Below are 144,179 nucleotides of genomic sequence, written 5' to 3' on the forward strand. Positions count from 1 at the left end.
ATAAATCCCACTTGGTCCTGGTGAATAATCCTTTTAATGTGCTGTTGGATCCTATTAACTGGCATCTTGTTGAGAATGTTTACATCTATGTTCATCAGGGATATTGGTCTGTCATTCTCCTTTTTAGTGAGGTCTTTGTCTCATTTGGGGATCAAGGTAATGGTGGACTGATAGAATGAGTTTGGAAGTTTTCATTCCATTTCTATTTCTTGGAAGAGTTTCAAAAGAATACATATTAATTCTTCTTTAAATGTTTGGTGGAATTCCCTGGGAAGCCATCTTGCCCTGGACTCTTGTTGGTTGGGAGATTTTTTGATTAGTGATTCAATTTCTTTGCTGATTATGGGTCTGTTCAGGTTTTCTATTACTTCTTGTTTCAGTTTTGCTAGTTTAAATGTTTCTAGGAATGCATACATTTCTTCTAGATTGCCTACTTTGTTGGCATATAATTGCTCATAATATTCTCTTATAATTGTTTATATTTCTTCAGTGTTAGTTGTGATCTCTCCTCTTTCATTCATGATTTAATTTAATTAATTTATTTATTTGGATCGTTTCTCTTTTCTTTTTGAAAAGTCTGGCTAGGAGTTGTTAATTCTTTCAAAGAACTAGCTCCTAGTTTCGTTGATCTGTTCTACTGGATTTTTGTTTGTTTGTTTCTAATTTCTCTATCATTGATTTCTGCTCTCATCTTGACTATTTCTCTTCTCCTGCTGGATTTTGCCTTTTTTTCCAGCTCCTTTAGGTGTAAGGTTAGGTTGTATATTTGAGACTTTTCCTGCTTCTTGAGAAAGGCCTGAATTGCTATATACTTCCCTCTTAGAATTGCCTTTGCTGTATCCCAAAGGTTTTGAACTGTTGTGTTTTCATTTTCATTTGCCGCCATGTACTTTTTTTTTTTTTAATTCTTCTTTAATTTCCTGGCTGACCCATTCGTTCTTTAGTAGGATGTTTTTTAACCTCCATGTATTTGTGGTCCTTGCAAATTTTTTCTTGTGGTTGACTTCAAGTTTCATAGCATGGTGGTCTGAATACCTGCATGGTACGATCTCAGTCTTTTTGTATCAGTTGAATGCTGTTTTGTGATCCAGTATGTGATCTCTTCTGGAGAATGTCCCATGTGCACTTGAAAAGAATGTGGATTCATATCTTTCAATAATTACTCTGAATGTGAGTGAACTGAATGCTCCAATCAAAAGACATAGGGTATCAGAATGGATCAAAAACAAGACCCATTGACATGCTGCTTACAAAAGACTCATTTTAGATCCAAAGACACCTCCAGATTGAAAGTGACGGCGTACAGTCCCTTTAAATTTACTCTGAGAGCTTAAGATGTCCCTGCTCCCTGAATGACAAATAAGGCAAGTCCAAACAGCTTATCTGGTTAATGTTAAGTAGTAAAAACTATTCTCCAATGTCTTTGATTCAGATAGCATAGTTTCAACTTATTAACATATTGTTTAGGTCTGAATAATAGTTATTGCTTCAATCTTGCTCTCAAGTTAAAATTTCTTTCCCAACTTGCTTATTATAAGTGAGAAAATGGAGAAAGGAGTATGTGGTTCCTTTCGTATCTCTACCAAATACCTCTATTACGTTTTCTCTGTCTTGTTAATTACAGTGTTGGGCCCCCTTTATGATTAGAGCAGTGGAAGGGAAAAGAAGAAATGGTAGCAAAAAGTTTCTAATGATTGGTGTCATTGTGGAGATCTACCACTCTGAACTTGGCAGAAGTTTAAGCTGACTCTAGAAAACTTCCCATCACCTTGACCACTCAACTGAGGTTCCATAAGTAGTGGTGAAGTTATCTCTATTCTAACTTTTCCCTTGTGATTTCTTTCACATATCCTTGGCATCTGTCATCATGCTCAACTTCTTTTTGCTGAAAATTTGGATATGTTCAAAAATACCCAGTGCTAGCTGTATGTGCTCTCTTTCCTTTCTCTCTCTGTTCCTCTCTCTGTCTCTCTCTCCATGCATATATACTTTTACTACCATGAAACCCTTAAAAAATTTATGAATTCAGGCCAGTTCTTATACAATAACAACTGTTCCTTTTCTCTACCATCAAAGCAACTGGTTAATCACACAATATACCTTTAGATTTCTTTGTTGTATGTGAAACACCAGTTCATGCTGTCCCACAAATTAGAATGGAACCATATAGGATGCTCTATGAGTTCCCAGTTAAAGCCCATTTCTTATGCTTGAAGTGAGGGACAGGTCCTCCTCCAGCCCTTTTCTATACATGTTGTGATAAGCATCATGCCAATATCTTTCTGTCAAAATATCAGCATCTCTAACCACCTCTAACCATCTCAGCCACCACCTTTCATCTCCTTAATGGGAACAAAATGTTTAAAAGTCATAACTGGTTGATAGACACTTCTGGAGTTATGTCCTTGCACCTCTTTTTGGAATGTGGTATCTACTGTCATGGTACTTCAACTACAGCTTCCCTTTTACATTGTGTTATGTTAATACTGATGTTATAATTGTTCAAATAAAGATACTAGTTGGACACAACTAATTTCATTTAAGATTATTATGGAATAAACAGATTAATCTCAGTTTTGGCTAGACATTCAAAGAACAAAAATATGTAAGGTAGTATGGTATTTTTATTACCCCCCTTAGTTTTAGCAGTGATCTGAAAAATAAAGAATTACCCTTTGGCATTTTACTAAAATCTGTAATTGCAGAACTTTTTGCTAGCATTTTTTTTAGTTAGTCCATATTTCATTGCTATTTATAGACTGAGTGAGTAGTTAGGCTAAGTAAGGCACTTGTCTTGAAGAAATAAAAAGTCCTGGGGAAGTTGGATGCACTAAATCCTCCAGGACACTTCTTGCCTCTAAACAATTGCCCCCATTGTATCTCCACAATAATTTTGTCACGGTTTTCAGATTATGCATGCATAGACTAGTAGGACCAAATTCAACATGAGTTTTTATAGTGATAATGATTAGTACATAATATTAGTCCTTTTGCCAAGGATACTTTTGCTCTTTAGATGACAGGAGCCACAACATATCACACTCTAATTGAGTCCCTGAGTAACACTGTGTTCAGAAATTCCTTACAAATCCATTAATGTATTTTCCAGAAAGGTTTGGTATAAAGGTGTCCAGGTCATTCTTCTAGTTACAAGAGAAACTAGTAAAGAAAACTGCTGACAGTAAAGACTGCAGGGCTAAATCCAAGAAACCTGGATTTTCCACTTCATGGAAGTGGCATCTCACACAAGACATTTAATTTCCTTGGACTTCATTTTTCTTGTTTTCCAAAATGTTTAATAATCCTACACAGCCTGCTTCAAGATGACAAAATAAGTACCATGTATAAAAGTGCTTTGAAATTTTAATTAAAAATTATATCACTTTATTCAGTTAATATCACCATCATTGCTGTCACTGGTCTTCGGGATTTATTTAAATCTCAGTATGGTATATTTCATCTGAAGTTTCAGAAAGAATCTAAATGTCTTGAAATTGGTAACTGATGACCAGTTGTGACTCTGTGACAAGTGAGTTTTCCAATAAAAAAAGTCCTCCAAGAGGACTTAGACAAATGGGGGGGCAGGGAGATGAGAGATCAGAACTTGATAGTTTGATAATATATACCTTGTAGATTTCACCATCATTAGCATTTTTGAAAGATCTACTAAAATTTGTCATTGTTTCTTTCATGGTTGTCATGACCAAAGTTACTCATCTGTGGCTGAAGATTCAAATGGATTCAAATGGATTTTTGCATGAGTAAAGGGACATGCACAGGGAACTTATATCTATTTTGACAGGAAACTCAGTGTATCGAAAGAATGATTTTGGATTAATCTAGAACAGGTCACCTAAAGCAAGTGCTAGAAAAGTAAAAAATCAACAACACTCAGTCAAGCAGTAAAGTTAGTACATTTCCTCTAGTTTTTAGTGTCTTTATTGAAAACAGCTGTAAAATTAGAAAAGGATCCAACCCCAAATGTGCGAGCCATGCCAAAACCTCAAAACCACCAAAGGTATAAAACCACGTCCTATTTAATTGAGGCTGGATGAAGAATGATAGTAAAATATCGCTTGAGGTTTTAACATGGAGCTTTGCTCAAGCCAGGAGAAAAAACAACCCCAGATGTTCAGATGGCGCACACATTTCCTTTTCTAATGTTCTCATGTGGCCTTCTAGTTAATTGTTTATAGCAGCTCTAACTACAAAAAGAATAACATTTTATTTTGGAGACTGTTCCCAAAGATGGATGTTTGGATGTATAAATCATACTTTTCTCACTTAAACTTTGAATCTCTTAGGAGTAAAGTGATGTAGCTTCCTGGAACCACAAAGTGAAACTAATTCTTAAATCATAGCAACTTGCTGTCTGGCTAAGGAAATACCACTTGAATAGTTGTTTATCACAACCTTCAGTTAAGGGGTGGTCTAATTAAGACCTGGCTGAGACTCTAATTTATTTCATTACAGACATTCAAATCAAGTGACCTAGTCTCATACACATCTCCTGCTTATAATGAATATGCAACCAGATTCCACTTTATGGAAGTTTTATATTGTCCTTTATTTCCAAATGATCTGAGTTGGAGAGGAGCCAGGTTTGAAAGTACGGCTGATTTAAGTTAGCAAGTGTAGTAAACTATTTTTTAAAGAAATATTCTGACTGCTATTGTTGTGTGTAGTCAACTTACTATTTTCATTTTTTATTTATGGGCATGGCATCATAAAAGCACAGACAATATCAAAATTCTAAGATAAATTAACATCATGTATTATCTTTATGAAACTACTTTTTTTTTCTAAGATTTTCTCTTTATGGGATGTAGGTTAACAGTAAGGAACAAAGTTAAAGAAGCATGAATTATTTGCTGATTTCAGGCTCAGAAGGAATTATTGTCTAAAATATTCCATGAGCATCATGACCTATTTAGAATTGTGTGTGTGAGTGTGTGTGTGTGTGTGTGTGTGTGTGTCTGGTTGTTCTTTGTTAAAGAATATTATTTTCTCAGAAGCATATTCATTCAAACTTGATTTTAGTTCTTTGAAAAACCTAATATTTAAAATAGTTCTTTTTTATTTTGTTTGTTTTATTTTAGGGGTTGCACTCTCAAGGGACCATCATTATTCCCTGGAGAAAATTCAACTACCAATAATTTCTGTTTATTTATTTACCCAGAAAGGAGTTACTACGGGAAAACTTTAAATAGTAGTTTAAAATAAATAATTGTATATAATAATTGCATTACTATTTCTGTCATAAAAAATCACTACAAACTTAGTGATATAAACAGTACAGCTATATTCTATTACAGTTCTGGAGATCAGAAGTCCAAAATAGGTCTTAATGGGCTAAAATCAGGTGTGTACAAAGTTGTGTTCTTCTCTATAGGCTCTAGGGAAGAGTGTTTCCTGCCTTTTCCATATTGTAGAGGTGCGTGCATTCCTTGCCTCATAGCCCCTTCCTCCATCTTCAAAGCCAGCATCTTATAATATCTCTGAGTTTGACACTCACTTTTTTCCCTCCCTCTTTCAGTTACAAGGACCCTTGTGATTAGAGTGGATCTGCCCAAATAACTCAGTATAATCGCCCCATGTCAAAGTCATCTGATTAGCAACCTTAATTCCATCTATAAACATAATTCCCCCTTGACATGTGATAGGACATATTCAGAAGTTCCAGGGATTAGGACATGGACATTTTGGGAGGTAGGGGAACCATTATTCTGCTAACTACAATAGTCAATCAAGGAAACATTCTTAATATGGTTACTTCTGGAGACAAACCTCATACTTGAAATGTCTCTAATGCTCACATACTTTGACTTCATTTGGGAATTTGAGATTAGATGTTCTGTTTCAGATGGGATTCCCTGTTTAGGGCTACAGTTCTTTGGTACCATAATGTATTGCTTATTATTATTTCTTAATTTTTGGAATAATCAATAAGAATTAAATCAACAGAATAAGTGGGTCACATCCTAGTCTCTTTAATATTGTTGTTGTAATTTGAATATCTGTTTGGCAAGTTCACGATTCTGTGTGCCAGAGGAACTGTTCTATGGCAAACTGCCTTCATTTTATGGAACTTCTGAGGTGATGTGGCACATAAAACATAACTATTGTAAAAAACAGTTAGTTCATTTGAAATGCGTTTCTGCGCCACCTTTATGTTGGTGGGAATAAGCATGTCTTGAGTGTCCACTGTGTGCTTAGTGAGCAACTTTTCCTTTATCTCTTTAAATCACCTTTCATAGATGGTGTAACTGAGGCTTGGAGCTATTAGGAAACTTGGACAAGATCACACAGACAATATGTGGTGGAGCTGAGATTTGAATCTGATTCCATTATAGATAATTAACCAATAATACACCCTAGCAAATGCTAAGAAAAGCTTGTTTTTGTTTTTGTTCGTTTTTTTAAATGTAGTTCTGGAGGGGAGTAAAAAAAGGAAATAGCAATGTCTTGTTAATAGGGGCAATGCAAGTTTCGAAGATTGGGTGTTCAATATCACGTTTATGAAAGAGACTAGGAAAAACTTGGGATTACAAGAAAGCCGCTGAATTAGCCTTACTAACATGCACAAGAGGAATATTGGCATGATGATGGTTCAGATGGCAAACTCCAGGGAGTTCAAGAACTCTTTGATAGGAAATGTAGAGATAAAAAATTCAATGTCAAAATGAAAGCACTGAAGGAAAGGGAAGGGAATGGACAGCAAATAGAAGATTGGAAGAGAAGCGTCTGTTGATGCAATACAGAGGAATGGGAATGGAGTTAAACAGGTTTGAGACTGAACCTCGATTCTGTGATTTGGTAGAAGTAACTTTGACCATTCAATTAACCTGTTTGGACTGCAGTTTCCCATCTGAAAAACAGGCACAATAATAGCTGATTAATGTTGTTACAAGAATAAGTACCTAACTCTTAGATATCATTAGCTCTGGAGGATTTAAATAGTGAAAGACGATGGTCTTGTTTAAAGGTAAGGAACAGACCACAGAGAGACAGAGAAATAATAGAGATATTAGTTTTGAAGCAGTTGAGGAGGAATGGAATCTAGGTAATAGATGGAAGGATTAACATTCTAGCCAAACCTCTAGATTGTGTGTTACCTTAAGCAAACTCATAAAGGCATTCTGTGATGGTGAGACTGTGATACTATGAAAGGATTTCAAGGTCGGGGGGGGAGTTCGTTCTGGACGGTCTTCTTTAAGTTCCTCAGAGTCTCATTGACTTCACCTTTGCTATTGCTCTGTCTCTCTCTAGTCATGTCTGAAAGCCCTGCCAAGAAAGAATACAGGACCATAGAAACGCTTCCCAAATAGACAGCATTATTAGATTTCTGCGACTTGACTCGCTTCCTAGGTTTTCTATATTTATAGGTGGTCCTGTGTGCACTTGTGGAAAAGTAACAACTGGCATTGGTGTTTTCCCTGTGGCAATGACAAACTATCAGGAGAGTCATGGTCAGTTGGGCCAAAGCTGGGCTCCCTTTGAGGGAAAAAGCTATTGCAGCTATTGTAGCTTATTCCAGAAGGAAGGTGATTTAGTCTAGTCAATATTTGGACTGTGGTCAGGGTAAGCTATACAATTCTTTCTTCTCTTTTATTTCACGAGAAATTACTACAACACAGAAGCAGCATGACTGCTCATCATATTCTCATATTTGGTCTCATGTAAGATGCCATGTGACTTTCTATTAGAAATTAGCACTAGGAAAACTCTACTATGCCTATTGAGATCGTAGATTTCGCTTATCAGACAAGGACTAAAATAGAGAATTCCAGCTTGTTCTTTAGGTTTTTGTTTTGTTTTTCTCTTCTAGAAAACTCATAACTAAACAAAACACTCAAGTGCAGAAACTGTTATTTTGGGTTGGTTGTAGGACTTTGTTTTTAAAATTCATATGGCAACATTAAGTGAAAAAAATAATATGCAATTATATGTACAACATAATTATAACTAAAAAAGATACTTAGAAAAGAACTATAAGGAATCAGCAAAATATTAACAGGGGTTATATTTGGGGTATGTCATGGGGTAAAGGGTATGGGTTTTTTAATACTTATTCAATAATTTGAGTATTTTACTTTTAATATAAAATAAAATAAAAAGGATTAATTCTATATGACTTCAGATTTCTCTTATTTATTTTATTTTACTTATTTTTGTTTGTGTTTGAATCGCCCTCTCAAATTACTGTTCGCTGGAATCTAGCAGGGAGTAAATCATATTTATAAAACTAAATGATTTATTATGTAAGTATTTTCATATAAATCAGACATATATCATTTAATTTGATGTTAATATTTTTTCTAGGTTGGCTCTGATTTTAAAGGATCTGTCACATTACGTTTGAGAGTATTGAGTAGGAAAATAAGAAAAGGCAAATGGACAGAAGTCAATTCAAAGAAAACATAAAAGTCTAGTTGGAGAACTTTTTAGTACTAGGTAACCCAGCCTCTAGTATTTGTTCTAGTAACAAATGTTACTTTAAAAAGCAAAAATGTGACTGCAGGGAAGCCTCATGGGAAATCAGAGTATTCCCATCTAAGTGTGATGATTTTAGGGAAGGAAGAGTCCCTTCCTGTCCTAAATCAGTTAACTTCTCTTCTGGCCTGCTCTAATTGACTGTGTGTGTGTGTGTGTGTGTGTGTGTGTGTGTGTGTGTGCGCGCGCGTGTAGAAGAGAAAAAGAAGAGAAGAGAGGAGATAGTCTAACACTGAGTGGAAAGATGAAGAGTCATATGATCATTTGAAGGATAAAATGTAGAGGGTGTTAATCTGAACTGAAGGAGAAAAGGGTTGTAAAAAAATAACTTTCTTTGGCATCTTCCTTCTATGGCTTTTTTTTTTTTTTTAATAATTTGTTGGTGTTCTAGGAATGGATTATAGAGGCAATAGAATACATGCAACTTAAATAGTTGAGTTGTTGTGTGAGAAGCATTCTTAAAAAAAAGAGCCAAATCATTGGATTTGCATATGAGTATGAAAGTCTAGGCATTGAACAGGGTACTGATTTTGTCTTCTGATGTGTTACATATTATTTCTCACTTAATGTTACTGGTATATTTAAAGAGCATTCTATTGATGTCCTATTCAAGTTTATAAAAATATTGACTATGGAAGAGTTTTTACATTTCCACATGGGAATTTCACTTAGTTTTGCATTTCAGTATGCCATCAGTTGGTCTTTTGGTTAATCAACTGCTAATATTTCTAACTATACGATCATTCATGCCATGAGTATTTTGTAGGTGTTATAGTGTTACTGAGTTCCTGCTGTGTTTATGACATTTTATTAGAAAAATATATATGTATGGCTTAAATAGTATGTTTTAAAGATTATATGACAGGAACAAGCTTAAAGGTATTGAAGACCAGAATAGGAAAAAATATCTTTTATCTTAGTTGATCCTGGGAAGGAGAGATTTGGATTGAGTCTTGAAGACCAGGTGGCTTTAAGAGTAGAAATAAAGGAGGGCATTTCAGAAAGAGGAATGTACCAGCAAAAGATTGAGATAGTAGAAGAGAAGACATATTCAGGAAATTTCTGGTAAGACAAGGAAAATGAATTAAATAGTTTTCACAAGATCAGTTAGCAAATAAATAGCCAGTTTGGGGAATTTTTACCTTAAGCATAAACCCGTATACTCTCCCTTTCCTTTGCTGTCTCTCCTCTATTGACTCTTTAGAAGGAAAAGAATGCTCAACCCATGTGGCATTTATGGACATTACTCTAGGTGTGACATACAGAATAGAGAAAAGTAAGAGAAAGTCCTTAAGGAGCTCTGGCAATGGTTCACACATGAAGGAGCAGTTTTTGGCCGTTTGTTTGAACACTACCTGTCTTTTCTACCAAAATATTATTATTAAGATCCACAGGCTATCTCCTCATTTATCCATTTTTATTTAGCTGTTTAGACAAATGTAAATTTTTCTATATTTATATGATGTCTCTAGCAATGTAGACATTCTGTATTATTAAAAAGCCCTCTTAACACCTGTCAATTAAGGTGAAAAACAATCTAGTCTCTGGATAATGGAATCATCTCTGAACTGGGCTCACTTCGTCTGTGTTTTCTAACAATGAAGATTAAACTGCTGTCTTGAATATAGGCATCATTTTTTGGTCATTCACAGCCCTAGAGAGCATTTCTGTAATTCATTATCTGAGTGGAAAGTCTCATGAGGAAGCTTCATTAGCTTTTTTGCCCTAATTGTACGCCAGAATCTCTTGTTTAAAAAAGCAGTATTGGGAGTTTAAAGACCTCAAAAATAACTCTTGGTTACAAAAAGCACACGGAAAAACATAAGTATTGAGAGGAAGACAGGATATAACTAGTTGAGAAAAATCATTACATTTCATTCTAATTTTCTTCATTTAAATAGATATAACACCATTTCCGTGATCACATCAGAGATTTGTCCATGTGTCCTGAAATGTTTAAACTGCTCTGCAAATAGTGTTAAAGTTTTGACTAGAATAATAAGAAATGTTATTTTAAGAGTTAGAAACCCATAGAACACTCACCTAATTTTAGACATAGAGACCTTGTTCAGCCTCTTTTGGTCCCTCAAAAAAGACATTGCTCCTCCTAAAAGGTGCTGTCTTGAAGTACATTACCAATTAAGGGTAGCAGCATGCTCAGAAAAATTAGGTTGGTAAATGTTTGGAAATAGTTATATAAAAATTCTTTGAATCTGAATTTTAAAGCTTTGGAGTTTTCTACTTTAAAATGTCATCTTTACTACTGTTGGCTATACTGGCTCTTTTGTTCACAGCATTCAGAAAAGCTGTATAAGAGAAGGCATGTTCTAAAATTGTTGATACAATTTTCTGAAGGGAATAAAGAAATATGTATTATGTCTAGCATTAGAAAAGGTACAAAGGTTCTCTACTTTAAGAAATAAAGTAAATAAAATCTTCCTTACCTGTAAACGTTTTTTTTTTTTAATTAAAATGTTGCTTGTTAGAAAACAGTGCTGTAATTTAAAAATTTTACTTGAAAACTCAAATTCAAGATCATTTGAAACTAAAAGCAATGCTGCGTACTTTGGGTGTTTGATGAAATTCTGTATTGCTTGCGTGTCTGTTTTGCTCCTCAGTTGTTTACTAATACTGTGCTGTGGGTATGCCCACCTCACTTTTTTCCATTTCAGGATGAGAGCTTTTTTTAAATGAAGGAAGCTTAGACGATTTCGTTGTTGTTGTTGTTGTTGTTGTTGTTGTTAAAATAACCCATTTCTTTGCACATAGTGCTACTGTAAAGCAGTTGATTGCAGTGGTGGTGAAATCATGAACTTCTGTAGCAGAGATAGTTCTAGAATGTTCTAGGTGCATTCACAGTAGCCAGCCTTTAAAAATAAGCTCAATATAATCCTGTGATTAGTTTGAGGAAAGTAAAGTGTTTCAAACTTGTTTTTTGTTAAGTGGTCTAGGATTTATCACTTCCAACACCATGAATAATAAAAATGCATTTGATTTATGGGGCATAGATGTAAGTGATTACTATCAATAGAACAACTACTTTTTAAAAATCATCTGCTGTATAAGCAATTGAGCAAGGTTTAGACTATGTGTCTCTTCTAGTTTCTTTGGTTAAATAATAGGACTCATTTCCTCCATCATCACTGTGTGTGATTACATAGGTGCATCTTGTAGAATGCAAAATAAATTTACTGGGCCAGTCTCTAGTCAGTGGTTATAACTAGGAAAACTAAGAGAAGAATAGGGATTTATTAGCACATGACTCCATACAAAAGACTTCAAATAAAATGAAATGAGAATTAGTATATAAATGTAAAAAAAAACAAAACTAAACTAAAACTTTGGTCTGTGTTAACTCTATTGTCCTGTAGTATTTTTTATATATAATTTGTTACCCAGTATTGATTTTAAATTCATAAATGTGTGCAACCCACCTAGTACATCAAGGGGAAATGGTATTAAAGGCATGATTCAATAGCTTATTTATAGGTCGTTTAATTCAGTTCAAATTAGTGAACATCAGCAGGTCACAGGGCACTATATTCAATGCTAGGACTTATATGTGGTTTCACACAGTCTGCGAAAAAGCTTTCTCTAGTCCTTCTCAGCAACAGAAAGATGGCCACGAATTATCTTTAGGTGCTCTTGATTCTCATTCTTAGTCCCTAACTTAACAGAAACAAAAATCCACTTATCTGATCATTTTAATCTTGTCTATAACTCTAAAACTTGTGTTAAAGTTGAAATTATTTGTGTTATTTAAAATTATTTGAGAGATTAGAAAATTAAGTTGTAAGATTTTAGAGAGTAGGAAGTATCTAATATGGCATTAATATTATACACCATTGCACACATATTTTTGAATTGCATGGGGAAAACTGATGCATGTTTAAGACTGTATTTCCCATCATTTATATAAATTTATTAGTTTATAAAATTTCCTCAGATTGTTCTTATTTTCCTTTAATGGGAAAACATTTTTTTACAGTTCCCTAATTAATTTCCAGTTTCATTTTTAACAGAATCAGAACCTCAGAATCAAAGTAGTCCCTTTGGATGTTTATTACTTTATTAAATATTCCAAATCAGTAATCTTAGTTTCCATTTGTTTTTCCTTCAAATGTTAGTCTCCTGTTTCTAAAAACTGATATGCAAGTCACAGACAGTTTTTTTACTTTGTTGGTATGTTAAAGAAAACTCTGAATTGAGATATTAAAAAACTGCATAGTTCTAGTACTTTTATTAAGATTATTATAATTTTTGTTAATGTTCTGGTTACAAAATTCCATAGGTTTTGAGTAGTCTTCCTCAATCCTCCATAAACTCTTAATTTTTCTGAACTGAGGTTTTTCAGAAGTGCATATATAGTATGGGAGTAGAAATGCTCCATTTTCTGAGCCATGCATGCTTTTATTTAAATGGGGGAGAAGTCCTGAGGTTTGAGGGGATTGTTCACACTCCAAAGTGTAGGAGTAAATTTGAGTGGCACAATTTCATAATGTTCAGTTCTACTCAGTGAGATATTTACAGTGGCAACAAGACAGCCAAATATTTGTTCACATCAGTTCTTTTCAAATTCGAATACATGGCCTTATTACAAATAGGACTTCTTCGTTGTTACAATATCTTAATTGTTTCTGAGTACTAGGATGGGGAACTGGGCCTCACCAATTAAAAATTCCATATTTCCTTTTCTTCTAACTGTTGCCTACGTGTGAAATTTAAAAGAATTCAGTGTATAAAATCTGAGCATAAAATATGGCTGAGAAACAATACTGATTCCAGTAAAGCCAATCATGTTACTTCGTTTGAACACATTTTCTTAGGGAGTACCAACAAAAGAAGAGAATGAAGTTAGTAATTACTCCTTAAATTAGTTTCATGGTGACCTTGTGTAGATTCTCCTACAATTCTGAGTAAAAAGACATATTCCACAGCCCACAGTATACAGCAATAATTACAGAAGTAATTCTGGAAGAAAAAAAATAGCCACCAGTTCTTGACTCCAGCTGTTCTCCTAAAATGAATCAGAAATCGGCACTCCAGACCTCTTTTAACAATAGCTTCAAAGTTAAGTGCAGATTGATGATCAAGGATGCATGCGTGCAGAGGAGGCTTTCTGATCTAATATACCTGTCCAGCTCAAAAACACACATTTGAAGAAGAAAATTAATCTATTGTATTAATAATCATAACCATGCAATTTTTTCTTTTAATGTTTGATAATGATAGGTCTGCCTCATAAGGGGAGAATTCTTTTTTTCTTAAAAGTAAATTTTGGCAAATCTGGTGTCTTCTGTTATGTCAGCCAGTTGAGGCAACAATGATGGGATGATTCATGAGATTGTTATGTTGTGAAGTAGTGAACTTTCAGAAATCTGGACAAATTTAGAAGTAGTGGAGTGGAATGGTTTCATAGCAGTTCTCAAATTAGACAAAGTAAAGTTTGAATTCTGGCTGTGTTTTTTTAATTGTGTGACCTTGGACATGTGACCTCACTAAGCCTCAATCTCCTGAGTTATAACAAGTTACAAAACTCATGGTTGTATTTTAATATTAAATTTAATAATGCCTATAAAACCATTAGCGCTCAGTAAATTTTAGATCTGGTTAGAAATTGGGGTAGCCTGTTAAGTAGATATAGCTAGATGACCTGTTGATAAATGCATCTTGTTTTTTACCACCGTAGATGACCCCCATGCCCTCTGCCAAGGTCATAGGCACTCTCAGTCCCATCCCTAGGAAGTTAGACAGGTGTAATTCATAAGGAGTAAATTTGTCTTTCCTCAAGAGAATTAGTTGCCATTTTTATGTTTCTGGGTTACAAAGGAGCCACTGGCAGTCAGTGTTGGGGTTGATTTGAAGTCTTTAAACTTTTTGTTTCAGTGCTCCTGTAGCCACTGAGGCTGAATTGTCCAAAGGGAAAGGGGAGGGACGGATTCTTTTAGTTATGGAAGCTAAGAGCTGAACACCCAGAAGGAAGTAAAAACAAGGAGAAAGCAGTGGTGCCCTGGTACTAGGGGTTTATATTCCTCAGCCACATCCTGAGAGAGGTTCTACAGGGGTCCACTACCCAGACAGTGGGGGAATGGATGTATGGAAAGACTGCTAGATCCATGGAAATTTCCAAAGAATGGTGCTGGATTGGAGAAGCAATGTAAGCCCTTCTTCTGAGACAAAATGCCTTAGTGCGGTGTGAGAATTGCCTTTGTCTTCTATTATCCAGTCACAGTTGAGGGGACACAGGCTGGCCTGAGATCAGACTGTAAGTTGTCTGGTCAGTCTTCACGCAAACGGAAGAAATACCCTGTGTGTGTCTTCAGCGTTTGGGTGCCTCATGATTTGGCTACAGTGAGGATGTCTCCCTGAATCCCCCACCTTCGACTTAAGATCACTTTTGGAACCCTCTAGGAGGAGGAAGGGAATTTTTGCATTTCTGTCTGAGGCTAGTGTGAGGAGTACATTAGGTGATTCCCAGCTGGGAAGAGAAGAGAGTATACGTGACCATTATAATCACCTCAATATATTTTATAATTAATACTTCTGTTTTATCTTCTAAACACAGGTGAGGAAAGTTTGATTAAAAAGCTTTCACATTTGAACTCTCAGAAGGGGTTCAGCTCTACAGTTTTTGAGAATAGGAAGTGCTTTTTTACCCAAAGAAATTAAACAGTTGTCATCCTTCATGTAAGATTATTTGAGGTAACCATTGTTAATTTTTTGTACACTGGATTCTATCATGTAAGTGGTGGTGTCTTAAAAACCCACCAAGTATGGGGCACCTGGGTGGCTCAGTTGGTTAAGCATCTGCCTTCAGCTCAGGTCATGATTCCGGGGTCCTGGGATCGAACCCTGCTTCGTCGTCGGGCTCTCTGCTCAGCGGGAGTCTGCTTCTCCCTCTCCCTGCCCCTCCCCCTGCTTGTGCTCTCTCTCTGTCAAATAAATAAATAAAATCTTTAAAAAAAAAAAAAAAACAAGTAGGAAAGCTCTAACAAAAGAGGGAAAAGAAAAATATGTTCAAAATGAGAAGATGGGAATCAGCCCTATGAGGAAGTTAGGGGCAGGTCGCCAGTTTATAATGAATGTTTTCTTTCTATCTCTCTTTTCAGGTACATTGATTCTTTCCGTGGCATCTGATTCACTTTAAAAAGAGCTTTTGGAAATCACTGTTTTACAGGTATGGAGAGCACCTTGTAATTTAACTTGAATAGAAGACTGACAGAGCTGGGAGAATTTAAGTTACAATTGCTTTAGAAATGTTGAATGGCCAAAAACAATTCCCCTGCTAGAAATGAGAGATCTTATCCTGTTCAGTATTGTTAGGGAAATGCAGATTTGAAACAGAAACCTCCCAAGAAGTTGAGCTTATAAAGTTTCCAGAGACTTATGCCAATCCTTTACTATAGTCAGAGGTTTATATTCATTGTAAGAGTTATTATGTATCACTTTATCCTGAGAGGGAAATGTAAGTAATTATTTCCATTTCACAAATCAGTTACACTGTACCAAGAGCATACGGGTAAGCGATATATTACACATACAAGGCCATGTAATAATGTGTTATATAAGCAAAAAGGCATGCCATTCTTTTAGTTGTTTTCAAAATATTTCATCTTAAAGCAAAAATGATTGTTTTTCCCTGAAAGAGATTAAGTGTGAAACAGAAGTAGACTTATTAAATCTTAGCCAACAAATGCATTAGGAATTTCCATAATGATTTGCCTTTATACAGTTATTACTTCAGAACTAGTACCAGGGAAGTATGGAGCATATTTAACAAACATCTAGAATATTTTAAATAAGTCTATGGTACAAATAGGAGTCCAACACTGTATGTTCTATTCCATCACTAATATCCTACTCAGATTTGTTGGCTATCTGCCCACCATGTACTTTTATATACATTATCTCTTCGAATTTTCAGCGTGTCCATGGGTGGTTCATTTTATTAAAGATCAGAAGGGTAAAATGAATTGACAAAAGCTATTCAGCTGGGAAGTGCCCAAGCTAGAATTTGAAACAAGTCCTACTCCTTTTTTCAAATATCACAGTTTTTACATGTAGACAATTTTACTGCTCTATAGCTGATTTCTTTGTAAGGTGGTAATTACTTCTCTCTGTGAGTGGATAAGGGTATGTATCAAGGACCTTGCCTGATATGTACCACCCTGCCTATTCACTTCCTCTGGCTCAATATTTTTTAATCCCTAAAAGAAGGTCATAATAAGAATTTATAGGTAATTCAATGAAATAACACATACAATGCACTTATGTCATATGTCATATACTTCATGTTATACTTACTGTATTGTACTATAGATAGATAGCAGATGTAAAAAAATATACTTAAAAAGTATTAGTTATGTCATAAACTATGTATATACATAAAAATACATGCAGATATTTATGTGATCATATATATTTTTATATTTCATAAAATATATACATATATTGATTTTTAAAGCTTACACTGTAACTCACATGTGCAGAGAATATATAAATTTGAGGGGGAGAAATCTATAAATGATCTAATCTCAGTTCAATTATATTCTTTATTTGGTACCATTTTTCAGTGTCTCAGGGACCTTTCCCTTCCCTCTTCTTCTTTCCCTAAGATGGGGTCAGAGTCTGTAGGGAGAAGGGGTCAGGGTTTGGCTCATCTATCTGTAAGGCAGGGAACAGGGATTCAGGGGCTCATGCAGGGTGACCTCTGCTTCTTGGTCAGTGGGCACTGCCTCTTGTGTGGTTGTGTGGATTTTGTGATATGTATGGCTGGTGTATGGCATAGTCTGGTTATTTTTAACTTGGGTCAAGAGGGGGTGACCCAACCAACCTTAGTTTCAGCCTCTATTACAAACTCTCAAGTCTGTCTGGCAATTACTTATATTTGACGGTGACTTGGACGTCTTACTAGCAGCCCTTGCTGAAAAATGTCTTTATATATGCTGCTGGAAAACTCCACAAATGGACTCCTTAGCTATCTCTCTTTTCTTCTTTGTCCATTTGGGAACCAAAAAGAACTTGAAAGAGAGAGAGAGAAAGAAAGGGAGAGAAAGGAAGAAGGAGAGAAACCTTGACTGTGTGATGCTGCCTAGTTTACTTGTCTGTGTTTGTAACATATTTATTAGCCTGGTCAGGCTAATAAAACTAATTATATATCTATATACTAGAGGTAAAGAAATATGTATAAAACTCTGTATCTGTATATTAGAAGTAAATTATTGGAAATGAATATTTTAAATCTAAAGCCTAAAATGCCTAGATATAAAATATGAAATATATGCAAAATCTCTATAGTATAAATAGAAAATAGAAATAGAAAAAAATAGAAAAATGCTGAGATAAATTAAAATAGACCTAAAATATGACTTGTGGATTATACATGGATTATTATGACTCAGTGTTTAGAAATGTTAAGTGTAAATCTCAGTGTTAAGATTTCCATTATCCCCTAGTCAATGTATGGAACCAATACAATCTCAGTTGAAACCCCAGATGTTCTTTTAAAGATATTGGCAACTTTATTCTAAAATGTGTACTGAAATGCAAAACTTTAAAAAAACTAACACGTTATTTTTAAAACATGAGAAAATTTGGAGGGTTTACACTAACCGATTTTAATATCATATAAAGCTGCAGTTATCAAGGCAATATGGTGATTACGTAAGGACAGACAAATAGATCAGTGGAGTACAGAATCCAGGAGTAAACTCAAACATACATGGTTAAGTGATTTTTGGCCAAGGTTCCAAATCAGTTAAATGGGGAAATAAATAGTGCCTTAATATCTGGTTATCTGCATGGGAAGAAACTGAGCTTTTGCCTCTTACCCCATTCCAGGCACAACGATTAATGTGAGGGAGAGCATACTCCTAAATTTACAAAAAAAATTTAGCAGAATATTTTTGTTACCTTAGAATAGGCAAAGATTTCTCAGACAAGACATGACAAGCACTTAACCACAAATGAGAAGTGACAAATAAGACCTCATATAAATATAAATTTCTTGTTCATCAGAAGATACCCTTAAGAGAATGACAAAGTCATAAGCTGGCATAAAATACATATATCTTTAAAAAGACTTGTGTCTTGAGTACGGAAGGAATTCCTACAAATGAACAATAAAAGGATAGACAATGTAATTTCACAATTGACAAATGACTTCAATAGACAGTTCACAAAAGAACGTATATGGATGGTCAATAAACTCATGAAAAAGCAATCAACATTTTTGGTCATCAAGATAATGCAAATTAAAATCCACAATGAATGGTCGTTTCAATAAATTAGAGTGTGTAAAATAAAGGGAGTAACAATATCAAGAATGGCAAAGATGTGGAACAGCTGAAACTGTCATACAATACTGGTGTGAATTTAAAAGTATGTAATTGCTTTGGTGAATTATGGCAGTTTTTTTCCCTTTTTTTTTTTTTTTTTTGTAAAGATAAATGTACATCTAAACTAAGGGTTGGCAAACTTTTTCTGTAACTGGCCAGAAATAAATAGTTTGTTTTGCAGTTCATATGGTTTCTACTACAACTTCTCAATTTGGCCATTGCAGCTCAAAAGCAGCCACAGAGAGTATATAAACAAAGGAGCATGACTGGGTGTTAGTAACATTTTCTTTATGAAGGCAGGTAGTAGGCCAGATCTGGCCCACAGATAGTAGTTTGCTAATCCCTGATCTAAACTATTCATTGAAATCCAACTCTTACAGAGAAATGAAAATATTAGTCTATTAGAAAATGTGCATGCTAATGTCTATAACAGCTTTATCCACAACAGACAAAATCTGGAAACAACCCAGATGTCTATCAACAAGAGAAGTGGATAAACAAATTCAGTTATTTGTGTAATAAAATACCACTCAACAATTAAAAAGATGAAATACTAGTACATGCAACTGACATGGAAAAAATTAAAAATTAAAGAAAAACATTGACAATGCCAATTGAAGAAGAATGAACAGCCAGTGCAAGCACAGTTGGTTGGGATGTAGAGTGACTGGAATCATCATGCCTTGCTGGTAAGAGTATAAAATTTATACAAACATTTTAAGGAACAATTTGGAAATTTTTCCCAAGTCTAGCATATATGCAGTAGAGGTTAGATAAGCTAGATATATATTTACTTTTATAAAATACTGATAATTTTCCAATGTAGACATACCATTTTACACTCATACCAGCATCTATTCTATGATTCAGCTGTTCCCCTCCCAAAGAAATAATACCCTTGGTTAAACCCCACTCCTAAGAGAGGTCCCACTCTCAAGAGAAATGTTCACAAAAAGACTTGTTCGAGAATGTTTATAACAAAACTCATTTATATAGCCACAGGCTGGACAAAAGTGTCCTTCAACAGAAAAAATAAAGGAGGTATGTCAAACTTTTTGACATATTTGTGCAATGGAATACTACTCAGCGATATAAAGACCATACAAATAACTGACAGCCTCCAGCACAGGTGACTCTCCAACATTTTACTGAACAAAAGAGGCCAGAGACAAGAGTACTATAAAACCCAAAAGACAGGAAGAAAACAAATTTAGGTGATAGAAATTAGAAATGAGTGTCTCTGCTAACCCGGGTATTTTGACTATAGTACAGAAAGGAACATTCAGGAGTAATGGGAATGTTCTAACTCTTGTTTTGGGTGGTGGTACAGAGGTGTATACAGTTATCAAAACTCACAGAACTGAAACTAAAATTAATGATTGTATGCCATGTAAACTATATATTTCTTTTTTTAATAAACAAACAGAAAATAGCAACAAGGACACAATCATTAAATCGTCAAATGTTGATTTATCACAAACGTTTGACTTACTCAAGCAGTTACAGCCCTATATATGTTGCCGTGGCTGAAGGCCAGTCACTTGCTAAGTTTGACATCAGTCTATTTTATGTCCTTAAATGTCCTTACATGTCATCCACTTTTGTCTCAAACTTACATGATACCATTACTACGCTTTGTGGTTTGCAGAGCACCTACAGCTATTCCTCACTCAATCCTTAATAGCTCCAACAAGTGTCAACATGTTCATTTTGCTGTTAAATTAAAAGTGGAAAGAAGTTGAAGGATTTCTCCAAAACCCAGAAGTTAGTAACTAGCACAACTGAACTTGAATACTTCTCTTCTGGCTCTAAAGCTTTGCTAATATGGCTTGCACATTACCCACACTTTATGACTATGCCTGTCGCAGACCACATCCTGAATTTATTCAAATACTAAACTATATGTGACTGTTTCTGTAATAGAATCATCTCTAGTTTGTCTTGCTCATCTCCCAGTGATCCTTGTCAGCCTATTTCAAAGATAAACAAACTACTACGACTTTGGGAATGTTATGTTGTAAAAGAAAAATGAAACTACACAGTGGCTTGCACACAGTGGGGACGGTGAGCTCTGAGGTGTGTTGATATGTATAAAGAACTAAAACAGAAGACATTCCAAAGAGACGATGGTAAGAGACGATAGTGGCAGTCTATTTCATTTGAATTCTCAAGTCAGTGGTGTATAGTGAATGATCATTGAAAGAAGTTCTCATCCCAACATTAATCATCAGAGATTGAACTTCAATGTTTTATAGTATATTTAATATAAGAGCTAGAGATGATGATAGCAATATTTCTCTTCTAATAAAAAAAGTTCTAACTGCCCGTGAAGACAGGCCAGGCTCAGGTTGTAGCTTTCAGCTTCAGCCTAGGACAGGAGTGACGAATGGGTTCTGTTTGCATGCCAACTCCCAATTGCTGAGTGGTGGCTGCCGGGATTACAATGAGAAGGAGTCATAATCTGCGACTGGGCTTCTGAATAGCCTCAGATATGAGAGCGTGGCGAACTGCATACCACATTTCAGACATTCCTTAACTGTGGCCTTAGGAAATTTCCACTCTGTGAAAACAACTTTAGGAAAGCAGCCCTCCCTTTTTCTTTATCGTTTCTGGATTTTCTTCCAGCCACGTATCACCAAGAGCCAAATAATTGCAGATTAAGTGTTTCGATGTCTAAAAAAATTAGAGGATTTTGGGATAGACAATATACCTCCGTGTGCAGTGGCAGATACAAGGCAGTATCAAGATGCAGCAGCAAGCCAAGTCCAGTTTAGGCTAGATCTTTCTGGAATTCTCTTGTTATAGTAACTGCATCACACAGAAGTTTTAATCACAAGCAAATACCTTATTCATTTCGTTAGACCTCTCTGACTGCTCATCCAAGAAGCTTTCTTTAGTTCTATTTTAGCTCTACTTTCTTTGGAACAAAATAATAATAAAAACACTACCATGGATATATGTGGTATTTACAATTTATGAAACACTTAAATTCTTTTCTACTGTGATTCTTTAAATAGCTGAAGGAGGTAGATTAATGTGATTCCATTTCTTATATAAGATAAAAAAAAAAAAAGGCCAAAAATACAAGTTACTGAGGAGACTGCTTTCTTTTCTAAATTCAGAATGGCTCTAGATCTCAGCTACCTGACTTTCAATTCTTTAATACTTACTCCCAATTAATGAGCATGGGCAGAATAGAATATATAGGTACAGTAGTATGCAGATACAGAGTAACACAGATACCCAGTTTACGAACAAGCTGGAATATATGCTCGATATATTAGGGAAGTTTAACATAATGCCACTCTGTAAGCATTGTCTTGCTATTTTAGTAAGTCGAATAGTGGAATTTCTGACCCCAGTCATTTTAGGTCCATGAAAATGAAGCATGATCTTAGAATACTAACCACAGTTTCAAGGAATGGGAATGGTTCTTCTGAGAGTCCCTTATCATACGTCCTGCTCTTAGGGTGTAGGCAATCTAATGTCTGAACAACCATTTGAAGGGTAAAACTGCATTGAGCTTTAGAGAACCGATTTGAAAGATTTTTCTCCTCTTCGGATTAAACATTTGTGCTGGTGTGATTTGCACAGCCCCGTTGTAAGTACTGCGCATCCTATATTTAACTCTGGACTAAAGCATCTTTGTTCTGTTTAAATATACTCCCTGATCTCCACAAAGGCTTACTGCAATGCAGTGGTAATTTGAGGTAATTGTGTCAGTAGAAAACAGGAAAATCAGTTTTTTCCCCCCACTTATGGTAAACCATTTTTCAATCCTAATATTTTTCAGATGTATTTGTGAAGATAAAAATGTTGACATAGTTTGTTTCCAACCATCTTTCCTTTTTAAAGAATAGAAGATGAATAAAGCAAATATAGCTTTTTCAATTAAGTTTAAATCCTCTTTTTCATGTTCATTCCTTATGTAATTAGAATAAAAATATATAACACTCCAGGATTTTTCAGAGGATTAAATGATATGCCGAACAGGAAATTATGGTGTAAATTATAAGGAAAATGTTCTGAACCTGAGATCTAGGGTCACATTGTTACTGTCAAAGCTGTCAGGGTTTGTGCACAAATTTTAGGGAATCAAGAATGACCCAAATTATAAGAAAAATTTGTTTGTAGATGTGTATTCATAATAGCTCACGGTTGAGCACTCCTTTTTTATGTATCAGTGTTTCCCTTAGTAACAGAAATAGCATTCCTCCTTCTCATTTTATAGATGAAGAATCTAAATGAAGATGACAAATTACCTGGACAGGACTCTGGGACTCAGGACCCAGGTTTTTTTAATTCCAATTCTCTGCTCTTTCCACTACCCTGGACAAGTTCTCAAAACCACAGAACCAGAATTCTATTTGAATCCATGTTTCTTGTAATTTCAAAGGCAAAGAAAGCTTCAGTTAACTACAACATACTCATGTGTGGATTTTAATGTTTGTCATAATTTCCTTCCTGTCTCATGCGTCATTTGAAAAATGGACCAAGTAAGTAGAGCCAGCATTCAAACCCAAACAGCCTCATTTGGAAAGTTCTCATTTGGAAGTTTCTGGGTGAGAATCTGCCCTCTACTGGAATGCAGTCATATATGAAGATTGTTCCAAAAGGACACATTCAGCCGCTATTCCTTGAGCTCGCACCTTACACTTGGCATTGTAGTAGATATGGGGAGAAAGGGAGCTGGACTCTCACCCGTCTCACTTGAGAATGGTCTTGACCATGCAGGGATACTATCAAGTTTGTATTACGGAAAATGAACATGTCTGTATTTAGAGAACAGTCTGATGTGTGGTGTAAAGCTGGGTGGCCATTCAGGATAATATAATGATCCAGATGAAAGCAATGAGCATAATAGGGAGCGGTAGTGGCATACAGGGAGGGGGTGAATTTAGTAGATATTTAAATACTGAAATAAGAAGGCCTTAATGGCCATCAGATTGATTGATGAGAGGGAGGAATGAAGGAAAGAGGTGGGTGGAGGAGGGTGCCTAGATTTCTTACTCTAGCAACCAGGATGATATGATGACATCATAAGGAACTCAAGGGACAATGGGACTCTCTCTCTCTCTCTCTCTCTCTCTCTCTCTCTCTATATATATATATATATATATATATATGAAGATTATTAGTTCAAACTTGAAATGATGTATTTTCTTCAAAAGAGAATTTGTGGACATGGAAGTGGTTTTGTGGAAAGACAAGGGATGTGTTAGTTTGTTTCCTTTTTGGACTAGGGCACTGTGGTCAACACGGCTGTGATAAAGCATGGCAGAGAAATTTTCCCCGGTTGAGGTTAGATCTAACTGGTGTTTCAACTGGGTGAACTCTGTCCTGTCTCACCGATGGTGAAATTGCCATGCCTGTCAGATTGTGGCGTGTCATAGAGCCAGTCAACTGGCAATAGTTTGTTCTATTTACCAAGGGCATTTGTAGCTTGAAATTGATTTGTTAACTTAATTCAGTGACTGCTAAGCATGCTAGGAATAGGATGTGAAGGGGAGTGTGTGGGGATCTCAATATCCTGCGTGATGAGCTGGAAACTTGGAATTCTTCCTGGCTGAGCTCAGGGTGGCTTTCCACATGTTGCTGAGCAACCTCGGAGCATGTGCTAGTTTGACTTTCCCTACTGAGACACGAGGGCAGCTGCGGCAGCCGAGTGTTGTGCTGTGGGTTCCCATAAGGGTAGGATGCCAGGAGTGTGTAGGTATCTTAGCGTTATGGGCCTAGAAGACTCAAGTAAAAAACACTCCAATTACCCATATATTTCAGGCAAAAGTAACCCTTTGGCTTAAATTATGTTTTAAATAGGATTTAATGTCTGTTTTAAATATCTCTTTTATGGGAAAAAAAAAGAAAAAGAACCATGAGTAATACCTTTTACAGCAGCATCCATCTCTACTAGGACATTTATTTTTAATTCTCATTTCCACAGTAATACATAGGCAATAAGTATGAAATGCTCATTTTCAAAGATAAGAACATAAAAAATTGAGAGTTTCAATGACTTTCCCAGGGTGAACAGTATAGACCTGACCCAAATGAGAATCTGATCATTCAGGGCAAGAAATAGAACCAGGGTGCTCTTACCCCCGGGGGACATGTGGCACTGTTGGGAGTTTTTTTTGGGGGGGGTTGTTTTTTGTTGTTGTTTTGTTTTGTTTTGTTTTGTTTTGTTTTGTTAGAGAGAGTGCAAGCAGAGGAGGGGCAGGGGGGAGAGGGAGAGAAAGAATCTTAAGGAGGCTCCAGCTAAGCACAGAGCCCAACTTGGGGCTCCATCTCAGAACACTCAGATCAGGACCTGCGCCGAAATCAAGAGTCTGACGCTTAACCAACTGAGCCACCCAGGTGCCCTGGAGACATTTTTGATTGTCATAGATTCAGGGTATGGTGCTACTGGCACCATATTGGTGTCATTATCATATTGGTAACAGTCAGGGATGCAATGCAGAAAAAATGTCCCAAGACATGCACACATGCACACACACATGCACACACTAGAGGATTATTCAGCCCCAGTGTCAGAGTGCTGGGACTCTGGATTCAAGCAGGGTAGACTTAGATAAAATTTTGCAAGGGTCACCTGGGTGGCTCAGTCATCTCAGCGTCTGCCTTCCGCTCAGGTCATGATCTCAGGGTCCTGGGATCGAGCCCCACATCGGGCTCCATGCTCAGCGGGGAGTCTGCTTCTCCCTCTGCTCCTCCCCCTGCTCTTGCTCTTTCTCCCCTTCTCTCTCTTTTTCTCAAATAAATAAATAAAATCTTTAAAAAAAATTTGTAGGTAATTAGGGAGTTGATCTTAGGGAGTTTCCATCTGTCCCATATACTGTACCTTTTGTAATTCCAGGAAAAAAAAAATTCCTAGTAGATGTGGAACTGGACCACTTAGCTATTTGAGGAAGTAGTAGAAGATGTAAATAATTGTTTCCACATTCGAGAGAAGTGTTGGAAGAATATTCTACTATTTTACCATTATTACATAACTTCTCACCTATTCTTGTGAAGATAATGAAGTTTATTAGGGACTAAGAATGACCCAACAAAGTCTGTCAAAATTAGTTGACTCCAAGGAATACAAAAACATCGTATTTACATATATATTAAAATACAATACACACATACATATACATAAATGTGTATATATTCACATGTATAGACATATATAAGCACACATACACATACATATAAAAAATGTTTACTAACATATATTTGGATAATTTCCTTTTTTTGGATAATTTATTTTCTAAACACATGTACACGTAGTAGACTCAGCTCTTTTGCCAAAGGTTTATTTATTTGTCTGAAGCGATTGTAATGATTTTGAGAATTCTCCCTGTATGAAGCAATTACAAATTTGTAATATGATGTTTCAAGAGGTTCATGATCTCTGAAGCCACCAAGAAAAAAAAATCCACAATTTTAGATCTAGAAAATCAATTATAGATCATGTGAAAATCAATGTTTCATGGAAAACATCAGAGGCATCAAGGTTATTAATTCTCATAAATACTAAATGTAAAACATAAAGAGAGTTTAAAACTCCAAACATAGCTTCAAATTTGGAGCGTCTCCAAACAAAACTTGGGTATCACCTTGTTAACTGTTAGCTGCGAAACAGCCATTTTCTTAGAGGAGAGAACCTTACCCACTATAAATACAAGGTATTTTTTTAGTACTGGTATTCTCAGATTGAAGTAATTGATTTTATAACTTCGTAGGATTTCAGCAATTCAAAATATGTGCACCATTGGAATTCTAGTCAACATGTATGAAAGTAGCAGCAGCCTTGGAAAGAAATATAGAGAAGAAGAGTTAACAAAGGACAGTTTGCAGCCCACATAAATAATCAGGAGGGACTATCAAGTGTTTTGGAAAACGGAGGGCAGAGGGTGCGACCAGGAGGGACTGTGCAAGATAATTAATACTAGGTATCTGTGCTAAGACACCGTGGGTTACATAAACATATAAGACATAGTTCCAACTTCAGTGGAAGCCAATGCAAATAGAAACAAGAACTATTAAAAACCACAAGAAAATAATGAAGTTTAAAGGATGACAATTATTTTTACAGTTAAACTGGAAAATAGTTTCATAGATAAATTATTTGGCTCTTGAGTTAATCCTTAAAACTATAAATTTATATTGGAATAGATAGTGAAACAAAGAGGAGAGAATTATGTGTTTGTGGTCTGTGATAAGGTCCCAAATACTGTTTTTTTAAATCCACACACCACTTCCTGTTTTACCTTTCCACGGACTACCCTCCCATGTTACCTAGAGGTCTCTCCATAGCCCTGTACCCTCAGCGTACGTCTCATTTTCTCACCGCCTTCAAAATTTGAACTCCTTTAGGGAAACACAACTTTTTCACTTTTATATTCCCAGTTTCTTATAACTAGGATACAATGTAGGCAGTCTATAAATTTGGTTGCAATAATGAAAATGAAAGCCCAGCACAAGCTGAAGCCAAGGCTGATGACTCTCTTTACTTCCCACAGGGGAAATTGTATGCAGAAATCTTCTGAGATTGAGTGTAGAAACAGTCACATTGAAACAGTGAGTCACTTTCAGGAAAAATATTTCCGTCTTTTTAAGAGCATGTTAGGGGTTACATTTGAACACATCCTGCCCCTCTTACTCACTAAAACCACTGCAGATTCTGAGAGGAGATGTACATAAATTCAGACTGGGAAACATGAGTAATAATGCATCTATCTTTGGAAATATTCTCTTTAACAGTACCTTATTTACTGCTTGCTCAGAGCAAGTGTACCGATTTGAGAACTGTACAAATATACAAATATTCACTAAAGGATTTCCTCTTTATGTAGAATCACCCTATGACAGTACTTTCCCCTGCTTTTCCCCTGTGAAATACAACCTAAGCACTTGGTTTTGATAACTTTAGGGATAGAATCACCTGTCCTGTGTGAAACTTCATAGGTAATTAGGGAGCTGCACTTCAAGAGATGCCATCTGTCCCACATTCTGCTAGCTAGGGCTTGGGGGCGTTTCTCTGTCCTTGAGACACCCTTTAGAGCTATGCAATTCAGCATATGTTTAAACGGCATTACAATGAATCTTAAATGTCATACTTAGGACTTGAAGAGATCATCAGCAACCCCAGCTCTGGCAACTCATCATCAGCTAGTAGAGATGAAACAAAGCAATTAGAAGGGAAGTATGGTCTTTAAGAGCAATGGCAGTTAGAAACCACTGATGTCCCTAATCGCTTTCATATGGCTTCCATGTCTGTGAATCCAAACTAAATTCCCCTTCAAGTTAGACCTTGAAAGTCGTAATACAATCTCAATAATATAAAAGTAGGTAGAGCGAGCCAAGTGCACTGAGAAGATGAACAAAAAAGCACACCCTTATTTAGTATCAATGACAATATTTAAAAAGAAACTTGCACATGCTTACGCACAATATCTGACAGTCCGTAGGGGTTTATAACAGACAGTATTAGTTGCCTCCAAATATATATCCACTCATTCTTCCTCGTTAGTAGAATCTTCATTATATTCAGGGAAGCAGTGTTCCCGGATAAGCAGTCATTTTCCCAGTCTCCCTCGCTGCGGACTGGACATGAAACACAATCTGACCCATGAGACATGTATAAGTTTATAGCATTTTACTCCCAAAAGCTTTTGCTTTCTTGCAAAGGGGGACTTGCACAGCTGGTGTAGCTTTAAACACACCCCTCTGATCAACCCACTTTCTCTTCCAGATAATACACAATATGTCCAGTTTCCTTTCCAGAAAATCTTCTCAAATAATTAATTTTTATTTTCTTTTTCCGATTTCTCTACTCTTACTCTGTTTAACACATTCCAATTGGACTTTCTTCCCGCCCCTCCCCCCATCAGCAAAACCTTTCTTCTCATAGTCCCTAATGCCTTCCAATTGTCAATACAATGGTATTTGTTGGACCTCCTATTAGCTGATCCGACATCAGTGTTTCAAACTCTTGATCACCTCATCCTTCTTTAAACACTTCCTTAATTTTCTTCCCTTGGGACACCACTTTCTCTTCAGTTTTCTCCTGATTTTCCAGTTTCTTATTTTTGTTTTCTGCACTGGATCCTCTTCATCTTCCTGAACTCTATATGTTGGAGCTGCTCAGAGCTTGGGTCTTGGAACTCCTCTCCTTTCATACAGTCGTTTGGATCACCTCCAGTGTCAAGTCTTTAAAACACCATCGATTCACTGTGAACTCCCAAAGTTTTATCTTTGGCCCAGATCACTTCACTGAGATCCAAATTCTCAAATTCTTGACATTTCCATTTGAATCTCAGGCACTCATCTGAAATTTAACAAGTTCAAAACCAAAATGCTGATTTCCCTTAAACCTGCTCCTTCTTCATCTTGAGCAACTCCCTGGTTTGATTTGCTCAAGCCCAGATCTTCAACATCATGCTTTATAACTCTTTCATTTACACCTTACATAATCCAATCACCAAATCCTGTCCGGTCTACAAACAAATTATACACAGATTTTGGTTAGTTGTTCCTACCACTCCTGCACTGGTCAAAACATCACCATTTGTTACCCACATTACTGCGGTACTTCTCCAGATGTTCTCCTGTTTTCACTTTCGCCTTCCTATGATGGGCCCTCCACAGGGAAGCCAGGGTATCACCACACAGTGTAAGCATGGCTCAAAACAATCCAAATGACTATCCTTCACTAAGGATAAAAGCCAAAATCTTAACTGGCCTCTGTAGCCGTACATCACCTGTCACTCTTATTTCAGCTTCTGCTCATGCTCCCCATCGCCGTGCATACAGCAGGTGTGTAATCAGTATGTAATCATGACAGCTAAAGTTTCTTCCATGTAGAACTTACTTTCTACTACCACTGCGACTTGTTAGGCTCTATAGATTTGTAAAATATGAAATAATAATCATTTATTAAGCAAACTCCTCTCTGCCTGTACCTTAGTAAAATGTGTTTTTATCATTTATCTTTTCCTTTCTTTCTGTTTGTTGGGTATTGTAGTTAAATAACAAAAAGGGGTGCCCGAGTGGCTCAGTCAGTTAAGCGTCTGACTCTTTATTTTGGCTCAAGTCATGATCTCAGGGTTGTGAGATCGAGCCTGATGTCAGGCTCCACACTCAGCTGGGAATCTGCTTGAGATTCTCCCTCTCCCTCTGCCCCCCAACATGCACTCGTGTTCTCTCTCTCAAATAAATAAAAAAATCTTTTAAAAAAGAAAGGTAAGGAAATTCCATTTGATTAGAAACAATAGGAAATTCTTTCCGGAGACATGTTTTAGATGCCCAGTTGTGTGCATTTTATTGACCTTTGATTTCCCTTTGTATACATTGTGATAAACCATAGTCATTGCTGATATCTGTATCTTACAATCATTATCAATAAGTACTTAACAGCTCAGAGAATATTAAGACCATTAAATGTGTACAATGTACATTTTGGAGCACAAAAAAGTTGAATATTTTAATTCTTGCTATTATAGATACCAAATGTTTATAAGAGCAACTGATTCAGTTTAGGTGATTATAAAATGAAATAATATGAATTCATTAGGTTATCAGATTCCAAAGCCATTAAATATTTCATTATCTACTTAATTCTTCTTCCTCTCATTTCATGCTTACCAAGTATCATTCTGATTATAATTTGCTTTTTGATGTAATTTATCTGTAGAGTTATAAAAATGGATGTTGTTAAATTTCCTGTGAGGATAAACCTTAACAGTAATATTTCTTCATTAATATAATCGAATTGTTATGTTTTATATTTTTATGCAAAACCAATATTTGTAAATAAATATTTTCCTGAGATATTTCTTTGCTTGGTTACAGCTGTATCACTTCTGATATGAGGAGACATACTGGTGGCACTTTAGCAATTACACAAATAGTTAAATATTGATAAGCAACGTCATATTTCCTTAGACTGTCAGGATGCCTTTTCCAAAATAAGATTTCCATAAATATTGGCTTAATTGAACTAAGTTGAATAGCATAGTCTAGAGCATAACACTTGTATTTACGTAGGGATATGAAAAAAATTCTTGGAAAACATTGTAGTATTTCTTAATGATAGATACACTCCAAATATTCATTACCCATTTTCACCAACAATATATTGTATTTTTCTGGAGAGTAACATCTGACTTACATTTTTGGCCTAAGAAAAAGCAATATATATGCATGTTAAGTACTAACTGGCACATCACAGCAGCTTTCTTCATATTTCATGAGGAGGTTTTTAGCAGCTGTTTCTTCTAATACATGAACAAAGTTACAGTAACATACAATATTTAAAGTTTGATTACTGGTTTGAAAAAAGAAAAAGCAATCTTAGCATTCTACCTGCTAAAGATGGTATCAACTATGGGTAGGAAATATATCCTCCATAAAAGATTGCAGACCTACATTTGGGAATAAACTAATGTGTGATTTTTCAGACTAGAAATGCCTTATTTATGAGCAGACATTACATGTGATCATTTTAAATTTTTAATGAAGTTTTATTTCCAGAGGCATTTTATTCTGTGAAGGCTGAGTGATTTTTTTTTTAAGAGAGAGAGTGAGAGAAAGCACAAGTGGAGGGGGGGTAGGTGCGTCGGGAGGGGCAAAGGGAGAGGGAGAGAGAGAGAAAATCCCAAGCAGGCTCCACACCCAGAGTGGAGCCCAACACGGGCTCCATCTCATGACCCTGAGACCATGACCTGAGCCCAAGTCAAGAGTGGGAAGCTTGGGGCGCCTGGGTGGCACAGTCATTAAGCGTCTGCCTTCGGCTCAGGGCGTGATCCCGGCGTTCTGGGATCGAGCCCCACATCAGGCTCCTCCTCTGGGAGGCTGCTTCTTCCTCTCCCACTGCCTCTGCTTGTGTTCCCTCTCTAGCTGGCTGTCTCTCTGTCAAGTAAATGGATAAAATCTTAAAAAAAAAAAAAAAAAGAGTGGGAAGCTTAACTGACTGAGACACCCAGGTGCCCCTTTTAAATGTGTTTGTGTGTATATTTCCCACTCCCACAACTCCCTGTTCCTTGTAGTATTAAAATGAGTGAATTCTGGTCTAGTTTTATTTTGTCTGAAAAGTACAAATGGGTGTGCCTGGGTGGCTCAGGTCATGATCCCAGGGTCCTGGGATCGAATCCTGCATTGGGCTCTTTGCTCAGCGGGGAGCCTGCTTCTCCCTCTGCCTGCCGCTCCTCCTCCTTGTACGCACTCTCTCTCTCTCTCTGAAAAATAAATAAATAAAATCTTAAAAAAAAAAAGTACAAATGGGTGAGTTAAAATTGGTCTATATTCCTTACTGTACTCTACATTTCTCAGTACCTTTTCAGTAAGAGAATAAAAAGTTGACATAAAAATAAGATGAAAGATCATTCTATTGGAGGCAGAATGAAAGACTATTATTTCTAATTTATCTTCAGAAATTGGAGAAAAAACGACTAAGACCTTCAATCAGAAGACTAAAACTTATTATAATTGTCTCCTTTTACTTTTTTCCCTACTGTATTTCCTCTGATACTAATTATGAATTTCATGTTGTCAAGTAGTAGTATAAAGAACATAGGCTTTATAATCAGACAGGAGGATTTGAATTTTGTCTTTGTACTTAGTAACTCTCTACCCTCACACAAAGTATTGGACAGCACTTATCTTCATTCTCTTCATGTGTAAATATAAATCATAAGTTTTGCCTCATAATACTGCCAGGATTTAATGAAATAGAATATTTATAGTGCTGAATATATTGGGTTGTTCAGATTTCCTTAATGAACTTTTCAGATGGTTGAGGGTCACAGTCTAGAGTGGTGATTAAAAGTAATAATTTGTGTGATTTTCTAAAATTGAAAAATTTTTAAACTTAAGATGATAACTGCTATTAGCAGAAGGGCCTCCTATAGGTCAGGCTTAGCATTAGGAACCTTCTAAACATCACCTTTGATATTCTTAACGCTACGAGTTAGGAACTTAATAAAAGTAACTTAAAAATGAAACATTCGAAGATCATGAATTTTGAGTGACTAGCTTTCTACAGTAGAGTATATGGAATATATCTCAGCTATGCCTTGATTCTGTGTCTTTAATATGTATACAACCAATGTGATGCAGTGTATATAGGCCTTTACATTTACATTTAGTGTGTTATTGATATGGTTCAGTTTAGGTCTACCAACTCACTAATTGTTTTCTGTTTACTCATCTGTTCTTTGCCCCATGTTTCTTCTTTTTCTAATTTTTGAGGGAATAATTATTTTTTTTTTAGTTTTTTTCCTTTGTTGACATAGTTATAAAAATGAAAAATTCAAATAAAATCTGGAGATTAGTTAATAGCATGTACTAATTTTGAGTTGTTACTTTTGGTGAACATAGCTTGGTGTAATATAAGATAATAACATTATAGAAACTGAGTGAGGGTAGAAGGGTATATGGGAACTGTCTATATTATCTTTCAACCATTTTTTTATATCTAAAATTACTCCAAAATTATAAATTTATCTTTAAAAAGGAAAAAAAGACATTTCCAGCAAAAACAAAAGCTTAACAAATTCATTGCCAGCACACCTGCACTAATGAAAACACTAAAAAACGTTCTTTAGACTGTAGGGAGATAATCCCATGGAGAAGAATTGAAAGGTAGGAAGTACTAAAAAGCAATATAAGGGGTAAATATCTATGTAAATCTAACTAAATATTCACTTTATAAAACAATAATATCTATGGGGTAAAATAAATGTAGAATTAAAATGAATGGTAGCAATAGCAGAAAGAGGTAAAGGAGGAAAAGATTAAAGTGTTCTAAGGTTCTAACACTGGAAAGTGGTAAACATACCAATTTATATCAGACTCTAATAAGGCAAGGAGACATATTCTGGGGTAAATAGTATAATAAAAATATAAGGGTTTATATCTGATGAGCTAGAAGAGTAGCAAATGGAAAAAAATTAATGTATTATTTATTTCAAACAACATATAACTGAAACAAACTAGAAAGCTAATGAGACGGTGGAGAAAAACCAAACTGTATCAGTCAGTATATGTTAAAAAATAAAGCTTACATTAGGACTAAATAGCTAATTAGACAACAAAGTGTGTTCAACTAGATTAAAAAGTATATGCTACTTACAAAAGAAATGTAATCCAGAACAGCTAAAATGAAAAGGATTAGAAAAAATTATGAAAATACTAACCAAAATAAATACTATGTATCAAACAAAGTATCTTTAAAACATGAAGCACTATTAGATGTATTAAAGGACATTTTCAATGGGAAGATATTGCTATTTTAAATCTGTATGAATCCAATAATGTAGATTGAAAATATGCAAAGGAAAAAGTAAAGAACTGTAAGAAATTAACAGTTGTACAGCCATAGTAGAAAATATTAACAAACCTCTCTCAGTAACAGATAGAATAAGTAGCAAGAAAATAGGAGAGTTGAACAGAAGTAATAAACTTGATTTTCGATTGACATATGTAAAACACATGACTAGAGAAATTAATAAATAAGCATCATTTTAAGTGAAAAGTTAAAGCTAAAAATTAGAGGTGAACTTTCTAATTCAATTATTCATACCTAGAAATTCCTAGAGTAAACACTGTACTTAAGGGTGGCTTTCATTAGTCATTATTTCCAATGGAAATAAGGAAATATGCTCGCTGTCAACATTTTGATTCAACATTTATATGGAGGTCCTTCACAAGGGCAAAAAGAAAGCAAAACAACGACAAGAAAACCACAGAAGAAATAAAAAATAAGAAATAAAACTGTTGGGGGCGCCTGGGTGGCACAGCGGTTAAGCGCTTGCCTTCGGCTCAGGGCGTGATCCCGGCGTTATGGGATCGAGCCCCACATCAGGCTCCTCGGGTATGAGCCTGCTTCTTCCTCTCCCACTCCCCCTGCTTGTGTTCCCTCTCTCGCTGGCTGTCTCTATCTCTGTCAAATAAATAAATAAAATCTTAAAAAAAAAAAAAAGAAATAAAACTGTTGTCATAAATAACATGATTATATATATGTATATACACACACACCCAAAAATTCATGGATAAATGTTTACGATTAATGGGTAATTTGTAACATCAATCCTGATATGCAGATAGATACATACATACACATGAATATATATACAAAAATAGTTTTGATATTCCATAGAATGCCAATAATTCCATACAAGCCAACTGATAACAGAAAGTAAAATGTAAAGTGGTACTATTTATATGAGTATGTGAAATATTAAATGCCAAGGAATAAATTAAGTGTGAGATGTTCAGACACTTTAGATCTTCTTTGACTTCCAGTGGGGCTGTGTCCCAATAAACTTCTCTTAAGTTGAAAGCATCGTAAGTTGAAAATTCATTTAATACACCTAATCTAACGAACATCATATCTTAGACTAGCCTGCTTTAAACATGTTCAGAACACTTACATTAGCCTGCAGTTGGACAAAATCATCTAACACAAAGCTTATTTTATACTATTGAATATTTCATGTAATTTATTGAACACTGTATGGAAAGTGAAAAACAAAATGGTTGTATGGGTACAGAATGGTTGTAAGAGTATTGTTTGTCTGCCCATGTGATCATATGGCTGATTGGGAGCCTCTGCCCAACATGACAAGAAAGTATCATACCACATATCACTAGCCCAGGAAAATAACAAAATTCAGAATTTGAAGTACAGTTTCCACTGAATGCATATCACTTTCACACGTCATAGAGTCAAAAAATAATAGGTCAAACCATCATAAAGTCGCAGACCATTTGTACTTGGAAAGTACACAACGTTATTAAGATAAATTATAAAAGAGCTAAATAACTGAAAGATTATATTTTGTTAATGGATTGGAAAACTAAATATTATAAAGATTCAGTTTTACCCAAATTCTTCTCCAGTTTCAATTTAATTCAATCCTAGTAATAATTTTGTGGAATTGAACAAACTGATTCCAAAACATATATGAAAATATGAAAGTTCAGAACTGGCCGACATAAGGCTGAAGAATAAGAACAATTTGAAGGAGTTTTACTAAAATACATAAAGACATTGTAATACCACTGTAATTAATAACAGTGTGCTATTGGCACAGGAATAGCTAATAGGCCAAAGAAACTGGATAGGGGGTCCAGAAATACATGATCATCTGATTTATGACAACAATGCCACTGGAATGAAGTGGAGAAAGATTTCTTTCGGTATTTTTGTTTTTGTTTTTATAATGATGGTTCATTGGTGAAGCAAAAAATAAATATTTTTTTATTCCTTATCTCAATTCTACACACAAAAATCAATTCCAGATAGAATATAGACCTAAATGTAAAAAAGTAAAAGAGTGTTATCAACTAAAACCATTAAAACAATTCAAGGTAATCTAGATCATATTTGCAATACCTGATTCTAACAAAAAAATGAAATGAAAATATGAAAAACACTATAAAATTATTTCAAAAAAGCCAACCTAATTTAAACAATGGACAAAAGGTTTGAACAGGAATGTACCCCGTTCCTGAGACACAAAAACATACCAGAGTGTGGAAGAGCACAGCGGTTGTCTTACTAGCCTGCCTTCCTTGTCTTGGGTGCCCTTAATTCTATGTTGATTAACATAATGGAATAAAGACCAGAAAGACCTGAATTGTCCTAAAGTAAGTGAATAAGAAATAAAATTATGATTTAAGGCACTTTATATTCTTATTTGTTATTCCAAATACCTGATTAACCAGTATAGCTTCTACTCAATTATTCAGGAAAGTAGAAAATTTAATGAATTTGAATTGTTGAAATCCAAAACAACCTTGTTAGAGAAAAAACCATCCACAGGAATTTGGTTATTTTATTTTGTTACTGAAATAATCTTGTTGCAGAAAAATATCAGGACAACTAACTAAGAAACAAGTGAAATTGGAATACACAAAACAAAACGAGAACAACCTTAATTTAGGTAATAGGAGTTATTGGTGTCATAGAGAAGGCAAGAATTATTCTCCATAGAATGGTTAACTAAGGGTACAAAAATGTCAATATAGAGATGAAGAAACATAGTTTTGTGCCTGTTAAAGCTTTTAATCTTTGAGCTTGGTTTGCCTTTTTGGGAATTGGTTTGAGTACAGATATTAAAAGGACAGATAAGTGAGGGGAAATAACACTTCATAGCATTATGGAATAGAGAATTTTTAAATTTAACACTGACCTTGAATGTGCTTGAGTCAATATTGATTTGAAGGGGCACCTGGGTGGCTCAGTCGTTATGCGTCTGCCTTGGGCTCAGGGCGTGATCCTGGCGTTCTGGGATGGAGCCCCACATCAGGCTCCTCCACTGGAAGCCTGCTTCTTCCTCTCCCACTCCCCCTGCTTGTGTTCCCTCTCTCACTGGCTGTCTCTCTCTGTTAAATAAATAAATAAAATTAAAAAAAAATAATGATTTGAAAAAGTCAAGTATTGGGATATACGTTGATTATAAAAATCATGAGAGGACATGGTACTCTTGATATTTTATTTAAAGCAGCATGCCAAAGTGTAATTTTGCAAGTAATTTATACATTTTCTATTTCAATAATTCACTATTTTCTGGTAGCTAATTCGTAGTATAGTTCCTGACACAGTCTTCCTGAAAAAGGACCATCATTTCTGAAGCTTAGAAAAGATTCGAACTGACCGTATCTCACTAACCTTTCTATTTGAATTTAATATTCCCAAAAAACTAATTTATAAATCATTAATCCTTCCCCCACCTCAATGAAACATGTTTTTAAATTTCCCCCTATAGGCAAGTATTCTGCATTTACTATTTATAATTTCTTAATAAGATAACTTCTTTAAGTAATAAGATTTTCTGCCACAGACTAAGTCCTTACCAGAGAACAAGTTTGGCAGTGAGGAAGGAAGTCATAATTTGAGGACATTGGAGAGAGAGAAGATGTCAAGTACTTACAGCTAATACATTTTAACAAAGGCAAATCTATGTTTGAGCATCAGGTGTCTTACAGCTTCATCAAAATTCACCTGAGAATTTTTTATACTCTTTCAGGATTTACATTAACATCCTTATTTTATGACTATTTTATAAAAGAAAATTTTTGTAAAAAATTTTCGCAATTAGCTTTATCATAGGTAAAAATTTATTTGAAATAAATGACACACTTCATGATAATCAAACAGATAAAATTTTCCTTATAATTCATAAAGACCCTACTCCTCTCTTGAGCCAGAGTGTACATCATGCAAATGCTGGAACCTTGAACCAAATAAATGACAAGGAAGAAGGTCCTAGTAATAATTTCTTTTTGATTTGGAGAGCCATCCTTTTTTCCCTTACTTTAATATGAGGTAGCTTTCATTTACAGAGTATCTGTGCTCACCACACTCATTTCTTTAAGTGAACAAAAAAACCAGTTTTAATTGTTGACCATCACTCCCTCTTATTTGCAGAATTCCTGCCTTAAAATCCGTTTTTGAGTGAGTAAAGTGTTAGCTATTCTAGTCATAAGGCACTGTGTGGAGAACTCTAAGTCTGTTTTCATTTAAGTTGGTAGAGAGATAAATCTTTGGCAAAAGTTCTAGATATAATAGCAGAAGTCTTTTGGGTCCATAGTTTGTCTCTGCTAGTTTCTACTTGGAAAGTCTGGTTTCAAGGTCTTTGTCTCAGTGTTCTAGTAATTTGGGGTATAATATTACTACCTCATAAGATTAAGAGCATTAAATAAAGTTATGTATATGAAAGTAGTCAACACAGTGCCTGCAACTTTGAACTCTCCATAAATACTATCATTCTCCCTTCTAACAAAGATGAAAGCTATCTTGTTTATTGCTTTTTCATGAGCAAACAAAGGTGTAATTTGTACCATACATAGGCTACTTGCAACCCAATATGCAGGTCAATTTAATAACTTAGAATGGGATTATACATAAAGACTAATTTTATGTCAGATGTAATTTATGTTAGCATTCACACAGAAAACCTTCACTTTAAGTTTTTCACCCAAAGATTTTTATCAGTTTGTTTGGTGTCCTGTGTTTATTCTTTTAAAGAGGTTTAGAAACTGAAACAATATTTCTGCTTCTTTGAGATGACTTATAATAAGTCATAAATTCAAGTATATAATCCAAGGCTAAAACCTACTTAGATTTACATAAAATATTTCAGTAAATTGATGAAAGAGATGTGGCTTCTTAAGACAGTACAGTTAGTTCTTAACTGCAGATTTACTAGGGTGACTGAAGAGAACTTCAAGAAAATGTCATTTGTCATGGTTACACAGGTCTATACCTAGAAAATAGAATATTGCAAAGACTACAGTCTTTTTTGTTTTTAACTTTAGATTTTCACCAGAGTTTTATGACATAAAAAATGTCAAATGAAAAACAAATCCAGACTTAAAGGAGAAACGTTATTCAAAAAGATTACTGCGATAGTGAGGGGGACCACTGCAATATGGAGAGAGCTCTGGCTCTGGGAACTGTAAGCATCTCAAAGATAGGGTAGGAAAGGGTTTTTCTTCTATCAGAAGGAGTAAACGAGGCTACAAATGTTTCAGGCGTTGATCGGGAAATGTTTTTCTTTATGGTCAGTGATTTGGGGGAAGGCTGGTTAAGGATGGGCTGTTTCTCATTCTGATGCTGCCTAAAGCTGAGTCGAGCTCCAAGTTCAGGGTCCTGTGTGCAGGAAGAAAGCTTCACTGATGTTTGGTTAAGTTCACAACCGTTTTGTTCAGATGGATTAGTGGGGACAAATAGTTCAGTGAATCTTCTATAAAGCAAAAAAAGGAATTTGGAGGGTCTTTGTCTGGCCTTGTCATAGGTGAACAAGGGGGCATCCCAAGTCTTATATAAATCATGTGGGGAAAGGTGGTGGTTATTGGCAGTAAGCTCTTTTGTGGAACACAGAGGCGGGGGAGGGGGGTGTCTTTAACCATCTGTTTTTCAGGATCATATACATTATCAGAATGTAGCCAAATGTCTGGACTTCCAGTTTCTCAACATTTGGTAGGCAAATAACAGAGACAGCTATGGTTTTGTGATTCATATTTGTATCAGAATTCACCCCATTTCGGGTGGAAAACTAACATGCAGTATCCATGACTGTAGCCTTGCTTCCAGATTCAAACAATAAACTCTTCAATAAATAAGTAATGGTGGCCTCCTGCAGCTTCTGAAAGGGAATAACTTAGCCACTCCCTTAATTACAGTCGCCTTTAATTACAGAACATTGCCTGACACATGCAGGCATTGTATTATGTACTGAGTGAATTGCAATAACTCCTATTTACTTAATAATTAAGAAAGGAACATTATGCTTACTACCAAATTACTTGATTTTACTAATATGCTGATATATTGGAAATGTTGCCTACAATGTCCTCCTTAAATTTAAGAAAAGGCCTTAATGTTTAAAGAGAATACATTCTCATTCCAAGTAGGAACAGTATGAAGTGATGGAAGGAACAGGATTTTAAATCAAACAGACCCGAGTTCAAATTCTTATACCGCCAGAAACTAACCCTGTGACCACAAGCAAGTGACATACCTCATTTTGCCTCAGATTTATTTATTTATTTTTTTAAGATTTTATTTATTTATTTGACAGAGATAGAGACAGCCAGGGAGAGAGGGAACACAAGCAGGGGGAGTGGGAGAGGAAGAAGCAGGCTCATAGCAGAAGAGCCTGATGTGGGGCTCGATCCCATAACGCCAGGATCACGCCCTGAGCCGAAGGCAGACGCTCAACCGCTGTGCCACCCAGGCGCCCCTCAGATTTATTTTTTTTAGTGCAATACTACCTTGAAGAATTCTCCAGAGGATTAGGGAGAATGTATACAGTTGATCCTCACTACATGTACATTCTGTATTTGTAAATTTGCCTCCTCATTGAAATGTATCTGTAATCCCAAAGCCAGTACTCCTGGGCATCTTTATGGTCACGCCTGGACATGTGCAAGACAGCAAAATATTTTGAATCCTCTGACGTGCACCTGCCCATCTGAGTTAAAGCAAATCTATGTTTGCCTTCTTATTTCAGCTCCCATACTGTAAAAGGTATGGTCTATGTAGTCCCACATTTTTGCCATTTTTGTGCTTTTTGTTGGTGTTGCTCTTTAAAATGGCCCCTAAGTGGTGACGCAGTACTGTCTAATGTTCCTAAATGCAAGAAGACTGTGATGTGCCTTATGGAGAAAATGCATGTGTTAGATAAGCTTTGTTCAGGCATGAGTTGGCTGGAAGTTCAATGTTAATGGATCAACAGTATTTACTAAAATAAGGTGTCTTTAAGCAGAAAGACCATAAAACAAGGTTATGTAATGATTGGTTGACGGAAATGTGATTAGTGGCTCACAGGAACCTAACCCTCTATTTCCCCTAGGAGTGATACTTTGATGTATGTGTTCACTCAGTGTTCACAGTAACTATGTAAATATTCACGAATAATGAAAGTTGACATATACATACATATATATATATGAAAGAGCAGAGCAGCTTCTTACATCAAGGAGCTGGCCTGACACTCACAGTTAAGTATTGGTTATGCTGAGCATAACCAATTTCACAGAACATCTACATCAAGACAAGGTGACTCCATGACCGTGAGGAATCAGGACAAAACATGAACATTTCCGGGCCACAGAGAACCATACCAAATACTCCCTCTCTGAGTTAACATGAGTAACTGCAGCTTCTTTACCTGTTTGCCTCGTACCTTTCTCTAGTCTGCCCTCCTTACAGATAAGATTCATTGAGATGCCCAAGTACAGAATTGCCCTGTCAGAAAGCCTTCAATCCAGACCAAATTCCCATTGCTTTGGACTTTCTCCAGAATCACCCAGCTAACCCAAGTCCAAATCTTTTCTAATACCCTCTCACCAAGACACACCACAGTTCCCCATGATGCATTCTCTCTTACTGCCATGAGAAATTAGGCCATTTCATTTAACTACACAGGTGTTTCTGGTGGTCTTTGGCTGGAGGGCATTGACAATAGACATAGCTAACAGGTAGTAGTGGTTTTGTTAATTTTATAAATATGTATTATCAAGCTAACCCATGCTAACTATCGCAGATGAGCTAAAAAAAAAAACAACCTGCAGAGTGTAATTCTCTTACAGGCAGTTGATTTTGTTATTGCACCTGTATTTCAGTCTATTTATTGTTTTGCATTGTATTATAAGGAGTTGAAATGTAGAAACCTTAGTGTATTACCCATGGCTTTTATATTTGGATGTTGACCCTGGAGAGACTGCTTCTCCCAGCATTAGCTAATTCCTAGCAAACCACTCATCCACTCCTTTTTTGGGCAAACCAACCAATGCAGAGCCACATAGCCCTAACATCTCCTTTACACTCTTACATCCTGGGTCACTATTCCCCTGCTCTAATCACCCACCAGGCCAAGTACCAGACAACTGGAGATAGCCTCTGTGGCCCAGCACCCAGTGAAATTATTCAAACTAGCCAGTCCTAGGCTTATTTATGCTGGCTTGCCCATTCCTTCCCATGAAAACCAAAATAAATGCTCTTGCCCATATTTTCCTCTGCTCTCTCTGCCTCCTAACTGATCCTGGTTCTTCCTGTGTAGCATCCCATGCTGTGGTCTTCTCTTAGAATCTATGACTATAACAAACTACCTTATTAATGGCAATTGTCTCCTGATCTGTTGGCCTTGCTATACCTACATAATAATAAGACCTATATTTTAAAATACTTAACTTTTGTCCTAAAGGAATTTAGAGTGTAATATTGAAGACTGGATAACCCTCACAAGAGAACAAAAGGAAGCAATCAAACACAGTCTGCAAGTAGCCCAAGCGAATGCAATGCCAAGTACTAAGGCCTTGTCAGCAGCAGACCTGGAAAGGCTTTATGGGAAATAGGAGACAGTAGTACATGGAGGAAGGGGCTGTGCCTGTTGGATGAGGGAAGGTAGAGGGTTTTTGTGGAGAAGGTAGTGAATGAAACAGTGAATTTGAAAGTAGGTGATTCCCCAGCAAAGGACTTAACTGAGATGTAGCATTAAAATTTCCATGTTTTAAATTTATTTTTAAATGCATTTGATCAAGTAATGGATTGAAAATTGTATCTGAATGATGCTCACCCTCAAGAATAAGCATTTTTCTGATTTTTTTTTCCAAAGGCGAAGTGGAATCTAGGCTTTTGTTTTTATTTATAAAAAGAATGTCCTAAAGAGCATATGACGCTTTTGGACAGAAACTTCTGTATCCAGGCAACATCACTCTGAAGTAGGGGGCAGATCAGTGACATTTTATAGCTGGAGTTCCAAGAACACCTAAAGAAAAGCCTGTTGTGGAAGCAGAAATAGCCCAGAGGCCAGGGCTCCTAGAAAATTGGGATAATTACTGAAATCAATTCTGGCTTACAAAGAACACAAAAGCTGAACACACACTGTTAAATTGCATTCTGCTCACCTGTGGTTTACCATATTTTTTTTCTTTTATAATGCTCAGATTTTGTAAAGGCCAAGTAGAATTTCTAACAGATCATTAATGAGAAGAACTTGTGGCAGTAATGGGAACACCATCCTATCACAGCTCTTAAAAACCTACATATTATGTAACTTGGAAATTCATAAAATGGAATGAAAATGGCTAAATCGATTCCAGTAAAAGACATTTATAGATAACATGTATATGAAAGTACTTTTTAAAGCTTTTAACACTTACATGATTCAATTTATTTATGATGTGATTAATGCTACTTGGATTTGAAGAGTCATGTGTATATGAATAATCCGATGAATCTTTGGTAATTATTCATTTATTACTGCGCCCCACCTGATCTATACATAAATCATGAATCATGTAGTTGATTTTTCAGGATAAGAGGTAATTGTAGTCATAAGTTCTGTGGTGCCAGTGATTGTCTCAGCATGGAGAGGGAGTGATCCACAGTGTGCTGGCTTTATGCCCAATGAACAGGAGACCACATTCATATGATACTACTGGCTGGGAGAAGGAATGAATGCTTAAACCAAAGGAAGGTACTAATAAAGCTGCAAGTCTATTTTGACCATAGGAAATCCAGACAGACAAATTCAGCAGAATTCTGCTGAGGCCTCATAAATCTATTCCGTAGGGTGCTTTTTAAGCTCATTGCTAGAATGTATCAGAAGTGATAGTGAAATTTGTCTTTTGTTCCTCAATTAATGTAATTCATACCTACGCTGTTAGGGGAATGCCAGGTGGCATAAAAAAGTAAAGCTTTTTGAGACAGATAGACCTATTTTGATTCTTACTAGTATGACTTTCTAGAAGTATAACTGAACATAAGTTATTGAACCTTTTGGAACTTTCATTTTGCTCATTTGTATAGTTAGTATATCACCTATATCTTAAAGACTTATGAAAATTTGATCAAAACATAAAAGAACAAGGCTGGCACATAGCAAATACTCCAAATATGGATTGCTCTTCAAAAAACTAATTCCAGAACAAATTGGGATCTATAAAAGACATGGCTTGAAGTCACCCCTGATCTTACTCAAAACTGAGATGTGAAGGGTTTATCTTTGTCAGCATCCAATTCCTCTTTCTGAACCATTAATCTTTGTGTGGTAGCTTAGTGCTTGTCATCATCCCTGATCAATGCCTCTTGTAAAGAGAAAAATCTGTAATCCATTCACACTGAGCTCTGTTATTAATTGGATTACCTCTGCCAAGTTACAAGCTTTAAAAGACTAACTGTAGAATTGGAGACTTCAGTGAGTGGATGTGTGTTTTTGATCCAGTGTGTATGAGTGGGTGGGTAGGGATGGAGGGAAAAGGAGGGAGTTTGGAGGGGGTAGCTGGGATATAGATATGCTAAATTTACACATTATAGACTATAACCAGGAAAACAACTTTACTTCTGAAGGAAAGTTTTGTGTTCTCTCTTAAAGTGCAATATATGAGTAATTGTATTCAGACTATTTTCTAGGGACAGATTCCAATGCAAAATGTTTTTAAGTAGGTTTTTACTCTACAGAACTTTAAAATGGTCTTCTATCCAAAAGTGACTCAGACAAAAAAATTTAAAAAGGAGAAAGTGTTACGTTAAACTATAAAACCTATGGGTTTTTTTTTTTAAGACTTTAAGAAAAAAAATATTTTTTAAATTTTCCTTGGCATTTAGTTTATTCATTTGCTTTGGCCATTTCCAGGTGAAAGGGTTTGAAACAAGTCCCCTTAAAATGTGCCACTTCAGCATTCGGTCTATTTTAAGGGGAAGGCAATTAAGACCCTGTGGGCTCAAGAGAAACTTTTGCCCCCCCTTAACTACATAGAAGAATCTATATTGGGATCTTTCCCAGAGTAAGCATTATTGCCAGAGATAAATTTTATCTGAGTGACCCATCTGTATGGCAGGGTAAACATCTAATTACCAAACATCTGCTCCTTTTATTGCTCTATGATTTATATTCTTTCCCTTTGAAGTCCAGGGCACCCTACCCCCTTCTCCTTAGTTCAGACATATATATCCCATTTTGCCCATCTTTGAAATTTCATGTCTGTATGAATTCCTTGTCCATATAAAACTGAATTTGGTTTTCTCCTGTTAATCTTTTCCATGTCAATTTGCTTTTCACCCAGCTAGAGAGACCTTGAAGGGAGCGAGAAAGTCTTCCTCTCCACCAAAAAATATATGTGCCTCCTTGTTTTTTACTCAATACCTGTTGACAGTATGTGTTAGACAGAAAAACACAGTTGAAAATCTCAAGCCTTAGTGTTGAACGTCTGAATTTTTTTTTATAGAGGATTTTAAAAAATATTTTATCTGTTTGAGAGAGATTGAGCAGGAGCAAGGGAAAGTGGAGAGGGAGAAGCAGACTCCCAATGGGGGGGGAGCCCAGTGTGGGGTTCCCATCCTAGGACCCCCAGAGATCATGACCTGAGCCAAAGGCAGCCGTTTAACTGACTGAGACCAGGCTCCCTCAGAGTCTGAATTAATAATAATATGATATGGAAAAGTGAATTTTTTTCCCCTTAATCTCTTCAGGTTTAAAAAAGTTATTATCTGTATAACTAAAGCAGGTTTTTCTCCCCTCCACTTGGAACACTTGCATAAGCACAGCTACAGGTCTTCCTGTAACAAAAAGCAAACAGCAGGGGTTAAACAGTTGATTTGAGGTGAAAAGTAAAACTAACGATATTGGAAAGTAGCAGAATATGCCAACCCAAAATATGACTGTAGGAATTCAAGATGTGCCACCCCAAAATATGCCACTTTGGTATATTGATTATTTTGAGCTGGAAGCCCTTGAAAGATAGCAAATGCAGGGAGAATCTTTCTCTGAATTACTCCCCTATCTGCCTGAAGACATATCCTTCAAAAGTAATTCAACTGACCTAGACCTCCCTGGGATTTTTGTCAACCACGGAAGATTGACTCGTCACAGGAGGGGAGACTGGAAGTCAATATCACACCCAGACAAACTTTGTCACAAACCATTATTTCTCTCCTCTGTTCATGTAAGGGCCCATTCATCTTTCCTAACCATTGTTTGCCCTAGGCGTCCTATACCCTCTGCCCTTTTCCCTATCATGGTATTTAAACCTGAATTCCAAGCCACCTCAGGGACTGACTCCTTTTTCCCTGGGTATCTCCCATGTATACATGAGGTATACATGTTCATAAACTTCTGTTTGTTTTTCTCTTGTTAATGTCTTTTATTACAGGGGTCTCAGCTAAGAAGTCAGAAGGGTGAAGGGAAAATTACTTTTCCTCCTCTATAATACATTACTGAATGTAGCCCTTTTTATAGTCTGTGAAGTTTCCAGCATCCAGAAGAGTTTCATATGCTTATGTGATTAGAATGTGGTTTATACTTCATGCAGTCTGAGGATGTCCCCCCTAGAAAAAAGTCGTATACTATTGAATCAGAATAATTTCATGTGGAAAAAAGCTACATATGCAAGAATGTTAAATTAGGTACATGCACCTGGAGGCTTAAAAAGAAGCACGTTATAAAATTAAAAAAATAATTTTACTTGAAGCTGTAATGTGGGCAATATCTGCTGTTGATTATTTTATATAGTTATTGGTACTGTTCTGAAATGATTATTCTTCAGAGTCTTAATTCCTACCCTCCTCTGATGGCATGCTGGAACTGATTACACAAATATAAAATTTAATCTTTCTCCAAGTCATATGTTTTACAAGTGCAGCTTAACTTTGGGCAATTACATTTAAAATTAAAGGATTTCAACTGAAGAGAAATAGATTTAGAGGCAGTATGAATTCAAAGACCTTCCATTTCCCTAAGCAGCATCTAATCAAATGGATATGTAAAACCTAAATGCTCTGTTTTTCCCCAACATTCCTCTTCTCTCTCCCATTGAAAGGAGGCCCTTACATAATAATGATCTTTGGACTTGCTCCCCACAAGCTGTTTTAAACAATGCCTCCCAGTTCTTTTGTTGTTTTTACTTTTAAAACAGTTATTTTGAAATCAGTGCAGAACCTTAGGTGCAATTTTTCCTTAAGAAGAAAATTTTTATGAAAGAAAATATTTGCAACAAATACATGTGATAAAGGACTGTTATCTAAAATTCAGAAAGAATTCTTAAAATTAAACAGCAAGAATATAAACAGCTTGACTAAAAAATAGGCCAAAAACCTCAACAGATACCCCACCAGAAAGGATATACAGATGGCAAATACGCACATGAAAAGATGCTTCACATCTTAAGTCATCAAGGAAATGCAAACTAAACCAATGATGAGATACCACTATACACCAATTAGAATGAACAAAATCCAAAACACTGACAACACCGAATGCTGGCAAAGATGTGGAGCCACAGGAACTCTCATTCATTGCTGTTGGGAATGCAAAATAGTATAGCCACGTTGGAAGACAGTTTGGCAGTTTCTTACAAAACTAAACATACTCTTACCATATGATCCAGCAGTTGTACTCCTTGGTATTTACCCAAAGGAGCTGAAAACTTATGTCCACCCAAATGTTTGTAGCAGCTTTATTCATAATTGCCAAAACTTGGAAGCGACCAAGATATCCTTCAGTAGGTGAATGAATAAACTGTGGTATATCTGGACAAAGGAATATTATTCAGCACTAAAAAGAAATATGCTATCAAGCTATGTAAAGACATGGAGGAAACTTAAATGCTTATTACTAAGTGAAAGAAGTCAGTCCCAAAAGGCTACATACTGTTTGACTCAATTATATGACATCCTGGAAAGGGCAAAGCTGTGAAGAGAGTGAAAAGATCAATGTTTGTCAAAAGTTAGGGAAGGGGGGGTGCCTGGGTGGCACAGCGGTTAGGCGTCTGCCTTCGGCTCAGGGCGTGATCCCAGCGTTATGGGATCGAGCCCCACATCAGGCTCTTCTGCTATGAGCCTGCTGCTTCCTCTCCCACTCCCCCTGCTTGTGTTCCCTCTCTTGCTGGCTGTCTCTGTCTCTATCGAATAAATAAATAAATCTTTAAAAAAAAAAAAAAGGGAAGGGAAGAGATGAAGCACAGATAATTTCTTTGATAGTGAAACTGTTCTGTATGATACTGTAATGGTGGATACGTGTTATTGTACATTCGTGCACACCAATAAAATATACCAAGCCAAGAATGAACCCTAATTGTAAACTCTGGACTTCAGGTGATAATTATGTGTTAATATAGGTTTATCAATTGTAACAAATATACCATTCTGACGGAAGATGTTGATAATGAGTGAGGCAATGCATGTGTGGGGTCAGGGGGTATATGGGAGATCTCCATACTTGACTTCCAAAGTCCTCTACAAAGCAAAGTCTATTAAAAAAAATAATAATAAAGATATAGGGACACCTGGGTGGCTGTCAGTTAAGCATCTGCCTTCAGCTCAGGTCATGATCCCAGGATCCTGGGATCACATCCCGCATCGGGCTCCTTGCTCAACAGGGAGCCTCCTTCTCCCTCTCCCTTTGCCTGCTGCTATCCCTGCTTGTGCTCTTTCTCTCCTCTGACAAATAAATAAATAAAATCTTTAAAAAAATAAAGATATATATACACATATATGGAGGCAGTTAGTTAGGTTCTAACAGGATGCCTGGAAACCAGCAAAGAGGAAGTCATGGCCAGCTACGGGAAAAGTCAGAGGTCTGTCCTGCCAGCACTCTAAAACAAAGCCACAAGAAGCTGGATCAAACCAGATAGTCCCAAGATGGCTGACAAAGTTGGCTAGAAACCCCTGACCAAATAAGGAAGAAAAAGTGTGAAATCCTGCTTCCAAGAAATCCCCACCTTAAATATGAGTATTCTTCCCCCTTGTTTACAACTGTCCATAGAAACATGACCCCCTGGGACACAGCTCTATCTCCTTCTTGACCTTGCCTGCTCTCACATCTCATTGAGTGTCTTTTCGTTTTAATAAACTTTCCTGCTTGTGTTGCTCATCTGCTGTGTTGTGTCTATTCTTGAATTCTTTCTCATGAGGAGACCAAGAGCGTTTGGTGACATCTTTGGGACAGGACAGGTTGAGGCCTCAGGGCCCGGGGTCTCCGCAGTTCATCTGGCTATATGTATAAAATATATATAGACCTAAAGGACTTCTGTCTGTGATGTGCTGCTAAATGTTTAACAAGCAGGAAACAAAACAAAACAAGCTCTAATTTGTACCCTTGGCTGATTTCCATGGTTTTAATGGGCAAGATACAATTTCGAATTCTGAACTATTAATATGCTTTGAATAGCAATTGAAGTAGCTTCCTTTACCCTCGGTATGTTCATACATCACTTTAGCATTAATAGATTGGGAATGTTTTTGCCTGTATCCTGAAATGGCATGAATTCCGAGAAACCCAAATTTTAGAGTACAGTTTAACCATTTAATCCTATCAGAGAAGGAAGGGGGCACTGCTTCTAAAGTGCAGTATATCCACTCTGAAGCCTAACAGCCTACACTCACATCTTGGCCCTTTCCTTTATTTTTTTGCTTTAGGCAAATTATTTAAGCTCTCTCTATGTCTTTTTCTTTAACTGTAAAATGTGCAAAATAACAGTCTACTTCCCTGGGTTCTATGATATAACACATTAAACATGGATATATTAAGTTCTTAATAAAGTTTAGCAGTTATTCTCATTTGACTTTTGTGAAATTCTCCCCTTTTGGAAAATATACTTTTTTCTAAGCCTCCCCACATTCAGGTGTGTGGCAAGAAAAAGAATTCTGCCCCTACCCTTCTAAGTTCTTAGCTGAGACCTCCCCCACCCACAATAAAAGACAAATTAACAGGAGAGAATAAACGGAAATTTAATAAGATGTATACTCTTGTTTGGGAAATATCCAGGAATACTGTTGTCACTCCCCGAAATGGCCCACATTGTCACCTTAAGTGCTATCTCCCCCTGAAGACAAAAGAGAGGTGTTGGGAGTGGGTTGGTTATGGGAGGTTACCAGGAAAAGCACAGTTACCAAGGATATGGTTGTTATGTAGATTTAAGTCCTGCATTCTCCATTGATAAGAGTTTCTAGAGATTTAGTGCCATCTTTTTCTTGGTACAGAGAGGGAGAGGCCCCTGTATATGGAGGTTTCCCTTACAAATGTAAATGTCTCTTACAAAGGAGTAACAGAGCCCTTCTTCTGTCTGGTGTTTCTTAAAAAATAATTAGCTGAAAATAATCCTCATACCAGAAAGGATATTGGTGGTTGAAAATTCTGCTGCCCTTCACAGAAGTTCCCCCAGATCACACAAAGCAACTCTGTGTGCCCAGAAGCCCTCAGAAATGTGTCCATTGCATTTACTGTGTACATCACTGTCTTTTACACCAGTTTCCTGGTTGACGGAGCAAAGCTGTGCTTCCTCATTCCACATTAAAGAAGTGCACATTTTTTTTTTTATTCCTCTCTAAAAACACAGTGACCCTTCTGCCTTCTATACACTCTCTCTCTCGTCTTCCATAGTGACTTCCTCATTTCCACCCAAGCACTCAGGTGCCTATCTTAACTTCTGTAATGTTATCCGCATTTCCTGTGGATCAGAGATGTGCCATATGCCTTCATTTTCTTTTCCAGAACCCCTGATGATTTTTTTTACCCCTGATTATTCTTTTTTTTTTTTTTTAAAGATTTTATTTATTTATGTGACAGAGAGACAGCCAGCGAGAGAGGGAACACAGCAGGGGAGTGGGAGAGGAAGAAGCAGGCTCCCAGCGGAGGAGCCTGATGTGGGACTCGATCCCGGAACGCCGGGATCACGCCCTGAGTCGAAGGCAGACGCTTTAACGACTGCGCTACCCAGGCGCCCCTTACCCCTGATTATTCTAACCATGACCAACCACTACTTTCTTAAGAAATTGCCTGTGCTCTGATTTCCCTATTAAAGCAGTAGCCGTTTTATAATATTAAAAGAATAATTGTATTGATTTGCCGTAGAGACCAGAGGCATATTGAAAACTGAGCTCCCTTCTAATGTGGCTACTTTGGGTTCTGGAATTCGAGAAATATCATAGCAGCCCTCATTTCAATAATTGAATTTAACATAACCAAAACCAAAGAGAAGGTTTATAAATGTGGAATGAATTTTTATTTATTTATGTATTTTTTAAAAAATATTTATTTGTCAGAGAGAAAGGGACAGATGGAGAGAGAGTAAGAGCAGGGAGGAGTAGGGGGGAGAGGCAGTCAGAGGCAGAGGCAGAGGGAGATGCAGGCTCCCCAAGGACCCAAATGTGGGACTCAATCCCAGTCAGTCCTGGGATCATTACTTGAGCCAAAGGCAGATGCTTAACTGACTGAGCCACCCAGGCATCCCATGAAATGAATTTTTAAATTTCAGATTCTAGTGTTCATTTCTTGAGTGCAATATTTCTGTGGTCATTCAGAGGACATCTTTATTAAATTTTCAAACATAAGTGACTGAGATGGTCTCCTTTCCATTCATCAGGTATCTACATCTTCCTTCCCCATGTGAACAAAGGTATCAATAATGATACTTTCTTTCATTTCTTTAGCTTGATGATAATAAAAACATATAGGTAGTTCCTCTATTTCCTCTATTGTTTTTCATTACTTGCTTGGGGAAGTAGGTTATGTTGAGATCATCTCAGCTATTAGTGTCTTCTACTTTCAGCATGTGTGTGGGGTGTGTGTGTATGGGGGAGGGTTCTCTTCAGTTTAAAGAGATTTTAAATTGTAGAGTATGTGTTTGATAATACTCACACCCTTATTTTTTTGAAGCTACGTTAAGTTATTAATCACTAGGCACGACTCAAAAATATTTTACAAGAACATCCAGTGCCCCTAACTGGATCTAATACACAAAGAGGATAAATATACATTAGTTTCAGTCCCTTCAAGATAATAGGTAAATAACATAACAAATACAGGGGATTAGGATCAAAGAAATCAGGCCTCCTTGCTATCTTCTCTCTAAAAGGGGTGGATTGGCACCAGATTTTGAGGACGTCAAATATAGTCATTCTTTCATTTTTAGCTTTTATTCTAATTGCCTAATTTTATCAATCAGCAGCTGACAGTACTTTTCCCAATTCATGCATCAGATTTTCTTTCTTGGATAATGAGAAGGAAGTAGCTAAATATATCACTGTTGAAGTGCTCATATTACCTAATACAACCAAGCAATGTTTATAGCAACTTTAAATTTGAGATAATTAAGCCTCTGTTAACACTTAATTTGCTTCATAATAACACCTTTATTTTCATATAGACTGTGTGGTAGGTAGCTCCAAGATGGTCTCCAGTGATCTCTGCCTTTTGGTATTGATGCCTTCTGTTGAGTGTGGGCTTTACCTAATGGCTGGCTTCTAACAAACAATGGACAACAGTAATGGGAAGTCACCTTTCTAATTAGGTTACAATTACTGTTCCCACCACCCCCCTTTGGGCTTCTGTCTCTCACGTTCCAGCTTACTTGTTCTTTGAGAAACTAGCTGACATGTTGTGAGCTGCCCTACAGAGAGAATCACATGGCAAGGAACTGATGTTTCTAGCCAATAGCCAGTAAGGACCTGTGGTCTGTCAACAGACTGGGTGAAGTCCAGGACAGATAGATCAAGGGCTCACAGTGAAGCCTTGTGATGACTGCAGCCCTGGCTAACACCTTGAATTCAGCATTATTGAGACACTCTGAGCCAGAGGCATCCAGATAAATGCTGTAATTCATGATCCACAGAGACTGAGAAAATAAACGGTTTTTTGCTTTAAGCTACTCAGTTTCAGAGTATTTGTTACTCAGCAATAGATAATAATATAGTCAGATTCTCTAAATCTATCAATTTATATAATTTTTTCAAATTTCATTCTGTTCTGTCAATGACTATATGTAAATCACAAGTTTAGGGTTTATATAAACCACTATCATATGTTTTTGTACTCTTTTATTTCCCATTTATGTTCCCAATAATATATTCTTTAAATATATAGAAGATTGGGGCTTTCAGGCTAGCCTTTCTTATTTCACTGGCTATATTTTTCTTTACAAACACGGATTTCTTTCAGTGGATAACAATCTAGTAAGAGAGCATATTTCTTTTAAATTGACTAGCATAGACAATGGCATAAACTATTACCTTTCTTAATTACAGAAAGGAATCAATAATAAAATCAATTAATTTAAATCATATTGGAATCCCTTTGATAAAAAAAGATTTTACAATTAAGATTTTCATCCAATAATAAATAATACCCTCAATAGATAAAGAAAAGAAAAATTAACCTGTGTTAAAAAGAATATTGGATAAATTCTGAGTCCTGCTGTGAAATCCTTTCCATGGGACAAAGTCTTATGGAAAAGATATGACTGGAATTTTATTGGGATATACAGTTTCTAGAAGGTTTTAGAAAGTCGAAGGTATACTATTTTGATTGATTCTCCAATTCTAGCCCAGTGGGATGCAGTGGAAACTATCCACAGTGGTGGGGGTTTTTTTGTTTTTTTTTTTTGTTTTAGAAGGTCAGTTTGAAGCATATATGAAATTAAACAGCCACATTATAATATTTGGTGGGAAAATTCAAGAAAAATATTTATCTATTTCTGTCTATTGTAGAATGATTATATTCATTGTTTCTAGAGAACTTGGCTCTGAATTTAAAACCTTAACAGGCTCTTTAGTTACTATGAACTACTGTCAGAAAGTGGAGAGGCCTGGCAGAGGAGATGTAATATGAAATAGAGTTACAGAGTACAAAGCCCCCTCAGGAGCCTTGGGATGGATCTGTCAGACACCCCCTTGGCTTCCCCAGTCTTACTTTAGAAGTTCCTCCTATGGATATAGTCTCAGTATATTCTCAGTTTTAAGACAGGGAGAGTATTTTACTACGTATATCCTGGTAATAAAGAAATGAGCAATAAGAAAGTCAGAGGCAGAACTGTCGGAAGGAAATACATTTCCCTTAGTTCTGTCCCTCAGAAAAGACTTCCTCAGCATCTCTCAAGAAGGAAGATAACATTATTTTTCTAAAATGGTATTTAATGAAAGTGGAATACAGTTTTAAGCATGTTCCTTACTGAAAGATTTCTTGGTTGAGGCAAGTGTTTATATACCTAATATTAACAGGTCTTTTTATGACTAAGCTGATTTGTTCAGATCAAGATGGTGTGCCATTTCCTGTCCTATTAAATTTAATTTTTAAAAATGTTGCTCTTTCTTATAAAGATGTCTGCAATCATTGTAGAAGATGGTAGATACATAGATAATAGGTAAATATATAGATAGTAGATATATCTGTATCTGTATCTTTAGCTGTGTTTATATCTAGCCATCTAAAGGTATTTTAACCTTAGAAGTATACTTATAGACCTAGTACTGATGCTGATGACTTATTAGTTTTATTAATCATTTTAGCATTTTTCTAAGTTTTCCCAAAGGCTTTTTTTTTATTATACAATAGATTTGGGAATATGTATGGGAATTTCTCAAGAAAATTGAAACTTGTAGAAAAGAATTTTGGCAGAACATTTATATGTTAAAACAGTAAAATGGATAAAAATTCTTCAGAATATTCAGTGTACTCAAAATAATATTTCTTCCAAACTTGAGACACAACTTAGTTTGTCTTGGCAATGTAACATTCAGACAAGTTGCAAGAATATATATTTAAAATAATATTATAGAAAATAAAGATAAAATGAAAAAGAGTACAAATTTTATCTCATTTAAAATTAATTATAGCCTACCAACATTACTTTTTTTCCCCTGAAAACAAAAATTTTTATTTCTTATTTGATACTATTGACAAAGTTTAATTCTTACTTGAGGTTTAAATGTCAAAATGAACTTTCCTTTAAATTGGTCTATTTTTCAATCTGCAGGTTCCTTTTCTCCTGAATGAATAGTTGTGATTGCAAATTCAATTGATATAAAAAAAAATCTAGTACTTAAAAAAAATAGGAAATAGCCAGGACATTTGATAACAAATTATTTGCTATATTGTGTTTAAAAGGAACACTCCTCAGTACCTTGAAGGAAAAGTACTTAATGGACAAAACGCCCCAACAGGGACTAAAAAACAGAATCTATAAAGCCAGAAGAAAATGTGCAGTTTTGGATAATGTGACAGAAATAGCATCACTTGGAAGAAATCTTTTTACCTAATCAGAGTTAACCTTCTCCAAATTGTTGTTTTTTACTTCTTCAGAGAAAATCTAACTTCAACATAGAGCTCTGACTTTAACTTGACTTATAAATTATTTATCTAGATCAGCTAATGAAAAAGTTGAAGCATCTTTGATTTAAAGAAAAGGTGCAGTAATTCTGAAGTAGGGTTCTGCTATTTTAAAATATACTGTTTAAAGAAAATAATCTTATGCAAGCTATTTAATGTTTCTGTGAATAATATCAGAAACTGACTGCACTAAAGTTATTACCATTCCATCATGACACCCCAAAATCATTTTTAGTAATGTTAACCAGAAAATTAAACAATGATTTATATCACTGGTTATATCAAACTCATATATTTAAAAGATTTCACAATAAATGCACCTTTTGATAGACCAGGCTCATAGGGATCTATCTTATTCTTTACAATGCCTTATAATAGTTTTGAAACTTCAAATCACATGTTCAAAACTTAAAAACGGGCGCCTGGGTGGCTCAGTCGGTTGAGCATCCAACTCTTGATCTCAGCTCAGATCTTGATCTCAGGGTTGTGAGTTTCAAGCCCCATTTTGGGCTCCATGGTGGGCATGGAGCCTACTTTAAAAAAATAAATAAATAAAACTTATAAATAGTAGATTAGTACCCAAGGAGAGTGTATGTGTAATGTAGTAAAAAATAACTTCAAGAATGAGGATTAAACTAATCAAAACAGATAAATGAGAAGTTGTATGATAGAGATAGAGCTTTGGTATAGACAATAGGGTTGAATGGCTGGGAGAAGGAAGTAAATAGTATGCAGCCCTTTTTGTCTTCTTGTTTCAGGCATTTTATTAGGCATCTTCTATTTTTAAAAATAGTAACAGAACGATAAAGTAGATATTCATTTTACAGGTGAGCAAACTATCCTTAAGTGACATTCCTTAGCTAAGATCACAGTTGATAAGTTTTAGATCCAAAACTATTTGTAGTATCTTGGTTGAGAGACTTCTGTGAGCTTTACTTGGGAATTCAGAAAAACTTAACATTATACAAACTTATTTGTATGATTCCAAGTAAGTTTATCTTAACTATACCTGACAGTATCAGATGAGCAGAGCAGCAATGAGATGTGAACTACCATAATGTGTGTGGGTAATGGGGCTGTGGCAGGAGCTTAGATTATGAGGTAGAAGTGGAGTTGACCTAAAGGTAGCCTAAAATTAACTTTCCAGGTTAAAGAATATGTTAGACACCAATGTAAGAAACTTGGACTTGATGTTACACTCAGTGGGAACCATCGAAAGTTTTGACTAGATGGTAATCAAATCAAAATTATGGTCTAGATTTGTGCATTTCTTTAGCTTGTTCTAGAAAGAAAACATTCTGTAACATAGGATCATTCTAAAAATTGTTCAGTTGAAATACATTATACTTCAGTTATTTTTTCCCCAGATTTGTTGAGGTATAATTGACAAAATTTATATATATTTTAAAGTATACAGATTGATGAATTTGATATATACCCACACTGTGAAATGATTACCACAATCAAGTTAATTACCATGCCCATTACCATCACCTCACATAATATTTTTTAGTGAGAAGGATTAAGATCTACTCTTAGCATATTTAAAATATGCAATAGAGTATTATTAACAATATTCACTGTGCTATAAATTAGATCATCAGAATTTGTTCACCTTGTAACTAAAGATTCTACCCTTTGACCATTATCTTCCCATTTCCATCCACAAGCCCCTGGCAACAACCATGCTCCTTTCTATTTCTATTTCTATAAGTTTGACTTACTCTGCAGTTATTTTAATTTAGAAGTAGTTTGATTTCATTTAAACTTAAAATATTTAATTTAGAATTAAAAAACATTTGTATTTCCATCAGATATTTCTGTACCTTTATTTTCTTTTAAGACTGAATTCTAAAATTTCTTTTTAGTGATTAGATATAAAATCTTCCCTATAATGAACAGTTGTCAGTCCCAAAGTGAGAAATTAGAAGAATGTAGGTGGACAATTTTGTAGGGAATTCAAAGCTAATGGTATATGTATTAGGAAACATATCATGGGTTAAGTTTTAAGGTGGAAAGAAAACATGGAGGTTTCTCCCCAGCCATTCAAGAGATTTACAGAATGCCTTCTGCATGTCAGAAACTCTTAGAGGTTCTGGGTTACATACAGCAGTGAAGGCAGTCCTTGCCCTCAGTGACCTTTTATTTTTGCAAGAGGAGACATTCAGTAAACAAACAGGTAAGGAAATAGTAAAACTCTGACAAATACAATAAAATGGGTCAAGAGAATAGGAAGTTTGGGGTTTGTGTGTGTGTGAGGGGTATACTGCAAATAGAGCATTTGAGTGGAGACCTGAAAGGTGTGAAGAACTGAACTGCAGGCTTATCCAAAGACCAGAATTTCAGGCAAAGGAAAGACCTATTGCAAACAACTAAGCCAAAAATGTGCTTAGAGTATTTCAGCCCTCCAAGAATACTTGGTGTGTATGACAGAGTAGAGTTTAGGACAGGGGAGAGGGAGAGTGGATGAGTTATCAGGAAGGTAACTGGGGGAGGCCAGAACATGTAGAGTCATAAGACATTGTTTGGATTTTGGTATTTACCCTGAGAAGGGAATTCATTAGAGGATTTTTATATGAGTGACATGATTTTATTTACAGAAGCAGAGTAGGGAGCAAGGACAAAAACAGGGATACCAGTTATATATTATTGCAGTAATCCAGATAAGAGACAGTGATGGCTTGGAATTTGCTTGTAGCTGTAGAAATTCTGAGGGTGAAGTTCCAGATCTTTTTTGAAACTCAAGCCAATAGAATTTGCTGATAGATTGGATATGGTGTATGAAAGAAATAGAGGAAACAGAATACTCCAAATGAGGGTGGATGAGGAAGAGTTGTTGGGAGAGGTAAGGAATCAAAAGATTAGTTTTATTCATGTTAAGTTTGAAATGAATATTAGATATCAAACTACCGATGTTGACTCATTTGTTGTACATGAAAGTCTAGAATTCAGAGCAATAGTCAGCTCAGAGATATGAAATGGGGAATCCTAAGCATATAAATAATACTTACAATGAGAGTGAATGGGGTCTGCTATAGAGTGAATGCAGGTAAAGGAGAAGTCTGAGACCTAAATCCTGGGGCTTCCCGATATTTATAGGTTATTGGGAAAGAAAGTAGAAATAATGGAGATAGGAGGAGAATTGAGAGAAATTTATGTCTTGAAAATCAAGTGAGGAGAGAGTTCATGATGGAATAAATGATCGACTGTCTTGAGAAGTAAGCCATTGGATTTAGCAATGTGTTGGTCACTGTTGACCTTGACAATAGCTGTTTGTTGGAGTAGTATGGGAGAAGGTCTCATTATACTGGCTAAAACAGTAAATGAAGGATAACAAGTAGAGATGGTATTTTCAGTGAGTTGTATTGCATAAGGATGCAAAGAAATGGGGCATTAACTGGAGCAGAATGTGTACACAAATATAAAATTTAATATGGCATATATTGTATCAGGTTTTTATACTAATCAAAATGATACAGCAAAGATAAAAAATTGATAATGAAGCAGAGGGAGGGGAAACTGAGTAGACAAGAGAGGGTTAAATATAATGTATTGGAATATGAATATTTTGTCCATAGTAACAGAGATATAGGTATGTTGGTAGATGTGATCTTAGAGGTACATGTGGAAGTTCTCTTTGACTACTTCTATTGAGGCTCATATTATATCCCTATTGTCCTTAAAAACGATATTGAAACCCATAGATTTAATTGTCCTTTGTGAAAAATGTCATGGTTCTTAGATTAATTGGAGAACTTTCAGGTCCTTTTACTTTCAAGCCAGTGCCTTTAAAAAATTGATTTTAAACATTTAATATATATCAGCTTAATAGAAGGGTTGATAAATACAGGCATTATTTTAATGAATCCTTCTTTTCTGACTTGTTTTCAGATTTTGTGAATGATATCATTAATTTTCTCATGTTCTCTTTCTATTTTGTAACTGGAGCATACTAACTTCTCTATAAATATAGCTATTATTAGGAAAATAAAATGGGAAATGTAATTTCTTGGTTGACATCACTTTATGACACTTGAGACTTCAGACATACTTTGTTTTTATACAAATCACCTCTTCAAAATTTTGCTCAACTTTAGGAAAAGCATTTTACTGCTCATAAAAAATGAGAAGAGCCAACTTCATTCTGGAATAGTAGTCCCCCTAAAAACATGTTCTTAGGAACACATCCACAACCACATGTCCATTACTAAAGGGCTTTATTTTAGTTTTCAAGTAAGGTCATCTAAATGAGCCAGCAGGATCTCCAATGATTGGTTTATTTCTCAGTAAAATTGAGTAATCTCAAATCCTGTTATAATGCACTGTTGTGGCTGTAATTACTCTCCCAACTCTAAAGCCACTGAGTTTTGGGGGCAAACAACCAACAAAACACCTGACATTTGCATTACAGTGGAAAAATCGAGAGTACAGAAGAAAATAATTCAGTTAAACGAGACCTGGTATTCCAGTTATAACTCTGTCCTTTGTCATGGGGTCAACTCTGAGATGCTATTCAAACAATAGAACAAAAGTTCATCCTTAGAGTGAAGACCAAAACCAGAGAGGATTATATCACCAAGCATCTTTTTTTTTTAAAGATTTTATTTATTTATTTATTTATTTATTTATCTATTTATCTATTTATCTATTTATTTATTTATTTGAGAGAGCGAGTGCTTGAGCCAGGGGAGGGACTGAGGGGGGATGAGAGAGACTCTTAAGCAGATTCGGTACTGAGCACAGAGCCCGATGTGGGGCTTGATCTCACGACCCTGAGATCATGACCTGAGTTGAGTCCAGGAGTTGGCCACGTAACTGACCTACTTAGCTGCCCCAGTATATCACCAAGAATTTTTAAATCATTTCGTTTTTATATATCTTATGGTTTTTTGGGAAAAGCAGAGTTATAATTAATGATTTTTTTTTTGAACCACTGAGTGTTTTGATATTTGGTAATGTTCATTATCTTCTGGAGATCCACTGTTACCTTAGGAAACTGACACATTTCACCACCATCTAAAATAAGATACATTCAGAATTACTGAAGCTTGGAAAGAAAATCAAATTTGTAAGAAATGGTGGGAACTTTAACATCTAAATATTGATTTTTGATGGACAAGTATTATTATTTATATTTCTATAATTTATTAGACAGCAAGACAATGTGATTTCACAAATTCACTGAACCATTATTCAGACAATTTTAAAGGAAGCTATTTGAGGCAGAGAACAGCCACATACACATATTTTATTATTATAGCCACTTTTTGTTTTTATTTTATTTTTTTAAAGATTTTATTTATTTATTTGAGAGAGAGAGCACAAGTGGGGGGGGGGAGGGCAAAGAGAGAGAGAGGGAGAAGCAGACTCCCTGATGAGTGCAGAACCAGTGCCAGGCTCCATCCTAGGACCCTGAGATCATGACCTGCACTGAAATCAGAGCTTAACTGACTGAGCCACCCAGGCCCCCCTATTATAGCCACTTTTTAAAAGAATACTATTAATTGAAAAGAGAATATAAGGAAAACAGTGAAAGCATAAAAGTAAGAGTGAGCATATTTTACACAATTTATTTGTAAACTTTTTCAGGTTAATATAGGAAATTTGCCTGTATAACAGTGGAATTTCTGTTCTTTATATTAATACTATGTTCTTTATATTAATATAATATTTTATATTATATTAAAAGTGAAATTTCACTTTTGTTTCTCTGAAATGATTCCTGGAAAATATAGTTATTTTTCCATTTATAAAAATATTGTAATTAAAAAGTGCTTTGGATATTTGGATATTTATAAATTAAACATCCATGGTAATAAGAAGGAAAAGTTTACCAGTTGATCACAAGATTGATAAATTCATCTACACTCAACATTTTATATTTTGATCTTCTAAATTTTAGATCCTAGGTGTATGTCTTCTCCAATCATAAACCAATCAGTAGAAAACCAATAGTGAATTCCTATAAAAGCCTACTCATAAGTCATCCTAAAGAATTGATAGTCTTCTAAGATCACTCAAATTGATTAATTATTATCATTGCTATTTTACTTGAGATTCATAATTTCTTCCATGATTGGAGAACAACAGAAATGCAAAAGGAAGTTATTATCTCTTGTTCTGAGATGTCAGAGTATATGGATTATTTTCTTTTGGGAAAAAAATTTTGGTTTTTTTTTTTTTTCTTTAAATGACTAGAAAAATAAAGATGAGCATTCAAATAATGATCATCCCAGAAATAATGAATTTAGGTAGGTTTTAACATATTGAGAATTTTTTTAAATCTCTTTTGGTATAAAGAGCCAAAGTACTACATATTAGAATAATACCGTGCAAGAAAAAATTTCAGGAAAATATTTTATTTAGTCAGATTCTTGGCTATACTTATATATACTTATACAGAAAGGTCTGTTACATAGGTATTAATCTTTCCATGTATATTTTCTTTTATATAAGAAAGGGGAGAAATAATTAAAATTGTTGAAAACAAAAGAGAATCAGCCTTAGGGAGAGGATATGGGATGACTGGCTTTTGGGAGAAACTAGTTAATTTCTTTTTGAGCAGAATTTGAAAGTAAATACAGAAGGAAGACCACTGTCTTAAGAATATCAACATTTCCTGAATGTCTTCCTTTCTAGTTGGATTTCCTATCCATGGAGAAATGGAAATAGAGATGTTTTCTTCAGTCTTCTGAAACTCATGTGAAGACAGGTAAGTGAATTATTAAAGCTTAATTTTTGTTTGTATTTCTTTGAATTACTCTATTAAACATAACTTAAGAATGATATAACGTTTAAACTGCAGGTACTTATATAGGATGAATACTGAAAATTATGACAGAGAAAAAGACAAAAATCTGGAAACATAGTATAGAATTATCCTAATTAATTTTCAGAATTTTCCACTGAAACTACATTTAGTTTTAGCTTTTTGACCATATTTACCACAGAATAGTTGTTGTGTAATACTTTTGTTGAAATATTAGGCCTTAGCAAATTAATAAGATTCTTTGAATGTCAAATGTGAGTTTTCCTGAATCTTTTTTATTTCCATTCAACTGGATTATTTTCTTCTTTTTCTTTCTTTTTTTTTTTAAATCATCCGAATGGAAGGTGTGAGTTTGAATAACCTGTGATTCTATAAAAGAGCATAAATTATCTCTGAGACTATTTATAATATATAATCTATTATTCATTATATTATTTATATAGCATAAGTATAGAATATAGAAATATTCAAATAACTATTTGCAAAATGTCTTGTCTGATCATTCCACATGTGCTATGTCACTAGTCCAACCATTAGCATAGCCTCGGTTGCTGGGTTAATTAGTTTATCCTTAACCAAACACAGTTTTAATTGTGTCATATTTTTGTAATATATATCTTATTTACTGATTTCTTTCATAAAATATTTCTGGAAAATAAAGGGAATGAAGGCTTGGTGGTGAATATAACCAAGTAGATATAAAAATGTTGAAGTCATCAAGAGAAATATAAAATGCTACATTGATCAATTTTTGAGCATGTCTGGGCAGACCAAAGAACAGTCTGCTCCCAAGATGACCACACAATGATGCCTCTGACAGGGGTCAGACAGGTGAAACAAATTATAGCAGGTGTGTAATTAGGAAACAGGACTGCAACTATAAAATTAACCTCGATAAAGAATCTTAAAGTTTCTTGTTTTGTAATAAAAGTTCAGATGCAAAAAGATTGAGCTCTCTGAGAGGGAATTGTGTGTTTCACACATTTTTTAATTTCTTGAAGCCTGATAAATTGTTTATCATCCGTCAGATGCTGACTAAATACTTATGATATAATAGGTTGATATTTTATCAGAAACTATATAGGTCTATTATGAAATATTTTACAACCAAGAGGAAAACCAACCAAATTGACTTTAAATATTCAGCTGAAAGTTACTAAGTCTGAAATATTGGTTTGGAAAATTACGTAGTTAGACAAATATATATATACAGTGACTGATTCTCATTATTCTATACTAACTGCCCTCTCTCTAAATACCAAATGTTGGATGATTTCAATTTTTAATTCACATCAAAAAAATATAAGTCCAGCCAAAATAACATTGTCTCTTCCTTTAAAATGCTGTGTTTTATCTTTAAGCTTCTGACATGACTTCTCTTTCCATCAGTATGAATTTGATAAGAAAGGGCAGCTTTTATGTGCTTAAAGTAATAGATGGAAAACTAAAATACAAGACTTCATGACCATAGTGTATGGAAAGGAATACTGATGACTTGAAGTGGCTGTGCCTTCCTCTTCTGATTTTTTTTGTAAATGATGCAATGCATTATCTTTTAGTTCTCCTCTAGAGCACCGCTTTCTACGTAATGATAAAGAATTATTGCCTGAAATGGGGAACTTTGTTTCTCAATGGAAAAAAAAATGTTTCATTACGATCAGTACACAGTGCATTTTTTCAAAAAAGTCTTCATTTTATGTTCCTAAGGGGAATTCAGAGTGACCAATATGAAGTAATTATTTGAAATGAGAGCACGCTTTCCTAAGACTCCAGCTCACAGAAATAAAAAGATATTTTTAACATAACTTGTACTATTTTTAACAGAATTGTCACATTCAGGTCACAAAAATAATTATAGCATATGGTGCTTTACAGAAAACTGAAGTCTCTTCAAGTATTAGAAGAGGCTTTCTAATACTTCTTAAGTTGTTTCCAACCATATCTCGAAAAGTCGAGAACTCTGGGGATAGCCATATTTGTAATAAGTGAATGTTTTATAAGTGATCAGGGTGATAAAACCTAAAATCATAGATTCTCTGGAAGATTTAAAATGAAGCAAATGTAAAATGTTTTGTAATAATAATAATAATAATAATAACTAGTATGTATTGAACATAATATGTGAGGAATACCTAGGTATCACCTCGCTTAAACTCCGTATGCTAGACACTTATATCACCTACATTTTACAGATGAAAAGATTAGGGCATTGACAGAGTAAGTAACTGTCTGTGGAGTTGGAATTTAGATTTATGTATTTTGGCTGCAGAGTTCACATGCTTAATGATTATACTCTATCACCTCACCCAACTCAATGTTTGAAATGCAGAAAGATATGTTAGAGCACCCCCCCACCCCGCCCCAGAGATTGTTAAGGTTTGTTACTGTGGAAACACAGAAGATTCCTTGAGAGCAAGAAAAGGAAACTTGGATTTATAGTGAACACTTCAAACATTACATATACCAGCCTAAAGTCAAGGTACCTCTTTAAAGGTTAGAAGTAGCTAAAGGTTAAGAAGAATAGGAGCCAAACTATGTCTGCAGCTTTTGAAAATAGAATATAAAGCAAAAGACGTTGCTAGACCTGGGACTGTCCCAATTTTCCTCTGGTCAATTTATGTACCACCTTCAGTCAAGGAAGGCTAGGATTAAAAATGTTAACTCTTGACTTTCTACTCTGATTCCTTGTGCCACACAGTTCCTATATTAAGAGTAGAAACATTTAGAATCTGGTTTTAAATACATTTAAATGAGAGGATTTCGTCACAAATAATATTGAGGGCTTGTATCTTCTGTCTTATATTTTCCATTTTAAGCACAATTAAATGAGCAGAAAGGGCTATTTCTCATAGGCAGAAATTGGCATATACATTCTATTATTTAAAAAAGAACCCTATATTCTGAGGGCTAGAATTTGAGTACCAGGGGATGAACTACATGTAGAGAATTGAAAGCCAATTTCATAAAGACTTTTGCACCCTAATATGCAGAGCAGTTAGAACCAATTCTAATTGTAAAAGGTAGGGCTTCATGTTTATTGCCTTGTTGCCTTCTAATTACAGAAGTAGAATTTTTCATTCAAAACATTTCATCATGGATTTTTGCTGCCTAGGGGGTCTGAGATCAAGAGAATATATAATTCCTAAATTTTGGAAGGAGAGATTTGTCATGGTGTTTGGTCAACTTCTCCATTTCTCTGCCCCTGAGTACTATCAAGTGTCAACTGTCATAATAAAGTGGTATCAACCTGTCATGGAGATGGATCCCTCAGATAGACTCAGATATAGAATTAAAAGTAGGAAGTTTCATATGAACACTCAGTCAGAACTATGCATTCCTGTTTTGCCCCGGGGCTTTCTGATTTATCCATTCATCACCCTCAGGTTTTAGAGTTCTGTGTTTTGCAAAAAAAAAAAAAAAAAGGAAAGAAAAGAAAATCAATGCCTCTTTAAAATTGTCCACCAAAAAAGCCATTTTTATTTGTGGGAAATTTAGAGATGACTTCCACTCAAGATGAAGGTTTTAGATCTTTATTAACTTGTCTGTTTTTCTTGCCAAATTAAGAATTCTGGGATTAAATTAAATTAGTGTGACTTCCATTTTCCTATTTGATACAGTAAGAAACAGAAGGAGGGATTATTTTGGAAAGTTATTTTATCTATGAAAATTTTTAAAAACCATGAATTAGTGGAAATTGTTCATTGGATAATTTCATGTTTATAGTTCCATACCTGGTAAATAAAATAAAATATGATGATTTTACATTCACCTTTTTGCAAAAATTAGGAGAGAAAATAGATTTAAACTGAGCTGAAAATTAGAACTCAACCAATATTTTTTGAAAAGCAAATGTGGTTGTTTGACCACTCTGTGCATACCAGCACTCACATCTTCACTTATTTCATGGAACCTAAGGTGTTACAATTTTTCCATGACTAGTCCCAAGTGGAGGAACGCTAAATGGGCTGCGGAAGCACCACTATAAGGACTACATATATGATGAGATTAAGGCTTTAACCTCCAGTTTGAAATAGACGTGTGTGTCTTCATCTGAGAGTAATTTCACTAAGTGATTAGAAACCTTAACTGATCAATAATAAAAAAGAAAAATATTTCTGGAGAGACTTTATTTTTTATAACTCAACTGAAAAGAAAACTTCACTGTTCTGATCTTAGTCTGAATTCTTAGTAAGAAAGACATCTACAGTAACAAAAGAAACGTGCTTTCTTAAAGACGGAATTGAGATGGGAATAATCTCCCATAATATCTGATGACTTAGCAAGATTAAAATGAGAGGTTTCTGTAGACCTCTGTCTCTTAACGCAGCAGTTATTGATCCTTTTTTTCTGTTTGACAATTTAAGAACTTTATTAATAGGTGCTTGCTGTTTGTTGACTTTTTTTTTAAATATCAAGTTGTAAACTCTCATTACAAATGAAAAATGTGGATCTTAAAAAATCTCGACTAGATATGAAACAGTTAAAAACCTTCTGAAGGTGTATTGAAAAAAACATATTTGTCATTACCGAAAAGAGATATCTTTAGGTAAAAATAATAAAAACCCCATGGTAATGCAGATAGTTCTACTTATCTGGTCAATGGGCAAAAAGCAAGCACTTACGGTCTTCATCTCCAATCTTTTATTCATTTCTTGTTGCTGGAATTTCATATGCATTTCTTCGCGTTGGATGACTAAACCAGATGATGGTAGAGATGGTAAAACAGCATTTACTCAGCCCCACCCTGCTCAGCCTGGTAGCTGATGAATTCTCAGCTGGTGGATCTGCTTGCTGCTTTTGTCTCCTAGCTCTCTTGTACTTTAGGGTTTTCCGGGCATCTGTGCAGGTAATTGAAGTTGCAGCTGTACCTACGCATTGAAGTGGCTACTGACCTTACAGACCTTGGGTCTCATCTTGATTTTCTTTATCTTCGTCATTGCCGACCTCCCTAGGCTGTCGTTGGCTAGGAGGGCCCCTTTGGAATTGTGATCTGAACACCGATGCATATTGTCTCACTGGTCTACCTTGTTCCCCTGCACCCCCATTGCCAGCTCCTGCCATCACCTCTCCCTGCACAGGAGGATTGGAGGACTGCGATCCGAGTCTGTAGGGCCTCTGCCTATAGTGAGGTGGGAATCCTCACCTGCCGGAGGGCGGCGCTGTGGGACATGGGCTTCTGGAGCATTTTCCCCGCCCTCCTCCTTTTCCCTGCTCTCACTCTTCTAGTAGTTGTGCTGGCAGTTGTGTGGAGGACCCCTGTAATGTGGAGAGCATTTGTAATGGTTATGGTGGGCTGCATATTTACTGCCCTGCACTGGAGCTCCACCAGGGCCTGTCACAGAAGCTGCCTCCACACCCTCTTCTCCTTCAACAGCATCAAACTCCACCATCTCCCCATCTCCTACACTGCCAAAGAACATCCTGGGCCTCTTCTTTTTTATGGCCGTCTGGTGTACAAATACACTTCCTTGATGTCATTCCTGTTGATGAAACCGCATCCATTTCTTACACTGAACCATTTGACTCTTCTCAAAACCTTCCTTGTGATGACCTTCTTGTCACCCCAGGCAGGCGCCAGTGATGTGAGGCCACCTGGCTGCCACTCCCTGCACTGCTGCCCATGGGTGCTGGGCTTGGTGTCTGCAGTGCTTATGGCAAGGGCTGTGGCGGCTGGTGGGTCTTGTCCTCGGTGCTCAGGGTTGCGGGGAAGGTGACCGGGGCCGGCTGCAGTAGGGGCGCCTCTTCCTGGGGTATGATGGTAACTGCCCCTGGCCGCCCCATAGTAGGACTATTGGGCTGCTCTGGGCTCTCTGGGGTCCGCTCACTGCTCCCGCTACCTATGGAACAGATGAAACCGTTGTTGGTCCTTTTTCACCGCTTCAGAACCATGTGTCTTTAGGTCATCTGCCAAGGAACCACCCATCAAACGTAGAGATTCTTAAGCTCTAGTGTTATTAGATATACAGCAGAATAAAATCACAGATTCAAGCTCCACAGCAAAGAGAAAGGAACAAACTCGGGCGCCTTGGTGGCTCAGTCGGTTGAGTGTCTGACTTTGGCTCAATTCATGAACCCAGGGTCCTGGGATCCAGCCCCCTGTCAGGCTCCCTGCTTTTCAGGGAGTCTGCTTCTCCCTCTCCCCACCTTCCTGCTCCTACTCTCTCCTGCTCTCGCTCTCTCTCTTAAATAAATAAATACATAAAATCTAAAAAAACCCAAAACTGATCACGCACACAACATAGATGAAACTCAAAGTCATTATTCTTAGTGAAAGAAGCCAGACACAAAATAGTGCATATTGAATAGTTCCACCTAAATAAAACTCTAAAATGCAAACTGATCCATAGTGATAGAAAGCAGACCAGTAGTTATCTAGGACGGGGGGGGGGGGGGGGGGGGGTTGGGATGGACTGCAGGAGGGGCGTAAGGACACTTCTGGAGTTAATGGAAACAACTTTTTGTATCTTGTGATGGTGGTTTCTCAGGTGGATACATCTCTTAAAACTCATGGAAATGTACTCTTTAAATGGGCACAGTTTGTTGGATATAAATTTTATCGCAATACAGTTATTAAAAAACCGTGGAGATTCAAGATTTCAGCAAGAGTAGACTAGAGCATGTCAAACCCGAGAGGAGCCAAAATGTATTATTTGGTTTTACAAGCTTTCTACAATAATGTTTCCATTCTGTATTCTCAATCACAAAACTTAAAAAGACTAATTTAAGCATTTTTCACAGATGACAACTTCTTTGCTATGAACCGATAGGTGCTATTCAAACAGTGTTCATTTGTGGGTATGCTGGCATACCTCATTTTATTGTGCTTCGCTTCATTGCACTTCCCAGACCCTGCATTTCTTATAAATCGAGGGTTTGTGGCAACCCTGCCTGGAGCAAGTCTATTGGTACCATTTTTCCAACAGCATTTGCTCACTTCCTGTCTCCGTGTTTGGTGATTCTCGTAGTATTTAAAACTTTTTAAGTATTATTGTATCTGTTATAGTGACCCGTGATCAGTGACTATGACTCACTGAAAGCTCAGATGATGGTTAGCATTTTATAGCAATGAAGTTTTTTAAATTAAGGTATGTACAGTGTTTTTTAGACATAATGCTATTGCTCACTTAATATACTATGGTAATAGGGTACATAACTTTTGTATACACTGGGAAACCATCAAAAATTCCTTTGACTTGCTTTATTGCGACATTTGCTTTATTGCAGTGGTCTGGAACTAAATCTACAGTATCTCTGAGGTATGCCTATGATTCTTTGGTACTACATAGAAGTGCTATGGTATTCTAATCATTGTTGCTGTGGATCAGAAAAGAAGCAGTGTAGATTTTACATATAAATTATTCTTTCCCATTAAATGAATATTAATTTGTGTCAACCAACCAAAGATTTGCAGACATTCAGAAAAGGGAAAAATGTATCATTAAATCTCCACAAAGTAGGTATGTTGTTAACATCTCAACTCAAAAGTGCTTGCCATATTTATATAGTGTGAGAAAAAAAAATCACTTTTAATGTTTGAATTTTACTTTTTGGTTTTGTAGGGTTTTTTTAAAGATGCGTGAGATGTATAAGAGCTTTATGTCCTATACACATTATTTATACCTATACAGTTTAAATATTATTATAAAAATAACTCAAAGTCATTTTTCTTTAAAAGGAATTTTAAAGTTATTCCAATTTAAGAAATACCTAAAAAGATCACTTTGAAAATGTTGATAAATTTGTTGTAATTTTCTATCTGCTAATATTACTTCTATCAAAAGTAGTATGTCATTAAAATTCTGTATGGAAGCATTATTCGTTTGAAGTCATAATATTCCCTCTGGTTGTTCATTGTAAATATATAATATTTTAGAGATATCATAAACTAAATAGGGGTTATTGACTTGGCCTGATAAATGACTATGACTTCATTCAGAAACTATTAAAACTCATTTCTGTTTATAAACTGCCATTATCTAATGTATAGACTATAAGAAGTTCACAAATGGGGATTACTGATATGTATGGCATAATTTTTGAAGAACTGGTGGCATCAGTGTATTTTTTCCTTGAAAAACTGCATTTTTAAAAGATATTTCTGATAATTTCCCTGTTGGTAATGTTAAAAACAAGTATGTTTTCCTTAGCAACCAGGGTACATAATGAGAAAACTGAAGACTGAGAAGATTCTGTGAGTCCATTTGTTACAGCTAATGCTAAACCGGCAGAAAGGCATTTCCTGAGGATTTTCTCATGCTCTCCATTTCGATAAACCTGAAAATCATGGCTCAAAACACCAATGTAAGCAAGCAGGCAGCTAGGATTCACTCCACTTTGAAAAACAGGAAAAACAACAACAAAATAAGAATACCTATTAGAGAAAGCCCAAAATTGTACTGGAACAAAATTTCATAGCAATTAGAACCTCTCCCTGTCCTCGTTTTCCTTTTGTTCCCATCCAACAACCAACTGGACAGTAGGCCTTGAAATTTCAGAACAGTTCTGTTTCACAGTCAACACAAAGATAGCATTCCCTTGTTTTTAAGATTTATTTATTTATTTATTTATTTGAGAGTGAGAGAGAGCAGGAGCAGGAGGGGCAGAGGGAGAGAGAAGCTCAAGCAGACTCCCGCTGAGTGTGGAGCCCAATATGGGGCTTGATCTCACAACCCAGGTATCACGACCGTCCAGGTGCCCTAGGATTCCTTTGTTTTTAGAAGAGAAGTTTTTCCCAAGTGAATCCTTACGATGGGTTTAGTGAAGAGCCGATTATTTTCATGGGAAAGCTAATCAAAGCTATTAGGACTTAAAGTGGAAATATTCAATGATACCTTTTGTGTGGCCAGGTATTTTTATACATTGAAATCCACTTAATACCAATTTTTACCAGTTTTGCCGAGCGAGAATAGTGAAAAAGGGCTCACGTATTAGATATAGCTAGCCACACTTGTATAAGCCAACACTATTCAAAGCAAGATAGTTAAGTAATTCGTTAGATCAGACTGAAATCTTTATTTCCACTGACTGGGTGTTGACTTCTGCGAGTTATTTCCCCTTTCTGAATCTATTTTATATCTTTAAATGAAGTGGATAGACTAGATCTGACACGTTCAGTCAAAGCTTCCACAGATATACCTCAGAGGACCCTAGGGATCAGAATGGAAAGTGAATAGGCAAACGTCTCTCAACCTGTCCCTCACCCCCATCCTCACTCCCATTCAACAGTAAACACCGCTATTATGTATTTCTAGACTGGGTTTAGTGGACTTTTTTTTTTTAAGAGATAATGGACCTAGAAATATATTTTTAAGTGCTTGTAACTATTAGAATAAATTATCTCTATGGTGCCTTCTAAGATCTGTAATTAAACCTAGCATTGAAAAGTGGCAGTTAGAACTTATTATTACTATAAATAATGACACCAGCATGTCACTAAAAGATAGACATTTTTAATATAATAAGTTACCCACTTAAAAACCAGGTTGTGAGGCATAGATTTGTTCCTAAGTTGGCTATTTGGAAGATGGAAGGCATTTTTCCATGGAAACAATTTTAAGGTGAAGTCAAAAAAATGAAAAGAAAAGAAAACTAATTTAACTGCCAAAGTCAAAATGGTCCATTTTCAATAAGGAAGAGTGGGAGAGATGTTCTCATAAAAGCTGCAATTAAAATTCAGTAGCATAGATGGACTTTTTAAAATCTTTATTTGTAATATTTGAAGACAAATGACTTTAGAGATATTTAATCTATTTCACTGTCTTCTTTGATTTTGAAAGTTACCAGAGACATGATTTGAGAGAGAGCTCTTTACTAGTGTTGGCATGATGACTGGGAAATAAAAGAATTAAAAAATTTAAAAAGCCAATGGTCATTTAATTTCATTCAGAATGAGAGATTTGCTCAACTCCACTTAAATCCTGAGACCCCTCAAACTTTAAAACTTTGTGTTAAAAGTAGGGGGGGAAACATCATCAGTAGCTTTCACTGTGTAACTATCCCTACCTTTGCTCAAATATATAGATTTTTTTTTTTAAGATTTTATTTATTTATTTATTTGACAGAGAGACACAGCCAGCGAGAGAGGGAACACAAGCAGGGGGAGTGGGAGAGGAAGAAGCAGGCTCACAGCGGAGGAAGCCCAATGCGGGGCTCGATCCCAGAATGCTGGGATCACGCCCTGAGCCAAAGGCAGACACTTAACGACTGTGCTACCCAGGCGCCCCACAAATATATAGATTTCTAATCAGAAGATGCTGATAACTCAGGGAGTAGCTCTGTTAAGACAGGTGGAATGTTTATATGTTTTTAAAATCTGCTCTGAGAGGGGGCACCTGGGTGGCTCACTGGGTTAAGTGTCTGACTCTTGGTTTCCACTCAGATCATGATCTCAGGGTTGTGAGATTGAGCCCCACGTTGGGCTCCACACTGGCCAGGGAGCCTGCTTAAGATTCTCTCTCACCCTTTCCTTCTGCCCCTCCCCCTGCCCTCTCTCTCCATCTCTTTCTTCCCCTGAATGAATGAATGAATGAATGAATAAATAAATAAAATCTTCTCTGAGGTAAAAATTTCCGTTTTAAAGATTAATAAAGAAGATGAATCCTTATGATTTTTTTTTGTTTAAAAGATTAATAAATGAAGATCCAGAAAAAGAAAACTTAAGCAAATCTGTCTATGCAATTTAGTCAATAAAAATACAAATATTTACTTATTTTAAATACTATTAATTCTACTTAATTCAAAATATCATATTTGGAACTGTTTCCAATACCCTATCAGAAAGTTTATTTCACTTATGCTGGAATATTTTCAGACTAAATACTGTAAATGGGAGAAGATGGTTTAGAATCCATAGCTTATTAATACATTGTTCAGCATTCTGAATAAATGGGACAAACTTCAGAAGCAATCATAATTTCTATGAAATTCTATGTTCACCAACATAGAATTTAATAATTCTTGGTTGTTTATATATTTTGGAAGCATCAGTGTCCTTCTTGACCTTCTAGCAGTGAAATAATTGGGCATCCCACAAAGATTCTAGTTTCCATGAGCCTGATTGTGGGAAATGGAAATCCCATATTATTATATCCCAAGATTATACTTACCATGGAGAAAATTGCATGATCATGCTGACCTAAAAGTTAATATGCATTGGGCACTTTGCATATATTCTGAAACCTTGCAATAATGAAGGAAAATTGCTAGTAGTTTCTGTAACTACTGTACTATAGTTAATCTGTATCGTTTCATCATTAAAATAAGAATTCTTCCTTTTTTTTTTTTTTGAGCACCAATATAGGACCTCTTTCTTTACCCAGTCACAAATACACAAAATTCCTTTCCCAGCTTTTATGATAGGAATACACTAGTGTCTTCTCTCACGCACACACACACAAATTATCTTTCCAATTCCCCACTTCCCCTATTACAGCACAAATTTCACTGAACAAGAAGCTTGAAGGTTGAGCATATTCCCATAAGATTTTAAACATTAGAAGGAATGTGCTTCTTAGGTCATTATTTTTAGGAAGATAGTATGTACTTTTCCAGGCAGAGGTTTCATTTTGATATGAGCATGATTGATATATTCACATATAGTAGTTCTGTGTCATTTGGGGGAGATAGGCATCGCCAAACACACACACGTGCATCATGTGGTATATGAAAATATGGCTTCATTAGATTTTTGTTTAATTCCGGGAAGTACTTTCTTGGAAACATATATTTCAGAAGGAAAAAATATATATATATTTCCGTTTTCTGGGAAAGCAAAACCAAGGGGCCGAGTATGACTTTTCTTTACAAAATATTTGCGTGGTCTTCCAACCCTGTCAGTATATTGGTGGATGCTGTCTTTCTTCTATATTTTCTTTCTCCCTGTATGGAAGCTAAAATGTGACTAGGTGGGCAAGAAAGATGTTCTATATAAAGTTCTTTGGCAGCAATTTGAATCTATTTGCTATCCTGGCTTATTAATCTATACCCCACACATGTGAAGAATTACATATGCCAAACCAAAAATCTTATTTACTATAAAATAAAATTTTAAATACAATATTCTATAAATTATACTTATTTAACAAAAATGTTTCCATTAATCTCTTGCCAAATGTTATTACGTAAGATATACTATACGGTGTTTCTTAGTTCAAAATCATGACTGGGAACAGTTTTGAAAAAGGACAATGACTTTTAGAAACTCAAAGGTAACAGTTTTTTGTATTTTTTCATAATTAATCTTGTGTGTAAATAATGGGCTTTGTAAGATTCTGTTTCTAAACCCCATTCCTAAAGTCTTAATCTTCATAAAATTTATTAAAAGTACACTAATTTAAAATTCTAGTTAAATAAAAATTAAGATATACTTGTTCTAGAATTACCAAGCAAAAATTTGAAAAGGAAAAGGCAGTAACTGATGTCAACTGATTATACTGTGTTTAGTAAGGTTTTGTCCAAACCAGCCTTATTTTCTATGGTGACAGGATTAGCAAATTACATGTTGTTGATAGAGAAAGCCCTTAACTTTATTTAGGCATTACCAAAATCTTTCATGGTATTTCTTCTAAAATACCAGGAAGGTATTTATTGGCACAGCAATATAATCCACTGAAAAACTCCCAAAGAGTATGAATCTTAATGGATTCATAGCAATGGGAAAAGATGTCTTTTATGGACTGGTACAGGGCTGTTAACAGTTTTATCAACAACTTGGAAGATGAGAGAGAAGACATGGTTATCAAATTTATAAATGATTAAAAACCAGAAAGGTTAATTAATGTAAGAAATAAGATTCAAGCAAATGTCTGTAAGTATGAAAAGCCAAGTCAGCATGATGAATTTTGACAGATATAAATGTAGAATATGTATTTTACACTAAATGATATATAAAAGTAGCTGTGAAAACCAACTTGAAAATGATTATGTGTAGTTTTCTGTGTCCAAATGTGTGTGTGTGTGTCCACGTGTATGCCGGCAAGAGTTAGTAGTTTTATTTACAAATAAATTTTACATTAACTAAGAGTATCAAATGACAATTAGAAGAAGTGCCGGAAGCTTGAGTTGCACTGATAGAAAAATATTGTCTTGACAAGAGAAATACCAACTCCTCTGTGCTCTCTCTGGTTGTACTGCAGCATTATATGCAAGTTTGGGAACCACAATTCAAGGTCAACAATGACAAACTGGATAACTTTTCCATCAGTGATTCTTAATCTTTGGGAGATCACAGATATTATCTCCTTAGGACTCTCAAAGAAGCTATAGATATCTCTCCAGAAAAAAAAAACACATATACACAGAATTTTATATACAATTTCAGAAGGTTTACAGCATTCCTGAAACTCATATATGAATTTCCTATGTGTTCATGGACTTTAGCTTAAGAATCTCTGATCTAAGACCAAGTAGTGAGGCAGTAAGGATTGTTGGTTCTCTAACATATGAAAACAGTTAAAGGAGTTAAAGATGTTTAGTTTGAAATAAAGAACACCAAAAGGGTAGGAACAAAATAGCTGTCATCAAACATTTGAATAATTTTCGTGTTCAAGAGTTATTATATTTATTTTATGTATCTCCAATGAGAAAGATAGAAACACCAGAGAGACATATTTTGTGTAAGTAGAAATAGAATGAATGGGAGGAATTTAATTCAATTTAACATTCAATCAGTGCTTTCCACATGGTATGCTAGACTAGGAGGGCGAATGTAAAAATCAAATGAATAAAACATAGTCTCTTTCCTTGGGATGTTTGGAGAAGAAAGTTCTAGCTCAAAAAGTAAATTCCCTTTAAAGAAGAATATTTTTTAAAAAATGCCAGCCCTTTTATGACTATATGGTATAGATATTTTATCAACCTAGAGTAGATTTTTATTACTAGGAAAATAATGATTTGAATGACCACACTTAGTAATGCCAATGGAGCATATTTTAGTAGGGCTCATTGCCCCATGAAAAGGAACATGACAGCAACTTTGGGGGCTACCCATAGCTTTATTCTGAAATTTCCTTTGTATACAGAGGTGATAGCTAGAGTGTAGGTAAAAAATATGTGTGAAGCCAATGAGCATCCTGAGAAAAAGGAATCCAGATTTCTTCCTCTTTTAGGATCCACCTTATTAGAGCTTCTGTCATAGATTGAAATGTTCCAGATGGATATTTCCTGCAGGAAAAGAACCTCAAACTAAACTGTTTCCTGAAAGGTGACAGCAAGCCCTATATGTTCTTGAATGAGAGCTCATTCTAGCAGAGCATGCTATTTAGGTGTGGAAGCCCTACTGACCCAACCACATTGACAGAGCGGGTCCATTTCAGTAAAATGTTTGACCATGTCGGTGTAATCCAGAAGAACTGCAATCTTCAGAGCACAGAGTAGCATGCCATCCTTTAGTACTATCTACTGGTACCTGGGCTGGTAAAGTTATCTGTGAGCCACTGAATGCAAATGTGGGGGGCAGGGTTCCATCAGTTCTCAACATTGACAGTCTTTGGGTTGCAGTGGAACTATAGCATCTGGGAAGTGGTCACAGTAGGCTCTCCAATCCTTGTCCTTGTGAGGAACATTAAAAACTAAAATTATGGGCTAAGGGTGTAGAAAATCAAGAGGGAGATGCTGGTCTTCCTGGAGTTATTAATTGAAATCATTAATAAAAAGGAAAGAACAAAACCATCATTTGTTCCAAAGGTCACTGAATCCCGAAGGGAGTATACCTGGATTTGTAAATTTGCATTTTCCTTTCCTGTCTTGTCTATTATAAGTTAGAATAGTGATGGGAACTGAAAAGAAGATAATGCCCTAGTTTATTTTCTCAAATTAAAGTCCAAAAATTATGGTAGAAGGAATGTTTTCTCAAAGCCTAAAAATCGCGCTAGAAGGAAACAAGATCAATTGACTGATATAATGCACTGCTCACTGCAAAGGGCCTGTTGACCTTGAACACTATTTCCTTGATCTATAGGTTGAATATGAAAACTTTAATTCTGGATAGTTCTAGAACATTGATGCTTCTGTGGATGGACATTATCATCAAATTGATGGGGCTTTACCCCATGGTAATTAAATATACATCTATGGGTTCAATGCCTAGTCATCAATACATATTTTTTTAATTAATAAAAATTCAGATGACTTTAGTGTGCAGCCAGGGTTATGAACCATGATCATAGAGCAATGATTCTCGAAGTGTGGTGTAGCAGTGTTAGCATCACCAGGGAACCTGTTGGAAATGGAGATTCTCTGGTCCAATTTTGACCTACTGAATCAGAAACTCTGACAGATGGAACTCAGCATTCACTGTTATAATATGCCCTCCGGGTGATTTTAGTGCATACTCAAGTTTGTGAACAATGTCATAAAGCCTTATGAAGAGTTGTAATTTTTCTAATTAAGTAAATTAGGTTTGTTCATTAACCAGTTACAACCAAGAGGTTATGCTGAAGGTAGAGAATTATATCTATGATTCTTTTGTATATACCCACGATCTAGATAAATGTAAAACATGCACCGAGTTCTCCATAGTATGTGCTGCTTAACTTGCCGCTGTGTATTTGAAGGTGATTTGTATGCCTAAAATGATAGAATACCAGTCATGTTCATCCTGTACTAAGTCCCTTGCCACTTAGGTGTTTCTTCTGTAGTAGAGGTGAATAGGGATAGATAAATCCCTGCCATTCACTTATTCAACAACTATTCATTGAGTGTGTACTAGGTGCCCAGTATTATTCTGAATTGTTAGGATACCCAATGAGCAAAATAGACAAAGATCCTTGCTCTAGAAGAGATAACCTTCTTATGGGGGAGTCAGAAAAGAAGCAATAAACATTAAAGTATGAATTATGTATTATACGTGAGAATGATAAGTACTATAGAAACTAGAGAGCAGGCAGGGTAAAGAGATTCAGAATTGTGGAGGAAGAGGGGGTGAGGGAAGCCATTTGCAATATTGAATAGAGTAGATAGTATAACCCCCAGAGAGAAAGTGAGATTTGAGTGGAAGGAGGTGGAAGAGAAAGCTAAGCAGGTGTCTGTGTGAAGGGCTGTCTGTATGGAGAGGGAAAGGGAATAAAGCCTGTAAAGTAGGAGCATGCCTGGGGTGTTTGAAGACCATAATGGTGGCCAGTGTGGATGGATCAGTGTGCACAAGCATGAGCAATGTGAGCAAAGGGGAGGTGAGGGAGATAGTGGAAGACCTTGCAGTCTGTGTAGAAGGATCTGGGCTTTTACTCTGAGTCTAATAGGAAGACATTGGATTGATATGATCTGACTTACCTCTTAAATGGATCACTCGTCGCTGGGTGAGATCAGACCGGAGTACAACAAGGGTAATAGCATTAAATCAGAAGTCTCTTGCAATAATCTAGGAAAGAAAGAATGATTGTTCAGATTAGGGTGCCAACAGAATATCTTGTGTTAAGAGGCTAGATATATTTTGAAATTGGATCCAGTAGAATTTGTTTATGAATCAAGTGTACGTAGGGGGAAAAAAAGAGGAATCACAGTTCATTCTAAGGTTTTTAGCTTGGGCAACTGGAAGGATGTTGGAAAGGACAAAGTATTGAAAATACGAAAGAGATGATTTGTAGTAGTAAGACTATACACAGTATCATCTCTCCCCTTAAGCCTAAAGTGTTCATTCTCAATGTCAAGGAACGCCAGCCCTTTACCCACCCTGTGCCCTATGCCAATGGATGGCTGAGTTTAAGAATCGTGGTATTTATGTCCTTTAACCTGCTCACAGTACTTTCTCTGAAGGATACATACATACCTAATAGATTTTTATTCATTTATTTATATATTTAGTCAACACTGATCCAGCCCTAGGAGATGGGAGGCACTGGTGATGAATTACTAACATGGCAGACAGGGTGCTGCTAATGTGGAGCCCACGGGGAATGAGATAACTTGATCACGCAGGACCCTGTGCTGCGACTTGACAAGTCATTTTATTCCTCTGCCTTTTCCATGCTACCCAACTGGTACCTTAAAAAAGTCAGCCTCCCTCATTTGATGCCAGATCATGACTGATTTTGGAAAAGAATACCTGTAGGATTAAAATAGGTGTGGGCAATGTTGTGTTTCACACTATGAGACAATGTAGGGAAAGGTAACTAACATTCTGTGAAGCCATTAAGGAGAATGGATAATATGAACCTGCCTGAAACGACTCAGGCAAATTACTTCATTCTTTCTGAACAAGTTCTATGCGTATGAGAAACATAAATATGTCTTACATGGCTATAATCATATAGAAAGTTAACAAAGAGATCGAAACTACAACATCTTAAAAAGCAAAAACTGATTTCTTAGTCCCCAAAAGGAAGACCCTAAGTTACATGTAGGAAAATAATAATATTCCCTAGACCCTGATTTATTAAAAAGGCCATTTGTGCTTCCAAATGAGGCTTTTGGTAGGTCTACAGATATTAGCAAAATGATTTCCATGAGAAACCAAAGACTTTATTGACATATTTAAGTTTCCTAGATGATTGAAAATGTTGTATGCTTTAAAGACCAATACCAAAAAAAAGGTATCATTAAAAACTATTATTTCCTGTAGCTACAGACCCATTTTTTTCCCAGTACTTAGGCCTTTGTGATTTCCCTACCCCAAAGTGGGTTATGAAAGAATTTGATGAATTAGATGCAATCTAGGCATCATTTGACAAGATTTTTCTCTTTGTTAGTTCAGAGCACCTTTTTGATACAGAAAGATAAAATAAAAACATTACATTTTAAACTATCCTTTGGGGAAAAATTATATGCCTAAGGGCTGTACCCTTAGAGAAATGATGGCTTCCTAGAATATTGTTACAAGACATATCCCTCCCTCTTCATTCCCTCTCCACCCCCAGCAATAACACAAACAAAATAAATAAATAAATATTGCAGAAGAACTACTTTCAGAGGCATGATTTAGCCAAGTCAAGTGCAATATGTATCATCGTACAGCACTACAGGCATACTTGGAAAAATAATTTTATAGTATCAGTTCCATAGCCACGAACCCTTCTGTGCAACACTGCCTGGGAAGCACAGCTAGCTTGGAGTGCCAGCTGTCAGTCAAAACCTTGACAATGTGCCAAACCTGTGCCGAGCACCATGGCTTTCACTATAGGACCTCCAGGGAAATGTATGTATTTGTGTGAATGTGTTTCCAGAAAATCCTGAAAATTCAGGAAATTCTAATAGGTAGGGTAGAGAAGGTATGTGGAAGAAGAGACAGATTTTCTAGGAGAGATTATTATATGAAGGCTGACCTAGGATAATCTTCGAAATGGAAGAATGCAAAACTGGTTCTAACTGTTCTAGTAGGTATCTGTGTACTCCACAGCAATAACTATACAGTAACGTGTACATTACCAGCAATGCATCTAGGTTTCAGTTTGATCTTTGAAAAGATCCAGGTCATTGTTTTAGAATATGATGCATTTATGCATGTATGTTTGTTTGCATGTATGCACACACGCAGTCCACATAAACCAGTACAGACATGCAGGGGTCAACTGATACGGGAATCCTGAACCTTCTCAAATCAACAGATAAGATTGGATCTATTCTGAAAAGGAAAGCACAGTCTATTTTGTGTGGTTTATGTCCTTATAAAGCTGAAGATCCTCTCTGGATGCCTAAACTCAGTTTCCAAGGACAGTCTCTGCTTCACTCTGGCACATTATGCTTATCACAGAATTATGTTTTCTTCAAAGTTATTACTTGAGAGAAGAACAGATGCCAAATATATATATATATATATATATATATATATATATATATATATATTTCCGAATATCTAATTTTTCTTCACAGATCAAGTAAATTTTTTTAAAAAATTTTTTGAATTGATATTTTGGATGGCATTCAGTGTTCTTCTCTTTAAATTTTAAGAGTCCTGGATATCTTGCCAAGCATATAACCCAAATTGTATTGGAACTGCAACACTTTAATAAGAAGCTTCAGATATTGCCTCCCCCACCCCCACGTGGCAGGCCTCTCATTTATTGGAGCCATCTTTTACCAAGCTGCCAACTTCCCCTTTTGCTAAATGCTCATAAAACTCCATCTTCTCATTGACTCTGATCTTGAGTTCACATTTTGTTCCTCAAGGATCCATTCTCTGAATCTGATCATCTTTTTTTTCTTTTTTGTTTTTGCCACTCACATCCTACACACTGTACCTAATGTCACTCGAGAATCATCTTTACCTCTTGGAGACATTGCCATTTACATTACTAGGACAGGGGCTCTAGATGTAAAGGCTCTGTCCTTCATTCAAATAGCAAAAGCAGTCTTATTAAATTGGAGTTACAGCCAGCCACAATGAACTTCTCTTCAGACCAAACACCTCTTTTATCCTGTCTGCCCTTTCTTTCTGAAAAGAATGTTAGCGTAAGTAGTAGTGACAGGTCTGGAGAAGATGAATTTCATAATATTGCGGAAAAGAACAATAATAAAAGAAACATTTCACTCCATTTTTACTGACTCCCCAGAGAATACATGAAATTAAATGAGTTATTTAAATAAAGCACACTAGGTCAATGATTCCAGTGCAAAAAAAAAAAAAAAAAACACCACCACCACCACCAACAACAACAAAAAAACCCAGTAGCTTCATAAAGGAGAAAAAGTATTTTTTTTTTCTTTTTTAAGGCAGAAGTTCCGTTTCTTCAAAAGAAATCTTAAGTAGAGGAGGACCAATGTAAAGTTTGCCAGCTTTTCTACTCAAAAAATATGGAGGTGAAAGTTGGAGGCCTTCCCTCCCACTCACAAAGTCCTCAAGTCTCCTCAATGTCAGCAGTGAAGGACTTTATTAAAATCACTGAGGAATCTCAGAGCATGTTTTGAAAACAATAGTGTTAAGAGATACCAAGCTCTGAGGGCAATGTTTAAGATTTGGGAAAATCTCCTGATGATGTAACTTACCTGGTAATTTCTTAAAATTATTACCTGAATATCTTTGCTTCAAAAGAAGAAATATTTAGGGGGAAAACGGCATTATAGATAGGTTTGCCTATCCGATTGTATATTAATATTTCCAAGAATGGGCCCAAAACTGCATAACTCATTGCCACATTGAACTATATTCTGTTTAAAGAGCGTGGTAAAGTGTAGTCAGATTCCAAAAGTATCACTTCAGCTGTGGTTCTCAAAGGACAAATATACAAGGTGACCTAATACCAAGCAGTAGATCCTCCTGTGGAAGTAAGTTTTGCAACTGGTTTTATTTTGGCACAAATGGCAGTTATGGTAATTTTCATTGCTCTTACTAATGTCATTTTCCCAGAGATCACTGGGGACCATGAAAGATGGTACTACTTCTGTGATCAAATAGCCTTGTTGAAGTTTTATTTTCCCCCTTTCCATAGAAAAGATTTGATTTGAAGTAAAAATTTCATATATATAAGGTAGTTACATTTTCTTTGATAGGAAAATATAGTTTCTTACTAGGGTTTTTAAAAAATTAACCATTTGCTTTTTGTTTGCTTTTGCTTTTGTTTGTTCTTCCACAAAGACCTATTGTTCTGCATGACACGTTCAATGGTTCAGTGTTGATTTCGGGATAAACTCTAGGGTCTCCAGCTTCCTTCATAAAACTTTTTTTTTTTTAAGATTTTATTTATTTATTTGACAGAGAGAGAGAGACAGCCAGCGAGAGAGGGAACACAAGCAGGGGGAGTGGAAGAGGAAGAAGCAGGCTCCCAGCCGAGGAGCCTGACGTGGGGCTCGATCCCAGAACACCGGGATCACGCCCTGAGCCAAAGGCAGATGCTTAACGACTGAGCCACCCAGGCGCCCCCTTTCATAAAACTTTTGAACAGAACATCTCTATTACAGTCAGGCTCTATCATTTTTGCAGTACTGGATACTTCTGCCTGTACAGTTTGTTGGTGTACACGGGAGCCCATTTTGACAGATTACATTTGCTGCTCCTTATGGAGGTACTAAATCAAATGCCTACTGATATTTCAGCCATTTCAACATCATGTTCTAATTAAACTTGTTCAGTCGATGGCAGTCACCATGTTTTGAAATCATATAATATTTAATCAGTAGTTCTCATATGATGCATACATACCATGCAAGGAGAAAGAATCGTGCTCGTGCTTAAACATGTTAAAAGATGCTGTTGATTATGAAGTCTTAAAAACAACTTTTCATTTGAAGAAAACCAGTTCAATGTCTAGGTAGAAAATCCTGACTGAGAATATCAGAGGAAATGATAAAGAAATAACTTTGATTTTACTTTTGAGTAAGATTCAACAAATTATCAACCTTTGGAAAGGGGAGCAGAAATTCCAAAGAATATGATCTATCCGTTGAGATAATATTAAAATAGGTGTGAGGATAGAGTAACTAGACAGTGCTCATTTCTCATCAGTTTTTTTCATGAGAGTTTATTTATTTGGTGTCAATTTTAATAGTTGAGAGTTATGAGTTAGAGACAAAGTCTCTTCAATGCTGGAGAGATACTGGATTACCATCAGTTGCCTTTCTTTGGTCTCCCTGGGCAACAAGGATATGAAGATCAAATAGGCAGGGAATTTCAACAGAATTTCAATATTATAAATACAGTATTAAAGTAAATGAAATAACATTTAAAAAACTGGGTCATACTGAGAGTTAACTCAGTCACCTCATTCTTATCTTTGTGTGTCTGACTTATTTCACTTAGCACAATGTCCTCAGGATGCATAGATGCTTTCACAAATGGTAGGATTTTCTTGTTTCACGTAATTGTGAAATTTTTCAGTCATTATTTTTTCAAATGCTTTTTCTCCTCCATTTACCTCTCTCCATTTACAAATATATTTAGCATTTGATATCCCACAGTCCTTAAGTTTCTATACATTAATTTTTTTTTCTTTAAATGTTCTTAAGATTGGAAAATATTATTGATCGAATTTATTGACTGCCATCTCTATTCTGCTGGTAAGCCCATCCAGTGAATTTTTAATTTCAGATATTGTATTTTTTGGTTCTTGATTTTGTATTTAATTATTTTTTAATAGTTTCTAGTTCTTTGTGAGATTTACTATGAGCATGTTACCCTTTACCACATTCAGAGTGTTTTTAATTGCTAATAAGTCTAAAGTCTTTTTCTGTTAATTCCAATATCTGGATCATCTCAGAGTTGACCTCTGTTAAGTATATTTTTTCTTGAAAATGTATTGCCTTCTCCTGTTTTATTTATGTCAAGTGTATTTTTATTTTTGTGTCCTGAACTCTGTGAATGTAGTATCATGGAAACTCAGGATTACTTTATATTATTACAGAGTGTTGATATTTTTGTTTTAGTGTGCAGTAGTTTTATTGGACTAGAATTTGTAGTCTTTATCTTTTGGATTGTGATTCAAATCTCATTTTCCCCCTTTAGCATGGCTGTTTGCTACCTGCCCCCCACATGCATGGTCAGAGCTGTCAGAGACTTAGGTAGAATGTATACACAGAATTTAGGACTCCCTTTGCTGTTTATTCCATTTCTGTGATTCCCTCTTTACTTTCCAATGGCTGTGGTTACCCTCATCCTTGACTTCTGGTCCATCAGGTCAGAAAGATCCTGGGTACCAGTGTTTTAGATGCTGTATGTAGCATCCTGACTGCAGCTGGACTCAGAATAAAAGCTAAAAATATAGAAAACTCACACCTTCTGGTCTCTTCTTCTAAATTGTGGCTATCATCCAGAATCTCTCTGCTTTTGTTTACTGTTCAGAGACTTCAAGAAGGGGTGTGTGTGTGTGTGTGTGTGTGTGTGTGTGTGTGTGTTTCCCAGAGCTTATAGCTATTGTCTATAGGAGAGTCAGTCTGTTAGTAGTTTACTCAACCACAGTGGAAACAAAACTTTCATTAGCATAACACAAATACAGCAAATTTTTGTATTGGCTAAGGAAGGTCAATATTTTGCATATATGTGGTTGTAAAATTTCTACATTTATTTTGGTAGATATTTAAATAAATCTGTGTCATTTATAAGTAGTATTTTTTTCAAGTATTTAAGGAAAATCTATAATTTAGGAAGGTACTAATATTATTTAATTAACTTATAAGTGGGAAAATTTAATAAATATCGCACTATATAGCCCCCAAATATTTCATCAAATCACAATCCTTAATGAGAGATCAGAAAAATACATAATATGATTTCAGTGGTAAACATTAGAAGCATTATTATTAAATTCAGGAACATGAAGATTATATACACCTTCTTACTGAACTAATTCAGTTAGACAAGACAAAATTTATAATATCTACCTATTAAAAAAAGAGGAGGGACAACTTTCAAATTTTGTCTGAATATTTTTTAACAATACTCCAAATGAATTAAATAAGAAAGTATTAGGAAAAAAATATAATTTGATAATTTAGCCAATTACTGAATGAATCTACAGAGTACATGATTTTTAATATTATAATAATAGCCAATGAGAAAATATAATAAAGTAATTAATAGTATTATAAGAAATAGAAATCTACATCTTCCCAAGAAATGTGTAACACTTATTAAAACTCTACAAAACTTTACTGGGGGTCATTTAAACTAATTTAAGGAAGGCAAAAATTATAAACATATTATCCATAAAAAAACCTATAACTTTAATGATATCTCAGTTAAATATTATTTCAGGAAATGGTTTTTTGCTGATTTGCAAACTAATTTTAAAGTTCACCTAGAAACATAAATATGTTAGAAGAGCCTGGGAAGGGACGCCTGGATGGCTCAGTAGGTTGAGCATCTGCCTTCAGCTCAGGACATGATCCCGGGGTCCTGGGATTGAGCCCCACGTTGGGCTCTCTGCTCAGCGGGGAGTCTGCTTCTCCCTATGCCCCTCCCTGCTCATGTTCTCTCTCTCTCTCAAATAAATAAATTAAATGTTTATTATTTTACTTTATTTTTTTAAAGATTTTATTTATTTGAGAGAGAGAGAGAGCACAAGTTGGGGAGGAGAAGCAGACTCCCTGCTGACCAGGAAACCTGATGTGGGGCTCAATCCCAGGACCCTGAGATCATGACCTGAGCCGAAGGGAGACACTTAACCAACTGAGCCACCCAGATGCCCCATAAATAAAATCTTTAAAAAATATAAATAGCTTTCTAAGTAGATGATCAATAGCCTTAAAAAAAGAAGAAGAATAAAAAGAAATTCTGGAAAGAGGGATAATGAGGGAGAGAATGTCTTGTCAAGTTAAAATATAGTACTTAAAACAATTGGGTATTGAAGAGAGAATATACTAAATGATAACTGGAAGAAATTATCAGTTACCAAAATAGACCTAAATATATATGATCATTTAATGCTTAATAAAGTTGGCTTTTTAACACAATGGTAAAATGGATTTGTTTTCTAAATGTTAATGAAACAAATGGCTTGCTTTTTTGAGAGGGAAAAGGAGAGGTAGATTTATAATTCACTGATTATTCTGAAAAAAAAATCCAGATAGATCAGATATTTAACAGATTTTCAGTGTGTGTTATTAATGATTGACTTTTACCTGTGTTACATAGATTTGTAGGAGTTCTGGAAAGATAACACTGACATGAAGAGAATGAGGTATGGGGACTGCAAATGCTGCCCATCATTTATCCTGCAAATTAGGAAGCCCCATAAGTATATCTCTGTATTTTAAATTATATTCCAGGAGATGTAGGATTTGTTGATCAACATGAATAAGATTCTGGTCACCTATTGTTGGAAAAGGTACCAGCATGGAGGGAAAAATGTTACTGAAAGCTACAGGAATTCACATATACTGGGGGAAGGATTGGAAGGAGAAAGTGATAGCAGGGGCACAGTGCTTAAGATTCAAACTAAAGACTCAATTCTCAGATGACCACATTTATACTTCAGAACCACAGGACTTAGGTTTCTTGTAATTCATTGAGATTTACTGAGTCAAAATATAATTTTTTGTCATGGTATTTTTGTATAGCAAAAGATTGCATTTCCATTTTGAAAAAACAAAATCCATTCACTCTTCTTATTCCCACATTCATTTTTTAAAAGATGTATTTATTCATTTTGAAAGAGAGAGAAAGAGAGAGAGAAAGCAGGGAGATGGGCAGAGGGAGAGAATCTCAAGCAGACTCCATGCTGAGCATGGAGCCAGATGTGGGGCTCAATCTCATAACCCCAAGATCACAACCAGAGCCGAAACTTAGCGCTGGATGCCCAACCAACTGAGCTACCCAGGCACCCCTCCCACATTCATTTTTAATTCATCTCACAACCTCAAAAGTTGAGTTGACCTTCTCCCTTTTTTATATTATTGCACATAACACTTATGTTTTCCATTGTCACTGTCCCCTACTTCAACACGTTTTTCTCTCTGTTCTTTGCCTTTGTCTTTTTTTCTTTTAGTCTTAGAAGAGTGAGTTCACACTTAAGTGATCTCTGCCAGCTCTTGCCATTTTCTTTCCACTGGCTTTGTCCTTAAGTCCCTACCATCTGACTTTCCTCCCCAGCAATTTTCTCCTCCCAAGACCTAATTATTAAAGCCAAAAATATGTTGAAAAACAATGCCTCAGCCCTTCTACTAAGCCTTATGGTCACATTCTTCACAGCTATTTACAGTTCATGAATCATCTTATCCTTCTTAACCAACCCCTCTCCCTCTACAACTCTCCCATCAGCGATAATAGCACCCCACCAATTAAACCTTTCTCTCAAATGTCAACGTTCCTGTTTGAAATACTCTGCCAAATTTCATATTTACAAGAGGGAAGTGAGATTTTTCAAGGAAAAGAAATGGCCAAAAAAGAACTTAAGTGTGAGTTAGAAAAGAAGGCCAATAAAGAAATACTTGCTAGTTGAATCCTGACCCCCTATGTCAGCTTCTACTGCCTTGCGTGGGCATAGTGATCTTGCCAGCGTTTTAGAGCCTATGGTCTATCATTCAAGATGACTTTTTTAGAGCTTTGTGTTCTTGTAGCCTGTGTTTAAAAGCTGTTTTTAATCTTTCAAAATATTAGAGTAAGTAGTAACAAATATTGATAAAAATGTCAAATTATACATGTCCATCATCACAACTTCTGGAGATTTTAATACTTCTCGATCTCCATGGCAAAGTGAATGTGTGAGTCCCAGAAAGTGACAGACCAGTTTACAAGTAACATACCAAAGCTGAAATCCACAAAATCTATAGAAATGTGGACTGGGCCAAAGCTCAGTGAAGGCATGAGACAGAGAGCTCAACATTGACTATTTTAAAATTGTATCATGAATGAGCTCTTCCAGTCAATTTCAGAATAGCTAATCAACTCTTGTTAATATATTCATAATTGGGTGAAGTATTCAGAAAAACCCGATGTATATGACCAGCTTATGGATGGACCTCGTGGGCTTCCTTCCAAAAAAGACATCACCAACCTGCTGGACTTGAATCAATTAGAGAAATAAAGGATCCAGCTAGACTATGACTCTGGGCAGAGACACAGATAAAATCTAGGCAGGAACCCAGTGTAGAAGAGAGATCAGATGTAGTGAATGCTCTTGGGTGCCATCAAGATTCTCTCTTTGGAACAGAGGCTTTCATTCTCCCTATCCACTAGGATGTGATTCCTGTTGATGGCTTACAGCTGAGTTCCTCCCCAGGCTTTGCCTCAGGATAAAGGGATATATCTTGTCAAACTTACACCTCTTCCCAGGTAGCCTACATCTAATGGCCTCTGATGTGGGGATACAAGGACCCAGCCTCTTTCCTCACATTGGGAAAACTCAGAAAGGCCAGTCAAGGGCCAGGGTTCACTGTGGAATGGGCTGAGGCTTTTGCTACTGCATCATAGTTGAGGTTCCCTCTGAAATAAATCCTGCTTTCTTCATTTCCTTTTTGTCACCAAGTACACCATTATGGACTGAATGTTTGTGTCCCCACCCAAATTCATATGTTGAAATCCTAATCCCCAGTGTGATGGTATTAGGAGGTGGGGCCTGTGGGAGGTGAGATTAGTTCACAAGGGTAGAGCCTTCGTGAATGGGACTAGTGCCCTTATAAAAGAGACTCCAGAAAACAATCTGGAGTCCTTACCCTCTGTTAGAACACAGGGAAAGGATGACTATCTATGAACCAAGAAGTGGGCTCTCTGCAAACATCAAATCTGCTGGCACTGTGATCTTGGGACTTCCCAGCCTGTCTATTGTTCCTAAGCCGCCCAGTCTATGCATCCTACTATAGCAGCCTAAACTAAGACAAACACTCCCTGATAAACTTCCTACATCGTAATCATTCTCACTGTTTGTTCTTGGGGAACCCAAGCTAAGATATTAGGATTGGGTTCCAGTGCTATGGTGGGTAAGAAAAATGTTAGAGATCATCTAATCAGTCTCCTTTTGCAGAATCCAGGTTGCAGTCCAGTCCATGGACAGAGGCTGCTACTAAGGAATCTGGAACTCATCCCCAGAGCACCCATCTCAGAAAGGCTGGAAAGGGGTTATATGAAAAGAATCAATAGGAAAAAGGAGAGCCAGTCAACAATCTTGTTTGCTTCTTGGAGAAATATGTCTTGGAGTTAAACAAAAATTTTTTTTAAAACCCCAAAAAACAAACGAACAAACAAAAAAATAGAAATGAGCTCTAAATGTGAGCTTGCCTCTTGCTAACTGTCAAAAGTGATTGCTGATATTTTCCTCTACAATACAGAGATGTAGAAGCTGATTTTGAGTACTATATGAGGTAGTATTTGTGAAGTGCTTACAGAAAATAAGGAGCACCTCCTTATATGTTTGTAACTATTACCTCATTTAATTCTCAACATAATATGTAAGGTAGCATCTTTTGTCTGCAACAGTGAGTAATTAAGTAGCATAAGAATGATAGAAAGAAAGAAACCAAAATGTATGCAATAGTCAGTAGGTCACAGTTTGGGAGGAAGAAGAGCTCAATGGCCCAGAAGATCAATTAGCTTTAAGGGACAGACAGAACTTGGAACAGAGGTCTCCTGGAGCTCTTACTCTACTTCATTCTCTAGTACTCAATAAATACTTGAGTCTCTTAAAAATTCATCATGTGAGGCAAAAAAGAAAAATTCTCATAGGCGAATGTTTGAAAGAAAATGGTTTAATAGAAATAAAATAAAAGCCATAAAATCATTTCAATCATTAGGGATGGGGAACTTCTAGAACTATGTTCTTATAAGTTCTCTACCTCCATAAGGTAGCAACCTCTGTCCATGGACTGGACTTCAACCTGGATTCTGCAAAAGGAGACTGATTAGATGATCTCTAACATTTTTCTTACCCACCATAGCACTGGAACCCAATCCTGATATCTTAGCTTGTGTTCCCCAAGAACAAACAGTGAGAATTTCATACTTAAGACAAAGCTATTAGTCACTATACCCATACTTTGAAAAAAAAAAAAAAAGTGATACTGTGTGGGAAGTGTTTTTTTTTCCTAATGGAATACTCCCTTTGCATGAGTGATCATTAACAGAAAGAGACATGGAGGCTCTTATCAATTTTTATTTGCACAGTAATTGAGAAGGAGGGAATTCAGTTTTTTTTCAGTTTTTTATGAAAGGTGCCCTACTTGGTAATTAATTGACAGTGCATTTCATGATTGTTCTATATAAATGGTGTAAGAGATAATCTGTTCCCTTTTTTGGATTATACCTTGATGGCTACTTATTCTGGGGAACAAAAACCTTTTCACATTTTCATCCTAATAACATTAGAAACAACTGGGACATACTGGACGTTAATTCAGTCACCTCATTCTTCCAATCCTGTGTTCCTCTAGCAAATTAACTTTGGTTTTATTGTTGGAGAAGGAGGGGCATAATAATAGAAGGCGACATCAGTAATGTCACTGGCTGATCATCCAGACAGTGCCTTCTGGCCGCACTTTTGTGATATGACATCAGTGTTGCACCTCGCCTTCAGTTTCATGGGCTTTGTAGCGTTTGTTAGTATCCCTAAGATAATCTAAGACAGGGAAATGGATTTATATTCATCAAAATACCAAGAGAACAAAACGTGCATGTATTGATTTCCACTGGAAAAAAAAAAAAAAAGAATAGAATGTTCAAATGAGCCTTATCCTTTTATTCACTTTCTAGAAGCTGCATCTGATAATAATTAGAAAGTTGTTTTTAATTAAAGTAAGGCAGTGAAGTGGGATACTTTCTATAGATTTTTGACATCAGATTTTAATAGTCTTTTGCATCCATCTCCACAGTCAGTACATATGCTAAGCAGACCACAAGCTAATGAGCATTGTCCATAGGACCTCCACCATGAGAAACTGAAGAATAAACTACCAGCTTCTCTTTCTGACTCTGGCATTTCTGTTTCTAATCAACCATCTACCTTCAGTGGCTATCCTTTTCCTTTTAATTTATTAATAACATTGTCTTAGTCACAATTTTAAGCATGCTAATGTAGTCATCTTTTGATAGAAACTACACCCTCATTTCTTGATTAGGACCGCCTATTTCTAAGAAATAATTACTTAGGTGGGTGTTTTTCCATATGGCTGAGTTCATCCATTTACATATTGATTTTCTGCAATCTATTCTCAAAAGTTTAACAGATTTTTAAGTTCTGAAGAAAACTGGTGCTTGTGATCCTAGACTTCCCAGCCCGTCATTGTTCATAAGCCAGCCCGTCTATGGTTTTATATTACTCTCTAGAATGTGACTGAAGAGTTAATCCTTTTATCTATTCCTCCTTTGTGGTTTATAGTCTATACTATCTTATAGTAATTTTAAAACCATTTATATATTCAGTATTTTAAATATATCATCTTTTAACATGGTCCAAAACCCCCAAAAAGGTGATGGGTATTGAGGGCACGTGTTGTGATGAGCACTGGGTGTTATACACAACTAATGAATCGTTGAACACTACATCAGACTAATGATGTACTATATGTTGGCTAACTGAACATAGTAACTTTCTTAAAAAGATCAAAATATAAAGAGAAATATCTTTTGTTCACCTTGGTTCTCCACTTTTCCTACTACTTCCATTCTACAAACACTAGTTAATCTCTCCTGTATCTTTCCACAGTTGTTGGATACAAATAAATGTAAATATATATTTGCTTAGTTTCTCTTACTACACAAATGCTAGATTACTGCATCCACTGCTCTTTCCTTCTTTAAAATTTAGCAAGACGCTTTGGAAAGCTTTTCAAATTCACGCACAGAGAACTACTCATAATTTTTTCCAGCCATATAGTATTCTAGTGTATTAATGTATCATAATTTGTTTAATCAGTTCTTTATTAATTAATATTTAGTCTTTTCTATTCTTTAACAGCAACATGACAGTGAATAACATGAACATATGTCATTTCCTCTTTGCATAACTGGTATTAGACTTGCTATGCCAAAGGACATGTACCAGTGTATTTTTAGAGATATTACCAAATTTCCCTCCATATGGTTTGTACCATTTTATACTCCCACCAGTAATTTATGAAAGTATGTTTCCAGAGCATCTTACCAACTTCTGATTTTTGCCAATTTCTTATGAGAAAGTGGCATCTGATTGGAATTTTAATTTACCTTTCTCTGTAAGATTAGGAGTAGAATTACATTTATTCGTTGAGCAGCTCTTTATTGAGTCTTTACTAAGTGCCAGCCTTATTCTAAGTAGTGGGAATATAAAAGTGTACTGAACAGAAAAAAATCATATAGGTATGTGATTATACAACATATAGTATATTGGATGGTGATAATGATGAAGAAATATAAGTAGAATAAGGTGAAGGGGGAATGAGAGTTAATATAAGATTTCATTGGTAGAATTACATCTGGGCAAAAACTTGAAGAAGAAGAGGGGGTGGCCTAATCAGATATCTGGGGAAAATGAGTTCCAGGTAGAAGAAACAACCAGAGCTAAGTTCTCAAGCAGGGAGAATATGTAGCATCGTGGAGGAATACGAAGGAGTTCAGTGTTACTGGAGCAGAAATGGAGAGGGGAAGAGTGGGTGAAGTTGTCAGAGAGATAATGAAAAGCCACAGTGCACAGGGCTTTGTAGACAAGTTAAAGGATTTTGGCTTTCATTCTGGAAGAGATGGAAAGCTGTTGAGAAATTTGAGCAAAAGAAAGACATGAATTTGAACTGACACATATTTTAAAAGGATTCCTCTAATTGCTATTAGAATTGACCATCCAGAGCAATGATGGAAACAGAAAGGCCAGTTAGAGGACTAGTGCAGGAATCCTATAGACATGATGGCAGCTTGGCCCAGCCTGGTAGTGGTAGACCTGGGCTGTCAGCTTCTGGGTATATTTTGATGATATAGCAAAGAAGACTTCCTGAAGTTTTGGATATGCAGTGTAAGGGAAATAAAGGCGTAAATTACTCTTCCAAGTTTTCTGGCCTGAGCAAGTGGAAGGATGGAATTGCTATTACCTGGATTAATTTTTAGACCTATTTGTATTTCCTTTTTTTTTTTTTAACTGAACTCTCTATTCATATTCTTTGCTTCTTTTTCTATTGTGAGTCTGATCTTTTTCTTAAAGCTTTCAAGATTATCTGTCAAAAAATTACCCGTTCATAGGTAATATGAATTCAAAATATACCAGTTTATTTTTTTTTTGCTTATGTTATTTTTTTAAAAGATTTTATTTATTTGTTTGCCAGAGAGACAGCCAGTGAGAGAGGGAACACAAGCAGGGGGAGTGGGAGAGGAAGAAACAGGCTCCCAGCAGAGGAGCCTGATGTGGGGCTCGATCCCAGGACTCTGGGATCATGCCCTGAGCCGAAGGCAGGCGCTTAACGACTGAGCCACCCAGGCTCCCCTGCTTATGTTATTTTTTAATGTATTTTGCTTTTCTTTTGTTTATTTAAAGGCATGAAGATGTCCTTTTTAAAGTTACTTGAATGTATCCATTTTAATGGCTCCTGAATTTTTAGTCAAAATGAGAAATGCTGTTCTTGCTCCAAGGTTAGGAATAATGCATTATTTTATGGTTTTAGTTTTATACATTTGCATCTTTAATCCCTTAGAAATTGATTCTGGTGAAGGATGGAAGGTATGAATCTGACTATGTCTAGATGACTGTCCAGTTGTCCTAAGACCATTTATTGAATTAACTGTTTTTTCTTCACTGATTATATATGCTGCCCTTCATAGGTCAGATTCCTAAATGCACTTGGGTCCAATTGTGGCATTTCTATTTTGTTCCTTTGGTTTTCATCTCTGTTCATGAGACATGACCATAAAGTCTTATTTATTTAGACTTTGTAATCATTTTAATAAATGGTATGACTAAGCCCATCTCTCTGATCTTCATTTTCATAGTTTCCTGTCTATTTCTGTTATTTTTCCCTCTGAGCTTTAGAAGCACCTTGATTATTTGCAAAAAAGAAAAGAAAGTGCTGTTCTCTTATTTAAATCATGTTAGAACTATACATTAACTCAGAGAAAATTGGCATCTTTATATTTTAAGACTTTCTATCAGAATATAATCTGTATTTGCATTTGTTTCTGCTTTTTTTCTTTTTAATGGGAGATGTTAAACATTTCTCCATATGAATCTTGTGCTTTTCTTGTTAAGCATATCATCTTTTTTTTTAAATCAGTCTGTTCCTATTAAAAATGAGAGCATTTTTCTTTTACCATAAATCATCAAAGTGGTTTCTGTTTTATATATTGAATGGTATTGATTATATTGATCTTATACCCTGTTGATTGCATTTTAATGCAGTTTGTGTGGTTTTTCAATGGGTTCTATGGTAGGCTTCAGTATCAGATAATTTCTAATGCAATGAGTGATAGTTTAAACTCCTTCTTCCTAATTTCCACCTAATTTTTTAGCTAATATTTTCAGTAAAATTTAAAAAAATATAGTTGTGAAAATGAGCAGACCCTGTGATCTCACCCTCATGTTCCCATGTTATAGAAACCTATAAATTAGATGAGGCACCATGCACTTCCATAGCATTGAGGAACATTCCCTCAGAAAGTTCATCACAATAATGATTATCTGTTCACTCTGTATTTTTCCTTCTATACTGTGAGTTTTTTTAAACCTATATTTTATCTACATTTTATTATTATATCCCCAGGCACATAGCACTCCCTATAAATATATGTTAAATGAATGATGAGACAGCTTAACAAAGATTATATATCTCTGCTTAAGGAACTTATGTAACAATATTTAAACATCTTTTTGTCTCTACATGTAAGTGCTTCTTCATTTGAGATGGTGTGCTACAGTACACAGAGCAAAGGGCTCAGAGCCCAGCACATTTCACTGCTTTCCCTTCTGGCTCTGTGATTTGGGGGATAAGTCTTAATCTTTCCAATACTCAATGCATGAAATGCAAATAATGTATCATCAAAGAATTCCTCTGAAGAACAAATGAAGATGTTGTGTCCAAAATGAAGATCAGATTCTTTTTTTTTTTTTTTTTAAGATTTACTTATTTATTTGAGGGGGGATGCACAGGGAGAGGGGAAGAGAATCTTAAGCAGACTCCATGCTGAGCCCAGAGCCCAATGTGGGGCTTGATCTCATGACCTGAGATCAGGGTCTGAGCTGAAAGCAAGAGTGGGATCCTTAACCAACTGTGCCACCCAGGCACCCTGCTGTGGCAAAATTCTAAAGCCTCATGTTCTCTTCAAACAGGGTTTCTGCAGGGCAATATTGATTCCACGTGATGGTACTTTTGTTCTATTTCCCCACAGGTATGAATTGCTGGCATTTTGTCAGTGTTGAAGTAAACTCACCCCCTGTATCTCACCCTTTTCTGTGGGAATAGCTTTCCTTCCTCCTCGTCTGGGTACGCAGTTTGGAATTCTCTTCTGATGAATCACTTCGTACCTATCTGACTCGAACTTCTCTATACTCTCCATGCCTCCTATTTATTGAGGACAGTGTTAATAATAAATCTCTCCTCAAAAAGAAGAGAACTATTTCACTGTGATTCCTGAACATGGCCCTTTGGAGTTCAAAAAGGAATCTCAAGACAATGCAGCCCTCCTATCCCCCCTTTCGTTGGGGAAAAGATGGGCGGTTAATATGTAGAAAACAGTGGCTTGACTTGCAGCCAATACTCTCAGTGATCAGATACTTCCATTTTCTGAGGCAATTCTTTTTCATTTAAATGAAGACTAAAACAGAAATAAGGCAAAGCCATGCTCATGAAATCATATTACAAACGGGGAGACAACATCTCATCTTGCATGACACTTCCTCACCCGGTTTCTCATCCCGCTCTGATCCACAGGTTAACAGACATGATAATTTATTCTTCATAGGAGGCATTTCTACCTATTGCTACCGATTGCTCTCTGAAAATTGAAAATAGCAGCCCCACTACCATCCTTCAAAGGCTGAACAGAAAGCGGAATTGATTTAAAAGAAGCCCAACTACATGAAAGTCTGAGAAATATGACATGGTCATCATTCCTCTCAGCAAATTGCTGATTGCTCAGTAAAACTTGCAGGGGGTGGGAGGTGATGCTTCCAGGCTACAGTAATTAGAGTAGAATGGTTTGGAGAAACTACTGGAAGGCTATGATGAAAGGCCAGGAGCATTGTGGCTTTATTAGGAAAATGCCAAACAGTGCTAACAGTGTCTGCAGAATTGGATTACCATTTTTATTCTGGGCTCCAGCGGGAGAAAATAGCCAATTAAAGCATTCAGTACTAGGAGTACCATGCTGAGCATTTAGTTAAAAGATATGCTCAGAGATTATTTTGTCATTCAGCACATTGCCCTTCACTCAGTCCTAATGTCCTAATAACCAGAGGGTAGGAAGGAAGGGGAAGGGACACAACTTTTTCTTCTGGAAAAGGGACCCACCCATAGTTTGATTCAGAGTCCGGAATTTACATTTTAGTATTTTTATATTTTTTGTTTATTTTAGGTATATTTTATATTGAAGTAAATCAGCAGGGAGGAAATTATGACAACTAAAGAAGGTGTATAGGATGGAAAGGAGGAGAAATGGAGGGAGCGAGGGAGGAAAGGAGAGAGGAAGGAATGTTTCAAGTAGATGCCATTCAGGAAACATGTGTGGTGACGTTTTATCACCTTTCCATTTAACCAAGGCTAAGTGGAGTTTTCTTGAGCACTCCTGTATAGTCATTTGCCAAAATGTCAAAATGCAAGCTGTTACTATTTAACCTTTAGGGAAGCTTAATGAAGAACTTAACACAGTTTTCTTTCTGCATATTTCTTTCTGTTTTCCGTGTCCTACATCAGGCAGGCTGAATTACACGAGAAGAGATAATAAAGGAAATTAAGAGAGCCGTTTCTGTCCCTGGCAAGTGAATGACCTTCCTGTTTTTCTGTTTCTTCATGAGAAAATTCCATTGATAATATTAGCCGTATGCATTTGTCGAGGTGCCTCCGTAGGCCCCTCTATCCCCTGGTCCTCGCTGCGCCTGAATACCATGGGAGGGTTTTGGTTTTATTCTTCTTTGCTCCACCCCCTGTCATGCTAGTTATCTAGTTCTGCTCCTACCTTCCCATGTTGGACATGCAAATAATTTATGTGATCATAGTCAGCCCCACATAAACTTTATTAATTCCCCAAATAATGATGTATCCTGCAAATTCATATACCAGGGTCATGAAGTAAATTATATGAAATACACTATTTCGAGTGAATTAATACACTTTCTCAGGGCTTCCACTTCCATTATCAGATGGAAATTCCAGCTCCTCCATTTATCCAAATCTCTTAGAAAAAATATACAACTCTATACTGTTTGCATATAACTTAGAAAAACAATTGCTATGATACAGCCTAAGACACATTTTGCTTAATAATACTTTGTTTAAAGCATTTGACTTGTGCTGAGAGAAATTTAAGGGTCTTTGCAAGCAAAAATCAAAGTGATTAAAACAGCATGGAAATAAGTGACTTAGAAGTCTTGGAATGTGCTGAAAACCCAACATACAGGTCAACAGCAAACAGAGGTTTTATGAGTTGTGAGCTCCCAGAATATTGTAGGCTCCAGATATATCAGTCTTTTTTCCCCCCTCTCCTCATTGCCATTAGCCTCTTGATTTTGCATTTCTACTTTCCTTTCCTTCACTTATCTGTGATAGGAAGTATGTTTATGGCAACCAACAAAAATTACAAAACATATTGTTTCCCAATTATTCACTTTATACTTTTCATTACATTTCCAATAAAATTTACATTTTCATTAGAAAATTCTCAGTTCATATTCCCATCATTTGATTTTCATGAAGCTATGAAAATTCCAAGTGATATGACACAAAATTAAATAGTATCTTAGAAGTAAAAGATATGAGTCCAAACTTCAGCTGACAGTCCAATCCCAGTCCTTTTCTGTATCGCCTGAAAGATAACTGCTCATCCTCCTTTAGCAACCTTCCTCACATGACCACATACTCACTTCTCTGTCAGTTTTCATATTAAATAGCTTCATATATCATTAAATTAAATGTTATTTCTCTCTAGCTCTTATTCATTGGTTTATTCTCTTCATATATGATATTATTTGAAGTATTTGAAGATAGCTATTAATCTTCTAAGATTTCTGTTCTTTAGGCAGAAGGCCCCAGATGTTCCCTTGTTCATACATAATATGTCATTATGTCCATTCTTGTCCATTGTGTCACTGCTAAGTGTAGTTGAACTCTTGTTTCTCATTTTCTGTATACTCACACCCTGTAAATTCTGCCAAAGACTAGGTAATAAATTTAGCAGGCAAAATCACATATAAACTTGTATTACAATTGTATTCAAATAAAATGCAGAATATTATATATATTTTATAAGTTCACGACTATAAAAAAATATTTTCAGGTAAATGGGAAATATTTTCCTTTTGATATTATATTATCTGATAAATAAAGCAGTCTTCCATTGAAAAAGAGTTCCTTGGATATAAAACTATTCTCCCCATAAAAATTTTGGCTCTTAACTTGAATTTTTTAAAAAAGGTTTGTTTCTTCTCACAAATTTACAAACATAAATTGCTAATATGATAAATATCTAAATGTAAAAATTCTATGAAATATTAGCAGAATGTATAGGAAAAGGTATTTGTGATTTAGGGGAGCGAAAGGAGGACCACTTAGTGATAAAGCAAAAAGCCACTAGGAAGTAATAATTGCAGCTACACCACATTTTTAAAACTTATATAACACAAAAGACAATTAAATTTTAAAAGTGAAAAAGTATGTCATATATACATAATATGTAAAAGAAAGGATTAATGTCAACAATATATAAAGAGCTCCCACAAATCAATAAGAAAAAAGAAAAATGGACAAATGAACAAGAATTCACAGAGAAATAAAGATAGCCAATAAACATATCATAAACTATCTAATATATCTGATAATTAAGATAATGCAAATTCATGCAGTTATTAGGTATCATGTTATACTTCTCAACACAGGGAAAAAGAGAAGTTTGATAGCAAGTGTGATCCAGAGTAAAGGGACATAATCTTTTCTGTGATTTGTGTAATATAGATTGTAATAGTCATTTTTAGTAATAGGTATTAAATTTTAAAATTGTAATAGCTCAATTTAAAATTACCCTAGCAATTGTCATAGAAGAACTCATTCACATGTACTAAGAGATTATACATTACAATACTTTTGTGATAGCAAAATAAAGGAGAGAGAAAGAGAAAGAAGATGTGAAATGGAAGGCAGGCAAAGATAATTCAACATCAGTATAATTGCATGACCTGAAGAAGAAAAACAAAGTAATGAAACAAAAATATGTAAAACTGTAATCAATGAAAAGATTGCATAAATAAAAGAAGACCTAAATCTACATATTGAAACAGTCAGGTAGATACCTTAGAAAATTAACCCCAAACTAAGATATATCCTGTCATGATCAGAATATTTAATTCAGAATAAATTATGCAGAAAAGTCACACCAGAACCAAGTTAGTATGGATGTTACCATCACATTTATCCACATCTCTGATAAAGTAGGTATTTGATTCTGAGGAAGAATGTGTAGATATAATAGGTCAAGTATATAAACAATTAAAATGCACACACCACCGACTCATCAAAGAAAGTCTTCACATGCTAAAAAGAGATGAAGATGATTCAAGATTATCAGAGCTTCTTTCTGCTTCTACTTCTGTTCCCCTTTGTAAATGTCCTGTCTCTAGCTGGGAAACAATCAAATATATATGCAAATGATTTGTTCTTTATTTTTCTTTGATGTGCAGTGTAGATAGTTTATCCCCAAAGACAGTTTAAATTGCCTTATAAAAATTTGTTTTGAAGAGTGGCTGATTGTATCAGAAATGCACGTAGGTGATTAAAATTCAATAGAAGATGTGTTCTTCTTACATAGTGTATATACACACTTATTCATAGTAGTGTGACTTCCTCAATGTTCTAGCTAGCAGTTATTTGTGTATATGTGCATGCGTCCGTGTGACTAAAAGATTCTGCATAACACGTGTACTGCCTCTGTCATTCTTCATCCCATTCCCCAAATACATATTTTATAGTTATTGGTTAAGAAATTGTATATATTTAAGATGTACCAACGTGATGTTTACTCACCATGCTGTACCTTAGATCTCTAGAATTTATTCATCCTACATAACTACAACTTTTTACCCTTTGACCAACATCTCCCCATTTTCCCCACCCACCTTGCCCTGGTAATCACTGTCCTACTCTCTGCTTCTATGAATTTAATGCTTAGAATTTTTAAGGCTTTATTTATTTATTTATTTATTTGAGAGAGAGAAAGCATGCATGGGGAGGAACAGAATGAGGGGGAGAGAGAGAATCCCAAGCAGACTCCCACTGAGCGTGGAGCCAACTTAGCTTTCATACATAAGTGAGATCATGCTGTGTATTTCTTTCTATGTCTGGCTCAGATTCATTCACAGTGTCTGTTTATTGAAGGCATGTTCATTTTTTTATTTTAAGATTTTATTTATTTAATTGACAGAGAGACAGCAAGGAGAGAGGGAATGCAAGCAGGGGGAGTGGAAGAGGAAGAAGCAGGCTTTCAGTGGAGGAGTCTGACGCAGGGCTCGATCCCAGAACACCGGGATCGCGCCCTGAGCCAAAGGCAGACGCTTAACGACTGCGCCACTCAGGCGCCCCAGGCATGTTCATTTTTGATGCTACTTGTTAAAATCACTTGCACAGATACTCCAAAACATATTCTTGTACTTCTGGGAATTGTGCTTTGTGGGAATAAAGCAGACACTGAATTTCACCCTTATTTGTTTACTTGACATCTTAAACATACAAGATCTAAGATGAAAATGTAAGATTCAGGGGCGCCTGGGTGGCTCAGTCATTAAGTGTCTGCCTTCGGCTTAGGGCGTGATCCCAGTGTTCTGGGATCGAGCCCCACATGAGGCTCCTCTGCTGAGAGCCTGCTTCTTCCTCTCCCACTCCCCCTGCTTGTGTTCCTTCTCTCACTGGCTGTCTCTCTCTCTGTCAAATAAATAAATAAACAAATAAACAAATAAATAAATAAAATTTAAAAAAAAGAAAATGTAAAATTCAGCACACATACTGTTATAAAAGAGAAACTGACATAATAGCATAAATTTCAAAATCATGTCCTGTATTTTTCTTTCTTTATACATATTCTATATCACTATAATTTTCAATATTTTACTTTGTTCTTAAATTGATATTTTGAAGAAAATAGTATTTCAGAGAAAATGATATTTTGAAGAAAATCACAAGATTGTTTACAAAAATTTCATACTCTAAACAAGAAATGAAAAGTTTAAATGTTATACATATTTTCCATTGCTTATTATTAATTACAAAAGACATACAGATGGTCAACAGACACAGGAAAAGATGCTCAACATTACTCATCATCAGATAAATGCAAATCAAAACTACAATGAGATACCACCTCACACCTGTCAGAATGGCTAAAATCAAAAATACAAGAAACAAGTGTTGACGAGGATGCAGAGAAAAAGGAACCTTTATGCACCCATGGTGGGAATGCAAACTGGTGCAGCCACTCTGGAAAACAGTATGGAGGTTCCTCGAAAAGTTAAAAATAGAATTACCCTACAATCCAGTAAATTTATATTTACCCCCAAAATACAAAAACACTAGTTCAAAGGGGTACATGCAACCCTACATTTATTGCAGCGTTATTTACAATAGCCAAATTATGGAAGCAGCCCAAGTGTCCATCGATAGACGAATGGATAAAGAAGAGGTGGTATATACATACAATGGATATTATTAAGCCATAAAAAAGAATGCAATCTTGCCATTTGCAACAGCATGGATGGAGCTAGAGAGGATCATTCTGAGGGAAATAAGTCAGTGAGAGAAAGACAAATACCATTTGATTTCACTCATATCTGGAATTTAAGAAACAAAACAGATGAGCAAAGAAAAAAAGAGGTAAACCAAGAAACAGACTCTTAACTATAGAGAACAAACTGCTGATCACCAGAAGGGAGGTGGGTGGGGGGATGGGTGAACTAGGTGAAGGGGATGAAGAGCACACTCGCCATGATGAGCACTGAGTAATGTATAGAATTGTTGAATCACTACATTGTACACCTGCAACTAAATATAACACTGTATGTTGATTATGCTGGAATTAAAATTAAGTTAATAAAAAATAATAATTACAAAAACATAAGGAGGTGTTTCTTCTATTAATGAATTAAAAGAGTATGTAAGTTCTGTAGAAGTGAAGTGAAAGAACCATGTTTATTTCATTTTTATGTTTAAGATAATTACATAAAAAAGGATTTACAAATTTTAAAATTAATTTTAGGATTCAAGACAATAAGGTTAACAATTAAGACTATAATTTTTTTTGTTCTGCCAAGGACATTAATTTTAAATAGTCTAAGAAAATCATCATCTCAGGGCTACGTATTCTGCAAAATACAAACCAGGTAGGAATACTGAATAAAATATGTATGAGTCTCAGTATAGCTAGGATTTTTTAAATATAAGCAAAGTCCCACAGAGGTAGTAAATGAAGAACAAGCTAAAAAGAGAGGGAATTTGAAAGTATAGCAGTCCAGAGGGAATTGGCCGCCTCAGAAACTAGGAGTGTATTTTAAAGGCATCACTTTGACCACAGAGTGGGCTTTAACCTCAAGTTGGGGAATTTAGAATTGGATCCCTTAAATAAAATGGACCATCAAAATGGTGTACCTTTAGTGAAAGTGTGAGATAGGGAAAAATACTTCTTCTGGGGAAAAGATCATAAAATAAGCATGCCTGTCTTGGCTTGAGCTTGGGTGGAAAATAGAGCCTCCTATAATTGTTGTAACATCAGACTTGTCTTGTGTGGATTTGAGGTTCCATTTATTCCACCTGCATGGTACAGGAAACCTCAAATCCAGGAAAAAATTCAAAGTGTTCTCATAATGGTATTTCTTGTGGGTCCCTGGGCCAATTCAAATAAATTTTAAAGGGACTTCCCTTCACCAGAACCCCATAAGTCTATGATAACACATAAGCTCAGTCTAAACTCTAAGATTCACTAGGAAACAAGGCACAATAAGAGAGAGTAAATAAACCCACAAACAAACAACAGAATTAGACCCTTAGGAATTGCAATAATGAAATCATCAGATACAGGTTATAAAATGAGTATGTTTAAGTTAATAAATAAATGAAAGGTAAAAATGAATAAATGAAAAAGTAAAATATATGGTATATGTAATTATAAATATGAATATATATTTAGATCAAGAAAAGAATCTGTGTTAGAGTTCTCCAGAGAAACAGAACCAATAGAATGAATGTTCTAGAGATAGAGATTTATTTTAAAGAATTCAGGAGTCAGACTGCCTGAGTTGAATCTTTACCTCCAGGATTTGCTAACTGTGTAACTTTAACCTAGTCATTTTACTTCTCTTTACTTTCTGTGAAAAAAAGGAAGAAAATAACACTACTGACTTAAAGGTGTTGGTGTGAGGAGTAAATGAGCTACAATATGTAAAATCTTCCCACAGATCATTAAAAATAGTAAATGCTCGGTTAACTATTAGCTATAATTGAAATATTACCTGAAAGATTGCAGGATATAACTGAACTTAAATATTTATATTGGAGAAAAAAACCCTCAAAAAGCCAAGTATTTAATCACTTAAGGTAGAAAAAAAGAACACAAGTATAAAATCAAAGAAAGTACAAGGAAAAAACTAATAAATATAGGCAGAAATTAGTGAAATAGAATATAGAAGGGTAAACTAGGATCAAAAGAGCCTGAAATTGAAAAAGATTAAAGAATAGAAAAACCTCAGGAAAGATTTTCAAATGAAAATGAAAGAAGACACAAATAAACAATATTAGGAATACAGTGGCCATCATAAAGGTCATGCCATCTCGGTGGGAGCCATGACACCCTTACAGGGGCAAAAATTGGTTTTTTGGAGTCCCCGGAACTTACTGTCTTATAGGTAAAGCACAGATATACATATAGTATGTAAACAGATATACACTATAACTGTGGTATGAAAATTTCATTTTTAACACTTGAAAATTTTCACAATGTGTATTAAAATAAACATTTTAAATCCCACAGCCTCCTTAAATATTTGGAAAAGCAGATGATTGGTGAGAAGTTTAAATAAAATTGGTGGGATAAATTTTGGTCTGACAGTCAGTGACTGTTTACATTCCGATATGTATAAATACTTTAATAAATGATCCATTTGGACTGTAACTCCCCCATTCCCCAAATCCATGGTAGCAAAAACCTTGCTGTCTGAAAATTATCATAGGGCTAAAAAGAATTATTTTCAAAATCCAGACAAATTGAAGATTCTAGAGGACTAAGGAAGCTTCAGGGAAATAATCTTCCACTCCAGAGAAATCTCCAAGAGTGATCAGTAAGGTAATAATTTTTAAAGAGAACACAATCAGAATCCATTGCTTATTCCCAGAATTAACTTGGGAAAATGAGTTGTCTTTCATTATATCTGTCTAGAAAATGGGTAGTATAATATCACAGGATTATTAATTTTGAGTACTGTGATGAAAATGTTACATTAAAGTGCTTATTACCCTAGTCATTGACTTTTTGTCCTATTCCTTTTCTAATCAGTGAAGAGGCAGTAGATTCCTACATTTATTGCTCAGGTTCTTTCTTTTTTGGTTTTGCTTTTTTTTTGAAACTAAAACTGATTTTGCCAACAATTGCAACAACAAAAAGCCTTCCTCCTCCACATTTGTCAGTTTCTTCTACGAGATTTCCTATTTCTAAGTGCTGCTTTAGGCTAGGCAACTTAATTGCACATAAACATAATGTAGAAAGGTTGCAAATCTTGTCTGTTTATTCTTCATGTACAGATTTTAACCTGTCCTTTATTTTTGACTATATAAACAGATTGATTACTTTTCTTTTTATTTATTTATTATTTATTTATTTGAGAGGGAGAGAAGGAAAAGGAGGGAGGGGGAGAGGGAGAGGAAGAGAGAGAATCTTAAGCAGGCTCCATGCCCAGTGGAGAACCCGTCAGGGGCTTGATCTCATGACTTTAAGATCACATGACCTGAGTGGAAATCAAGAGTCGGATACTCAACCAACTGAACCACCAGGCGACTGAGATTGATTATTTGCTAAAGTTTTCTCATATTATCTTGGCTCAAGTAAATAAACAAAAATGAGCTGAACAAAAATTTCAGTTTAAAAATTATTTGAGCAATTTTATCAGATTTAATGCTTTTCATAATCATTACCAGATTCTCTTATTATAAATGTTTTAATAAATGATCCATTTGGACTGTAATTCCAAAATGCATGAAACATGGACACTTTTAAAATACTACTTATTTGGTAGTCTATAAGACTATTTACCCCAAAGCAAAAAGCCGAAGTCAGTAATATAAAGAATGTTCTTCACAGTATTTCTAGCAAGCCATAGCCTATAGGACTTTGTTTCCATGCAGTAAGTTAAGAGGCAGAAAAAAAGAAAAAAATATAAGGGGTGTATTCTATTGTTTCTTACTAGGGAATATGAATGTGCTGATTTGTTCTGAATGTTGTAAGTTACAAAGTAAATCTCTTGAACTAGAGGAAGCTCTAGTCATCTGAGTAATTACTTCTATTCTGAAAGATAAAAAGATCTTATGGCCTCTCAATAAGTAATGCATGATCCACAGAATAAAAATATTGAGCAGGACCCAAAGCACTGTAACAAGCTTAGAGAATGACTGTCATCATTGCTAACTGGGCAAATATTTTGAATTCTCTTACTATGACCCCCTCTCTCTCTGAATAAGAGCAGGAACACACATATCTGTGGGAACAGAAGGGGCCGGGCATAGCAGAGGACACGTTTCTCGTTTCCTGGCAATAACGACCACTCGAGGCCATATTTCTCCTTGTTCTGTGCTTGGAATCCTGGGCTTCCCCAGTCTCCTTGTATTTCCACCCTTATCCCAGTCTTCATCAACTTGTGATTCTGACTTGAGGACTTTATTGCACCATAATGTTTCAATTACCTAAGCAAAAAACAGGATGTCAAGAGATATACTTCACCAAAAAATGATCTGACAAACACATTTGATCACCACTGTTCAATATCTTGCATGAGGCTGATAACTAAAAGTGCAGGTGTGGATTTAAGGCATAAGGAGATGTCAATTCTGCTTTTGGCAAACATTTTCATACTTCTTATCTTTAAAGCGGCAAGCCAACTTTTCAGCTGCTTGGGTGACTTAAGAAAAGTCGACAGAATTGGAAATCAGAACAAGAACAACCTATATATGATTAAATAGAAAAATTAACATGTTGAGAAAAACAGGTTAGTTAGCAATAAGGTTAAGAAGTGTAGGTAATCCTATTGACTTCTTTTAAAGATTTTATTTATTTGCGAGAGAGATCATGACCTGAACTGAAGGCAGACACCACTTAACCAGCTGAGCCACCCAGGTGCCCCAATGCTAGTGACTTTTAAAATAATTTCCGATCTTTATCTTCATATATATGCATAGATGTATGCATAGCCTTATTAGATATAACACTTAAACATAAGCAATAAAGGAAAAACAGGTAAATTGGACTTAATTATAATTAAAACATTTTGAGCTTCAAAACACATCATCAAGAAAGTGAAAACACAACCACTGAATTGGAAGGAATATTTACAAATCATAAACTGATAAGGGATTTGTGTTTACTTCCATTGTTTCTTCTGAGGAGTCAGCTGTTAGGCTATTTGTTGCCTGTTTTTGTTTGTTTTTTTAAAAGATAGTCACTTTGTATATTTTTGAGGTTTTTCTCTTTGTATTTGCTTTTCAGCACTTTTACTGTGATTGACCTGGGCATGGATTTAATTTCATTTATTCTGCTTAGGTTTTTAGGGTTTGTCAAATCTACAGATTGGTGTATTTCAATAGCATTGTAAAATTGTAAATCATTTCTTTAAATATAACTTCTGCCCCATTCTCTGCTATATTGATTAAATTCTGTTAGATTGTTTCACTGTGTCTCGTCATCTTTTTTCCTTAACTTCTCTTCTGATTTTTATTCTTTTGCCTCTCTGTGCTAAATTCTGCTGTTTTTTTTCTGACTGGTCTTACAATACTAATTCTCTCCTTATCAATTAAAAACTAATTACTTCTGAGCCCATCGGTTATATTTTCAAATTTGGTTATTGTGTTTGTCAGTTCTAAAATTTCCATTGCATTATTTTTTACATTCCTCAGTTATCTGTTAATGTTTTTAATCATGTATTTTATCTTCTGGAACACAGTAAATACAGCAATTTTACAGTCTATTTCAAGAAAACTCAGATGCTCTGTGGTTCTGGGTCAGTAGCTTACAATTTATGCTGGTTGGTCTCTTATATTTTCCCTTTGTATTTCATTGTTTATGATAGTGTTCTTACTATTAAATGTGCAGACATTTTTTGTAAAAATAATTTGGGGTCTAAAATGATGTTATCTTCCTCTATAGAGAATTATAGAATTATGATTGCTTTTGGAAGGCAGTTTTTTTAGACACAATCCCATGTGTGTGCGTGTGTGTGTGGTTTGTTTTTTTTCTCTCAAACTCCTTTGAAACTGAACATTTATTTGTAATGCTGTGCTTCTACATTAAAACTTCTCAACCCACAAAGGCCCCACTTACTGTTAATTTCTATGGACACAATTTCATTCACTCATTTATCCTGTATACAAAAATCTCACCTTTCTGCCAGAAGTTAAAACAAAACAAAACAAAATAACAAAAAAAAAAAAAAAAAAGAGAGAGAGAGAGAGAGAAACTAAAGATTCTCCAATGGCTTTCCACCAATCGCCAAAAGAAAATCACCAATACCCAAAACTTTTTGAACGAAAAAAATTTCTATTTTCCAAAAACATATTTATTTTATATTGCCATTAATATAATTATGCAAGAGCATACACAGCCCTAGGAAAGAGAAAATATTTCATTACAAAATATTTGTGATCAAGAAAATATCGTTTGCCTTTAAATAAAGAATAGGAAAAGTGGCAGAAAAAATAAATATGTTTAGAGATGTCTATTTTTTCACAAGTAACAAAAAAGTACACACATAAAGAATGAAGCTAAAATATGTATGAGCTACAAAGTGAGTCTAGCAGTACTTGCACACATGTTATAAAGCGAGGTTGTTTAGACTCCTGTCTCTCAGTGTTTACTTTTAAAAGTACAAGAAGAGCCTCACCAAAGGAGGATTTCACTGAGCTGAACTCCATGGTACAAACAGCCAGTTGGCAGAGACTGGAGCCATAACCTTGGCCTGTTGTTGCTAACAAAACCATTCCACCAAATAACCCAAGCCCCTCTCCCTCCCCCACAACATTTTGACAAGCTAAATACACTTTCAGGGTTTGAGTTGATATCCAGGTCAGCCGTAGTCCCTGGGAAGACCTACATCCAATTCACCAGTATATCCGGTGCATAACCTTTCAAAGGTCCAAACTCAAAGTGAACGATTTGCTTGTGTGCTTCTAATTCTGGGTGTAATCTGGATGGTATTGCTCTTCTTCTTCACCCTGGAGTGTTAACCAAAGACTACTCAGCCTCACTGCCTCTTAGCATGTATCTCTGAGTTTGGCCTCCTCCAAAAAACTGTCCCAAATGCCATTCTTAACACCTTAGGTAGAGTTCCATCCTTTTCAAAATCTTCCTAAGATTACCAACCTATTTTACCACTTCAGTGTCTTCAAATATTTTAAAAAACAAAGTTTTGAGTTTTTTTAATTGTCTTAATGGGATATTATTGCCTTAGTCCTTTGGGGCTGCTATAATAGACAAGGTGGGTAATAAACGACATAAATTTATTTCTCACAATTCTGGAGACTGGGAATTCCAAGATCAAGACACCAGCAGAGTAGGTATGTAATGAAAGCCCCCTTCCTGGTTCATGCACAGCTGTCTTCTCACTGTCTTCACATGGTAGAAGGGGCAAGAGAGCTCTCTGGGGTCTCTTTAAAAAGAACACTAATCCTACTCATAGGACTCTACCTAATCACCTAAGCACCTGCCCCCCAAGGTCCTACTTTCTAATACACTCACTCTGGGGGTTAGAATTTTAACATGTGAATTTGGGGGGACACATTTAGTCTACAGTAATTACCAAAAGTGGACATCAAATGGATTTTAGATGGATTAATCAAAATGTAAAGTATGCATTTGAAATCAATGTAGGATAGTCGAAAGAAAGGCAGAGAGGGACAACCCCCCCCCCCCGCCCCACCCTAAGAGGAAACCACCCTTCAAAGGATTTTACACCACCCTGGAAGGAGCCCTGCACCCTTTCCTACCTGATAGGTAGATGAGTACATGGGCAAAAACCTGATTGGGTGGCAAGCACAGGGAGAGTTAATTGGCTTAAAACAGTCGCCAACAAGCCCATAAGAATCCCTAGACTTAGAAATTCCCGTGGTACCCTCTTGGGTCCCCTCCCTCTTCAGGAGCTTTGTACTGTGGCTCAATAAACTTAACTATCACTCAGTACTATCACTCAATAAACTGTTTTGCTGCCCACCACTATCCATCTGGTCTATCTCTCAATTCTTCTAAGTGGTGTGACCAAGAAGGAAAAGAAATCCTGCAACAAAATGAGTTTATACTGTAAGCATGGAGAACATGTAGAGGGCAATTTGGAATCTAGGGCATTCAAAATTGTGATGGTTCATTTTCTCTGACTACCTAGCTGGGCATGGTGCTCAGATATAATTATTCTGGATATTTCTGTGAAGTTGTTTTCTGGATGAGATTAACATTTAAATAGGTGGACTTTGAGTAAAGCAGATTACTGTCTGTAATATGGCAGGACCTCATCCAATCAGTTAAAGGTCTTAAATGAACAAAGGGTGACCTTCCCCAAGCAAGGACTTCTGCCAGCAGACTGCAGCTCTTCCTTGAGTTTCTAGTCAGCCTACCTAATCCATCAGATTTTGGGTTTGCCACACTTCCACATTCACCTGAGGTAATGCCTTAAAATAATTCTCTCGAATATATATATATATATATATATATATATATATATATATATATATATATATACATACATACATACACACACACACACACACACACACACACACACACACACACCTACACATATCCTGTTGGTTCTCTTTCTCTGGAAAGCCCTGACAAGTATGAATATATAACAAGATCTTGAAAAGTCAAACAGGAGATGGAAGACAGATTTTAGAAAATTTTATGAGGAGAAAAAAACTCTTGTTAATTAATTTTTTCAGGAAGTAAATGGAGGTCAAAAAAAAGCATGAGTCTAGAATTCCTCTTGCTTAGAGGCTACATATTCAGGAATATATAAGCAGCACTTATCTCTTTAAGCTGGTAATTAAGGGGATTCAATAAATGAAGTTGCACAGTAAGTTCTTTTTAAGATAGATAGATTGATTGATTGATTGATTTTAGAGAGAAAGCACCTGCATGCCTGTGTGAGGGGGAGGGGCAGAGGGAGAAGGAGGGAGGGGCAGCGGGAGGAGAGAGAGGCTCCACAAGCGGACTCCCTGGCTCCACGCTTGATCCCAGTACCCTGAGATCATGACTTGAACCGAAATCAAGAGTAGGCCGCTTAACTGACTGAGCCACCCAGGGGCCCCACACATTAAGTTGTTATACTATTTCCAGCTCCCTGAAATACTCAATTACTTCCTTCACATTATTTTGTGGCTGTAAGCAAATTTCAATCTTTGTAGATCTCCGTCGGTTTTACAAATGAGATACTACTTCTCTTACTGAAAGAGTTTGAGTATTTTCTAAAAACCTTTAAAAACGATATAATTGACAATGTCAATAATTAGAAAGTTGTTGCTCTTTTAAAAATATACTAAATAAATGAGAATACTTTGGTTAAATATTTTCAAAACATTTAGAAACTGAATTACAGGGTATGCTATGATATAAAGAATAATGAGTGGAAGCTAAATGATTAACTCACTAACCTTGGATGTTGCTAGCACTGTGACCTTCGCTTTTTGTAAAATGGTATGAATAATTCCTCACTGTTTCACGAGGGTGTTATGAGGATAAAATGAAATCACAACTATGGAATAGCTTTGAAAAACTAAAGTGCATACCAGATGTTGTTATTAAATGATGGTAGTGAATGCTTAGAAAAAGGAAAAATTTATTTCCTTGAAAAATCATTGGTAAAGGGTTATGAGCAATCTAAGATTTTTCCCTGGCGTAGTTGGAGTCCTAAAGTGAATAGATAAAAATCTGTTAGCTTTGTTTTTAAAGCAGTTACATTTTGGGCCCTATGGCATTCCTCCAAGGCGAATGCAAAATATACGTTACATTTTGCATAAGAAAATCACAAGTACAGAGAAATTTTAAAGTTTGCCTAGGTTACATTGAGCCTCAGTGGCAGAGAAACAAAGAGAACTAAAAATTTCCATATTTATACCAGATGGGAGTACTTGGTAAAGAATGTTGTTACTTAATGGCTCTTCTCGTGAAAAAGAATGACATTATAATATTTTCATTGATCTTTTAAAAACAGTTATTTATAGAAATATGTATATAAAATAATAATTTATATGCATATGGATATGTGTGTATATATAATGTTTATATGCAAGCTAAAGAATAATTTCCAAACATCCTTCTATCCAACATCTAGCTTCCAAAAACTAGCATAATTAGTACCTTTAAGGGCCTCAACATACGCTGCGCCTTTACTTGTCTTTATACATTTGTCTTGCATTTATGAGACTCCTAAGCATATAATATCCATTTTTACGTGGTGTTGACTTACTATAAATGGCAAAAATATGTGTTGTCTTATGAATGTATATTTCATCGTACCCTGTTTTTTGACATTCATCTAGATTGATAACTGACACGAATTCATTCAGCTTAACTGTTTTACAGTGTTTCGTTATATGACTATATCACAACTCATTTAAACATTTTGCTATTAAAAATATTTGGGTTGATTCACTTGTTTGCTGTTCAAAACTGCTCTGCTTTTAACACTGTATGGATTTGTCGCAGAGCCACATGTGTTAGAGCTTCTCCAGGAGATGAAAAAATAAGAATGAAATTTCTGGGCCATAAAAGATACTTACCTTCAGCTTTACGAGACGATTCTAAATTGTTTTCTAACATGATATCCCAAGTAGAGCATAATTATATACTCCCATTAATAATGTATAAGTAGTCCTAAAGCTTTCAACATCCTAATCAGTGCTTGAGTTAGATATTTTAATTTTCACCAAGCAGGCGGGCATAATTTTTTTCCTCTATAATTTCTATGTCCCCAATTATTAATGAGATTCATATATTGATTTACATAATAGTTTTTCTGTTCTGTGTGGTTTTTGTTCCTGAATTTTTTTTTCTGTTGGGTTATTTTTATTTTCTTATTGGTTGCTATGAATTTTGTGTATTCTAAATACTAATCCTTTGCCAGTTTTTTGTGGTACAAGCATCTTCCTCTCATTAATGCTTGCATATCCTAATTTAGGCTTTTTTCAAACTTTTAAGTCTTTCTTATTAAAATTTTTTTATTTAGCATCTTTAGAAATCTATACCTACTCTGAGATCATAACGATCTTTTCTTATATTGCCTTTTAATGGCTTTGTATTTCTGCCTTTCAGATTAACACTTTAGTCTCTGAGGAAGTAATTTTTTGATGGTGCAAAGAGTGAAACCAAGTACTTTTTTTCTATATGTAAACATTTTTTCCAACACAGTTTATCAAATATTTTATTGATCACTTTTGATATACAGAACCATCTCCATAACATACTGGCTTTTCAAGAACGTATGTGTCTGGTTCTTTGTTCCTTTTTTTTTTTTTTTTCCATTTCTCTATTAATCTATCCGTGAATCAATATTGCCTTGATTATTCTAATTTTATAAAAGTGGATATTATTTGGACAAATTTATCCATGTTTTTTATTTTCTTTGATTAAATATTTTCTTCTTGTTTAATCAAACTTTCAGTAGATTCTGGATTAAAATATGAAGCATGCTATTTTTATATCAACATATGTTAACTCAGTATCTATAGGCTTTGTTAGTCTGGCTGTTTGTTTTCTGTGCAGTTTTACTCAAGGTCATTTGTTTGCTTATAAATTTTGAATAGGAATAGCGTTTTCTGAAACTTTTAAAGATTTTATTTATTTATTTATTTACTTATTTATTTGAGAGAGTGCGCCCGCGGGTGCCTGTGCACAAGTGGGGGGAGGGGCGGGGGGAGGGAGAGAAAGAATCTCAAGCTGACTCCATTCTGAGCACAGAGCCACAGCGGGGCTCTATCTCACAACCCTGAGATCATGACCTGAGCTGAAATCAAGAGTTAAGCAACTGAGCCACCCAGGCACCCCCTGAAACTTTTATCCTGGGAATCTTCAAGGTCTGAATTGAGGTCTAGGTGTGTTTTTCCAAAGAGCCTACACTTTTGCTTCTACCAGGCACCATTCCAGAACCATTTTAAACTGATGCTTTGGATTTTCAAGGCTAATAAAAGAGTAGAATTCTGGTCTCAACCCTCCCTGTGCCTGTAGACTAGAAGTTAGGTACATTCTGGGACAGATTCTTTGTTTTCCTCCTCCCAGAGCAAAGGATGAGAACAAAACACATTCCCAGTATATCAGAGTTTTTCCTAGTAAATTCACTATGAATGTTACTTGTTGGAATCCCTTCTTCCTCCCCCCACTATATATGGGGCTTTCTTTTCCAGGCTTCCAGCCTTCTCAGGCCCCAGGTTATCTCTTTCCCCTTCATAAATTTATAAACCAAATTCAAGGCCAGCAGTCTACTCTGTGGAGATTCACCTTTCTTTCTGCTGATGCACCCATAGATTAAAATGTAAACACGTATCAGAATTATAGGACAAATTCTCCGGACAGCTAGTTCACCAGGTAAGTGGAAATATAAGAATATTTGAACTTTAATAAGCAATTATACTCTGCAGTCAATTTTATACAGAGAAATTCTAGGATTGAACCTCAGTAATCTTCAAGCCTTATGAATTTTCCACTTCTGACACAAAATTTAATACTATGGTAATAATCTTATTTTGAAGAATGTTTTTTGGTCATGGTGAATGATTTCATCTACCTTTATCTAGTAATCTTGTTAGCAACAGCACAGTGTTTGCTTTTTTTTTAATTTATTGAGGTATAATTGAAAAACAATAAAGTGGGGGTGCCTGGGTGGCTCAGTAGGTTAAGCGTCTACCTTTGGATCAGGCCATGATCTCAGAGTCCTGCGATTAAGCCCCACATAGGGCCTCTCTGCTCAGCAGGGAGCCTGCTTCTCCTTCTGCCCCCGCTCATGCTCTCTCTCGCTATCACTCCCCTCCCTCTCAAATAAATAAATAAAATCTTTAAAATTAAAAAAAATAAAAATAAAAACACTAAAGTGTAATTTTAGATGTATTCAGACAAAGCATACATCTACATAAGCACTACGACAGCCAAAATTAAGAACATTTCCATCACCACAGCCAGATGCCAGGATGCCAATTTAAATTTAAATTTCAAAAAATAAGTATGTTTCATGAAGTATTTGAGACATAGTGAAAAACATCTATGTTTTATCTGAATTTAAATTTAACTGAGAGTCCTCTATGTTTAATTGATTGATTAATGGATTGCTAAATTTTATAACGCTACTGTGTCCTTCCTAAATAATCCCTTCCCCAACACCACAAATCCAGGTAAACTGTAGCCTGCTTTGCCAGTATAAATTCTCTTTTAGAGAGTCATGTTCGTGGACTCTTACAGCATACTGTCCTTTGTGTTGGGCTTCTTTCACTCAGCATAATGTTTTGGGAATTCATCCATGTCGTTCTGTGTATTAGTAGTTCTTATCTATTTATGGCTGAATTGTATTTCTCTGTATGAATATACCATAATTGATCTATTCAGCTGTTGATGAATTCTTGGATTATTTCCAAGTTTTAGCTGTAATGAATAAAGCGAAGTGAAAATTCATGTACCAACTCTTTGAGTGGACACATAATTTCATTTTTCTATGCCAAGTTTATGTTTAAATTTATAAGAAGCTTCAAAACTGTTTTCCCCAAGTGGATATCTTATTTTACATTCCTACTAGCAGTGTAGGGAGAGTCCCAGTTGGTCCACATCATTGCCGATAATTGCTGGATTGTCGGGATTTTTTGTCTTTTAACCATATTCTATTAGTTGCACGAGCTATCAGATCTCATTATGGTTTTAGTTTGCATTTTTCAGGCAATTATTGTTATTACACATCTTTCTGTGTGCTTATTAGTCATTTATATATCTTCTTTGCTGAAGTTCTTAACGTTGCTTTCATATTTTTTTGCAAAGCAAGTCATTTTCATTTTGAAAAATTCCAGTTTATCAATTTTTAAATGGTTTTGCTTTTTGAGTCTTACTGAAGAAATTTTCACTTACCCCTAGGCTGTGAAGACTTTTCTTTTATGTTTTCTTCTTAAAGTCTTATTGTTTTAACTTGACTTTTTGTGTCTATGATCCATGTCAAGTTAATATTAGTGGATGGCATGGGGTAAGAATCGAAGCTCATTTTTTTCACATGAATACCTAATCATTAACAAATTTTTGAGAGACAGTTACTTTCAATAGCTTACAGTTTGTGCCAATGGTAGTAACTAAATTTATTGAGTACAAGAGGCAAGGAAATGAATGACCTTATCTTCACTGATATTAACTGAGTTTATTGACCATAGCAATGCCCAAACCTAAAGCAAGATAAGGTATGTTTTACATTATATCGTTTGCAGTTGTATTTAATAATTTTTCACTAATGTGTAAATTAGAATGATCCTTGAGTTTTATTTTCATTTGATCACTCTCAAAATCATTAACCCTTAATTTCTGCTACCCCCACACCCACCCCAGCACTTCATGTCTCATCAGTCAAACTTTTGGTCTAACTGGTATCATATCTTCCTTCTTTACCTCTCTATAATCTGTATTTAATGCAGTAGAAAAAAATTTACTTTAAAAATGGAACACAAATTATTTTACTCCTGCGCTCACAGCCTTCTAATGATTCCTCATCTCACTTCAGAGAAAAAGTAAACAAACAAGGTACAACAGCTTTCAAATCCTTAAAGGATCTTGTACTTCCATTGTTTTTCTGATCTAATCTCCTATTACTCCCTTTCTCACTCACATCCCTCCAACCACACTAGCCTCCTTGATGTTTCACCAACATATCAGGAATTACTCTGCCCCAGGGCCTTTGCATTTGTTCTCTCTTTTCTCTCTGATGAGACTCGCATTTCTCCAGATATGTGAACACTAATATTAAACATCAGTGTTTGGTCTTTATTTAACTATTTTTCTTTTCAAGGATTTTTTTCACTTCTGGTCTTCCTGTTTAAAATTGTCCTACCGTTACCCACCTAGAACCTCCCTATGCTCCTTCTCTACTTTAGTTTCCTGCATAACACATAATGGTTTTAAAAATTAATGCATGTTTGTGGGAGTGCCTGGGTGGCTTAGTCAGTTAAGAGTCCAACTCTTGGTTTCAGCTCAGGTCATGATCTCAGGGTCCTGGGATCGAGCCCCACATCAGTCTTCACGCTCAGCACAGAGTCTGCTTGAGATTCTGTCTCTCCCTCTGCCCTTCCCCCATTCTCTGTCTATCTCTGAAATAAATAAATAAATAAATAAATAAATAAATAAATAAATCTTTAAAAAAAATTAATTCATGTTTTTCTCCCTCCACATGAATGTTAAGAACGTCTTAGGAGTCCCTCCTTTGGGCTGTCATAGTACCCTGCAGTTTGTCCATAGGCAGAACTGATAACCTCTGATATTTGCTTCCTATTTATTTTTAAGCCCTTTGACTAAGGGTATATGTCATGTTCACCTTTGTACCTCTAGAATCAACTCTCAGTAGACATTAATTGAATATATGGATCTACTGAATGATAAACAAAAGAAGACAGTGCCTATACTGTTAATTGGGTTCAGTTAAAATGTCCCTTAGTTTTCTCATTGTAAAAATAGAGGTGATAATGGGGAGTTGAAATAAATACTAAAGAAGTGGCTATACTTAAAGAACTTAGAAAAGGGTCTGGTACATAGTAAACATTCAATAAATGTTGGTAACCTCCTCTTCCTACTCCTCATCACCACCAATACCAACACTTTATTAGCAGACCACATATTTTCTTTTTAAATAATTCAAAACACTTTCTCAAGTTCTACTCCACCTCCAGTGAAATCTTCCCAAGTGTGGTATACGAACAAAAAAATTTAGAAGTAAAAAAAAAAAAAAGAAAGCTAGATGGCTTTTCATAGAAAATAAGAATGTGTCCAGAGCAGAATTGTCCATTGAGCCTGAACCCAGGATCCTTGGTCTATCAATATACATTTCCTCATTCCAAGTCTCGAAGGTGCAGAATTAGCATTTTTGATCTCTCTTTAGGGCATAAACTGGTCCATAGAAATGTGTCTCCAGTCAAGTTAATATCTGGCTTGTTACATGGATTAAATTTGATTTGGCATCCCGGGCATCTCTGTTTTCCAAATTAGATCTTCTCCCTTATTTTAGGCTGCTTAAAAGGTTAAAAATCAAATTAAAACTTGTTTAATTAATTTAGGTTGGTTTTAGTAGTCATGTGTATATCAAAGTGAACAAGGGCAATCATATTAGTACTATTTATAATTCCAAGCCATTGCATGACAGAATGAAGACAAGATATAATTTAATCTCGCTCAACTTGAGAAAACCAAGCTCCATTCTTGGCTTTTGTTCAAACCCCTGAGAAGTTGAAATAAAAATTTGTCATTTAAAAGTGAAGCTCTGTCTGTGGGAATGCTGAAGATTTTGAGTCACTAATTGTGAAATGTAGCTGGGTGCTTACTTTTGCCCCTGTAATCCTCAGACTAAAATGGCATTCTGGAAATAATAACTCAGAACACAATAGGATTAGGAGCTTGTCTCTGATGATTACTGACACAGATGTTTAAGACTAAAGGTTAAGGGTATGAATCCTCCTTGCAGAATAATAAGTGAGTCTGTGTGGTATGACAAAGAATACTAGACTGAGAATAAAAACCTGAATCTAAACAGTCTGTGATGCTTCAAGCAAGTTATTTTATCTCTCCAAGCTTGTTTCCCTGTTCGAATAAAAGGACTAAGTCCTGTCTGCTTGTTTGGGCTAAATTAAAGCAACCAGTGAAAGAAGCTTACACAGTGCCTGATAAGTAGTAATAATTCAGTTATTATTAATATCAAATATGAATCAGAGACTTCCATTGACACTATCATACCACCTAAAAAATCCTGTAACTTTGTTCCTAAGAATGAATATGAATTCGGCAACTAAGGACTGAGGTTATTATAATAGAGGAAAAAAAATGCCCTAATCTCGTATTTTAAAAATAATCTTTAGCCTCCAACCAATACAGTCTCTTAAATATGTGTAGTGCCTAGCAATTCTTCAAGCACAGATTGCAACAACAGTGCTCGTTTTGTAAAAAGAATAAGTGTCAAGATTGTTGGTCATTGGCGAAAGATTTATAGTGCAAATGTATTCCATAAAATGATGATACCTATAATTAAAAAATACTTTATCAAGCCCTACTCTATTCCCAGAACTACCTCCAGTACCACTCAGACTATATTCACAATCCCAGGTTTCCTTGCAGACTTCATGATTAGCTAATAAATACTCTAACAACATGGTTGGTCATACATCAGGGACAATGGAGAGAAATTGTAGTATTGGACATCGTAACAGCATCCGAAAAGAGCACATGAGAGGACCACTAATAGGTGAAGGATGACTGGAGGTGCTGGGGATAATCTTTAGTGACTACATAGGGCCTAAATAGATGCGGAATAGACTCCTGGAACAGAAAGGGGTCAGTGCTCTGCGGCCATACCTAGAAGCAATTGAGGGCCAGTCCATACCTGGAATCTGTCCTATGCCACTTTTACCTTAGGATAAAATTTGAAGTGTTTCTATTGGCTATTCAGTACAATAGTGATCAAAGAGATAAAACTATACTACCATCTACTTTGAGTTTGTCTTTGAAATGCTATTTCCAAATCATCGGCTTTCCTGGTCAGAATATCTCAGGTTCTATAGATTCTTTGCCCTTATGCATTTTAAGGTAGCTATTCTCAAATACGTTTTAAAATCATAGTTGATGGTAAGGTAATCTATGCACTAAAACCACTGAAAGGCTGACTACCAATGTGCAATTTCAGTTACTTCACTATACCTTATCTGATAAACACAGCCGCCAAGACACTTGTCTTTTACTGCTCCATAATTATCAGGTATCATCTGCCCTTTTCACATGTCAAACTTTCCTTTGGATCAATGCATCCTATGATAAATTAGAACTAGTTCACTTGTATAAAGATGAATAAAAGAACTTTGAATTTCCAAACCTGATTATGAAGTTATCTGTGTAATGCACAAGTGTTTTTCTTATTGACTTATATTTTAACCTCAAACTTGATTTTTTTATAAGATTTTATTTATTTATTTGACAGAGAGAGACAGCCAGTGAGAGAGGGAACACAGGCAGGGGGAGTGGGAGAGGAAGAAGCAGGCTCCTAGCGGAGGAGCCTGATGTGGGGCTTGATCCCAGGACTCTGGGATCACGCCCTGAGCCGAAGGCAGACGCTTAATGACTGAGCCACCCAGGCGCCCCTTAACCCCAAACTTTAGATGTAAAACAGAATGCCCCAATGATCTATTTATCAGGATTGCAATTTGAGATTTTATGAATGTGTACCTTCAGTTTTACAATCAAATGCTAATGATCCCAAGTCTGGAGAGTTGTAAGACTATGACTTGTCATCAGCTCACCAGTAGTATGTAATGTGGAGCCTTGAAAAGCTTTAAGAGGGTGGGGATGTTTGCTTCTTTAGTAAACTTACTTTCCCAAGCACTGAATATCTGACCTTCTGTAAATGCTTTCAAAAAGAATGAGGTAACTTCCAGAACTGTGATGGAATGGTCTCTGGAACCATGTAACTAATGTTTAGATGGATACACTAAAATTGGTCTTGAAAACACATATTGCCTGATTAGAGATGAACATTTTCACAAGATTTTCATAGATGAACAAAGTATCTTCTTCAGTTGTTTTCTTTCCCTTTCATTTTAGTTTTAATGTATTTTGACTGTTTCTTGTATATAATATTCAAGTTAATAATATTTATGTTAATTAATTCATCCGTAACATTTGCTATCTTTTCAGTGTTATATTGACTAGCATTTATTTCAAAGATAGTTATATCTGCACACTTAACTACCCATCATTATGTTTTAAAATTTGGAAAGAGCATCAGTTCCTTTGAATCCTATAACTCTTCCTTTAGAATATATTAAAAATCTAACAATTTCTCACTGATTTTATTTCTATGAGCCACTCTTAGGGCATTTTCTCACACTTGGACTGACTTGAACTGTAGTAAGTTTACCAACGGACTTCCAGGTACCACACACACACACAAACACACACAGAGTTATATTCTATCCAGCATCCAAGATGGTGATTTTATAATTTAAATCACATTGGATTTCTTCCATTATGTCCCTGTCTCAATCAGAGAGAAATCCAGGTCTTTAGAGCAGCCTATAAGCTGCTAAATGATCTGACTCCTTTCTCTAGCTCCTTCTTCCTACTCATTCTGTTTTTTCCTTCATTCATTTTGCTGCAGCCAACCTGGCCTTCGGGATATTTCTTGAACATGTTGAGCATCCCTGCTTCCATGCTTTTGTGCATTCTGCTTCCTCCAATGGGCATGTTGTTCCCCCAGATAGCTGCGTGGTTCTCTCCCTGACTCCCTTTAGATCCTACCCAATGTTGCTCTTGAAGAAAGGGTTTGTTGAAGTCTTAAAGCCGTATGGTCTTTATTTCATAAGGCTCCCAGCAAGGGCTTGCAGGAAAGTAAGGTAAATGTTATCGGAAACTGGAGGAGAGGGGATCCTTGCTCTCTAGTGGCAGAAATTTTTGACAGCATTGTTGCCTGTAGTGACTGGGTGATCTAGCTGAGATTTCCAAGCAAAGTATTAAAAGTGTCGCCTGGTTTCTCTTGCTGCTTATGATAAAATGAAAGAGGAGAGAGATAAATTGAGGCCTCTTTGCCAACAACCACAAGAAGGAGTGTTGAAGTGCATTCTCCAACCCCATTCAAGTCTTGAGAGGCAGTTTGACTGCAGCCTTATGGGACACCCCGAGCCATAATAACCCAACCAAGCCACTCTTGGATTCCTGACCCTCACAGGCTCTGAGAGATAATAAATGTTTATTATTCTAAGATGCTAAAGTTTGAGTAATTTGCTCATTACATAGCAACAGATAACGGATACAATTAGCTCATTCAAAAAAAGACCGTACATGTTTATAAATTCACCAGCATTTGACTTGTTTGTCCATAGGGTTAGCACCTTCACCAGATGAAGAACAGATAAGCAAGAGGGGGAAGGGAGAGCAGGATTAGACACACTCTCTGGTTGATGTAGGCAAAGGATTGCCGTCTCTCATTTCCTGAGATTTCAGAAGTAAGTTAGAACCTTCTTGGTTTTTGAGCTATTGATTCTTCTTTTGAATACTACATTTAGGATGCTCATCAGTTTTTTAAATTAAAGAAGTCTGGAACAGGATCAGTAGCACTTGAGTTTAAAAATAGGCAGTATCATCTACCTCTCTTGCTAGTGTTTTTATGTGTGTTTTCCTCACATCTCTTGCTATCACTAAGGTTTTCTGGCTTCCCAGCACCATGCAAATAGGAGTTTTGCTGGGAATGGGCAGTGTAGACAGAGCAATTGCTTGACATTCTGGGGCTATTATGTGGGAAAAGCAGGACTAGTTCTAGTGCCAGGGTATCCATATGTCAGAACTTTACCCACCTCCTTCTTCCCCAGCCTCATCAAAACACTGATTGTGTTCCAATTGATGTGGTTTTGGTGTACAGGTGAGGTTCAGCGGGGTGGTGTCTGAAGCTGATGACCAAGAAAGAATTCTTGAGGCATCTTTGGTACAGAATGGTGGTTTATTAAAGCACAGGGACAGGACCCATGGGCAGAAAGAGCTGCTACCCCGGGGCTGTCAGGTGTGGCTGATTAGATACTATGGGGTTGGGGGAGGTAAGGAAAAGGGGGGTTTCAAAAGGATTTTCATATGTTAAAGAAGTCTAACAGGATACCTGAGGCCTTGCATTGTCCAGTTGAACTTCCTGGAGGAGCGTTATACTCTGCAGGCTCAAATACCTGTCAATGGGTTGCAGATTATAAGGACATGTAATTCTATCTAGTTCCTTCTGGAGCTAGGTTATTGTTAGAAATGCTTTGTTCTTGTAAATTGCCAAGACATTTGTAAACTGAGGGAGACTCAGGTCTTGCAGGATTGTGATCTCTATAAGTTAACTATTTGTTTTTCCTTTCCTTAGCTTTAGGGCAGCCATAGTGCCTGAGGAATGTCACATATATCCCATCTCGGGGGGTGGGGGGGTTCCGGAGATGGATTGTAGGGTGTCAGATTCTGCAGCTTGCCTTCTGTTCCCTCATCACAATGAATTCTTCAAAAGTTATTCTCTGCTGATTATGTCCTTGATGAGTTAAATAGAATATTTGACATTCAACGGTGTATTCGACCAATATTATTACATGTATAGGTGGCTCTTTAAAATAATGTTCTATTATTGAAAAGAATTTTGAACAGCCAATAACTTTTATTCAAAATCTATACTGCTATTTCCCCTTATATCTTTCTCATTACCTCTTCACCTTTTATTTAATTGTTGATATAACCTCTATAATCTGCTTCATATTGATTCCTCACTGATATTAGGACATTCATTTTTTTAAAAAAGATTTTATTTATTTATTCAACAGAGAGAGAGACAGCCAGCGAGAGAGAGAACACAAGCAGGGGGAGTGGGAGAGGAAGAAGCAGGCTCCTAGTGGAGGAGCCTGATGTGGGGCTCGATCCCATAACGCCGGGATCACGCCCTGAGCCGAAGGCAGACGCTTAGCCGCTGTGCCACCCAGGCGCCCCAGGACATTAATTTTTATTATAGAAATCAGGTTTCTTTTCAAAATGTGATTCATGCCCAGTGCTCACCATTTTGTTTAGTCTTATTTTTAGCTTCAGATAGTTATTTCTGAAATGATGCTGCAAACACTGAAAATTAGGACATGTATTTTTTTATATGTACAAGATACTAAATTAATGTCTTCAAACTTACACTTCATAGAAGATATATTCGTATGTTTAAGGGCTCTGCTGTTTGCTGGGAATGTTACCAAGTATTCTCAACTCCTAAAATTGCCAAATAATAACCACTGTAAAATTCAACTCCAGAGATTTCAGTTATCTTCACCCTACAATGTAGGAAATGCAGATCTAAGTAAACGTAGCATAGTTAAATTTGTGTGTTTAGATAAATCTATCTCTGTAGAAAAGACTGATTTGAGAGGAGTAAGTATGGAGGGAGATGGTAAGAGGCTGTTTTAGTAGTCTTGGCAAGAGATGATAAAAGCCTTAACCTGTATTGAGGATAACAAAAGGGAGGGATACATCACAGAAAAGTTCAGAGGAAAAACTGGGAAGATTTGTTGCATATTTTATTAACTATGAAAAGAATTAATGGGTACTTGGACAGGATTGCCCTACTAACCTCAGTATTTTGCATCTTTTAGGTGAGAAAAACACCGCAGAAGGCAGTCCAGGCTTATTTGCCCCTGAGAGAAGGACTGTTAAGAGGAATTAGGGAAGCATGTTTAAATTGCATCTAAAGGTTAGAGGAACACTTTTGCAAATAGTTAATGTAACTCATTCTGAAATCTTTGTTTTACCTGCGAAGCCCTGAGGACTTTAATAAAGCCTCTCTAGCACCCAATTTGCTACAATGGTGGGACAAGACTTTTTGAATTTGTCAGACTCTATCACATTTCTGTCACTTACGTAAATCAGATGTGAAGTTGTTTGACTATATAAACTATAGTGAGAGCTAAAAACAAACCAGGAGAATGGGAGTAGCAGTACATGCTAAATTCTCTCAAAACAGCATAAATGACAATGGGAAACATGGAGATCATTGCAGAAACAAACCCCAAACACACTCTGAATATAACCACTGCTCTTCATACTTACTAGCACCCCCCAAAACAAGCCAGGTCATTTCTCATCTAAAATAATAAAATAGCCTCAAACTATGTACAAGACAAAAGGAAGAATATGTAAAATGGAGCTTTAGTGAGAGGAGCTAATTGTGTGTTACTAAAGAGAAATTAGTAATTCATAGGCCTAGCATAGACAACTCCCATTATTTGGTATTCATCAATATGCATGGAACTGTGCCTTATAATTAGAGAAGGAAGAAGGTGGCTATTGCTGGTTGTGAATAGAAAGAATGAGAGGTGTAAATAGGGTTTATTCACCATCCATCCTCTTGGATTGATTTTAAATATTTGCCATTTAAAGGACCTATTGTCAGGAAATCATGCAGCTCTTCAAGAATGAATTTTTAAAAAATCCTAAGCACAAAAAGGATTTTTCCCTGGTTTCTGAATAATATAAAAGTGATTAAAGGGTGGTGCAGAAGTAGGTGGAGCTTTTCATCCTGCTTCTGCATTGGTCCCACCTTGCTCCTGCACCTTGAGGATTGGTAGCTTGAGAAGCTTTCACAGGTAGTACATTCGAATGGGCAGTGTCCAGAGTAGCAGTGATGTGATTTGATGTCAGGTCCAGGAGTGAACAGTCAAGAAAGAATTCTTGAGATATTTTCGATGCAAAAAAGGTGGTTTTATTAAAGCACAGGGTTAGGACCTACAGACAGAAAGAGCCACACTGGGATTGTGAGGAGCACTTAGTTATAGATGTTTGAGTTGGTGGTGGGTGGGAGTGGGGGAGTTTATTAGATAGAGACAAGTAAGTTTCCAAAAGGATTTCATATGTTAAAGAAGCCTTACAGGATCCCGGAGGTCTGGCTCATTGTCAAGCTATGGTTGCTTTTTGCCTTTAGCAAAACATTAATATGAAGACAGTTGGGAGTTCTTGGAGGAATGTCACACTCTGCCTCTGTCTCAAGTATTTGTCAATGGGCCGCAAGTTGTCAGGAAATTTAATTTTGTCTACATTTCCTTTTGCCTTTGTTCTCCACATCAGAACACTGAGGACCTTAAATAAGAGACTCTTTGGGAAGTAGGGAGCCAGACATCAGAGGAAGAATGTAATTGAAACTGAAATTGCTTGCACCTTTAGAAACTGGCTTATAAGCTATGTCCTCTTGGTGAGGGAGGGGACAATTGGGAATAACAGGAGATATTTTTAGGAGTCCAACATATCTGTTGGGTAGATTGAGGAAGCACGTTCAGAGCCATGGTAATTTGAGCTTTCAAAAGTACATAACAGTTGATATCAGATCACATTTGAATTATGTATAGAATGTGATCATTTCACAAGAAGCACTGAATTGACATCCCATCTGTGAGTCAAATAAGGCATTGTTACTGGTTGAGGAATACACCTGCCATTTTAAATATGAACATACAAAGAAAGAAGATTATACCCGAGGAGAAAGCTCTTTCTTTAAAATCTGTCAACAAAATATCGTAAAATTGCCACTGGTGTCATAATTGAGTGATATTCGATGTGTAGTCCTAAACTAATAGCAACATTACCTGGTAACTTGATAGAAATAAAATTCTCAAACCTCATGCCAGACCTACAGAATTAGATCATCTGGGATGTAGCCTAGGAATCTATTTAATCATGCTCTCCAGGCAAGGTTGCAACCTTCAGGTTACCCTGAAGAATGCATGGACTCATTCACACTGGTGACTTCTCCAGTATCTTCTACAGTTGTTATTCTCTGGTGTCTGCCAGTGGGCAGATAGGAAATGTGCCATATGAGCAAGTTCCTCAGAAAACAGTGGGACAAAGAGCTCTAGACAAATAAGTTATTGAAGTTTAAGCCAATGGAAAGAGATCTGATTTATGCCAAAACTGAACCCTCTAATAAAGATATCCATGTAATGTTTACATAAATATAACATAATGGGGGCAGGGCAGCTGAAGAACTGAATAACCATGTGGATAATAGACCATATCCTATGGTCTAGGATAACTAGGTACCCCAGGACTGGGTGGATCAATCTGACATCAGAGATTTCACTCTATTCTCTCTTCAATAGTGCTTGCCCATGGTCCAATACATGTAATGCTTCAGGCTCTCTTGATAGGCCGTTTGACATAGATGGTTATATAGGGCATTGGAAAACACTTGGAAACTTACTAAGAAAACTCAGGTCAAACTTAACTAACTTAACTTTCATATAAAACACATGTGGACCTTTGAGATGTTACACTGACCGTCTGTCCTTTGTCATCTACATTCAAATAGTTACTAATGTTGGCATTACAAAGAGTGATGTGAAATGTTGGGGTTCAGAACTGACAGCCAAGAAAGAATTCTTGAGATGTCTCCAGTGCAAAAAAGGTGGTTTTATTACAGCATGGGGACAGGGCAGAAATAGCTGCGCTGGAGTCCTGATTATATACTTTCAAGTTGGGAGGGGGCTAGAGATAGCACAAGTCTCCAAGGTATTTTAAAAGAAGGTTTCCAGGATCCTGAGGGGGCTAGCTATTGTTAGAAAAAGGTTATTTATTACTGTTTAGTAAACCCTCAGTCAGGAGACCCTTCAGGTGTATATCAGCGGGACATATGCTCGGAGGATGATTGCCAACATATACCTGGGGCCGGGGGGGGGGGTGGTTAGAGATAAAGGAAGTTTCCAAAGGAATTTCTACACTTTAAAGTAAACTCACAGGAGGCACCTGGGTGGCTCAGTTGGTCAAGTGTCTGCCTTCAGCTCAGGTCATGATCCCAGGGTCGTGGGATTGAGCCCTGCATTGGGCTCCATGCTGAGTGGGGAGCCTATTTCTCCCTCTCCCTCTGCCCCTCCCCCCTGCTTGTGTGCTCCTCTCCCTCTCACTCTGTCTCTCAAATAAATAAAATCTTTAATAAATAAATAAATAAAATAAAGTAGACTTACAGGATCCTGGGGGTCAGGCTAAGATGGCCTTTTGCCCTTAGCAAAGTGTCAACACTGATGCAGCTGAGCTCCCAGAGGAAGGTCACCCTGCCTGTTTCAAGGACTTGTAAATGTGCTGTAGACAGTAAGGAAATTTAATTTTTCTTTTGCCTTTGTTTCCCACATCAAGAGGGTCAAGCTCCAATGTAAGGAGTACTCCTTGATACCTTATTTTTTCATTTTGTCATCTCCTTTCTTTATCAAATGGTGAGAAAACAAAGTAGGACCCCAGAAATGGGAAACTGAAATGACCTCAGAATTCAACTTTATAACTATGGGTGCAAAGCTGAAGGGTATTGTTCCCACCTTTCTTGAAAAAAAAGAGTCCCTTAGTTGAAGCTGTGGCATTACCTCACCATGAGAATGTAGACAGAATATCCCTATGGGAGTAGATGAGAAGCACCTTAGTCAATTAGAACATGCTCCCTGGGATCTCAAAAAGAAGAGAAAGAATTTCCTTCATGTCTTTTTCAGTCTTTTTTCTTGTGAAAAGAGGATATGTGTAAATATAAGGATGGGAGCTGCATTTTTTGCACTTGCTAAAAAATTGCTAAGAATTCTATGTAGAATCTTACCAACTTAGGTTCACTTCAGATAGCACATGGTTTAGCAGTTCTAAGCCATGGGTGGTTCATTCAGGTGTTCAGAGGAATCCTTACTTCCTTTTCAGAAGTTGCTTACCCAATACCTGCCTTTGTCATACAAAACTTCAGTTTGCCCATTCCTCCTCTTCTGCTGCACCTCAGGTAGGCTCTCCAGTGTAGGTCTTGCTTCTGCCCAGCAAACTTCACAAGCCATATTCTAGATTCAGAGACAAATCCAACCCACAGAGTTTAGGGTCCAGTTTTTCAAAAAACCTGAGGAGTGGGGGAATGGGCAAAAGGAAGAAGGGGATTAAGTAGTATAAACTAGTTGTAAAATAAATAAGTCATGAAGATACGCACAGCATAGGGAATGTAGTTAATATTGAAAGAGCTCTGTATGGTGACAGATGGTGATTTATCATGATGATCACATCATAATATATATAAATTGAATTATGTTGTATGGTTGAGACTAATATAATATTGTATGTAAACTACACTTCAATAAAACATTAAATATACAGTCCATGATGAAAGAAAAAAAAGAAAGAAAAGGAACGTGAGAGTACATGTCAGCTCAATAAAGATGGTTACTGAGCAATGATGTCTGATGGAAGGACAAGGTGGGGGATTGGCAACCTTATACCATGCCTTGGTCATCTATGTCACAAACTTAGACATGATAATATCTTATTAGTTAACTGTTATTTATATCTCACACAGTAAATTTAATACCTACTATCCAGAAGGGTGTTACTGATGATGAAAATAACTATAATTTTTTCAGCCTGATTTCTGCTTTATCTCTCTTTTTTTAAAGATTTTATTTATTTATTTGACAGAGAAAGAGACAGCCAGCCAGTGAGAGAGGGAACACAAGCAGGGGGAGTGGGAGAGGAAGAAGCAGGCTCCCAGCAGAGGAGCCTGGTGTGGGGCTCGATCCCAGGACTCTGGGATCACGCCCTGAGCCGAAGGCAGACGCTTAATGACTGAGCCACCCAGGGGCCCCATGCTTTATCTCTCTTCATGCTAGCAATAATCTTTGGCATAGATATTTTTCCCTATGATTTTCTGTCATGAAGATGAGGCCAGCAATTTACACAAAAAGATTGAATATGTGTCAAGTTCACACCCCTAATGTACAAAGCTGAGCTTTCAAACTCAGAACTGAGTGACTCCAAATCTGCCCTTGTGGGGAAAGCTAATCTAATGACCAGTAAGAAATTAGAACACATGAAACGTTTCTCTGAGTATTTACCATTCAAAGTCAGTCACAATAAGACAATGTTATACCATGTAAACGGGTGTAACAGTGAGGTTTATTTATGACTCTACAGGGATATACTGACACACAATAAATTCAGGGAACCAGGGAGAATTTTGGTTGTCATTCAAAAAAGAAGAGAACACAGATTCACTCAGTAGGAGTATTCAATAGGAAATGGCAAATAAACAAAGATTCCTGCCATAATTTTATATAATTCATTTAGCAATAAGAAATACTTGAAAAAAGTAGTGAACAGTTGACAAGTTGCATAACTTGTCAAAAGTCAGTCAAGGAGCAATAGTGTATCGTGTATATTTCTGATCTGCAGCCACCTAACACTGACATGTATGATTTCTACTATCAGACCTGCTGATAACATGGAACAAGAATGTAGGGAAACTGCTTCTTTCCACGTGTGTGTGTGTGTGTGTGTGTGTGTGTGTGTGTGTGTGTGTGTGCGTGTGTGTGTGTGTTGACTGAAGCATACTCATTTAGTGGCTGTACCTTATAATTATTATCAATTTGAGGTGAGTTGATAGCAATATCAGATCACAAATTTAGTTCTTGAGGCGGGAAAAACCTACCAGGTTTTTTTCCTCTCTTTTAGAGGAAAAGCCATGAGAACAAATCAAGTGTGAAATGTAGATAATACCAGTTAAAATTACATTTATCAAAGATATGGTAAATTAGGGCACAACACATTGAGACTATGTATACCTATTGTCAACAAAGCTATTGCTTTGTTTACAATTTGGATGAAGAAAGCCTAAATTTCCATTAAAAAAAAACTCATATAACAACGTAGGAAAATAGGCCAATGATAGGAAAGGTAGGGAGATATTATTTCACACCTACAATATTGAATTTAAGAAGTTTGACTCAATGGTTTTAGAGATTAAATGGGTAATAAAATCTCCCATAAGCTTTTGGTGGGAGTTTTTTTAATGGGTGGAGTCACTTTAGATATCAACTGGTGATATATATAATTGGTCACTGTACAGCAATGAAAATGAATGAACTCTAGCCATACACAGTAATAGGACAGGTCTCTAAATAAGATGCTGAGACAAGCAAACAAGTCATTAAAGAATATGTATATTTCAAGCATTTTATCTGAATTTCAAAGAAAAAAATATTGGGCATTTACTTACATGAGACAAAACTTAAACGACAAGCAAGGAAATGATAAACAAAATTTAGGATATATGTATTTGGGAAGGAGAGTGCAATTCAGGGGAACCCAGACGGGTTCGAACTTTTTCAAAGAAAGTAGAGGGTAAGGTAGAGTAATTTACTGTGCAAAGAGAAAACTCTCTTTTTAGTTGTAGGAGCTGGGGGGCGGGGGGTGGTTAGAATGCTCATATGTGAATAAATCTTGTCTCCATCAGAAAAGCAAATACTTAAGTGATCCCTGTCTCCTGTGGGATTTTCCATATTTTACAACTGGTATCATTTCTACTCTTCCATTTCAATAATTTTAAAAACCATTGGATGAAGTGCAGTGATGGCAAAGCGTGCGGACTATCTACAAATCTCTTGGTCTGGTCTATCACGCAAAGCTCAGTGCTTCCCTGATTCTTTCTTGGGTGCGTTCCATTACCAGTTCATATTCTGATTCTAAAAAAAGCCCTCCTCAAAGGATGTCTACTATTGAATTTTAAAAATTCCTGGCAGTATGCATTTTCCATAAATGACAATGGTATTTTAGTATAGCATTTTCCTAATAAAAGGTCTTGCCCAATTTTTACTTATCTTCAGATATCACTTAACTCAGATGAAATTACTGAGATTTATTTCTGCTATAAATTGTGTCTTACTGGAGGATGTTGATTAGGCAATACAGAGTGATGACACTAATTCAGTTCAGAAAAACAACTGTAGAAGGCTTTCTGCAGGATGAAATAAAACCCACAAAAATTAAAAACACACGATAAAAAAATAAGACAGACACAGGTTTAAATCCCAGCTCCTCCCTGAGTAGCTGCCTAACCTCCTTAAACTCAAGGGAGTTTTTGTACTACACCACACGCCTTTGTTGTCCTAGACCTGGCCTGATACCCTTGTTGAGATGTGTGAAATTCCCAGCACAGTTCCTAGATGAGAGGAGAAAGACAAGAAGCCATACTATTAGTATTGCAAATATTGGTTTGTTCTAGAAACAGTTGGAAATGCATATTTAATTGAAAAATATTTGACATTTTCTCTCCCAGAACAACTTCCTTCCTGAAATTGTTTCCATGTGTTAAAAATTGGTCTCACCATTTTGTGGGAATTAAAAAGAATACGTTTGAAGGTTAACTTTTATGGCTTGATGTAGCTACCAAAAAAGGCCAGCTTTTTGCAAGGTGCATAATTTTAGTAAGAATCATCACCTCTCTTTTCAATGGTACCAAAAGAAAATATGAACTGTCATCTGATTTTTCTATCTAGCTGAGACAATTTGCTGATTTGAACCCTGTGGCAGCTCTTGCCAAGAGAGCATTAGTCTTTACGTTAAGGTGATATTTAGTTCCCTGTCCCTTCCACCCTTTGCTTTTCTTTCTACCCACTGGTTCTATTTATTCATCCGCTCATTCATTTACTCATTCATTCATTTCTGTAATATCTGTTGAGTATCTGCCATGTGCTCACTACTACTTAAAGAACATAATTCCCTGTCTTCCTCGGGACAATTCTTTAAATGCTTTAAGACAGCTATAAAATTCTTGCTTTCCCTCTTAAGCATCACAGAGTCATTTAGCCATTTGTTATCTGTCTCTTTATCATCCTAATCTATTTGTTCTGAACATTTTTATATCTCTTACAAGGCATGATTACAATTGGAGAAAGTCCTTGCTTTTGTTCCATAAATTTTATCTTCCTTTATACAATCTTATCTTACAAATATGTTTAATAATTACACACTTAACAAATGTACTTACTGGAGCTACTAGATTATTTTGTAATTTATTTCAATCGTTGATTGATTCCCAATGTCCCTGGAGCTAAGTATCACTTGAGAGAATTTATTCATATATAGACCACTAAACCTCAATATTGGATATATTCATTCAGTATGTCTGGGTTGTGTCTGGGAATCTCATTTTTTTTTTCTTTTTGAAATAAGCATTCAGTTGAGTCTTTTCCTCAGAGAAGTTTTGAAAACATTGGTATAATATATTATTATAAGTACAATTATATTAATTATGATCAGCAGTGATAATTACATAAAAATTAAATTCATTCATTGGTTTTGTATATAAAAACATGTAATTTAAATTCATGCTATACTAAATATTTCAGAGTGGTCCTATCTAACTCAGTGGGCTGTAGAAGCAAAGCTCTTACAGAACTAAAAGCCCTAATCTGACCCTGTTACTTACCCTGTAACCTTGGACCAGCCACTGCTTTTCTCTTAGCCTCATTTCATTTACCTATAAAATATCAGATAGTAATACTTTTGTATATATTTTACTGAATCTTTGAAGGATAAAATGATATCATGTGGAGATAAATATGTGATGGGATAGAGCTTTATATAAATTCAAGGTTGTTATCAGTACATACTCTCACTAACATTTCCAGGGATTACGTAGGTGTAATGAATTAGTTAAAATTAAAGTTTTCTAATTTCTTTTCAGTTATTAAAATATCTGACATTGTAATCTTATATACAATCTTTTCTTAAGAAAGATTATAGAACAACTGGCACCAACATTGCTGATATTATTAAATATATTTTTTCCTGGCTTTGAAACAGGTTGAAATACATACAATTTATTTGTAAAATGCCTGTCAGTCAAACTGTCCTCACAGTGGAAGGGAAATGTAATTAAACTAAGGCTTTCATATTGAAGCCAGGCTAAGGATCAGGTGCACATGACATTTAACAATGCCATGGCTGGCCATTACATATTTTGAGCAAGTAGACAGGTAAAGCTCTTCTGTGTGCATTAATATGCAATTGACTCTGCAATTTTATTTTAATATTCCCAGTGGAAAAAAAAACCAACACTACAATTTTTTTCTATAACTTGTTTGTTTTACCTTTCAGTTTTTCTTTGTACTTGTCCCCTTTCTTTCTTCATTTTTAAGTATTGTAGAATAAAATGTTATACTTCATAATCATTTTTTTCCTTTTTTCAGTTTCTCAAGGAAGGGTATTCTCTTATATTTCTAGCTTATGCTGAGGATATTCTGCTTTACCCAGGCTTTTGAGTAGAGATTCATTACAAGAATCAATGTATAATATGGACCAGATTTTTCTAATTCATTCGGAAATAAGGATGAATGGAATATGCATATAAACAATCCTCCTATAACCTCACAATCACCAAAGTGTCTTTTTGAGACACGCACTTTGGACATACAGTATGTTTGCTTTTTTAAGATTGATCGATTGATTTATCAGAGACAGAGAAAGAGAGAGAGAGACAGAGCACAAGCAGGGGGAGTGGCAGACAGAGGGAGAAGCCGGCTCCCCACGAGCCCGATGCAGGACTCAATCTCAGGACCCATTCCCAGGACCCTGGGATCATGACCTGAGCTGAAAGCAGACGCCCAACCGACTGAGCCACCCAGGCATCCCTGGATATTCAATTTTTGACAATTGTTACAAATGACAATATCCATTTTGATTAAAATGTGAGGATGGTAATTAAATTAGAAAGACAAGGATAGACTATGAATTATTCTAGGGTCTTTTTTTTAATACAATTTTAAAGATTTTATTTATTTGTCAGACTGAAAGAGCACAAGCAGGGGAAATGGCAGGCAGAGGGAGAAGCAGGCTCCCCACCAAGCAAGGAGCCTGATGTGGGACTCAATCCCAGGATCCTGAGATCATGATCTGAGCCGAAGGCAGATGCCTAACCAACTGAGCCACCCAGGCATCCCTCTAGGGTCTTACAGAGTAAGAGAGAGTTCCTATCTTTGAAGACTTTAAATCTAAAAATAGAATAAAACTAATAGTTATCTGCTAAACCTAACTGAGCATCTTCATTCGGAATCCTTCAAATAGTGTTCACAAAGAAGTGATAATCATTCATACATGAGACACACAAAAAAAAGAGTGATTATATGAGCCAGTGTGATATTGAGGAAGGCAGATGGTCTTTAAATTCAAAGCAAGGTAGATTCACACCATGAATCAGGTACCTACCAATTCTGATTTTTGATTAAATCATTTTACATTTTCTGAGCCTCAGTTTCTTCTTCTGTGGCAGCATCCTAAAATGTCATGTGTGTATATATGTGTGTGTGCGCGCATTTACAAAAATTCAGATAATACTCTTAAATATGAGATAATATAATCTAGGTTGCACATTTTGAAGTCTCAGAGTGAAGGAGGAAAAGCAACCATCTTCCATTTTCATAAACGGACAAGAGATGAAGAGCAGCTACTTAGCAAAGAGGCATTTCAGTAAACCAGAATTTGGGTAGTTTCCAAATACCATCATAAATTTGAAAAGATTCACAGGCTTTCTTCCTATCAGCAAGTCCTGGTATATCTGTAGAAATTAGAGCAGGACCATCATCTGGCTGAGGCATCTCTCAAGAATCCAAAGAAATTTCTCCTCATTGCTTGGCTATGTTTGATTTATGCTTAATACAGAACCAACATAGGGGCACTTGGGTGGATCATTCAGTTAAGTGTCCAACTCTTGATTTTGGTCCAAGTTATAATCTCAGAGTTGTGAGATTGAGCCCCACATCTGCTGGAGATTCTCACCTTCTTCCCTCTCCTTCCCCCTCTGCTTCTCCCACTTCTCACTTTCTCTTTCTCTCTCTCTCTCTAGAATAAACAAATAAAATTTAAAAAAAAAACAGAAGCATAATATTCTTTTGTAAGTTAAAAATTAGGCAAAAATACAGATTTAAAGGGTAAATGCACCCTGATGTTTACAACAGCATTACTAACAATAGCCAAATTATGGGAAAAGCCCAAATGTCCATTGACTGATGAATGGATAATGAAGAAGTGGTATATATACACAATGGAATATTACTTAGCCATCAAAAAGAATGAAATCTTGTCATTTGCAAAAACATGGATAGAGCTAGAGTGTATTATGCCAAGAGAAATAAATCAGACAGAGAAAGCAAATACCATATGATTTCACTTATATGTGGGATTTAAGAAACAAAACAGGTGAACTTATGGGAAGGGGGGACATAGAGGGAAACAAACCATGAGAGACTCTTAATGATAGAGAACAAGCTGAGAGTTAATGGAGGGGGTTGGGTGGGGAATGAGCTAAATGGGTGATGGGTGCTAAGGAGGGCACTTGTTATGATGAGCACTGGGTGTTATATGTAAGTGATGAATCACTAACTTCCACTCTTAAAGCCAATATTACACTAAATGTTAACTAACTAGAATTTAAATAAAAATTTGAAAAAAAAAAGAAATTGGGAATTTACAATATAAATATTGGTACAGGTAGTATTGTCAAATAAATGAGGACCACCTAAATGAGAACAAACAGAAGCTATTCATTTAGAGCTTGCTATAGCAAAGGAGCCAGACACCATCACCTGTGTTGGGCAGAGACTTAAAAGTAGGTAGGGTAGTGGGAAAACTCTATACTAAGAAAAAGGGAAAGGCTTCAAATATGCTCTGAGTGGAGGTTGCTGGCATGAGGAAACAGAAGTCAGGCTAAGAGAAGCAAGGTGTCCTCTGTGATTGGTTTGGTAAGCATATTCGGCTTTCTCTGGTTGACTGAACCGAAGCTGTAAGAAGGGGACAGGAACAAAAATTAGGGAAGTGGCAGTTACCAACCAAGTCCTAACAATTCTGGTCTGATTGCTGCAGTGGTTATGGGTCAGAGTTCTATTTTCCTGTAAGGACTGGCCATTGTCCATTTGTATATTCTGTCTCTCAGTATGCAGGGACTCGTTGCCAAAGTAAAATATGTCAAGTGTTGGCTAGTATAAATTACTGATAGCAGATTCTAGGTCAGACTGATTAACTAACATGATTCATTGAAGTATCAAAAGTGAGGAGGCAAGGGAAGATGAGCAATGGAGGTTGGAGAAGGAAATGCAAACTAAAGCAGTAAAGAAAAATGGCAGGTCAGTGCAGAAATCATGAATGAACTGTGAATAAATGGGCAGTTATAACTCAAGCTGAGTGATCATAGGTAGCTCTGGCACATAACATTCCATCAACACATATTTGTTGATTTCTTATAAGCAAAACTCTGCTAGATACAGTGAAGAAATTAAAGTAAAATTGTATTATCATTGTTCTCTTATTTCCAAGATGTGAAGTTCCTTCATTCTATGAATCAGCCAGAATCCACTATATTCAATTTCCTTTGGCAGGAAGTACCAAGGATTGTAGTTTTCTCAGCTATCAAAATAGGCATTTCTCTTCCTACATGCCTCTTCTTGCTCAGTGATGAGAGAGCCTCACTTGGACCTCCTTTTCTCCTTTCAAAAGGGAGCTCTGCACCAGTCCCCTGATACTTGAAACTGTGCCATTATTTTGTCTTCAATCATTAAAACTATGGACCTGCACTTGGAGAGTCAGTCCATATTTATTTCCTCGAAGCTTTGTAAATGGCAGTACCTCTTTAGTTACTTAAACCTTCAAGGGCTATGGCCTTTCTTTACATGCATATTGAATATTTTCTTTTCTTATTGATTTTAACCATTGCAGAGAAGCTAATTTATAAAGCTATCCTTCTGTTAAATTTCAATAATATATAGGGTAGCCTCAGTATCATGAGGGAACAGAGTGGGTGTTAATGAAAACACTTTTAGCAGATAAGAGCATATATACATTTAAATACATATACATCTTTTCTCAATCATAGTCCAACCTTAACATGACTCAGACACTTGCAGAGTTCTCATTATGACTTTTTTTTTTCCCCAGCAAGACTCATTTGTACTTCTGAAGGATGTTTTTTAAATGAAGTGGCTGTGTTTCATCCACTTGATCTCCACTCCTCTTTCTCCTTTTCTCATCATTCCTTTTCCCCTTTGCATTATTTTGGTAATTTGGCTTCCCTTTCTTTAACACAGCATGATTTGACTGAATTTACTTTTGCTTAGTGAATCTCCAAACTCACAAAATGCTTAGTCTTCCCCTTACATGAGAGACTTTTCAGAAGTAATTGGATATATAGTCATCACAGATGTTTCATTGTAGATAATTTCATTATGTCTATTTGAGGGAGAAGAAAAAAAACGTTATGTCTATTGGAGGGAGAAAAAAAAAAAAAAGACCTAAAGCCAGTGAACAACATAGTCCTGCTTTTTATGTAACATATATTGTCTTCTATGAGGCACTTTTTCTTATCCCTGGAGCTGCCAATTTATTAACTCACTAAGCTGCTTGGTCATTGCTTCTATACATACCAACTTTTTAAAAACAAACAACATTGAAAGCAAAAAGCCCTGAAATGAGATTCATTTGCCAATAACATAAAAGAACTTGCTGCTTTTTAATCTGATGTTTTAGTTCCTAAATGGATGAGTTGGCATTCATTTAGTTCAGAGAGTACTTTTAGGAATCTTTTCTAAATTGTGTTTTTTTAAACCTCTTCAGTGTATTATTACCTTTGTGACTCATGTGTTTCATTATACAGAATAGAACCTTTTATTTTCTTCTGAACAAACAAAAGAAACAGTAGTTGTTCTCCTTTAGTTAATTGAGAAGAGCATTCCTGGCTTGTACTGACTTTGAGTCTCCCCCAGTGCCCACCGTGGTAAATTATGTAGGTCAGTGGTGCAGTTAGACCATTATAGAATTTTACTCTTGGAAGCATATCTAACCAAAAAATCAGATTATTTTTGGCCTGCACAGATCCTTTAATTAATGCTTGATTTTTTCATAACTATAAAGCTTAACTACAATTTACAATACACTGAAAAAATCTGATTTGAGTTCTATGATGCCTTATTAATGATTGAATTATAAAGAGGATGATAAAAATTCTGTCATTGGGTGAAGACTTGTTTCTATGGGGGAAGTAGTTGCATTAGGACAACCATGGGAGAGAGACAGGCAAAGATGGCTTATTCAGTTGACCAGATTGAGTGGAACATAGGATGCACTGGAACAGGAAAACCAAGCATGAAATGTAGGTTGGGACCAGAATGTAAGGGGTTTTGAATATCAAACTAAGCAGTCTGACTATAATCTAGCAAGTTATTGAGAAATATTAAAGGTTTGCATAGAGATGCTTGACTCCTCTAGTAGAAATGTGCCTTGTACATGGAGGCAATTGAAATGAATGTCTGTATAATATAAAATATAGATATAATCATAGATAGCTATCTCAGGGTGATCATGGATAAAATTAAATTACTCAGGCTTTTGAAGATTTAGTGATATAATGCTTTGTGACTGTCACATCAGGCCATAAAATCATACTAAATCTCTATGACGGGGTTGGGTTTTCCGCAGAATATGATGGATGTTCCCAGTCTGAATCATCCTTGAAAGAGATTAAACCAAAGAAAGACAATGACGACCCAGGAAACAGAGATTCATATAGATTGGGGAAAACCTCCTCTCTCTTTGTGGGCAGGAGCTGTTGGGTATCATATTCTGAGATGTGAAGTAGAAAGAAACTGGGAGGGACACAACTGAGGACCCGTGTAAAGAACTGGTTTAGTAAGAAAGAGAGTAGAGTATTCTATTATTGCTTGAGTTACATTCTCCTTTCACTTTTCCCTTAAACTTTAGTGAAGTCCCTTTAAATTTGTATTATTTGTTCTCAGTTGTCTGTGCCCATGCTTTGGAAGTGCAGGGAAGGGAGGGGTTGGCAGGAACAGCACAGGGGAAGGCAGTGTTCCCTCATACAGGGCCAGGGTCATGAGCAGCATCAGAAGAGAATGGAAGACTACCTGCCAAGTGTCAGTCTCATGAAGAAATGGCTGGTGACACTAAGATGAAAATTAATATCAAAAATGGGACAATAGCATTTAATAGTTGGCTCCAGTGACTATTAGAAAATACAGCTCTGGCCAAATCCTTTCATGATGATATTTAGGGTTGCATTGAGGGCAAGTGGTTCAGCTCTCAAATGTAGTCAGACACTTAAAATTCAGAGAATATTTATGGAAAGAAAGGAGGAAGTGGGTAGACAAAAAAATAGCAACTCTGGACTGCAAACCTACATAATTCAATAAGACTTACTTGGGTCAAATGATGTGTTGAGTAAATAGAAGGTAGGGAGTATGACTTATTTTCCGTATTTTCTTGTTGAAATAACCAGAGAACAACGTTGAGCTGCAATCACATAACCATTTCTAAAATGGCTAGTCATTGGTTAATTGAAATTCCAACATATAAACCAGATTTTATTTATATTTCTATAATAATCTGTGTGTCTGTATATAAGTATTAGAGAGCTACTGCAAAAATCGAATGTATCCCCATACTCCTTTTTGCTTTTCTTCATTCAGGAAAAAAAAAGGGGGAAATGATTGTTTTTGTTGTTTTTTAATGGTTGCAAATTCTTTCTCACAAGTCTTTGAAATTTTGCAACAACATTGGAGAATACTTTTATCTCATGCCATTTAGCTTAATATCTGAGATATGGTACACATTTTTTAAAATAAATGCTTATGAGCTCCCATTCAACTGAAAAAAGAGAATTATTTATGCTAAATAATCTTTTAGAAAACAATCAGTTTTCAATTTGAAGACTTCCATAAAACAAATAAATTATCCATTTTTCTTGAAGTGGAGTCACTAAGCTCATATCTCCTATCTTTGTGCCTGGAATGAACATGCAATTTGAGGTTAAAAGCAAGAAAAAAAACCAAAAAACAAAAAAACCCAGAAACATACAAACTACATATATTGAGTAAAACACATTGTGGGATCTTCATTCATCCAGTTGTACTAAGTAATGAATATCTACCTTGGTAGTATCAAAGTAAGTTCATGTATAAGAAAATTCTTCAGAAACTGTGAAGTTCTATGGAAATAAAAATTCTCATTGTATTGACAAGTTGATTTAGTCATTAATGTTTGCTCTACTAATTAACATGCTCATTCCTACCAAGTGCTGTTTTCTCAGTACAGATTTTCATCTTTACAAAGAAAATTGCATTGAAAGGCATGAGTCTTTAGGAACGTGAAACCAAGGAAAATATAAATCTCCTTTTCAATAAGCATTTACTCTGTCAGGTATCATTCTGGGTTCTGAAGAAATAAAGGAGAATCAGACAAAGTATCTCTCTCAAGCAATTCAGAATCAAGTAAGAAACCAGGTCTACAAGCAAGCAATTAAAATGTACAGGGGCAAAGTCAGTGATAAAGAGAGTACGTACAAGGTCTAGAGATAACACAGAGAAGAAAGTAATGAATTCTGCTTAGAGGATGAGGCTGAATTAAAGAGAATGTTGCCAAGTAGTTAACATTTGAGTTGAACCTCCTTGCAGTTCTTCAGGCAGGTAAGTGAAAGAAAGTCTTAGGCAGATGAAACAATATGTACACAAGCATGAGTGAATGAAACAGTGTTATATGCTCAAAGAATTTCAAACATTGTTGTAATATAAAATGAAGAACAGAGAAAATGGTTAAAAAAAAAAAACTGAAAAAAAAATGGTAAAAAATTCAGTCCAGGGAGCTCCTGGGTGGCTCAGTCCCTCAAGTGTCTGCCTTCAGCTCAGGTCATGATTCCAGGGTCCTGGAATTGAGCCCCATGTCAGGCTCCTTGCTCAGCAGGGAGTCTGCTTCTTCCTCAGCCCCTCCCCCTGCTCATGCTCTCTCTTGTACTCTGCCTCTCTGTCTAAAATAAATATATAAAACCTTTAAAAGAAAAGAAAAGAAAAGAAATTCAGTCTAGGCCAGGACTAGGTCATGGAAGTTCACCCATACTTATGTATCTGGCTTTTTGCTGAAAAAAATGGGGAGTTAAGACAGAAGTACTTAGTCGTGGGGTGCCTGGGTGGCTCTGTTGGTTAAGCATCAGACTCTTGGTTTTGGCTGAGATCATGACCTCATGGGTCGTGAGATCAAGTTCCACTTCAGGCTCTGCGCTCAGCAGGGGAATTGAGTCTGCTTGCAGATTCTCTGTCTCTGCCTGCCCCCCGCCCACTCTTTCTTTCAAATAACTTTTTTTTTAAAGGAACTACTTAGTCCCCATATCTGAAGTCTGCCACAGGAGAATATAAAGTAAGATGGAGGTTTTTGATCTTACAAATTCAAGGAACTGAAATAAATGACAAGGTTTGTAGGAAATAGAAGATATAAGGATGCTTGACAAATGACTGCATGAAACATATGTACACAGCCCACGTGCAAACAGATCCCTAGAGATAATGAGGAAGCAAATTGCCTACTCCCAATCCTACACGGTACTGAATGTACAATTTAATTACTTCTTAAAGATCACAATGTATAATTCTTCATTATCCAATTAAGAGCAGACCGTTGAAAAAGAAACTAATTCCAATATTCTTGGTGCTCTTCACATACCTCTTTAGGTCTGGATGTTTTCTAGTCATTTCATTTTAACACAACATGATTTGTGCTTGGATTTTGAATAAGGTTGAAGTATGACATTTTAGAGAATTCTGTTTCTTCATTCTTTAGGGAAAATGAAAAAGTAAGTAGATGGCAAACGTTTCGCTCAAGTGTGACTTGTTAAATGGGTACTTGAAACTCATTTTCAGGGCTGCTTATTATCTGGTAGTATCTGCCTTTCCTCTGGGAAGAAGACCCCAAGTTGGTGAAACAAGAATGTAGTTATTAGCTGAATCGTTTAGCTCGACCCCATCTTTGCCAGTAGCATACTTGATGACCTTACGTTCTTTTCAACTCTCTGAGCACAGAGATTAAATCAGGTATTCCCCGTAGAGGGCTTAGCACGATGCCTAGCACATGATAAGGACTCAGTAAGTAACAGCTGCTGGAGTCAGTGTCCTCAGTCAGACATTGTAACGTTTGGGCTGTATGATATCTAAAGGCCTTTTTGACTCTAATATATGATGTTTTTAAAGGTTTTATTTATTTATTTCAGAGAGAGAGCATGAGAGGGATGAGGGGCAGAGGGAGAAGCAGGCTCTCTGCTCAGAGAGCCTGATGTGGGATTGGATCTCAGGACCCTGGGATCATGACCTGAGCCAAAGGCAGACGCTTAACCGACTAAGCCACCCAGGCACCTGCTAATATATGATTTTTTATACTAGAAGTGAAATATATACCGATTCTAGGTCATTTCTTCCTTTCTTTTCATCTTTGATGGACACTTTTGTCCTTCAGACATTAATTACATAGCATCGAGTAATGTTGGGTCATCATTTTTATTGTTCTGAAACTTAGTCTTTTCCAGGGATAGAGGTTCTCTAACTAGTGGCAGAAGAATCACCTTGGGAGGATGTAAAATGTGTAAATTAATGAGCCTCACCCACAAAAATTCCGATTTAGATTTGGCACTGGGCCCAGATGATTCTGATCATGTGGTCTAAAGGAAGCAATTCACACAGGAGAAACACTGTACCAAAGGACTAACATTGATGGTGTGACATTGTATTCTAGGATACAAATTTTGGAACTGTGTTAAAGATGGGACCTTGCTATCATTGTTTTTAAGACATAAACAACCCGTATTACTTTTTTTTTTCCCTAGCAGAATAAGCACAAAATTTAAATTCAAGCTTAATTCCTGTGTAAGATAAGACTATGGCCTTGTAAGAGCTTGTACTATTACTCACCCTGACATAACTAGACTTGCTGAATGCCCTGCAGAACATTCAGGAACTGCAGGTTCCTACGATTGCAGCACCATTCACCAAGCAATGTCACTACATTCTGCTGCATTATTTACAGAGGCAGAGAAGAGGAGTCAGAGAATCACAGAGATTTCCTATGTGCTTTGCAGCTGGAAAGCTAGGGGGGGAAAAGGCGCTCCAAGTATCATTTCAGTGCTCTGACCGTGCTACAGAGAGGGGAGGCCCAGAGTTTCAGGTTTTAGCAGAACTGTTCCTACTTGACAAAAACTGCAGAGAGTACAAATCACCAGAAAACAGACAAATAACATGTGACATGTTATTTCTGAGCAATTAGAATTCATAACTCATCCCTTAGTTCACACTTGAGGCTATCACCCTATGTATTATAAAAGTCCCTGGAAACCTCTGGGTTAATAAAGAAGAAATCAGAGAAGACAGACCCAAAATACAAGGTTGAAATACCAGAGAGGATCAATGGGAAGGGCTTAATTGAACTTTTAAAAGGAGTGTTGACTATAGCTTAAAAAGAGAGTAACAAAATAAGCCTCCTGGAGAAGTTTGTCTTCTTAAAATATTAAACTACTTCTATTTTGTCATTCTATGGGGATTTGTGCTGAAGTATGATAGCTATCAATCAGATATGAAACACTGCTGTGTGAAATTGTTAAATGATGACTAATTTCTAAGGTGACAAAATCAGCAAAGAAAACAAAATCATATTTCCTTGCTACTCCTTGGCCAGCATAGGCAAATTCTGAGATATACACACTGTGCAAGATTTTGTGTGGCTAGACCTTTCTGAAGCTTGGCTTCAGGAGATGGATTGTAGCTCGGTATAGAATACTCTTACTTTTGGCTGGTAAATCAGAAATTTAGCCTGTGGAATTGTGGAGCCAGAGCACGGGAAGGACTTTCTCTTCTGAGATTGCAAAGGACTGTGCAGAGCTGAAAGCTGAATGGGACACAGAAAGCAGGAAGTCAAAGAGGAGCATCAGAGGAGCATCGGGCCATTGAAAAACCTAACAATCTAAA

The 144,179-nt window shown here is 36.1% G+C and overlaps 1 long non-coding RNA gene and 1 pseudogene across 1 annotated transcript in view; one reads left to right on the forward strand and one right to left on the reverse strand.

Moving 5' to 3' along the window:
• Nucleotides 1–15,680, forward strand: part of LOC123000359 (uncharacterized) — a 478,818-nt gene extending 463,138 nt beyond the window's left edge. The window contains exon 4 of the long non-coding RNA XR_008958291.1: nt 15,603–15,680. This is a non-coding gene — a long non-coding RNA (uncharacterized LOC123000359). The remainder of the gene's footprint in view (nt 1–15,602) is intronic.
• A 51,244-nt stretch (nt 15,681–66,924) lies between these two features.
• Nucleotides 66,925–95,994, reverse strand: LOC113268079 (Y-box-binding protein 1-like; annotated as a pseudogene).
• Nucleotides 95,995–144,179: the final 48,185 nt, after the last annotated feature.

The sequence above is a fragment of the Ursus arctos genome, unplaced genomic scaffold (genome assembly GCF_023065955.2).
Source record: "Ursus arctos isolate Adak ecotype North America unplaced genomic scaffold, UrsArc2.0 scaffold_8, whole genome shotgun sequence".
Taxonomy (NCBI): Eukaryota; Metazoa; Chordata; class Mammalia; order Carnivora; family Ursidae; genus Ursus; species Ursus arctos.